Source organism: Ornithodoros turicata, chromosome 5, assembly GCF_037126465.1.
Source record: "Ornithodoros turicata isolate Travis chromosome 5, ASM3712646v1, whole genome shotgun sequence".
Taxonomy (NCBI): Eukaryota; Metazoa; Arthropoda; class Arachnida; order Ixodida; family Argasidae; genus Ornithodoros; species Ornithodoros turicata.
This window is the reverse complement of record NC_088205.1, coordinates 74,062,383-74,185,096: the sequence shown is the minus strand read 5'-3', so window position 1 is coordinate 74,185,096 and position 122,714 is coordinate 74,062,383. Positions and strand designations below refer to the sequence as shown.

Here is a 122,714-nt window from a genome sequence, read left to right as displayed (position 1 = left end):
GGTACCCAGCACCCCCTACACCCCAAAACATCTTGCAACACCCTTCCAAATCGTCTGGCAGAAAAGCTACACCCCCCTCCCCTTTCCACGAGACGAAAATACTGGGAATATCCCTGCACAGAACGATTCCGTGTCCGTACCGCCTGTACCTGTAGGTTAATTCTGTACCTGATGAAGCGTGGCCCTCCACGCGAACGTTTGTACATATAAAGAACATATTAAACTTAGAAAGCATCAGTGTCATTGTCTTGAGTATATACTACAGACATAAAGCCATTTTGGACTTTACTCACCTTATACGGGCTCTGCTTTGGTGGTGCATTTGGGAGAGGGAAACAAGGGGGAATTCCTTCTCCCCATGTAAATCCCCCATATAGCCCCCCCCCTCCCCCAATATCTTTCTGAGCACCATCCTGGTTGTACACTTGGGGATGTGGCGTTTTTTATGTCTCTACGTCCATGGCTTCCGTCCAATTATTATTGTTTTTTCATGAATTTAATTTTTTTAATTGGACGTACTGTAGTAATGAGTCCCGAACCCTGAGTCACGAACCACCAACACAACGCACTCAAGTTCGCACATAATGACTATTCAAAGTTTCTATGTCTAACTACTAATATAACCGACATTATCCATGGTATACATTTCTATTGCTACGAATATCATTATCTTAACACGTCTTTAGTGCTGCAGCGCAGTTGCACTGCAGTGTGATGCAACTATACTGAATCTGATAATATAGCATAGATGCAGGCGAGCTGGTGGATGGAATAATGAAGAAAGTCTGAGCTATGGGCGATGTCACAATAAAACAAAACAAAAACAAAAAACAGACACAACACAAACTGCTCATTGAGCGGCTTGTGCCCTGTCTGTCTCTCTTTTTTTTTTTTTTTTTTTTATAAGTTGATAAGTGTCTTCACTCATAACTCATGCATTCTCCCTTATGAAACTACTGTATCTGTTCGTTTTGCTACGGTCCTTGACCAAGAAACAGGGTATTCGTAATGCAAATGTCGCGTTCTTTTTTTTCTTCTTCTTCTTTTTTTATGACCAATTTCGTTGCGGTCCAATATCTCACCCGCAGATTGAGCAGAGCCTCTCGATCGCCGAACTGCTCACGTTGTAAAGCTACCCGAACGTGAGTCATCAATTTAATATGTGACAGCCACAGCCACTATGCTTCAATGCCGTTATAAACAAGCAAGAAAAAGTGCACATCAATTAAAGCTGTTGAAAATGCGTACTTTATTGAACTTGCATTAAGAAAATTATATTCTCGCATCCCCGCAAGCGTATTTTATTATTTCAAGTAAAAAATGCCCGTATGCCAAAAACGACATCAAAGCAATCCTTTTCAGTTAATCGTCCATACTTACAATTTAGGCAAAGCGGCAAGGAGCTTTCACTGCATCACACCAACGCCGTGCAGAAAACCCAGCTTGCCGTTAGAGGAAGCTCGAGATTAGCACGCTCATCGCCACACATAAAAATTATGAGAAACAGTGCAGTATTCCATATTCATGATTCGGTCTGCATTCAGTGCATGCATTGTTCGATGGGGACTTTCCTTTACCCCTACCAACCTTTCTCTCTCTCTCTCAACTATTAACCTTTTCACTTCAGTTACTAAGCACATCGAAATAGTCAGAAAAATCACAAAAGCAAATGTTAGTCAAGCTACATCCTCTCCATTCGCTCGGCGCTTAAACACATTGGTCAAAGTCAACCTTGCCAAAAGGAGGTCACTTTTATTTTCTGTTTTTCTTCTAATTTGTTTCGCCCTCGCGCGATAGCTAAAAAGAAGTTATGGGGATGTGCTTATAGCGAGTACAAGGTGTACATGTAATGGAGACAGTCTAGACCCGACGGCGTCGGCAGAGTTGTAACAGCCGAGCGAATGAGAGAGAGAGGATTTGATGTGAAGGAGTGACAGTGGTACAGCACGACGTCTGGCGGAAGTACAGTGGTCAAGTTTGGCAAAAGTAAGGCATTGCTTAGATGTAGTCGAAAAATTCAGCTTTATTATTTTGATGACTTTGAAAATGTGTGGGTTTCATGCCTGTTTGTGACCGTGAATGGGCTCTCTTCTAGCGTAAAGTGTGATAATTTTTCAGTGTGACAAAGAGCTCTGGCTGTTAAGTTTCAAAGCATGCCATGATGCTTGTTTGTGGCTATTTCGCTTCGTCACGCTGAATCGCAGTTCCCACTTCTGTTCAAGAATATCTGCAGTTAAACAGTTTGATTACCTAATTCATAATATAAGCTGTCATACACAAGTAAGAGCAAAGCTATTAACAATAGATATTTTAAAATGAAGAATGTGCACAACAGGAATAAATCTCGATTAAAAGTTACCGAGAATGTCATACTACAATGCTCTTTCCAAACCATGCCAAAAAGCTTCTTGCGAAAATCATTCCTTTCACTAACCTCATTCATAAAATGCGTTTTTAAAAAAAGGCACCACCGAAAAAGATTATTAGAAAATACTTTCCAGCTTCTACAGATTTCATTTGCTCCACAACATGTCGTCTGCTTTTTCTCTTCCGTCGGCTTACTGGTCATCTGCTTTCACATTCCCAAAGGAAGCGTACAATAAGCCGTCGTAAAGCATTTAAAAGAGAAGTTAAAAATGCGCAGGAGCGAACAGGGATTGTGTCGCCGGTGAAAAGCAGAAGTCGGGAGTAAAACTGCAGCGACCAATAAGAGAAGGGCCTCCCAGAGCGCTGCCACCAACCAGCAGCGCTGCAAATGAACAGAGGCGAACAGAAAAGATGAAACTGGGTAGGTGCACCTGATATACGTTTTTGATGAGCGGGAAAGGGGGTAAGGAGAAAGCGGGAAAAGGAAGAGCAATTTGGGAGGCAAGGAACGAAGGGAAAACAGTGGGGAAGGACACTGCTGCACGGAAAGGATGTGAGAAGATGACGTCACGAAGCGTCTACTGTGGTTGCTAGACTACAACGAAGGAAAGACGCGGTGAAAGAGCGCTACAGCTACGCATACATCTTGTTTATTTTCTGCAAGCATCGTGCAGCGGAAGATGACATTACGATGAAGGCATGAAAAACTGTGAATGAAGTCAAGATCTAGCAAAATAAGATAGTAATTTTGAGGCACGATCAGTGTACAGCGTCAAAACGTGAAGACAACTACAAAGGTTAAAAATGTAAGGCGGAATATCTAGAGCACTCTTAAAAGGAATAATTAAGGACGTCTTGCTCTGAAACGTGTACCCTGTGGTACTTTTTTTAATTTTTTTAGCATTATTATTATTTGCGATGACCTGGTAACGACTGTTTCGCAAAATGACCAGCTTCTTGATACATTTGAGTAACGTGCACCATATGCCACGAGCAGTCTTACTTTTAAGCTCCATCTAGAGGCATGCAGCAGTTTTAACGCAGACGTGCAGGACATAATTGACAGCTCCCTTCCAAAATCATTTTTCTTCCCCACAACTACTTCTACCCTGCAAAGGAGAAGGAGAAGTATAAACACTTGACCTAAAACCGGAAGCTAATCTCAGACCAAAATGTTCAACGCAGACGACTTCTAAATCGTCGAAAAAAACACGCAACCGGCGCAGACGACGAACGACGCCACGATCGCAGCGCCGCCGCTATCTCCGCCGCATCAGTGTTGCCAGCGTCGACTCTTTTTGTGTTCATCTTCTCTCTGCGTACCAGACGCGTACCCTGAGATCGGCGTCGGTTTTCTCCGCGGCGCAGGCAAGCCAGCAGGCAAGGACGACGTGAACAGCGACGTCAACGACGTGCAACGTGACCTCGGGCGAGGCGTCGGCTGGTGGGGTCCGGGTCCCACGCACACGACGCCGCGCCCTCGGCGCTTGAAGTGCTTGCCAGACCAGCTTTGGCGCGCTCAATTACATCGGATAAGCCGGCGTCTGGTGATTTGGTGGGAAACAAGACCTTACCAAGCGTCGTTCTTGTATTGTGCCAAGGGGTAAGCGTTGGCTTCTTGGCGATTTCGAGCGAGTCAGGTGCAATTGTGTTCCAATTTTGCGTGGTTACAATCAATGCAGTGATACCGGTGTGCGTGCGGTGTCACATTATCCGAAGGAAATGTGGTGGCATTCGCGCGGTGATCGTATTATGTGTAGGGTTCGCCTACCCTTTATAAATGTTAACTTTTTTTAAGATTAACATCGAAGGTTTTCTACAGAAGGAATAGTACTCTGCGGTTACGTACAGGAAAAAAAAGGAAAATATGTTTACGATTTCTAAGTGCTTTTTGGATAAGATGTGAGAACCTGGTACAACGTACTAGTGACATAGTACGTTTTCCAACTTGTAGTTCTTCAGCAACATGCCGGTTAGTATAATGAAATTATTACAAATTAGATTAATTCGCGCAATGCCATAGTCGCGTTGATCCTGAAGGTAGAGCTAATGTAATTGAATTTGTAATGAACATAGCGCATATCCAACGGAGATTAGAAACATCCCACGGAGGACTCCCATGGGATGCAAAGCGGTGCTCCCTTCAAATTAGTTTGGCATTGAGTTAAATAACGTAGGTTGAGCGGAAGACACTGCGAAATAGCACAAAGTTCAATGTTCGATGTGACTTGTGCTTGCTCGCATTTTCCTGAAAAGAAAAAAGAAAAAGTAGTCATGTGGATTAGATGCACCTATATTAACTGATGTTGTCACATCACAATGTCCTATTGTCCTGATGTTGCCTGTGTACCTGTACCTCTACTTCCACGCCTCTAGAGCAGGCCAGGTTGCATCCTATCATGTACGCTTCAAACCTGCCAGCCTGTCACCCATTAGACAATGGTAATCCTGCCCAGCACGTAGATGTTCCTGTACTGACATACAGCTACCAGTATATCGTTGCTATTTAAGGCACATGATGAACGTTTCTAGGTAATATCACCTGTATCAATCGTCAACAAAGATGGATCGCAGACTTTCAAAATGTGCCAAAAATAGCACGCTGGGAGCAGCGTCTGTTCACGAGTGTTGGTATACGTATATTCCTATGCTTCTGCTTCGGGAGTGTAGTGCAGAGCTGTGCACTGCATCTGGCGGCTCCTGGCGATATTTTACAGAAAGTCCGTAATCGATGAGTGCCGCGATGCTGCTATCAGCAGCCCGGTTACCCACGCGCAGCCAGCGAGCGGACGGCCGAGACGCACGTGCGAGCACGTGACCCCGCACGTGACCTGCAGGCGCCATCCTGCTGAATGGGCGTCGTCTGCTATGCTTGAAGATCGTTTCTGCCGTCTCGCCCTTGTCTGGTTCGTCTGCAATGTCTTGTCAGCGGCAATTCATAAATTTTATGTTCGGGGAAGCCCACTTTCGGAAACATTATCGCTGGGAGCACGGATTAATGCGGCAGCATCCGCTACTTTTTAGCGGGATGATATGATGGCTTTTACTTTTATTTGCGCTCGTAAGGCCGCTTTTAAATGTTACGAAGGAACCATACTTTGTGCGCAATATTTGTCAGCTTTTGGACTCCATCCGTCACTAGTACAGTCAATCTCCTTTACAACGAAACTCACGTGACAGCAAAAAAAAATTGCAGTAAAGGTATTTTCGTTAAAAAGGTTGTCCATTATTGACCTAAAGGGCACCCGCGAACCGCAAAAAAAAAAAAAAAAAATTGCTGTAGTGGTATTTTCGTTAAAAAGGTGTTCGCTATAAAGGAGTTTGACTGTATCGAGAATAGGATATAGATAACTTGACGTGACCGCGAACACAGACTTCACAGATTGCGGTAATTTAGCACATGGTTTTATCCACAGCACACCGTCATAAGCAGAAATTTAGGCCAAACCCACTGGTGGTTGAACACTAATTATGTTCAGCATGTATAATAGCGCGTGTATGCTTCTTATGCTCCGACGCTCAGGGATGGGTTTAGCATATTCATGACACGGGCATAGCGGGTAGGGTTCTGTGGCGCGGCTCGCCGTGCTCAGACTACTTAAACGAACTACCGTAACACAGGTACACGCTTTCGTGTCTAATTTTCAACGTGGAGACAGATGAAATGTTGCCCCGAACAAAATTTCTACGGCGCCTGTAAAGGTCGTTTCTCCGCAGTCACACTCCTAGTGTGGCGGAGCTGCCTTTACGCTACCGTCGCTTCATTCCATACTACACACTGATCGCGCGTATTGTATGCGGTATTCTTGCATCGGTGCACATTATCGACGCCATTTTTGGAAAAGGCTAGTGGGGACCTATTCCAACCCTGCTCCTCCGTCTTCTTGAATGCGTTGAAATTAATTCTAGAATGCACATTTACTAGCAGTTCAACAACATGAGGTGCGTGTTATGCTTGGAAATTGTAAAAACGCTGCAAAATAAATGTCGTAACAAAACAAAATTTTTCTACTTTTGCGCAGACTGCGCAAGTCATGCACAAACTACTACAACTACGCGAGCCCGCACACACAACTTATTTGGTGCACTTGATGGAATTCCGGTGTTGATCAACACGGAGAGCTTCCTTATTAAATCCGGAAAATCATGAGGAGACAACGTGGGGCTGCGGTTGCTTTGTCTCCATCTTTCCAGTTCCTCATAATTGGAGGGTCTAAAAGAAGCCGTTGTCGCCATCTTCTTTGGCTGACCGCATCGCGTCGGCAGATCGTTCCTTCTGGATGGTCTTGTATTGGTCTTTGCCTGCGTAAATCAGTTTTGTCAGCTATCCCGGAGAACTGGGGACAGAAGGAGCGACGGAATCATGACCGAGCCAGGAGCAGTGCTTTTTTCAGAGCCCCGAACAGCCGAGTAGCAGACGACAGCTAAGTAGCAGACAACATTTCTCTGAACCAATCAGCGAGCGCGGACTTTGTAGCGTCAGCGCGAGGTCGCGGGCAGATCACAGGCTGGTACTGCTCTCCGCCGCCGTTGCGCACGGTCGCTTTTTGCGGCGTACTTTAAATTCAATTTCTGGGATAATTATGACTCTGTGGTGTGAATTACTTCTCATGGTGCATCTTACCGGCCTACTTAACAGTTTTATAGGAAGGAAACAGGGTGTTAAGAACGACTTCTGCGCTACTTTAAAGGAGCTGTACAGTGAAATACAACCACAATGTTCCACCATGTAGAACTTGGCTGTATGATCACACACACACAGGTCATCACCTCTCAGTTCTTCATACTTTTCGCACTAATTAATTTTGAACACTTTTAGAAACTGAAAGGTGGCGCTGGCGACCCTCAACGTTCGCAAAGGACAAAGTTAGAGTCAGCCTGGGGTTGGCGGACAGACATCACGTGATATTGAAATACAACGTAACGCATTTGAAACAGCTTACTTTTGCCATTACGCTGTTTTTTTGTTTTTGTTTTTCTTTTCTTGTTTTTTAAGAACAACAGCAACTTCTGATAAGTTCGCGGTGTAAACCGTTGGCGGTTGAAACGTGTGCGTTCGGTGCCTGTGGAGAAATAGCTAGGCGATCTGCGCCGTCTGTTGGGCTTTCTCTCTCTCTCCGCCTGCTCTCTCTGTCGTCTGCTCGCTGTCTGTCTGCAAAGTGGCAAAATATCGCATCCGGGTGATTTACACGAATGTCTGGTTCGCGTTCCGGATACACATACCGCGCACATTGCACAATGAAATGTGTATGCTCTCGCGAGAAACGCACGATCTCGCCTGATGGATCGTCGGATTGCTTGCGTTCTCAATAGACCTATCCTTGTTTGTAAACAAATGACGTCATAGTGTTCGACAGCGCCACCAATTTGGTAGACTTGAACGACGCCCGAAGCTAGGGGGCGAACAAGGGCGCCCGCAAGCCACGATCTTGAGGGGATTACGATGGTCCCTGAAAGGGACGCGACCTTAGGTCTTAATTTTCTTTCAATAGGAGGCAGCGAACAAGTGCCCATTCGTGGAATTAACCCAGCCCTCTCCCTTCCGATTTGTTTCGGTTTCAGTCTGTCTACCAACGTCATGATGACGTTCCTCGGGTAGAGGCCAATAGACGGCGCGCGAATCGCCTCAGGGTTGGCACGCTTCTGGAGTCCGCATGCTTTGCTTTGCGCAGTAATCTTTGAAATTCGATTGCTGAAAAAAAAAAAGCTCAATTAACACGAGGACTATTACGCATCTGAAACGTAAGCAGCATACAGTTTCTACAGGTTTGCCATTCACTTTACAGTTCCTTTAATTTTCTCTTCATTATACGAACCCCGTGCTTTAAATTGGACAACCCTGTACATGTACGTTCTCTCCAATCTGCATGATAACCTCTGTTATCATGCAGATTAGAGCAAGCTGTTGGAGACTATCCGTTTCTTCTGCTGGCCTAATCGATGTTTGCACGGTCAACTACCTGTGCAGCAACGTTATCGCATATGGTCAACATGATCAAGATAAAGCCAAACCACGGAAATATTGTTTTCTTTTTAGGTTTTGCTTATCGCTCGTATGGACAGATGCCAAGACAGATATGAATCACTAAAATCACTCGCGAAACGAACAGTGCCACTCGCCGCACAGTACGCGCAAAGATATCATGGCAACCGCTACGAAGAACAAATTCTCCGAAATAAGGGCACGCAGAAAAGCTCTAGCACGACAACGCCGTATCCAAAGCCGTAGTCGTAGCTGCAATGACGCCATTCTTCCCCTACACCGACCGAAAAGAAGCAATCGGCTTTCCAAATGACACTTATATTGCTCTGGATGTACGCGAGACCAAAAGATAGGGGCCCCGAATAAATGACAACGTTTGGAAAGGGAGAAATCAAAGGCCCATAACGACATCCCGGGAAACAGAAGAGACTGTTCCAGGGTCACCTCATTTTCATAATGGAAACGCTACGGCTGGTTGAGTATGGAAGGAAATTAAGGGTAGTAGGGTATATAGAGCTATCGCAGCGCTGCGTCGTCTGATTCACTTTTCATCTGGGATGCAGTTAACAATCACGTTCTGTGAAATTGACGGCAATAAAACAGTTCGTGACGTTTGATTCTGCGCGCGGACGTTTTCCTTTTTTTTTTTTTTTTTCTTCTGACTTGTGATTGGTGTGTTTCGTTTTGCGTCGTCTGCTCCATTTCTGTGGCGCCGATACTGTGTGTAATATGTGTCAAGTCTGTCGTTCGCTGTCATCATATACAGTATCGTGCTGGGCGGTCTCTCTACTGGGCTTTATAATCTGCGGGAGTCACTTGCTTGCTTTTTGTTGTTGTTTTTTTATTCCGTGTCCCAGTAGTCCCATGCGGTATCACGTGAATTACGAACACAATCGCATCTCCAGCTTAGAGCGGAGGATATGTAGTACTGCCCCAAGCAGCACAATGCACTGAAAGTCGGGTGCAATAGGGGTGGACAGTATGTGTCTTATCAACGTTCTCTAGTTTCACGAGTCTGTTCAAGGCCTTCCACCTACCCGTCCATCCCTGTTGCACTCGACTTTCAGTACATTGTGCTGCTTGGGGCAGATGCGATTCGGAAATCGGTCTATTCGTTCACTCAATTGTTCGCTTGCCCTTTTTGTGAATCAGTCAAGTGATGTACAGTCGAAACTCGTTAATCTGACCACGGCCGTTCCCGCAGATTTTGGTCATAAAACGAATTATTATATTAACGAACACCACGTATTACGAGTTGTACTATGCCCTTTATGTAAGCTTTTCTCTAAAAACTAAAAACTAAAGCTAAAAACTTTTCTGTTGTCGAAAAAGTCTGATAAATACGTTTGCTTAGTGTAATTCTCAATCGGATGCATATCCGCTCCTTCATTCCGCCAGTCAGCTGTTCATACAGCTCTGTTAATTTGCGCTTGTTCTCAGACATGTTCGATGAATGCCGTAATACTGCAGCAGCTCACTCTGACAGGGGCATCACGAGTCAACCCGAAAGCGGGCCGGAGTTTTGGCAGTTGGTCATTAGAACCGCCGGTTCAGTGACCAAAGGTCATAGTAACGAGTTAAAGTACACGTGTTCGCCCCCAGTATTAACGAGTGTCATATTAATCAGGTCCGACTTACTCGAAATAATAATCATAATTATTTTTGATAATGTCCCCATAAACAACCCGAAGGTCCGGGAAATAGTGCACCAAACATGAATAAATTCAAAAAATACAAAGATAGACAAATACACATCAATACAGTAGAAAAAGCAGGAAATGTTAAAGTCAGTCGTGGGAAAAACGAAACAACTAAAGGGAAGACTACATAAACTATAAAAATTGACTTGATGGCATTAGTAACATAGAAAAATCAGCGAATATGTCAACATCATGATTGTCGAACAGTTTATGCCAGCACGTTAGTAGACTGCAGAAGACGATTGTCTTCCTCCACACGAGTCCTGACCGGCGATGATGGAAATGTGCCAGCGGGCAGATGTGCGTGGCCTCACGCTAGGACGGTGCCGGTAGAACTGGCTGCCAGGCGCAGTGGCGCGCGGCAGCAGAGGCACGTCTTCATCGTCGTCCACGGGCCGTCACATCACTCCCCCCCACCCCCCTCAGACGCGGAGCTGCGCTTGCGGTTGAGTGGTTGAGGTTCGCGTCGATACTAAGACGGGAGGAATGACGAAGGCACGTGGACGAGGAACAGCTTTGCATACGGCTTGAGTTCGTGGCAGCGGGCGCGGCAGGATAGCGGGCGTGGACGTTCGTTGGCGATGTAGTGCGCTGTGCGTCGTGCTGCTGCGCCGGTGATCACCTCGCGTCGTGTCACGTGGTAGCAGGACGATGGGGGCAGCGTGAGGCATTTCCGCGAGCGTCTTCCGGAAAGCGTTGCCGGTGTCAGGGCGTAAGGACAGCGACGTACCGAGCCCGGTAGTGGAGTGTGTTGCTCATTGAACGGTCGCTGGTGATGCCCGCGGGTGTGCCATCGCGAAGTACGTGGAGGCCTGGAGAAGAGTGCGGGACCACGGCGTATCGTGACCGGTACGGGGCGTTGAAGCCTAAGGGTGCCGTGTCAGAAGAAGCGAGAGTAGCCTCCTAGTACGAGCCCCGGTGGAGAGACGTGCTCGGCGACTCATGATAGGCGGGCCCTATAGCACCATCGTCTGCTGTCTTGGGCAGGTGTCCGGATGTTGCTGCACGATGATAGTGGTCGTTGTGAAATTCGAGATAGTAGGACACCGGACTGAGGTGTTCGTTATCCGGGTCACCAAATACAGAGGACGATGGTCTTCCTCCACACGAGCCCTGACCGGCGATGGTCGAATGTGCCAGCGGGCAGATGTGCGTGACCTGACGCTAGTGGCTGGCGGCAGCGGGGGCAAGTCTTCATCGTCGTCCGCGGGCCGCCACAAGACGATTGATCGGACTTAGCTTGTATATGCGGTCGACATGAAAGATGGGATGAGATCTAAGCGAACGAGAAGGTGCATGGAGATTAATTAAGCGTAGTAAATCAGGGGAGTTGAAGGCGGTGTGAACCAGTTTGTACAAGAAGACGCAATCTTTAAAAGTTACACTATTTGACAAGGTCTGCAAGCCAAGTTTCTCCAGAAGATGCAGTATACTCTGAAACCGATATGTCGGTCATAAAGAATAGAAATGAAGCGGCGTTGGACATGTTCAATATCGTCATTGATGTATATATACGTTCAATATCGTCAGAAAGCAACTCTGATAGACGACCATGCATATTTCACGAAGAGAATTAGCAATTCAGTGAGTTGTCGTCACTCCGCTTTTTTTGCATAATGCAAAACATACTGGGGAAACTGGTTAGATGTCACGGCACTGTAACTGCGAAATATGTCGATATCCACAGGTGTAGTTTGATGCTCGATCAATGCATGAATCGAAGTTATTTTTAACAAAAACTGCAAGTTGTTTTGGCCACGATGTTGATTTAAATTATCAACGATTCATTGTTTGTGTGTTTTTTATTCCGTGTTTGCGCCGCGTACGGATGTGGACAGATGGAGAGAGGACAGCAGGAAGGAGTGGGGTACAGGGGGGTTAGTATGCGTCTTGGGCTGACTTCGGTGGGAACCGTGCCGACATCCGTCTCAAAAGTCTGCCGGAAAACCCAGGGAAAACCTCAGACAGCACAGACGGTGCAATGACTCGGCAATGCCGCAATTAATTGTGGAATACGTCATTACCATGTAGGATGCACAAGAAATTAGTAAATTCTATAAAGGTAACATTTTCTTGAGTCACGGAGAAAGAAAATGGCGAGACAAAACGAAGTGGGACGACACAAGACTGGAGACAAAACTTGAGTCTCGTGTGTTTCCTTTCTCAGACTGAGGAAGATGTTCCATCACGTACACTCTAAGAAGAAAAAAAAAGGAGTACTTTTACTCCTTTTGGGGACTAAATGCATTGCCACAAAAAAAAAGTCCTTTTCGGGAGTAAATGCACGGGAGTACATGAATGTCATGGAGTGGAGACTGCATTTCACGCGCTGTTGTAAAAGTCCCAGGTACATAATTCGTGTGCATGCATGAAAATACTTTGAAGCAAACCGTCAACCGTGATATATAGGGAGTTATATAAAATCTTGCGCCATACATAGAGCACAATTCGCGAAGAAAGATGCGCTGTTTCTTACTCTGTGTGGCTGGAAAATCGCTACGTTGGCTGAGTTATACAGCCTTATGCCATCAAATTGACCAAGGGCACATATTTAAGTAGACTGTTGCATTCAGGAGACCGATCGCGAAGTTCCGTGACAATTTGCAGTCCTGGGGAGTAAATGTCGGAACGAAATGTCGGGTTAGGGGACTAAAATAGGGAGTAATTGGGGGGGGGAGGCAATCTAGGGGAGTGGAAGCTGCAATTACTCCCCGTTTTATTTCTTTTTTTATTGGAGTGTACAAAACAGCAGCTCATTTGTGTCCCATTAATTTGTTCATCGATCGACTGTTCTAAAGTTGCCTTCTTGCAACGTAAAAAAAGAAGAAGAAAAAAAAACCCCTATTCAAATCGAGAATCGTTCATTCGTTGCCGGCTCTAACCGGTCCTAGCCCTTAGTGTCACTGTCACACTTATATCATAATGAATTAGCCCTGGCCAATCTCCCTTGCGGATGGCGGCCATCTTCCTGGGGAGAAGAAGAAGAAGAAGAATCGTCGACTACTGTACGCAGCTCGATTTGAATTCTTTACTTATACTGTTTTATTTTATTTATTATTTATATATTATATGTGTTGTCTGTTTTCTTTCTCTACGGTGTGGTTACGATGCTATGGTCTGGCCATGTGGTTATGGTTGTGTCTCGTCCTGCTTGTTTAACCAATCGCTCTATTGCAAACAGACGCATATGCATCAGCCGTTCAAACAAACAAGCCTGAAAATGGAGACGGGAAGCCAGGTTTCCCTTGCTTGATCCAGTTCCAACCGCTCATAAGTCCCTGCCTCCTGTGCACCTTCTCCGGTTCCCTTCTTCATAATGGGACTGTACACGTGTAGTGTCATCCCTCAAAGCCACAAAGCAAAGAACTAACCCAGGGAAGGTGGTCACATCCTGCGAATTGTAGTTTGAACGCTAATTACTACCTCTGATTAATCAGAAGTAATGCTGGCCATTACTAAAAGTTAAACTGCTATAGAGTTCATTTATTTATAGTAGTATATGATGCGGCGCTGCTAGACAACATGGCAGGGGAATGGCAAATACACAAAATCTGTTATGTTAACGGAAGAGCCTCAGGACAAGAGAAAATAGATATTTCGAACAGCGACTGTTCTTCTTCTGGGCCAGTAGGGGAAACAGGAAGCAAGTCGCAGGCACAATTAACAGAGCGTAGTGTCAGTCGTACTATACTGTAACGAAATTATGCCGACGATAAGAGCCTACACTAAGAAAAAAAGGAGTAAAACGGGGAGTAACTGCAGCTTCTACTCCCCTAGTCTGCAATTACTCCGCATTTTAGTCCCCTAACCCAACATTTAGTCCCGACGTTTACTCCCCAGGACTGCAAATTGTCACTAAACTTCGCGAATGGTCTCCTGAATGCAAAAGTCTACGTAAATATGTGCCCTTGGTCAATTTGAACGACATAAGGCTATATAACTCACACAACGTAGCAATTTTCCAGCCACACAGAGTAAGAAACAGTTAGCGCATCTTTCTTCGCAAATTGTGCCCTAGTATGGCGCAAGATTTTATATCGCTCGATATATCACGGTTGACGGTTTGCTTCAAAGTATCTTCATGCATGCGCACCAATTATGTACCTGGGACTCTTACAACAGCGCGTGAAATGCGGTCTTCACTCTGTGACATTCATTTACCCCCGTGCATTTACTCCCGAAAGGGACTATTTTTTGTGGCAATGCAATTACTCCCCAAAAGGAGTAAAATTACTCTTTTTTTTCTTAGAGTGTACCATGGTCTCGTATCTCTCACAAAAACAACAAAAATCGAAACTTTGTTGTCTGCAAAAATTTAAAAAAAACTATTATACCCTTCCTTCTGTCCTCTCTCTATCCGTGTCTGTGTCCTGGAATTTTTAGAAATGGTTCGTTTTTTTTTTTTTTCTATATCTGCTACAAGCTCATGCCGACTGCAGACGGCTTAAGGAACACAGCGCCGTGCTCACAAACACGCACTGTTTTGGACATATTATTGGCGTTTATGGATTAACGCTTCCCGTCGTGATTGGCTGGCTAAAGCGGGCCTTCTTTCAATAAATCGACAACTTTTCGCCGCTAAACTGGGCACGCATAGTGTTTACGTCTGCCACCGATTACTGCTTCCGCCCGGAAACATTAGCGTGACGCAAGGTCATCTATCCCGCGAAATGTTGGCAAAAAAACAAAAAAAACAAAAAACAGCTGAACACGGGCAGGTAGTGACGTTGTCAATAAACGACGTAGCGCAAGCATAATTAATTGAGCACCTACCACGTACCATATATAGGTACGCGTTCTGAAAGCGCAACTGTAGTGGAAAGAGGCTTTGCATCATTACGTAATCGCATGGGATTATTAATGGGGCGAGAATGATAGCGAGTGCGACTCCGCCGTTACATCCTGTTGGCAGACGACACAGACCACACAATGAAAGACTGTTGCCAGACCTTGCAATGCGACCCGGCGTGATTTGGAATGTTAGGTGATTCGAGAATCACTGTGCTACTAAAGGTAGCGAGGTTCGCGGCATGTTACGAAAGTCAGTGCTTGGCTTACGATAGCTGGTGTCAGGTTGCGCACTTCACCGCTTATTAGACATTTCCGGCATTTAGAAGCATGTCTATACTCACGTCCATGCCTACTTGAGTGCGGCCAACAATGGCAAGCTACTTCGACCCCCCCCCCCCCCATACTCACGTTAACGTGCGTATATTCGTAATGGAATCTACCAAATCTGTCTGACGTTAACGTTATAATTTCGAAATGTTGTATTGGCTACAGTCCTGTTCCGGACTTCCACGCTTTCACGGATTTAACATAATTATAGCACAGACCGGATATGGCAACGATAACATATTGGTTATTGTTCAATTCTCTAAGGGCCAGCTCTCAGGGCCAGTTCTCACTTGGGGACGCGACGTCGTGAGCGGGCGGCGGAAATAGACGCGCATTTACATCGTTGGGAGAGGAGAGACGTCGAGCAAAAAAAATAAAAAATTGTCATGCCGAACTTCTTTCACGACGTTGGCGAGAGCTGCTGAGAACGATGTACTGGCGACCAATAAGGTGACACAGAAAGGCCACGCCTCCTGATTTTTCGTCTGCTTTGGACGACGGAATGCCACTGTGGTGGGAACATGAAAATCGTGCGCTCATGACGTCGTGACGTCGTGTCGTGAAGCGGCTCATGGACGACGACGACGCTGCTACAGTACCACCGCGCGCCAAAGCACGAGCGGGGCAGTTCTATTGGCGCAGTCCTGAGTGAGACCACGGGCTGAAATGCTCCTCAGCACATCCGCTCGTCCAGGAACACCATCTATTCGGCGCTGGTGCGCGGAACTCTTCTATGTATGCTTCCCGGGATTTCACGAACGTCTGAACAGAAGTTTTGCGGTCTCCTGGTTAGAAGCTATAGAGGATCTGCCTTGGACTTCCTCGGGCTGCGGAAACCTGAATGGTGTTGGCTGAAGCCCGGTGAGGGACCAGTAGAGGTGTTACGTCGCAGGGAAACAGATCGGTTCTACTTTCGCCTATGGTTTCTCATCACCACCGTCACCCCTTGGTCTTGAAGATCGCGCAAACGCAGTCGCATCTGTGAGGTCGTGGAGCTCGTGATAGGGCTCGCCATTGTCAGCCTCACAGAGGTGGGCAACGTCGCGACTGACGCCCTGTGGGTGAATGTGCGTCCTGGGCCGTGAAGGCGTCTGAGGAAAACCCAGGAAAACCCCTCGGACAGCGCAGCCAGCACCGGGTTTCGAGCCCGGGTACCTCCCAGTTTTGACGTGACATGGCCAGTACGCTAACCACAGAGCCACGCAAGCTGGTATCAATGAGTGTACGAGGGGAGTTCAAATCAAACCGGGACTTTCTGTCTCCTGAGTGTACAAATGGCTCGCGCTACATCTTTTTCCTCATTTTCACACGCGACAGGCCTCCGCGTTCAGCACGTGGTGGTACAAAGTTTGTGCAAAGCAGAAGACACGTGCTGGACAAGATGGCCGACAACGAGGTGAGCGCGCAGATCGAACAGCGAACTGTCACGATGTTTCTCGTGAATGAAGGCGTAAAGTCATATGAAATTCACAGAAGACTTCAGGCTCAGTATGGCCACGATACACTTAGCCGCAGCAAAGCGTTTGAGTGGTGCAAACAGTTCCGAGACGGCCGTACATCAGTGCAGGACGATCCCGGCCGGGGCGGCTCAGAGTCAAGTGTCAGAGTTCCTGGGAACATCCAACTTGTAGAGCGCCTGATCTTCAAGGACAGACTGATAACATGTCTCGAACTGGTACCACCATCGATAGTGCATATTACTGCCAGGTCAGGGATGCGTATAAGGCGCTGAAGCAAAAGCGGCCGGGCTTCATCACCAAAGGAGTCCTCCTCCTACAGGACAATGCACGCCCGCATACCGCGCATCTCACGACACGCACCTTACAGGAACTTGACTAGGAGTTGCTGCCACATCCCCCTTACAGTCCAGACCTCGCCCCCAGCGATTTCCATCTCTTCGGGCCACTGAATGCGTTCCTTGAGGGCCGCCACTTCAGCTGCGACGACGAGGTCAAGAATGCGGTGCGATCATGGCTGCTACGCGCCGGTAAGGATTTCTACGCTGCTGGCACCCAAGCCCTCATGAAACGCTGGGACAAGTGGATTAGTGCAGCTGGAGATTATGTTGAAAAATAAAACTGATTTCTCGCCTGTAAGTTCATTTTACTTTTGCGAGAACTGAAAAGATCCCGGTTTGACTTGAACACCCCTCGTATTTCAGCAGAGATACCTTCATAACTGCTTTCGTGGACAAACCAATATAATATATATTCAACGCTTCCATGGACCTTTACAGCACATCCCATTTCTCTTTCCATTCCTGAACTCGTTGACATCATATAGATAGGTCCCTGGTCCGATAACATGCAGCACCGTCAAGCAGTGTTTTCATTCCTGTGCTTTCTATGGGGCACCTGTGCCCCTGTGCTCCTCCACACGCTTTACCTAAGCTCGGTTCATAATGAGACTTTTTGTGTCTTATGTAATGGCATTACCTGGTCATGAGTGGTCCATGAGTTAGTGCAACACACGGTTCCTCATGTAGAAAAACCTTTCTTTGATCATTTCGTATTTTCAAGAACGAGAGCGTCGCTTAGGCTTCCTGATCTCCTATTTTCGAAGAACAATTTAAAGATGAAAAATATACGGAGCAGCTGAATAAATACATAAAAGAGGTTCTTTTTCGAACGGTTGTTTTTTATTTTTTGTGCCTATGCGTGTTACGGGTGAAACTTTGTCATATATCAAGGACTTGGATCATTATTCGCCTCGTCATGTAACATCGCATACTGATTAGTGTGCCCTGAGATAGCGAGCCACCAAATTAGTGGGGAATTTCATCATTCATCGTAACTTCACCTGTTTGTTGCTCAGTTTTCCAAAAGTATATAGCACCTGCTATAGGCTGCCAATATCTTACTCACCCAATTCCCCCTTTCGGTGGAGCATTCGAATCCTACCACCGGCTGTGCTATGCGAGGTTTTCCCTGGGTTTTCCGAAGGCTTTCCAGACGAATGTCGGCACCACAGTTCCCCATGAAGTCGGCCCGGGACGCATACTAACCCACCCCTGTCCCCCACTCTTTTCTGGTGCCCTCTCTCCATCTGTCCACATCTGTACGCCGCTCATAGCCACAGTTGCTCCGCGGTGCTAACACGGAACTAAAAAAAAAAAAATATTCCCCCGATTCCCTGGTCCGCACCTGGACCAGCGTCGGTGATCCCTGAAGCTCATCCAGCTTCTTTGTGCCCCGTTAACCTTTACTATACACTTTACTGGCAACTTTCAGCTTGGCTTCAGGCTATACTACGAGCGAACCCTCCGTCCTTGCAGTCCTTGTTTAATCCTCGTAGGCCGAGAGATAAAGCGGCGTCCATTACGTCATTCTTCTGGACCGCAACATCCACCGAAGACTGGGCGGATTTCTGAGAAAAGCGAAAAGAATTTGCCTACTACTAGGCTGGGGCCACGGTCTATACATTCTTCGCGAAGACTGATTGAACAGTTTGTCCTGAATGCAATTTCCCACATATTTCCGCATGTCAAAATGGCCACGCAAGAAGAAGAAAAAAAAAAAAGGAGTAAGGAGCTGAGCTCTCTTGTAGTCCATGATAAAAGCGTCAAACCCCAACCTGTGAACTCCAGTCGTACAATCTCATTCTTCAGTGCCCCACTAACCTCTTCCTTTTCTTTTAAAGTCATCTTCTGTAATCCATCTCATCATTCTTTCACCGTTTGTTAGTTTATCCTTTATTTCCTAATTCGTTTCTTTCTTTATTTTATTCTTCAATTTTTTCCTTTGCGGAATAGCAAGCCGACCTCCCGTTTGGCTAACCTTTCCACCCGTTTTTTTTTTTTTTTTCCCCTTTGATCTCATGAACATATCCCCCTGAGTGCAGGGGAACATAACAAAAGGCGAAATTAGATATTAGAGAGATCAACATTTCCTTCAATGTTCAGTTCAAATTGACTCTCAAGTTCTGTGCTGCTGATGGTAGTAGAGTGTTTACGCATTACTATGTAGCATACAACTATACTACGCTAGCCACAAATACAGTAGTGAATAAATGCTAACACTTAGTTAATAACAACATCAACCAATCAATTCGAAACCCAGAGGGCGTCAGCCTGCGTCTGACGCATCTGTGTGAGCAAGTATGCTGGAAGCGCATTGCGGGGACTTATTACCCTTTTTGTTCCTGAAATCATTACCCTAGTAGCACGAAAGGTCGCAAAAACGTCTTTTTTTGGTCGAATTAGGATAGAAGACGATCAAGAAGTTAACGCCACGTCTAGAAGCCTTAAGTTGTATGTACCTATACTGAGTGTGATTTTTAAACATATAATAGACATCTTCAAGACCGACTCTACGGCGTCTTCAAGACTTGAATAAGCGTCACATTAACCGAAGCTAGAAGACGTCATGTAGACAGGATAGAAGACGTCTTCTAAACAAAAAAGCAGTCTTCCCAATACCTTTTCGAGACGTCTACAAATCGTCTTGTGCTATACTAGGGTAAAAACGCAAAACAACCGTGTGTTCGTATATCTCCCTTTTAGCTTATACTTGTCGTGTCAGCATGTTTTTCAGCTTGACAAGGGGCACGGTGTGCACGTCTCTTTCCCGAGCGGGTGAGAGAGACACTTCCTTTCCAAACATCGATGGCGCGACTCGGATAACGGGCTGTTGTGTCTGACACGCCCCGTGATGAACCGGCTCAAACTAGCAGATAAGATATTTGCTCACACCCTCAGGTTTGCACATGCATTTGGAAACGAAAACAACATGTTCCCTATGCTGGTGTTCACGTGTTGCAGACCACGTCCAGCACGTTATAAAACACTTTGTACGAAGGCTTGCGGTGTATTGAGCACAACCATGGACGTGGTGAAGTTGAGGTCGCCTTATGCGTTGTCTCTCAACGGTGAGTATCGGATAGATGGGCTATATGATGAGGTATAACCGTTGCTGGTAGAGATACTTCTGTGGCAGGACAGTGATTTTGTAAAATCTTGTGACCGTACTTATTAGCTTTGACCGTCAGAGCGGACGTATAGGTCGACTTTGAGTGGGTACATAGTTGCCAGGCTTGCGAAAGTTTTATGCTGGAACGCGTCGAGCGAGAACAAAAACTACGATGTCGTGCCCCGCTTGAGACAAGAATGAAGGTGAAGAATGAGACGATGGAAAGGAATTTTAGGATACCGAAAGGGGGGGGGGGGGGGCAATCTACGAAAACGATGCGATAAATGGAATCTGTCGAATCAAGGATCAGCAACGTTAATCATTTCAAAGGATTAAGGTGATTGGCCTATCATGCTTTCGCTTGTTATCGTGAACGCATCCCGATCTACCTGTTGTGTAGCTGCTTGAGACCCCCCACAAGACTATTACAATACTTGATTACTGGCAAGCACTGTGGAAAGGAAAGCAAAGGTAGCACGTGGAAACACGCCCTCTAGTGGTTCTTGCTTCTGTTGACGCGGTAAGTACAAGTCTGGAAGAACGAGTCCGGGTATACGATCTTGGGTCTTTGAATAATTTTTAGCGCTGTATTGTCCTTAGCTTGACGCAAGCAAGCGCACGATACCCAGCGTATAAACGTCGTTACAGTTGACGAGCTCGTCGCTTGCATTCCTCAAAACATACAGTTATACGATAAAAACGTAGCCTTACAGATACTCTGTCCAATCCAGGGAGGCGTGCGATGAGCGGCGAGCCGGCCCCGCCATGCTGCGAGATTCGCTCCATTTCTGCCTCGACCACTCAGCCACTTCGACAGAAGGTCCTTCGTCCGGACCTCACCAGCGTCCCGTACCGCGGCGACGAACGCCCAGACACGGCACATTTCGGCGCCTTCCTTGGAGACCAGCTCATTGGGGTGGCCTCCGCCTTCCGAGAGCCCCTAGCCCCTCCCGGAGGTCTTCCGCCCCAGTGTTCCTTAGCGGAGGCCGCCGCTACCCAGGACTCCTGGCGCATCCGCGGCGTCGCTGTCGACGCCTCGTTGCGGGGCAAAGGAATCGGATCCAAACTCATCAATGCTTGCATCAAGTACTCGATAGACACTGGAGGGACGTGCGTCTGGTGTGTGGCCCGTTGCTCTGCCGAGATTGTGTACGAAAGACTAGGCTTCAAGAGAACTGGCGAACTCTTCCGTCTGGACGGTATCGGCCCGGTGCGCTACATGGTCAAGAGACTTACTCCGAACGGTAACTAACGCGAGATTATTTGGCTTTGTCTTTGCTTCTGGGACCAACGTCTCCACACTTGTATCTTCATCCTGCCGGTAACGATGTACCGTGCCAGAATCTGTCGAAGTGACGGGACTGTCATATACGCGCACCGGTCTTAGAGGGCACGTTCCTCTAAGATCGGTGCTACGAAGACGACCCTTTATGTTATTGCTTTCTCACTGGGTGACGTCAAATGTGATATGTTGCCAGATTGGCATAGAAACTTAAAAGAATTTAGATAACATTTTAAAAACTTCAATTTTATGTCGTCGCGACTTGGCATGGCGTAGCGCAAGTTTAGATAACTTCCAGCTGAGAGGGCGTCACCCAGTGAAAATGACCGTCATGTATAGGGATGTTTCCGGTGGCATCTAAGTGGACTGTGTGCAGGCCGTGGGCAAAGTCGTGTCCGAACCGTGGACGGGTACCATTGCAACGGTGAAATGGGTAGAGCTGTTGTCCGGTCACAGTTGTCGCTACACGTTTGTAGCAGACGACGTCTTTGCCAACCAGTCACGCGCTCTCTTCCCATATGACTTCCAGTCCTCGTTGCGCGCGGCCCACAGTCTACTTTCGCGGAGGCCCGTGGTTATATCTGTGTATATTTTCAAACTTAATACGTCAATCTTAACTGCAAGATTCCGTCGGATTCGCTTTCACGTCATGTCCGCTTTGCCAGAGAGTCGTCATTTTGATAATCATTCTGGGCTTCTGCATGACTTTTCGTAGGGTCGTAGTCTATTACTCTGTGCTTCCGCAAAGTCGATCGCAGGCTCCAGAACCATTATGGCGACTCCCACATTGTTGTTGTACATTTGTGGCTTTTTCTACGGTGCGATCTATAGCCTTATGAGCAGTTCCAGGTAAGAATATAATGGTAGCCCCGCGATGTAACCCCTGCAGTCTTCAGCACGTTACTTCCTGAAACCTCTCGCAGAATACTTAGAGACACCTAGCGGTGCCAGGTTGTCACTAAGTCTGGAGCTTTGATGTGACCACTTCTGGAACATCTGGATCATCTAGAACAGCAGTATTGTACACGTTATCAGGGTGAAGTACCAGACTTGCAAAAACACTGAAGCATTCATGCTCAGTTGATCAAGGTTAGTAGACACTGGTTGTTGGACGGCTGTGTCCAGGATTTCGACTTCGAGGTCTTACCCTTCCGTACACACACACCCACACACAAGGCAAAGAAAAAGTTCTTAAGATAGTATGTACACAGTAAGGAAACTGGTACATACGATAATTTCCGTAGCTGTCGGTACCCTATCAAGTTGTCGTAGCACGAATCGAACCTTAACAAGTGGGCGGCGCACGATATCTGTTATTCGCGAGTATTCAGCGGTTTCTCAAGATAACGCAATTCTGAATCACCCATATTGGGAGGCAATGTAGTGATATAGACATGAAATTGCAATGACTTTTCAACTTAAAGTACGTAAACACAGCTCAGAATTACAGTCGTTCTAGTTTGGATAGTCAAGCGCTTAGCAAGAAAGCTGGAAAGTTCAGGCGAGATAACACCTCTCCCCGCCCCCTTGCAGACACGTCACCCGTGGGTATCCGTTCAAATAGTGCCGTCAATAAACAGTATTGCCAAGCTATGGTAAAAGTTTGTTCGGACGCAGTTGTTTTGAGGAACCTGAGGCGAAAACGTCAGCTTTGGAAAGTAACGAGAGAATGAAATATTATCGATTGAAAACGGCGCTACCGCTAGTTCTGTATGTACAATACAATAGTGCCACTTCCTCTGGCTTCATAAATTTCCATGTAATTTTGTGGTACTTCCGCAATGACGTCCAAGGTCTCTTTTTATCAGCCACGCGCGGGTTCGGAGTTTTCAAAATATTCTCCCATTTCATCTTTCTATGGCTGCCGCTCTCTTCTACCAGACTTTTATTAATTGCCTATAAAGCGGCACAAATAGCATACCTAGAATGTGATGTTAACATGTGAAGGCTTTGAGTTCTAGTCACTGCTTTTTTAGTAAAAAAAAAAGGGGGGGTTCCACTGACTAAGCACTGAAATGATGATATACTACGTTTCGACAGCATGTTTCACGTTTACTCCACTGCTAATGATTACGCCTTATTCTTGGCGTTTTCTTGTACATTCCGGCGCTCTTTAATGAGGTAGACATAGCCTTTGGAGAACCTGCTCGTCAATGATATGCGACATCCAGTATTACAATACTTTTTGCGGAATCTTTGTTTCATCTTTTTGGAATACTATTTGTATACGCGATATGTCTGAGTAAAGAATCACAACGTCGCCGAGGGACATGTCTTCTTGAACGATTAAAAATTTTCATTACTTTGTCGCTGTCCTGCGTGAATGTGTTATTGTTCTAGATACTTCCGCATAGTATGCTGGCGACAACTCGCACAAGAGAACGGTAAGTGGGATTTGATATACTCTTTATTTTTTGGGCGAGAGTGCCGGTTAAGCATGTCATGCCACCTACAAAGAGTAGCGCGCATACAAAAAGATCTAAAAGCGGGTTTCACTACAATACATGCTGCAGCGAAAACACACAGGAGGACACTCCCGACCTAGTGTACTTGGAAACGGATATTCTACAACATGTATGTTCATAGACTACGTGAGAAGTGACATGCTTTGTAATTTTTTTTTTTTTTTTTTACGAATGTTCAGTTGTGCGTGCAAGTACTTTGTTCCAGTTTTGTTAGCTGGAGACACATAAACTACAGAGAAAAGTTTTTTTTTTCTTGTGGATTTGTGTGTGCAGTGTCTGATTACGTAGGTCCGGTGATCGTAGTACGCGTATTACCTGCGAATCATACACGGCTGATAGCTCAAGCTGATAGGACTTAAACGTTGTATACAACGTATCCGAATTTCTTACGGCATTTAAGATGGCTTATGAAAAGACAACAACCCGGTCGGTACAACGTCAAGAACCCACTATCACATTGAGTTTGTTTGTCGTTTCGATACTGTGTGTGTTGTTTCAACAAAGCCATTATCAGTCTTCCGTATCGATCCCCTTGAACCGAGTCTTCTGTATAATATACTGTGGACGCTTATATAGGGCACATCGGATATAACAGACAAATAGAATTTTGTTGAAATGTTGTTGGGTTGTTGTGAGGAGTCCGCTTTGTATTCACTTCGGCCTTACGCATGTCCGCTGTCCTCACTCCATAAAATCTACAACGTCAGGCGGACCTGTACGTGTCATGGAGTCCGACGACTGCGCCGTGAGGTATAGCAGAAATCCTGGCTTGCAATGTAACAGCTTGCCCTCTATAAATAACTAATGGCATATGGGTGTTTAGCAGCTTCCGTCAGAGGCAACGGGTTATAATCGTGCACAAGATATCCCTCGGTCAAGGACACTTACTGTAAAAGCCCCGCTGTCAACACATGAATCACTCACGGGCATTTCCAGGTTTTGAATCGCTTCCGAGAACGAAGACTGCATATTTGCCCCTTATATTAGACATGTGCTGTAACTATATGTTTCCTGCATTTCGGTGAGCACCAACAAATTCCCCCTTGCGGTTTATCCAAGTGGTAATATGCAGCCCGGAGTCTATAGCTTTGAACGCACGAGGCCGAAACTAGAAAGATGACAACTTCCGCTCGATATTTATGGGAAGCATGACTTCTTCTGTTCATATAGGCACGAGTATTGCATCAACGCGAGTTATTATTTTTTTCTCCTTCCTCTCTGACGTAGGGAGGTACAGTTTATTCAAAGAAAGAAAAATAAAAAAGGAGAGTAAGCGATGGGTAAGTTAAAGACGCAAGGTCCGCTTGATATTCCACTGGAAAAGAACAAATAGGAAAGGAAAAAAAAAAGGTGAACAATAGGGTAAGTGAAGCGTCCTATAAGCGTTATCTGATCACGATTATCTGTATCTATAATCTCACTCTCCCCACTCCTTTTCCTTTCCTCTCATAACTAATCGCCCAACCAGAAGTTGTTCTGCTCAAGCGCAAGCTGTTCTGCAGCTTTTTTTTCCAACTCCTCATCTGTTCTAGATGAAATAAAGGGTTGATTGATTGATTGAGAAGTATACATATTCAACCCATTTACAACTTTACGTTTACTTTACATTTACAACTTTACAACATACAACTTTACGTGCTGCCAACAACGCTTGGTGTTCACGAATAAAAGACAATCGAACGAAAGTGAAATAGTTTCGCAGAGACGAACTACCGGCACTTATCTCTACAACGCGGAGCATTCGAGGCCATCGACAGCAAAATGTGAAACGTCTTTAATCAGTCAACGTCGGGCTCTATCGAGAAAGGTATAAATCCAACGACGTGTGTTGACTGCGTCACAAGGTTACGTGCACGCTCGACGGAGAACGGGTTCGCCCAAATGCCGTAATCATTACCTTTAGACGGTTGCTGAGACTTTAATAGCGCGGCCGATGAGAAGGTATTATGGTCGCCCGTTGATTATTCAAAACACGTATATACGGTTGAACGGGGCCACAGCTCGTGAGAAAGGAATGTACACACACGTGTAAGTATGGCCACGCCTATTTATGCAGCCTCGTCTAAACTAAACTCTAGACTCTGACGTGGCTCATCTTTGATTCGATCCTGATCTTGATCTTTTGATATGATCCTTTGATCCTGATGATGTTCCTTGACCGTATCATCGGTTGCTTTTGATCTACTAAATTATTAATTTCCCTATTATTTCGCGACACCGAAACCGTAAGTACCACGTACGTTTGTAATGTTGTGTTGTTGTTGTATGTGTTGTTTGTATGTTGTGTACGTCTGTGTTGTGTTGTATGTTTGTTGTGTTGTTTCGGGCCATAGCGAGATAGACACCTTCCGTTCCTTGCCATCAATGTCACTCAGTGTCAAGAGACTTTGCGGACAAGATATCACGGCAGTGTATAAAAGTATATATATATACTCATGGAACGATGCGACAGCACCAGAGGACACGTGTTTCGCCGTGTTTGCTGCTCGTCAGCTCTGGGTAGCTGCGCATCGTTCGGAATTGGCAAACCAGGGGTCGCTAAACACCGCTCGCTGAGGGACCCCTGGTCAAACACGGCGAAACACGTGTCTCTGGTGCTGTCGCATCGTTCCATGAGTATCTGTTTCTCTGCGTGCAGCCATAGAAGCCATCTTAATCTGTAATTTTTAATTTCAAATACGTCTAGTGTCATTTACCTGTTTCTTTAATGGCCTTTTTCCCCTTCATTTTATATATATATATATATATATATATACTGTATATATCTTGAAAAGTTTGGGTTGGATCGGACGGCTACGTAATTATAGTTGAAATAAATGGGAGACAGAAGACGAAAGTAGGGGAAGTAACAAAAAAGGGGTTTATTAAAACTTAAAAATTATAAAAGTTAGGGAGGATGTCTACGTTACGGCGGAAGCTCCGCCTTCTTCGGGACGAAAGAGCTAAATGTGGCCACGAGGCTGATAAGGGGCTTGAGAATGAATGAATGAATACTACGAGTTAAAGTATAAGGTAGTAAGTGTTGGTAGTTCGTACGAGAGTCCAAGTGCCTTCGTTAGTCAATAAAATATGTAAATTGATCGTGCACGCACGCACTTATGTCCGCACGGCTCTGGAGGAAACCCGGGTCTAGTGTCTTCAAGCAAGTCATCTAATCTGTTATACTACTAATTGATAATGAAAACATGTTATCTCGTTTATCTTGTCTCCCCACGTGCATCATGCTATCCTCCCACGTGCATTATACCGCGTCATTCGCGTTACCTAGTCTCTGTTCACATCTGCACGCATTGCTTATGTGCTCCGCTTATTGCTCTCACGCTCCTACGGTGGGCGTTATCACATCGCATCGCAACCAAGTTTTAAATTTGGCGCCATTCACCGACAGAAACAAATAGCGAACACTAGATGGCGAAGTATGGGGGGGAGAAGACGCGCATTTTTTGGCTCATCCACTACGACGCGTGAGGTGGAGGGTGGGGGGAACGCCCCCTCCCCCCCGTGTCTGATAAGAAACAACTCCAGCGGTCACTCCGACTTCAAGGCCCCCCAGTAAAGAGGCGTTCTTCACACGAGAACCACTTCCTTCATCGTCAACAACCGCGCCGGTCGCACGGTGTGCAGTCTGCCTCGCCAGGAGCAACTTCAAAATCGCAAGCGCGATGTCCGCAGAACAGAAAGACAGGTGAGAGTGCACGTATCGAGGTCTTCGAACTTGTAACGATCATAATTAGGGAGAAAACTGGTATCGAACTCGCCACTCACGTGTGTGTGTCTGAGTGTTGAATGTGAGTTGTGCTGGCTCGTACAGAGCTTAGATGATTATCATATTGGTGGCGCGTAGCATCGGTGTTTTTTGATCGCGTAGAAGATTTTGTAACGAGTTCCGAAATGTTTCGTCAAGACATTTATCGTGCATATGCTTAGCTACGCACGCTAAATGTCTTCACAAAACAACTTTTCATCTTTTCAGTTTTCTTTCTCCTTTCATTCATTTCATTTCCTTTGTGGGAGTAGCAGAATTCGTCACTGACGAATTCGGCTACTCCCAATATCTTCCGTATTTTTTTTTTCTATAATCAAACTCAACCTTTATCGTCGTCTTTTGCGAGCGGAATTCGCTCGAAAAACTTGTTAGTGCCATTTTTCTTTTTTTTTCTTTTTTTTTTTTTTTTAATACAGGTTGGTATAAGATGAAGCGTAGTGTTCAGTGTGACACTCCGGGGATTGGAACGAAAAATTACGAAATTGTTTCTGCATGCCGGAAGAGGTGGTTTTTAGACGGAGCTATGCCATCCGCTACGCTAAGAAAAAATAAAAGCTGTAGCCATACAGAAGGGTGTTGCAAAGTAAGAGTGGCACTGCACGAAACGGGAAAGCTGCACGTGCACCTGAACCGTGCGCACAGGTCCTGCTGAGTTGTCTGACACTTTATAGGGTGCTGTGTATGCGCGCTCTGCAACTTCAATGCCTGAGTAGTTTTCACACCCAGTAGACACACGTGTTAACGAAAATTTTAGAGGTGATAAGTGATCAAAATACCTCGCTACTGTTTCTTTTCTGTTACCGTTTTCTTTGTCGCTCGCAGTCGTACTTCTCCGCGTGATGGTGCCGTGACATGATGCTACGTAATTCTTGCTCCAGTCCTATAATTGCGTGGGGGCCTCTCTGTTCGAGTGTGCCGAGACGGTGTTCACTGTCACACGGGGAAAAGTAAAAAAAAAAAAAAAGACGTTAAAAAAATTTATGCTCCGGAGGGTTCTTGGTTCAAGTGGAAAATTGAACTACCGTACTTGGACCTCAAGAGCACATACCGCAAGAGGTCCAGTGCACGATACATGGCATCCATCGGTGTTTAGGTAAGGCGACTCCGAAATTCATTCTCTCGGGTCAAAGGTCCCGTCTTTCCCCGGAAATATTCGATGACTATTGTAGTTATTTGTGCACGAACCTGGCATCACAACAATGTGCCAGAGCGCAAGACGGGCTCGTTGTTTTTCTCTAAGCCACTTGTCGGGGACCGTCCTTGTAACCCCGCTCTTTTTTTTTTCTTTTTCTAGAGAATAAATGGGGTTATTTTCGCTGCAGTCATTTCTCCTTACACCCACGTGAAACCTAACCGGTTTCGAACCGTTATTGTTTTATTCCTGAACTGAACTGAACCGTTTTCTTTGAAACGAAACGATAAACGTTTCGGTTCGACACCCTTGTTTTTGGTATGGTCTGGAAACATATGGCGCAAGCGTTCGACAAGCGCTCTTAGAGTGGCACTAAAATGCAAAATTTCTCCTCGCAGACCCGTTACCTTGGCAGCGACGCAATGGACGAATCCCGTTCGTTTTGTATTTGCGTCAAAGTAACGGTACATTTCATTCCTCGAGGAGAAATGTTTTTTTTTTAAAGCGCTGTGTACACATCACTCGCACATGCACATTCCGACAGAGGAGGGCACACTCGAAAGCGCAAATTCGACATAGGATCCAATAGGTCAATAGAAAATGCGGGACTTCCCCATTTCTGCCGACGAATCCTACCTGTCAGTAGTAGTCACTTAAACGCTGAAGTGCTGCCAAGTATAGAATGCCATAACTATTTGTCAGCTTTTACTACCGTATGTACATGCATGACTGATTACTTACTTGTCATATATTGCATAACCGTTACGACCTTGGCAAGGTGACCTTCTAGTGTTATTTATTCCACAAGGAAGCAAACAGACCGTGGATGACTCTTGTTCCTCAGCAGCTATAGATGCCGTACTTGTTAATGGGAACGAAATAGTAAGCTGGCTGATACTAAAGATTTTTCACTCTTTCTGGTTGTGTTCTAGAGGTGCAACATATATTATCGAGGTGAAGCTTACTAGGACATTGCAGGGGTGACAGAAACCAAGTTATGATGTCAAAACGGTGGAACCATAACAGCTAACAAAACAACAACAAATATGTATCGACGATGAGCGACGAAATATGCTACTCAATTTGTATCTCACTACCCCATAGCGCACTGCTTAGCACCAGATATGAAATCATGAGGTGATAATTATATCACATCCTACAGTCCTTTATTATAACATGGAGCCCTCATCGCCAAGTAATGTCGGTGCACAAAATCATAAAATTCACAATATGAGTCCAGCTCCTATACTAATGAATATAAAAGAGACGCCTTAGAAATTCCACGAAGACAAGGAGTGCATGACTGTGCTGCATGATATTAGACCAGGGACACAGCACCGATACCAACGTGAACGGTACTGCAGTGATGTCATTCATCCGGTCTCGTATAGCGCTTCTCTTTCGTTACGACACAGACCACAGTCAAAAGCTAAAGTGCCGACAAAGTGACTGAAAATCGCCCGTTCGTGTGGAAGAATATGAGGATTGCCCTTATATAGGATGAGCTGGTACGTCAGCGCTACACCAAGTGCCTTCGTCACAAGTGCTTATGAAATTATTATAGTCAAGTCATGTGTAATTTCTACAGTCCGATATGACAGCATCCTTGGACCGCAATGGCAACAGTGTCCGTACAACCGATAGACCAGCGGCGTTGGTGGTAGCCAAGGTCCTGCTGAAGATCTGGCAGGTGGTGGGTTCGAATCCCACCACCGGCTGTGCTGTGCTGTCTGATGTTTTTCCTGGGTTTTCCGAAGACTTTCCCGACGAATGTCGGCACATTTCCCCCTGAAGTCGGCCTAGGACGCATACTAACCCCCGCTGTCCCCCACTCCTTCCTGCTGTCCTCTCTCCATCTGTCCACATCTGGTACGCCGCTCATAGCCACAGGTGCTTCGCGGCGCTAAGACGGAAATAATAAAAGAAAAAACGTTAGAACGATGATGATGTTTGTGTACCCCATCGTATATAGCCGCAAGTCATCCAAAGCAATTACAGGTGCACCATAAAAGTTAATACCAGCGATAAGCGCGCTATGCAAACTGTCTGAAGGTGTCTTGAAGCGAGACGAGATACTGTTCGGCACTTTCGGTCCGTACTCAACGTAACTTGGTGTTGCCATCTCTTTGTGCTACAAGGTCATGGGGTCCAAATCACGACCTACTAGATTATAACTACCATGTCATAATCGGGAACTCCTATCAGGAGCCCGTCCCCGCGATCCACTAGAAGCGCTACTCATCGGCCGGCGGGATCTACATCATGATTGGACGATGGAAATTTGAATTTTGGACGCGCAGAAGCGGACGTACGACTACCGTAGCAGACGACAGCAACTGCTCCTATGAAAAAGCGTAGAATGATGGTGCTAATCAACTTTAGAAAGAAGCATCTCTCGTGGGATATCCACCGCTTGTACAAAAATAATAAGGTATAGGCTGAAGTACAAAATATTGTAAAAATTGAGGAATCAATAACCGGACCGATGAGTGCGCCACAGCTAGCCTTTAAATGCGGCGCTGGGAACGGGTGCCCATGACATGGTCGCTATAATCTAGTAGGTCGTGCGTTGAACAGATCTTCAACTTGCCGACATTCCAATCCAATATGTGTTTAAAATCCCGGTCTTACCGAAACTGTTTCCACGAACGGTGACGTTTTGGACGCTTGCTGTGTGCGACTTCAAGGTTTGGGCTCATATTGGAAATCTTGAAATATCATGTGCAGTACAACGCGACTGATTCGTGGAAGTGTCGGGAGCCGTTTGTATAGCAAATTGCACGCATTATAAAGGGGGTTTCGTTTAAGTTGAACTCCCCCGTTAAAAAAAAAAAAATTGAAACGAACAGAGCGCAGAAAGGTCACGTGGTATTTTTAGAAGTCTGCCCACATTTTTTGGACACGGGGGGGATGACGCGTTAACAGGTAGAGAATTGTGCCCAATGGCATTCATCACCTCATATGTCAGCGTCCACATCATCACTATTGAACACTTTTATCTCATCACAATATATAAAAAGTTAAAGAATTAATTAATTAGAAAACATGCTGAATATCTTGCAAGCCCGGTAATATTATGCAGACGGTCTCGTTCCAGTGCGATGCGCCGTGTTTCTTTTCTTTTTCTTTTTTTAGGGGTAGAATTCAACTTAAATGAAACACCTTGTATGAAACGCAAATTTATATCGAAAGTTCCCTCCGTTCACGATATTGGCGTAGTAAACGAACCTTAACGGGCTAGTAGCGTGTAAAAGCTAGCAGCACGAAACATACCAGTACAAAATTAAAACTGTAAATAATAACAATAACTGGGTAAATGAAAACTGTCTTTTCAGCTTTTTCACCTCTGTACTTTCGCATTTCACTAAATACCGTAGAAAACCAGGGCGGCACTGGTAAATAACTTAACTCGACCGTTTTATCAAGAGGTTGTAATATTTACGACACAAACACGAATACCTTAGGTAGTGAAAAACCTATTCTCATAAATTTGGCTGGCTTACACCGCAACCCTGCGAGTTGTCTCCTGATACCTTTGTGAGGAATAATTCATGCAAACGCGAGCCTTTGAATAATTTGCTGGCACTGCGTTTCGCGCACCTGAGAGCCAGCTTTCGTGAACAGGTGTTGAACATAGCGTATACTGTATAAGTAATAATTTTCGCGAGGGCCTATTTTTCGCGAATTTAAAGTCCCGCGAAATATTCGAACAAATGACAGAAAAATACGAGAACGACATAGGTAAGAAATTTGACCCAGAACGCTGAGGAACTTGTGTACAGCTCGGGACAAAAGTTTACGGAACACCGGGGTGTGACACTTCTGCATTGGAGCGGCACCCTAGCAGCAAACAGGAGCAGAAAAATATACTCAGAGATGGCTAGAACAGCCGGACACCTGTTGCTTATTCGAACTCTTCCTGATATCTATCAGGGGGCCGCTCCGATAAAGAAATACGCCAGTGGCATGTTCCGTAAACTTTTGTCCCAAGCTGTACACGGGGTTTCTTACGCTTCTAGACTGCATTAGCTCGCAAAGTGTTCGGTTCGCCACTGCAACTGGAGGGAGTATATAGTCCAGGCTTCACGTACGAATCCCAAGAGGATGTAGGTGTCCCATGATTCCAGTTCCTTGTAAGCCTGGATCATCCAGCAACCCTGTATGCACTCTACCACGCGGGTATAGGCCTTTATAAAATTTGCCGCGTCACTATCGAGTGCCAATCGCACCTGCTCGATACGATGACAAGAATGACGGGAGACAGGGCAATAGACGAGTTCAGAAAATCCCAGCGCTCTTTGCGCACGCATTGCATTCTGGGTGCTTGCTGAGCGTGGGAACCACGAATAATCCTTCACATTTCGCTTTCGCGGACCTTGACACGTCGTGGACAATGGAACGGTAAGGGAAAAATCGGAACAGTTTGGAGGCCACCAGTTTCTTTCGTATTAGTAAACTCCCACAGTTCAAAGCGATGCTAAGCACTCTGGGATTTTCAGAACTCGTCTATTCGGCAATGACACAGATACAAGCCGAGTATAGGACCCCCTAATCGCTGCCCTTTCATTCAGAGGTGCTCAAAAGGACGACAAATTGAACAAGTACCACTTGTGATACCTGAGAGATTTGACTGAGAAAAAAGACTGAGTGATTGCAGTCCTATTGGAGAGATGCGCTGCCACAGCCATTAGCCCCCGTGTGGAGCGAGACTGGGAGGTATACCCTTGTTTGAATCCCGGTGCCGGTTGTACTGTCTGTGGTTTTTTCCCTGCGTTTTCCTCAGACGCTTTCAGACATACGTCGGCACGGTTCCTTTAGAAGTCGGCCCAGGACGTACATTCCCCAGGGCGTCAGTCGTGACGTTGCCCACTTCTGTGAGGCCGACAACGACGAGCCCTTTCATCATCGTCACCAGTGTGGGGACCGCATTTCACGATTTGTCATGCCCATGTACATAATCTAATGCACTTATGTGAAGATACCGTGACTTAAACCGGTATATATGTATACCTTTGCGCCAGAAAATCCCAAATCATGCTCAAGACTTAAACCGATATGTCGTTATAAAGTATACCTCCACATCCTATTTCTTAGTCTGTGGACAGAGTGAGGATTAGTTGTCCCCATATTTGTATCGCGTTTGTAGTTCTCTTCACCCTTACCCTTTTCTCTTGTACCATGTGACTTGGTTTTTTTATATATGCTTCACCACTTGTAACAGGTCCTCAAACCTGAAGAAGTGCAGCCTACTGCACGAAAGTCTTGTTTTTAATGTATATAGTAAACAGTTGATGCTCTTAACCGTCTTTGTTATTTTTGATTCTGCATCGCCGGAAACTTGTACATTGTTTTTCTTCACGTTCTACGATTTCGTATGCGTACGTAGATAATCTGGCCTGCTCTACAATACCAGGACCTTTCCTTGATGATGATTTTTTGTATCACGCAGGTATAGACCTTCTTCCGGTTAAATGGCGAAATAGTTTACATGAAAAGAAAGACCGTCTGATGTTACGTATAATTAAAAACTCGGGAGCATAATTTGAGCATTGTGGTTCAGGGCTAAACTCGGTGGAACCAGTTTTGATCTCACGATTTGCATCGCTGCTACTTAGGGTACAACCCGAAAACCCCCGAAAATACGGACGCTGAAGAACGCAAAGCACTACACATTCAGCACTGCGTTCGACATCTCGTGTTCATCTGAAACGCAAAGAAGCCTCCCATTTATCTTTTTTTTTACCGAAAAATCTGTTCTTCCATCCGATATCTCCCGGTTTTTCAGCTTCTGAAATAAACACGATTTTCAAAACGCATAAAAACCGAAAGCAGTACTACAATGCGAGTACCTTATCATCGTTTACTCCATTCTGAATCTTTACAGGCCATAAAACAGTGTAAACACGGAACACATGGTTCCACAAAAGCGACAAATTGCGCATTATCATGGGGGGTATATACCTGTTTGCCGTGTGGGTCGTCCATCAGCTTTATTACAGACGCTGGGTAAAGGCCGCCGGACAACGAGGAGAGATAACCGCATCTCCTAAATAGCGTTGGAGACCGAGCTAAGACTATAGCTGTCGCATGGAACGGACTTCCGAACCCAATTCCACGGCTGCTGTTTATCTCTATTGTCGACGCGGTTAGGGAATTACGGTAGATGAACGAATTAGCACTGCCCTATATAGATTACCTGGTCAGATACACCCGTTAAGTAACACGTGATATATAGATAACTTGTGATATTTCTGCCACGAGAGTTATGCAGGGAGTTGTGCAGGTTTTTTTAAAATAGGTGGTGTGGGATGAAACACGTACCTGCTGTTTTGGGGGGCATTTTTTGGTCTATTTAGAGTTATATTGGCCTGTTTGGCAGATATTTGGGGGTTTATAAGATTTGTGGGAATATATTAGGGATCTGTGTCTGAGGGGAGGGGGTGCTTGGAAAGTGCCTGGAGTTATAGTTTTTTTCAGACCATACGGCGGCACTTTGTACACACTAAGGAAATTAGCAGTAACTTTACTCCTATTGGCGAGTAAATGCATTGCCGCAAAAATAGTATCTTTCGGGAGTAAATGCACGGGAGAAAATGAATGTCACAGAATTGAGTCTGCATTTTACGTTCTGTTCTACGAGCCCGCCAGGTACATAATTCGTGTGCATGCATGAAAATAAATACAGTGAACCCTCGTTAATATGACCGCGTCCGTTCCCGCAGATTTTGGTCATAAAGCGAATTGTCATAATAACGAGAAAGCGGTCCAGTGGGGACCAGAGGGCATGCACGGCAGAACAAAACGTACGCATGATGCTGTACAACAATTTATTTAATAAAAAAAAGTCTGTCAGCAATGACTGCTTGGAGTAGCTTGCAGTGATCAGCTTTTCTAACTGTACAAGAGTATTATTGATCACGCAAACATTATTAATGTCATTGTGTTGCTCAAAAAACAATAAGGCAACCTTCAGTGCTTCACTGCTTTAGCAATCCGAGAAGAGGTATGAGTAATCTTGAGGACAACAACGCCTCGAGTCACCCTAATCCTTTGCGCCCCACTTTAACTGTGTCACGTTGTTCCTGAGAAACTTAAGCAGCCACTCAAAGGGGTGCGTGACGCGGTCATAATAACGGGAGGATAATACGTGACTTTGACCCCAGCTGTGCCCAAAAATCTCGGTCATAGTCCGATAAGCGGAATGTCATATTAACGGGAAGGATTTACATGGGGAAAAAACCGTTCCCCACGAATTCGGTCATAAAGCGTGAATGTCAGATTAACGGGGGTCATACTAACGAGGGTTCACTGTACCTTGATTCCAACCGCCAACCGTGATATATCGAGTGATAGAAAATTTGCGAAGAAAGAAACTCTTACTATTTCTTACTCTGTGTGGCTGGAAAACTGTGACGTTGGCTTAGTTATACCAGCATTATGCAATCAAATTGACCAAGAGCACCTAAGTAGACTGTTGCATTCGGAAGACCATTTGTGAAGTTCAGTGATAGTTTGCAGTCCTAGAGAGTAAATGTCGTGGTTAGGGGACTAAAATGGGGAGTAATTGCGGTCTAGGGGACTAGAAGCTGCAATTGCTCCCCATTTTACTCCTTCTTTTCTTCTTCATAGCGTGTAAGTATATGAAGACATTCGTGAATAAATTGATTGCAAGAGTAAGAGGATGACAGTAACACGCAATGAACAACACACCCTGTTGCCTGATCAGTCTTCCCTTGCCCTTCCAAAATGTTTTTTTTTACTAATGTTCTCAATGTTATTCGGTTTCAGAACCCCAGATGAGCATCGTAACGGCAATAGCAGGTCGTCTCGCGATCTGCTGCTTTATGGAGACTACCTAAGGGTACAGTTGTCCGACTAAATTGGAGTCGTGTACGCATGCGTAATACGCGCGTACTTTTACTTACATGTTCAACACAGTTGGACAAACTGTTAGACTGCCAGCAGCTGGTCACGAAACAACGTTGCAAGGAGGAAGTTCATGATGAACATCTTTTCATCATCACTCATCAAGGTATAAAAAAAACAATCCCACTATTTCCCAATTTGAAGATGTGCACGTCGCTATGATATTGGTACTCAATTACCTTATTTTCCGGTGTATAATGCGCATCCCTAAACACGGGCCGAATTTGAAAAATGTTCGATGCATAACGCGCACCGCAACGGTGCTACAAGCTTCCGCACTGCCAATAGTGTACACCATAAACCAAAGCGGTGTATCGTTATGCATATGCTGTATTTGTAACACATTTATTAGTCAAATCCGTTAAACTCCAATGCAACAGCGTCGCCGTCATAGTATATACTTCAGTCTCCTCTCTGCTTTCCGTTTCGGGTCCCTTCTCAATCGTGCCATTCTTCTGAAATGAATTCAACTTTATTGATTGTTGAATAACATTCTTAAGCAGCATCATTAACCTTTTACGAAGTCCAGTGCCCTTCCGCCGGTTTTGTCAACTGACTCTAAGAGATAGGGGAGACAGCCACTGCACACCCTGGAAGAGGCTAAAATTTGTACGTCACCGTCCTGAAAAGGAACTCTGCAGGAAAATATGTCCGTGTATAACGCGCACCGTTAGATAACGCACGGGACCTCTTCGGAACAATTTTTACTGTATAACGCACGCGTTATACACCGGAAGTTACGGTATAAGGATCTGTATATTTTTTTTTTATCCGCAGCGGCTTAAAAAAAGGCTAAAGAAGAGCACGGATGTCGTTTTTGCGGTTGAGTTATATACAACCGGCCGGACATCCTCTCAAAAAGGGGTTTGTAACTGGCTAATTACCTAACATTAATTAATTGACTCTTTAATTAAGGGCTTTCGGGCCGAGCGGAAAGCCAGAGAACAGAATGGGAAGCAATCATGTCCGTCGAATTTTTCTTTTATATCCTCAAACGAGCATGTACGTCGAAATATCCATCGGCGAATTGTGCTATGCAAATGAACCGAAACCACGTGGATCACTAGCGATAACGCGTCCTGGAGTAGTCAGTCCCGAGTGACTCGAGACTAACATCTCCATTTTTTCTTTTAAAAATCAATCAATCAATCACTAGCGAAGGCGGCAAAGCGCTCATTCTACGTCAGATGGCCACGTGCTTTGGAGCGACGGAAATGATAAATGCTGATCTGCTGTCCAGATGGACCGGCCTTAGAAGTCGGCCCAGTACGCCCATTCCCCAGGGCGTCCGTCGTTGACGTTGCCCACTTCTGTGAGGCCGCCACCGGTGTGCCCTTTCGCCGCCGCCAACCAGCATGCTTTGCGCTGTGGCTTTACGTAACCAGTGACGTAGGAGCCGGTGATGAACATTTCAACGAATATTCTCGTTTCATGTCGCTTTAACAAATATAATGGCTTTCAACGAACATTATATCCCATTCTGCAATCTCACCTTTGTTCGGAAACCTATATTAAAGAGTTAATTAGCAAGTTTTAAGTAATTAGTCATCTATAGTTACATACTTTCTTCGAGAGGATGTCCGCATGGCCGTATAACTCGCTACAAAAACAGTATTTTTTTGCTGCTCTCGTCGCATTTCTTAAATCTGTTGCGGATATGTATATTCAGAAATACACTGTATAATACATCAGTGAAACGTACAAAATGTACTTATTTCAGCGTACGAGCTTTGGTTCAAACAAATTATATTTGAATTGGACTCGGTTCGGCCACTTCTGGACACAAGTGTAAGAAGAAATATTATTATAAATTCATTAGTGTCTCGTACTTCATTAGTGTGAACTGCTTGACAGCGCGAAGCGATGAGAATCATTAATTTGATTATCAAAAGTATTCAAGTTGTTCGAACGCGTTAAAAAAAATATTTTATCTCAATACACACGCGCTTTGTGTTTTTGTTTGCGCATTTTAATATGTATAACCTACTATGTTTACTTATATGCACAGGCGAATTAAGCAGAGAAATATTTACTCGAACATTCCGAACAACCGCTAATGTAAATAGGAAAGATCCAACATCTCAATATTTTTCTTTTTATACAAACCAAGCAACAAAGAAAACAAGCAACCAAAGAGCCGCCTTTCTTTCTTTTTTTTCCTTTTTTCTCTTTTGGGAATAGCAAGTCGGCCTTGGCCTGTCTGACCCTTCCCCCTTTCTTTAGCTTTAATAAACATATCCCCCCCCCCCGCCTTACATATCCCAACACCGTCCTGTTGAATTAGCCCAAACGGTACAAATCTAATTAACTGTCATCGACAATAAAAATTAAAAATTAAAATTCGCAAAAATTATCCAGCAAATTGAGCATACTGAACTTCACTCCAGACTCCAGAGTGACTACACCCTTAGTTACAACCCTGAAATGGAGAATAGCCATTTTCCTTCACTCATTCAAAATTAGATTGATATTTTGCCTTCTCGCTGTATGTTAATCTGAAACTAATAGCGTTTTGATCATCCTAGGAGGTGAATGAATCCAACATGTTCCTCCTAACATCGCGCATGAACAGAGTGGTCCTAATACTAAAGGTAACCGCTGTGCAGCTTTGTAGCAGCTCTGTCCTTTACGTGTGAAAGGAACTAACGGAAAACATGTCACCCTCGAACAGCTGTTGCAAGAGCAAGTGGAGATCCTGGAATCTATGACACCACTTGACTTCATGGAATTCAGGTACATGTTTGCTATCGCAACCGAAGGCTTCCGTACAGGGGAAGCAAATTTTATAAGTCGATTTAATCACCTTCTTTATTCAAAGCCATTTAGGAGGAAAGGTACTTGGGCGACTTGGAGGCATAATTAACGGATCAAATAACAATGTCACATAGAGGTCGCGAGTCACTTGTAATTCGATATTAGTGTTTGCTTTTAGTGAGATCTCGACGGTGAATCTGAAAGAAGCTCTACAAGCTGTACTGAGTAGTAGATTCGTTGAATTCGTAGATTTGATATTTTGCATCGCTATATTGCCCACTGAGAAGTGAATAATCTTGAATGGGACAAAACACTTTGCTCAATATGTTTCCAGACTTAGGAGTACGTTGTGGACCGATTTGCGCATAAGAGCTCACGTAACAACGCAAGCAAATGTAGAACTATTCACAATTTGCGACAGTGCGAGCACGTATAACTTTCTTGCAGCGTAAGAAAAGAAAGAAGAGATAGAGCGAAAGGATTGGAATTAAAGCAACTCCGAAGCTTCACCTGTCGTTATCGCATATAACATCGCGAAATCGTATTAGTTTCGGTGGGTGCAAGACCACATAAACAGTGAATGTCATCTTTCCCTCCAGGGGTTACTTAGCGCCTGCATCGGGATTTCAGTCTCTCCAGTTTCGTCTCATAGAAAACAAGCTTGGCGTAAAAAACGTAAGCGCATCACCGAATAATCAATAAAAAAATGTTTAATTCAACGCCACATTAAGTCGTATATTATGATCCAGCTTTACATTAACGAATGATTTCCGCAGGAACACAGGGTGAACTTCGGCAAACAGCACTACCAAAAGGTGTTCGAAGACCCGGCAGCGATTAGACAAATTCAGGAATCTGAAAAAGAGCCCACCTTGTTGCAAATGATTGAGGTTGGTGATCATTTAGGTCTCTATATAGTGTGTATACGGGATGCTTCGACGACATTCTTCACCATTTTTTGGATTCATGCAGCGGTGGTTGGAACGAACGCCAGGACTGGAGGTACCGGAGTTCGATTTCTGGACCAAATATCAGAACGTGGTCAAACGTATGTTGGACAAGATGCAAGCGGACGCCTCGGTATACGGCCGTTTTTTTACAATAATTATTAGGGAGTCTTGGCAGATCGGAAGCAGCCTATATGAAAACGATATTATAAAGGAAGCTGCCTCGATTATTCGAGTATTGGCAGCCGGTGATGAGTAAGCCACTTCGAAGGAATGAGGCGATTGGCTTGTCATGTTATCTCGTGGACGCCTTCCGATCCTCTAAATATCTGAGTAAATATCGGGGCGGAAAGTTTTCTTTTTTTTTTCTTCTAGAACCGGTGACCTCAATTCACCATCGGCGGTTAACCGATACCGTAACTTGAACTAAAAAATGATTTCTGTTACCGGTTCATATGAATCGGTTTCAAGCGTGAACGCGAACAACTTTGGATGCGGTATTTGTATCTCTTATTTTTATTATTTTTATTATTATTATCGCATTTTAATCGCTACAACTCTGATTAGTGGTGTAATACGTGCTTCTGTTAAAGTAGACCTCTTCGCCGTGTGCATATTTTCATTCAGAAATTGGGTAGACAACATACCATATTACGCGCTTGGACACATAACCATCGTGTCATCTATGACATACGCATCGTATGACATATATTCAGTACGTCACTTATGAGTTATGAACTGTATTGTGATGATTTAAGATACCAAGCGTTGCACGGTGTTAGTTTCCACATCTGCTTGCTTAACCGCTGAACGCCCGCACGCAGTTTTTCTTGCCTTGTAGCTTGTTAGAGCACGAGCGAAATGAATGAGCACGAGATAACTAGAGACCGCAGCAAATTATTTTACGGGGAATGTCGCAAACGGCAAAAGTGCGTCGAAGAAAGTACACTATTTCCTTGACCTCACAGTGGCACTGCGCCGCCCTTTCGGAGCTCAACGGATAAATACATATAAATACATATGTTCGTTTTCACCCGTTTGCACTTTGTAGCTCGTTTTGCGACATATCTACGCAGCCTGTAGGTACATCCTAGAGAAAATCGAAAAAAATACCGGTTCAACTGTTTGATTACCGGTAACCGCAAATATTAAAAGGGCGAATCCCGTAACCGAAACCACTTTCAGAGTTCTGACACGGAATCGTAACTGAACCGATATTAGTTTCGGTTTCAGTTCCTGTCGCCAACTACAGTGCGCGGCCTGGTCGAAGACTTGCTTTGAAAAGCGTGTCGTCTGCGCCTCCACAATTTTGCGAATTGAGATTTTTGTTCTTCTCTATTCCGTCAAGAACAATTAATTATAATTGTAATTGTTATTGCAGTAATAATTGTATTCTTATTCCACGCCGCTGGGGAGCGCGGTCGTTCCACAATACCCTTCTAATTCTCTGTACCCCAGGACTCCGTCAGGGAGCCCGTAAGTGAGTGAGTGAGTGAGATTGGCGTCATTTCGTGACGTATGGAGTACGCGGCTCTGAGAGTACGACACAAATAGCGCCGCACCGTGTCTGTATCCCAAAATTTTCGGTAGGGAATGCGCTCTGCGCAGTTTCCCAGTTCCCTCTTCCCCCAATGCCCGTGGATCGACCTCATTGGTCCCTCTCCCAAATAAGGGGGAGGGGGCGCCTTTTCGAAGTGTAGGCGCACGTGGTTTCCTCAGTGGACCCCTACCACTACCACCTTATCGGTGTCTCGTGAATGTACAGACACTTGGTCACGTGGTTTCTCCAGGCTTCAGAGTATGCCGGCACAGTCCCCTTAGAAGTCGGCCCAGGACGCACATTTCCCCAGGGCGTCAGTCGTGACGTTGCCCACCTACGTGAGGCCGACAACGGCACCCCCCTTTCACCACCACCACCACCAAGCTTCGCAGTCTCCCCTGTCCAGAGACAAAATGTCGTAGCGTACGAGAGCTCACGGCCGTTCGCTGCACAGTTGCTACTCGACTGCGCAGTGACATCGGCACTGTTCAGCGAAAACGTAACGTGCATATTTTGCATTAGGACTCCCGATAAACTGTTTGATGGGTGAAGCAAGGGCTTCGAGCAATACTAAGCGTAATTTCACTGACACCTAATTTACTTCTAATTGCCCTAATTGGGTTATATGACACTTCGCTCTAAACAATAATACACGCAAAAGACTACAAAGGGAGTAACAGGCGCGCAGAAAATCGCCACTCGTCCTGCTCTGACATCACTGCGGCTGTCTCCACCAGTGAGACAGCGCGTGAGAGGTCACGTGCTTACGACTACCATTGGGAATAACCGTAGCTCTCTCTCTCCCATGACGTCAGAGCTTGAGGCGCATGTGTGTTCGAAGGTTTTCCTCTGGCCAAGTACGACGGCGTAGAAAAGTTACATTCCCCCCCCCCCCCATAAACACGGCGTACAATACAATGCGTGCATGAAGTAGTGAACGACATGTGTCAAACCGTGTATGAACACGCGAGAGACAATTCCCCAGAATACTCCAGCGGAAGATGGACAAAACGTCTTAGCTTTCTGCTGCCACGTGAGCGCGATGGTGTCGTCTGCTATCATGTGCAGTATGTTACTCCCTATATATTCCGGCTCCGTGCGAATGTTCAACATAAGACATGGTGGAACTTCCGCCCCGTGAGAAGGATTTTTTTTCCCGCTTTTTCCACCACTAGATATTATTCAGTGGGGACGTCGCCCGTGTAAATACGCGGATTATATCGCAACTCCTTTAAGCCTAATCATTCGCGCTACTTTTTTCTTCAGGCGGAAGATGACTCTGCGCTCCTAGACAGTGTCATCAAGAAAAGAGTAAGCTCTTGTCTCATCCGTAAGTTAGAGTGCACTCAAATTAGATAACTCCTAATGTTCTTGAATTAATGCGTTTCCTTCTCTCTCTCTCTTTCTTTCTTTCTTTCTTTCCTTTTTTTTTTTTTCTTCTTTTTTGCAGGAAACGTTCGACACTCTGTTTGACGTCAGCAAACACAACGCTCTGGTTGCGAGAGGTATGCGTCACGGTCCCTGACACATATTTCCAGACAACATTTCTGCGCCGTTAGCGGGATAAAAGTGTGTGTGTTTACCATATTAATTTTCGCAGGAGAACGTCGTTTGAGTCACCAAGCTATGAAAGGCGCCATGATGATCTGTCTGTACAGAGACTACCCACGCTTTCATCAGGCCTACTACCTTCTCACGCTCCTCATGGACATCGACTCCCTCGTCACTAAATGGCGGTGTTAGTGCCTTTCGTGTTTATTTTAGACTGCGAAACACCGCATTCTTATTCCGTTTGTCGACAACTCTTCTGCGTGCAATAGACCTCTACCAGATAAACGTCATCATGACGTTGGTAGACAGACTGAAACCGAAACGTATCTGAAGGGGAGGGCTGGGTTCCACGAACGGGCACTTGTTCGCTGCCTCCTACTGAAAGAAAAGTAGAACCGAAGGCCGCGTCCCTTTCAGTGGCCATCGTAATCCCCTCAAGACCATGGCTTTCGAGCGCGACCTTGTTTGCCTCTAGCTTCGAGCGTAGTTCAACTCTACCAAATTGGTGGCGCTGTTGAACACTATGACGTCATTTGTTTACAAACGGTTTCCAAAACACTTTCCTTAAAAAAAAAAACTAATAGCTCTGCTAGTTTCGGGGAATGTTCTTAGCAGAGCCGTCGCGAGGCGAGTTTGTGCCCGGGGCAGGGCAAATTTGAAGCTCCCCCCCACTCCCTCACTGCCGTCAGAAGCCTTGTAAACAAAGAAAAGAAAACGCCTATTTACACTGCCGAGTCCGAAAATTCAAATTCTCTTAATTCCTACTTCATACTGTCCAACCAACCTGCACCGGCCTCGGTAGCTCAGTCGGTAGCGTGTGCAACTTCTGATCCCGAGATCGCGGGTTCGAACCGGGCCAAGGACGCTAGTAGCTTGGTGGCAGAGTACAAGTTGCTTACACACGCCGTCTTCCTCGAGGGACGGATGAGTTGTTAGTCACGACTGCGTCAAGGTTGACTACTCCAGCACTTGTAGAATGGGAAATTTTGTACACAATGATAACAAAAAAGAAAACAAACGAAAAAGCACGCAAAAGTATATAGACTTCTTGCAAGCTTCTCAATTGCTGAATCGTATTAACGTGACGTACACAACACTCTTCAGATAGTAAGACTGCATTAGTTATTTATACCGTGCCTTGCGTTTTGTTTTCACAGACAACCACGTGCTGATGGTTCAGCGAATGATTGGTTCCCAGCAAATAGGCACCGGCGGTTCCTCCGGTTACCAGTATCTTCGTTCTACTCTGAGGTAACCTTATCCACGTTTCCGCCTAACGTGCATACTCCATAGCAGCCGAATTCATGCTCTGCTCCCTCGGTGATTCCTAGTGCCGCTACAGGGGGTACCCTCTTTCCGACGTGTTCTCGATCCGACTTCAAGGATCTCTAGTGCCACTTTGTGGTACCCTCGCTCCGCTCTCAAGGATCCCTAGAGCTCCTAACGCCGCTACGAGGTGTACTCGCTTTCAGACTCATTCACGCTCCGCCCACGGGTATTCTTAGAGCCCCCATGGTGCCGCTTCGAGGGGTAATCTCTTTCGGACGTACTCTCGCTCTGTCCTCGATACGGAGCATCGCATTCGATTTCCGCGCCGGAGCCGCCGTTCCGTGTCCGCGATTGGGCCAGTTGTGTCACGTGGTTTCTCCTTCCAAGGACGCACCGTCCATGTTGAGTCCCCTTTATCCGAAACGGGTTTCCTGGGTTGCGAGCGGGCTACACTGCGCCCTGTTCCCGTGCAGAGAAAGGGGAGATTGGCGTCCCGTTGCTAGGTGACGCAGCCGCGCCAGGCCCCAAAATGGCGCGCTCGCTAGCCGGCGTGACTCAGTGTCGCTACTCTACTCACTATTTAGTGACTCTAGGCCAGGAAAACTGCCGGTTCAGTGACCAATAGTCGTAGTAACGAGGGTAAAGTGTCCGCCCCTATAGTTGTGCGGAAAATACCGGTCATTGTCATATAAACGAAATGTCATATTAACGAACAGGGGTTACAGACGGAGTCTATTGGGAGGAACCCCTCGTAAAGCGGGGATGTCGTATTGACGATGTTCGACCGTACATAACCAGTTGCTTTTCGTCATCTTACAGCGATCGCTACAAGGTATTCCTGGACCTGTTCAACCTGTCAACCTTCCTGATTCCAAGGTCGTGCATACCGAAGCTCTGCCCTAAAATGGACCGCAAACTTTCCCTTCAGAACGATTGGGCTCCCGCGAGCGAAGACACGACGAACGTAATTCCTGACCCGGACTTTTCGGGCAAATTCCTATGAACGAAGGCTGGTTGGATGTTTACGTGATTCTAGCACGAAGTCTTAGAGTGTATGCTACTTTTACCACAGCTCGTTTTATACAGTTTCTTTTACGCAGCATGTTTCTTTTAGAAGTGTTCGCATGTGCATTTTCAATGTGTGTTTTTAGTATGTTAAAAAGCAAAACGTCGGCGAATTTAGCGCAATAATAAAGACACTCAGTTTGTAGTTAAAGGGCACCATTGTTTGTGTGTCTGTCACTACGCCTTCGTGTTTCGTGTGTTGTTGACGAATATATAAGCGCATGAATATAGAAGCAACGACGCAGATAACCGACAGAAGGGAAGGTGCGCAGAAAAGTTGTTACCTTATGAGTTGGAAATAACCGCAGACACGGACAGAACAGAAACGACGATACGCCTGCGTCGTCGCCTCTGTTCCCCACTTCCGGTTATTTCCAAGTCATTGTGCAGGGGTAACGTCTGGCGCGTTCAATATATAGAAGTCTCAAATGGCCAGCAAGGCTGCGAGCAGTCGTCCACGAAACTTTCGACACTTAATAGCAACTCGACCGGTAGTTGGTATCAGTGCCGGATTTAGGGGAGGGCAGACGGGGCACTTGCCCCGGGGCCCCCACCACAAAGGGGCCTCCACCAGTAAAGGTCTTGTCCAAGGGAAATCTGCTTTGCATGCCTGAAACGCGTCCCTGAAACGGAAACTTGGTAAAAATCTGTCCTCTGTCCACGCATATCGACCCCGAATAACACACTGGATAGAGTACACGAGCGAGCCCCCACAGCACAGTGCCCTGGGGTACCCCCACCACTGTAAATCCGGCACTGGTTGATATCGGAACAGGAACATTCTACTTCCAACACGTGGAAAGCAGAGAGAAAGCGAAAAAAAAAACAGATAGGGCCACCCCATGATGACCCCTGTAGTATCGCATGCGCTATCTCTCCACCCCTATAGCATGAAGGCACGGGAAGTACTTTTGTAAATTATGTTTTTGCTTTGCTACGTTTCTTGCAAAGAAACCTGCCTTGCAACTCAGTCCGAATTAAAACAAACAGAATGAAAGGCATTGAAACGAAGTCTAATCATTTCCTGTTATAAATGCACTTAGAACATGAATGTAGTTTCTGTTGATACTTCTTATCGTTCGTACCGAGGCACAAGCAAGTTCTTTTTTATCCCCCCCCCCCCTCCGTCTTGGCAAAAATCGAGCTTCCCAGAAAAACATGTTGTCCGTAACAACGTAAAAACAGCGCAGAGATTGGACACGAAGAAGAAACGAGTGCACACAGAGAGCGCTCAGCTAGCAATTGAAGCTTTACTTCGCATGCCGTTTCTCTGGTAGAGGTCTATTCGAACGCTTTGCATCTTACTCCCTGTGGGCGCACAATGGCTCAGCTTCATTTCAATAGCAGCGATTCTTAATTCCCGAATAAAATACTGTCATTGATTGATCACGTTTTATGACAAAAAATGACACGAAGGAACCGGAGAGAAAGCAAGAAAATATGTGGACGTGAGTGAAAAGCGAGTTAAAAGCAACTTGGAACTTAAGTTACTTGGCAAAGTTACCTGAAAAAAGAACGAGTTCCTCTGAAAGTTATCGCCAGCGTTCCTCTGAAAATAATTATCATTCCACGTGTACACCCCTGTGACACAGGCAGTCTTCATGGGTTAGGTTGCCAACTTCTCAACGAGCATTGGGTCCAATGCTGTTTGAGAAGTTGACACGATTACACGCTTGGTGGCGCTAGGTGGCGAATGCTACCGCCCGTTGCAAAGGGAAAAAGACGAACTATCCAATCCAATCCTAGTTTAGTTCAATGACCATTGGGTTCCATGATAATTGAAGACTTCAGACAGGGCATTACTTGACCCGACACACGCTCTCTCTTGAGCACCCAGAGGCGCTTGCGAATCCCTCGAGCTTCCTCCTTCCTCCTGTCTGTAAAGGCTGTGTTCTCATTGGTTGGGCTTCACATAAAGGGCGAAAGTAACCTTGAGGTAGACAGCGTGCACTCCCGCATGGTGGCGGCACAAACAACCACGTCTTTACGAGTTTCCCCCTTTGCTTTGGATAGTCACGTGGCCTCTTTCCTATTCACTTCCTCTCCTGCGCAGAGACACACTGACCTAGCGTATTTCTATTGGTTCTCAGAGGCACGTGACTACCCCCACAGTAGCTGGGCGGAGGCATAGTAGCTGACTAAACGTAGAACCCGAGACAAGGAAACGGGAAGGACAAGACGTTTCCTTGTCTCGTCTCGGGTTCTACGTTTAGTTACAGTGTATGTAGTAGCTCGTCTGCTCCTCAGCCCTTGTTTCCCGTATATAAAGATTTTTTTTTTAATTTCGTGTTAGTACCGCGAAGCAACTGTGGCTATAAGCGGCGTACAGACGTGAACATATGGAGAGAGGACAGCGGGAAGGAGTGGGGGGAGAGGGGGGTTAGTGTGCATCTTGGGCCGACTTCAGGGGGAATTGTGCCGACATTCGTCGGGAAAGTCCTCGGAAGACCCAGCGGAAACCTCAGACAGCGCAGCCGGTGACAGGATTCAAACCCGTGTCACCTCCCTGTCTCGGCGTGGAAAGCCATCATCTTAACCACACTATGCCACGGGAGCTGGTCGTATATAAAGTAAACGGGTTTTGATTCGCGACGTAATTTGCGAAAAAATCGCGAAAGACTGTACTCGCGAACACAGATTGACGTTTAACCCGCGAAGGGAAACAGCCCTGGAATTGCGAAATCAAATACTGGCGAATAATTTCGCAAATGACTGAATGCGCGATTCGCGAAAATTAATACATCGCGAATAATAATAATAATAATAATTAAAAAAAAAACGCTTACAGTAGCTGTCGTGGCGTCACAACTGCAGCGATTACGCTATTCGCGGAAGCCTTTTTCATTAATCGATTATTGCACTATATGCTGTAAAATTTGGATTGTATCGCATTGGATCGCGCACGTGGCCCTGTTGTATACATTTGTATAGTTTAGAGGGCGAATTGTCAGAAGCTGTTTTAGAAAAATCTGGGTCCTGAACATGCCCTCGACTCGATACATGGTCATTAATTCCTCACGACACCCTTTCATCTGCTAACGTCTATTACTATTTACTCAGCGCCGCGAAGTGTTGTCACTATGAGCGGCGCTCATAAGTGGTCAGGTGAAGAGATGACTTCAGAGAGTGGAGTGGGAGAACGGGAGGGTTAGTATACATCCTGGGATGACTTCCGGGAAACTGTGCCACCAACCGTGTGTAAAGTCCGTCGAATATCCCAGGAAAAACCTGAGATGGCACGGCCGTGGTGGGGATTCGAACTCATCACCGCCCTGTCTTCACCGTGACCTTGGAGCTTGCACCAAGGAACGAATAGCTGCTCCGTTTTTACGCTCTCTCTACACAGGTGCAATTTTCATTGCACCTGTAAACACATAAATAAGAAGACGAGGATGGAGTTAGGAATTCCCACAGCGGGGTGATGGTAGTGGTGATGGAATGGTGGTCAGGTGCAGGCGCAAGTCCGTCGCGGAGTCGCAAGAAGACAGGCCAGGCCCAGGCGTGGAGTCTATACACGATCTTTATTTCATAGCACTCTCAATCCAAAGACCTCTCAACCAATATGGCGGTTCCCTATATACATGTTCATCTTCTCACTCTCCCACGGGACACCCAGTCACGTGCAAGGAAAATTCCACGAACCGTCCATTCGTGACACACTCCAGGACGCGTCACAGTATAATACTGCGTCCGCGGAGGATTTCCGGAATCCGGAATTCGGAACCCGTCGCCGATGACAGACCAGCCACGCAAGCCATGGTGGCATTACCCTGTCGGTTTCTTTTACCGCTGCAGCTGCAGCCTACCCGGCAAGACGTCAGAAACTATATAACAGATGGTAATGAAATGAGAGTTTGTATTATGGAGTTCTAGGGAAACGCGGACGTTTCCCGACTCTGACTCCCTATATCACAACAAGCCAATCACAGCGCAGCGGGTTGAGTCGTGTAGGGATACGTTCTACCACGGTCTCTCTGGTTTTACGGACGTATGTCGCGCAATACCTATATGGAACGTGTTCCTTTTTTCCCGACTCCTTGTTCGAGTTCGGTCCCGGCCGAGGACGGTATCAATGGGGGGGAGGTAAACATTGCTTCCCCGGTACGCTGTGTCCGAGATTTCCGGCGCACGTCAAAAGAACCCCAGTCGACAACGAGAGGCAGTTTCGGAAAAGCGCGGCATAATCCTCAAGAGATGCACGGTCGACGACGACTTACACCTGCTAATTGACATGCTGCGTGAAAATCCTGGAAATTGAAATCACGAAATCTGCAAATCCGAAATAGTAGCTTTTGCTACTACCGGATGGTGCTGCCGTTCATGATACGGCAGTGCCGTGTATGCCAAAGGGAGTCTGGCCATTAATGGGACATGACTATACCTGAGGCTCCACCCACTTTTTAAGGTACCTAATCAGTCACAGGTCGAAATACAGTTGTCTATTATTACACCCATCCAGTACTTATACCTCACCCTTATTTTACTGGGTGCCACCATTTTGGAGAAACTCGATTGATTCGTATAGGGTTTATTCACTGACGTCACCTCGCCGCCATACTGTAGGTCCCTCGAAGTTATGTTCCCTCATTAGTTTGCTGCCATGTGCTTTTTGGGTGACTATTAACGTCGCAAACATGGAAATTGCGCAATCACCCAACTTGGACTAACCTAATAATAAACGGGTGCACCTCGAAATAAAGTGATCGAAATCCCCGTTGCAAAATAAACTACACTACAATACTGATAAATGTTGACTAGTTAGCGGTCACTACAAATTTAACCTGTATATCTTAATATCTTTTCTTTTTTTGTACGGTCTGGCTTTCACTTTTTTATCCTAAAACTTGCTTGCATTTTCGGCGATTATTGAGTAAACAAACCTAGTACCTTATCATCGAACACCATTGAGTCATCAAGAAAATACTGTAACAAAAAGAGAGCTTTCTGCGTTGGACGGGTCCCCAAAATTTTGGGTGCAGAATTTAATTTGTTTACCTGTAACTTAATTAACTAATAATTTAATTAATAAAGTAAAATAAATCAGCTAGTCAATAATGAGATTGTTTACACTAATTACATTAATTTAACCCTACACCAAACCTCATCGCCATTTATACGGGATTTCTTAGGTGTCAGCCATATAAACCGGACACAAGTAAATTCTACGTCAAACTTATTACCTGTAGTTATTACTGGAACATAAAAGTAAGATGCAAGCACTCAGGTATCGATACAAAGAAACTAGCATTTCCCTCAGTCTCAAAGAAATGTTACGTTCTTAGGGTATTCGTATCAGGGTGCTCGTAAGCGAAAAAAAAAAAGAAAAGAAAGAAAGAAAAGAAAAAGAGCGATAAACGACTGCCGTATAGATAATGTCGTGTGTAGTTCCTGAAGTTATAATGGCACAATGACGTCGATGTCGAAATCTAGATAACCTATCCTCGCTGTATATTCGCAGGATGCCGACTTGATAGGTATGAAATGTGTTTTACGCTTAGTAACCGCCTGCGATATGCCCCTAGCGTGCCATTCATTGTCATTTCACCGTGATGATCTTGCATTATCCCCTTCTGGTACACCAGCTATAATAGGGCTTCGAATAACATGCTGATGTATTCCGACGCCTCGCACCAGCATTTTCGCGCGATCGTGTGATGTATAAATCGATCTTTCGCGCTGAACCCTCTGCTTCAAAAAGCAGCAAGTGCTGAGGCAGAATTGCAGTGTAGTTAATTTTTGTTAATTATGGTTATTTTTTACCATGCCACGGGTCCACACATTTCTCATCCTGTCTCGTTGCGAAAGAAAATAAAGTCTATAACAGGAACATAAACCGTTCGCATATTTCAAAAATGCGAAACAACAACAACAAAGAAAAGGTGTGCATCACGCCCTGCACTACAAGAACCACAGATACACCCTGAAAACGAGATCTTGCTTCATCAGAAGCGTTACAACGCATGTGTCGTCTGCTACGCGATGCTAGAGTGATGCACCGCATGATCGCATGCCGCAATCAGTCACGTGATCGCCGATTCGGCTTTCAATTGGTAAACGGTTGGTGAGAAGAGTCCCAATCCCAAGCCACGCTGCGCTCGCCGTTTCCGCTTCCTACCGGTGTCGTCACGTGATATAAAGAAGGCGTATCAGCCATTTTTCGGCGATACGTGCTCTTCAAAGTTGAAAGTGGGAGGGAGCTGTTCGGTTTTTCTGTGATCTTAAAATTATTACAAAGGATACAATGGCGGACAGTCAACAACCACTTTACACGCCCTTCTTCGGCGTGATGGGAGCAACCGCCGCGATGGTTTTCAGCGGTAACGTAGCCTACTCTTCTTTCTTCTGCTGCTATAAATTCCTAGGCCTAAGCCCATCTGTGATCGACTCGGATGTGCTGTTCTGGCTGCGACCACAAACCCTGCATTTACGACCAGAAACGGGACTCTGAAACACGCTAGCGAGTCACGTTAAACGTACAGAGTCCCCTCAGCTGGGGGACCGGATGCAGTAACGCACAGGGAGAATGCTTTTCCTCCGTCGCAGATAGTAGTGACCTGAGAATTTCAGATGAATGTCATTGAAGTGATTTCACGAGCGAGGATTTCAAGCTACCATTGCACCCTTGCGTTGTAGAGTTTGTACGAGCAGCATTTTTGGTTAGAAGCATGGAAGAGCTCCTGGAAGATCTTGATAGGGTAGGAGCGTATGCTGTTTTTTTTTTTTTTTTTTTTAATCTTGTCTCCCATCGAAATGGGATAATTGCTAGCAGCAATGTCCTTACCTAGAGAAACCGAATTCGGAGCTTTTACACGTGTTGTATATCCAGGAAATCAACTATTTCGCGCGAACTTCGCTGAAGCGCACCTCGCTCTTTAGTCATGTGACTCCCGCGACTTGCTGTCGGCCTCCGCCGGTTCCTTCTGTCGTTTTGAAAGTGATAATATAAGACAGCATACAGTTGAAGTTCCGCAACAGTCTTTGTTTTTTTCTGTTCCGTGGTGCTCACATGCGGACAAATACACCGACTGTGCCCCGGTTTGTGTGGGCGGAACCCAGGCGCGTGATTGATGCAGGACCACATGAATCAGAGGCACTTTCCTTGATGCAATGCTGCTTTGCAAAATGGCACGTTTAAATTGTACCCTGAACGGGACTAGCTGTTATAAACTTGAGAAACGAGCAACACATGGGCAGTGACTTATTCAGACCCCCCCCCCCCCCAAAAAAAAAAGAGGAAAAAAAAAAACTGGGAGACCCCCCAAAATTTTGTGAGATTGCACAAATTTTCCTCAAAAGCATGTAAATACACCCCCCTTGCGGAGGCCCCCCCCAGGACGAAATCTTGGGTACCCCACTGCACATGGGGCTGAAATGATTTGCATCAAGCATAGCAATATTGATAGGATGTTGCACTCAATACCTTGTTTCACTTCCCACTTGTGAATTTCATTGTGGTGAATTTAATTAAAAACTTGCTCATATTTAGATGCTTTATGCAGTATGGTTATGCAAGTTGCTGAGAATGCAAGTAAATATGTCATGCAGTTACAACAGCTTTGAACTGTCTGTCTGTCCCATAGCCCTCGGAGCAGCGTACGGCACAGCGAAGTCTGGCACGGGTATCGCGGCCATGTCAGTCATGCGACCCGAGCTGATCATGAAGTCCATCATCCCAGTTGTCATGGCTGGTATCATTGCCATCTACGGTCTAGTCGTGGCTGTGCTTATCGGTAGCGCCATCAAGAAAGAGTACTCTTTATTCACGTGAGTAGGCCTTTTATTATTACACCCCTTGATTCTGCTCACTCCACGTGACGAGCTTCAAAGTGAAATGTCATTTGCTACAGAGTGGCTCACGTGCTTACATTTAGGTAGAAAAATGTGTGCTTGTGGCAGCTAAGGAACGCAACACAGTGCAGAGTTCTGAATAGGATTAAGCAATTTAACTGAAGTGCAGGGGCAAAATTTGCACGCCGTTCTCCAAAAGCTTTGTAAATTTATGCGGTGGTCACAGTGGCCAGTAAAGATTATGCACATGCAGAGTTTCTCTGCATGCTGTGTTGTTTGGGGGGTTATCCGGCTCTTATTTGAAAAATATTGTTTGCCTTGCACGTACACTAGAAGCATGCCGTTAGGATGCTAAGTTTTGTTTCAAATTTTGCTGTAACATGCGACTTCCTTTTTAGATCATTTTTGCACTTGGGGGCAGGCCTTAGCGTCGGCTTGAGCGGTCTGGCGGCGGGCTTCGCCATCGGCATCGTCGGAGACGCGGGCGTCCGCGGAACGGCTCAGCAGCCGAGACTCTTTGTCGGCATGATCCTGATCCTCATCTTCGCTGAGGTGCTGGGATTGTATGGGCTCATCGTCGCACTCATCATGTACTCTCGAGGTTGAGCAACTCTTTGTTCCCTCACCCGCTCCCCCTGCATGCACTGAATGAAAACCAGGTGGAAAGAAGCAAAGAAAAAAAAAAAACTTTTTATTTCTTTTTGTGTGACCTACACTTTCTGTTGTATTTATTTCCTGTGTACAGATGCTGAAGAAAAAATAGTGGGATCCAACATGTTTTTTTTTTCTTTTTTGGTGCTCATTCCCACTAATTTTTTTTGGAGCAAAAAATTGTAAGATTGCAAGCCTGGATGTGGGGGATCATTAAAATGGAATGTGAAATTTTGAACGTGGCAGCCACGCCGTCATTGTTGTTCCTGTGTACATATGCTGTACAAGAAGCTCTTTATCATGTTTGTGTGTGAACAAACATTCCAAAGATGAAACGGTGGGAATGAGATTCTTGTCGTTAGTCGAAAATGGAAAAGTTTACCCGGGTACGGAATTTCTTTTGTCTTCAAGCTGTTTACTGGAACTTGGTACAGTCTGTCTGTTGCAGTTTTTCTACATAAAGTTGTACAATAAACATTGCTAGTTATACCAAGCGAGGTTTTCTTAGACTTTCCGCGTGGCGATAGTTCACATCGGCAGCAGCAGTGCATGCTAGATCTCGTTGCCTTGCATCAGCATTGCCGTTTTTAGTTTCTTCAACATGCAACAAATATGTCGGTGTAATTGTACTCCTCCTGTACTGCAGCAAAATAATTTTTTTTTCCAGATTAGTTAGGTCAAGCTTGCACAATGTATGTGAGTAATTAACCGTTGAACATCTGTGTATAGGGGTAAATCGAGCACTACCAAAATATTGCCTCTTAAACACCTACTTACATGAAACAGAAGCTCAGAGGTTAGTTACTAGAAAACAAAAACTGCATTGGTAGCTGCTTCTCTCTGTTAAGGAGGGAGTAATGTGCACATCACTTTCTGAATGTGCTTTTGTGTTAATTTTTATTCTTCACCCTCCCACATATACATAAATATATATACATATACTAGGTGTAAATATGTTGGATCAGCAATGTTGTGCTCTGATGCGTGTGTCTGTCTGTGTCGTCGTTCAGCATAATAGGAGTTTGAAAATCTTAGATCTACCGAAATGAGTGTAAAATGGTATGAAGTGAGGGAAGGAATATGCTACTGCCACCTCATTATGTCTGTCTTCTGATTAAAAATTCTGCACAAATCGAATTATGCTCCTCATACCTTATTTTGTTGGATCAAATTAGTTTTTCATTTTATTTTTCTTAGTGAAGCATTTGTAAATATAGGTATAGGTCTATAGTATTCCGTGTGGTCTCCTCAAAAAAACATAAGCCACTTCTTTGATGTGAGCTGAGTGACAGACATTACCACGACAACGTAGGGTGAACACCCAGTATACATGTTTCACTGTGCATTGGTTTTTCGGCTTTTGAATAAAGGTTCAGTTTGAAACAAGTCCATTTGTGTCAGGTGAGTTTTTCTGCACAGCTGTGTGTGATGCCAGCTGTGGTAATGGTGTTTAGCTTTCTAGGCCAATCCGGTAGCTGAACATTGACAGGAAGGAAGAAAATTATTCTGAAAATGTTGGAACAGTTTGTACGAAAATTACAAAACTTGCAAAGTCGATGCGTCTATTACCACAAGTTCGCAGCAACAAGTACTTCTAGTCTTAACTATTAGTGAATCATGAAGCAACTTACAGACTGCTCGTGCAAAGCAATGTTTCATTGAGGCTGTGGAACTTCTTGTATGTGCTTCCCCTTCAGCCCAATTGGTTTATTGCATCGATTGCATCCGCGACACACTGTCGTCTGCTATACTTACTCCCACGTCCACTTCCCTTTAAAAAGGGATTTCAACTGCGCACGATCCATTTCCCCTTAAATATAGCAGTATAATACTCTATAGCAAAGCTTTCGTGCTTATAATCACAAATCTCGCGCTTTCCAGCAATAAAAATATCGATCAAACAATAATCCGAACTCTACTGGCGCCATCGCCTGAGATCTAAGCAAACTCCACCCTAAAACAGCGTTGCCCCATCCCGTGGCAGCGACGCGAGATACTCCACTGGTTGCGTTCCCGTTTCTCTCTCGCAACCAGTGGATTCAAATTTTGTTTTTGTTTATAAAACTTTTGCGGAACTCCGTTTTGTGCTCGTCTTCCAGGGACTACGAAACCACCGCCACTTGTTCGAAGGGACAGGATATGTAACCGTCGGTTGCTTCTCTGGTCTGTGAATCCACGACTGACGTCTGATTCAAGTAAAACACAACAAAAGTATGGATGTGCCGTCCCGTTGCTGGAATCGAGGAGGTCAGAGCGGAGATGTTCCTTTGTTGATCTGGGCCGAATGAACGACAGAGTACGTCGTGAGCGAAACAAAATGTCTCCGTGTGTGCTACGATGTGCCTGCAGTGCCGTCTCGCCGTTGGAGTCGCTTATAATTCGTCTACGTCCCAAATCGCCCCCATAGGCGACTGTTGACGCCGAGAGTCGTGACAAACTACGTTCGGATCGGAGATCAAGTTTTTGGGCTTCAGGAGTAGGACATGGTGCTGCGCTCCTGAAATACTCATTCGTGCAGTGATATTCTCGCGCAAACTGTTTCACCTTGTGCAAAGTGTTCATAGTTATGGACGTTGTTTTCACAACTTTTCTTCGATGGGCTAAAACGTCGTCACCTGCAACAGAATCCACATTCTCGCGCCGTCGAAGGATGGATAAAGTGCGTGCGTGACAGACGTCGGCGTTAACATCGGCCTATATGATGCGTGGGGACGTCTTGCCCCCCAAAAGACAGGCAGTGGTGGATCGCCTTCGAAGGAGGATTGAACTTTACCGCAGGCACCACAACGCAACGCTACCTCGCTATGAGGCGGCAGCGAACGCTATTTACGAAGAGCAGCATCAGGACACTCTGATGCTGAAGCAGAGGTACTTAGAGTCAAAAACGAAGAAAGCAAAAAAGAACGAGCACAAGACAGTTAAAGACAACAGCAGCAATGCAGGGTCTTCAAATGCAGCGGATGCACAAAAGAACTTGCTCGGGGTAATCCAAGTTCACTTTCTATTTCATGATCTTGACAGCACGGTTCAAAACAGCAGAAAGAAGACTGTGTGTGCTGCTGAAGTTACGCCGCGTGTGGGCTTGCATTTTTTAAATTTTTTTTTTTCACGAGTAACACATTGTAAGAGATGTTCAAGTGTGTGACCTGCAGCAAAAAGCGATCATGCTGACGTTGCTGAAATGATCACTGGTCATCTACTATGCTACACAATGAACTGAACAAACTGAAATTTTAGAAAAGTGGTTCATGAATCCGTAAGTTACGTACACTGGGGAAAGCTAATGACTGCACAAACGAATGAAGGGCATGAGTAACATGGGAATTTCTTATTTTCGCCGACATCGAGATAGTAGTCATTCTGCGCTTTTAACACTAATGTGGTAAAATGTTGTCAGTTTGTGAGAAGTGTGTTCAGTATGAATTAGTTGACACGCTGAACCCAACCAACTGACGAGAACATAGGCGGAACGTTTTCAATCTGCCGGAGGGGGCCGGGCACAAGCCCCCTTTCGTACACAGAGGTCGGGGAGGGTGTCGAGAATTCCGTGTTGTGACGTTGTGAAGCAAATTTTTACACGATTTTCATGATCACTCGCATCAAACACGATATTCTTAGGATATCCCTCAAAACGTTCACCTTTAGTGTCAGCTGGGTAGACTTCCCGGAGGGGGCATGGACCCCTCCTAGGAAAGTTTGGGGGGGGTTAGCTCAGGCCCCCCAGCAGTCAGCACCTATGGCCAAGAACAATAATTGCGAAGAAGAAAATATCTTGGCAGTTCTTGTTCCGAACACCTTTCTGTTCTCCTATTTACTGTTGTTTGCACCTTCTGTATTGTTGCAAAAAAATATGTAATGGTGAGTAACATAAAAGTCACCAATGTTATACCATGAAATGAGGTGGAAAAAAAAACCCAGAAAATGAAAATCCCCCCCATTCCTTCCTAAATGAGGAGAGCAAGGTTAACCTGACAGTCACTACATCCGCATGTATTATACATCCACTAGTCTTTAATTTTGCTAATTTAAAACCTCACACTTCAATTGCAGAAGTTCAACAAGCCAACGCCATCAGAAAACATGGAACCGCCCTTGGAGTCCAGCACTGGAGATGTTGGACATCTTGACAAGGACCAGCGCTCTTGCAAGGCCTCTCGCAGCTGCACCAGCACACCGGAGCAGCAGCAGCAGCTCCAGGAATCTGGAAACATGCAATCACAACAGCTCCAGAGCATTCCCAGCTTTGACTGCATCAAATCCGGAATGTTACAGCCTGGAAAGCAGACGCGACACTCAAGTTCTACTCCAAAGTCACCGGCAAATATCAGCATGGGCAATATCAAGCTCGAAAATGACGTCGACGCCACCTTGTGTGGGGGAAACACCAACGGAGTACCCGGCTCGCGGTCGCAAGACTGTGGTGTGAGCAGCAAGCAGGCTGAAACCACATCATCTACTGGTGAACAGTTTCCCGACTCGTTTCCTAACCTCGGATTTCCGGAAGACACGTCGGAAGTGTGGGTCGACAATCCAGAAATCCTGCGTCACCTTATAGACGACATCACAAATCCGTCGGACTTGATGACCGACTTCAACTTTAGTTACGGTGTTGAGACTTTGAAAGAGGGCTCGAACGAAAAAGACAGGAATGGTGCAATAATGGGGCAGGGCGAAAAGAAAAGCCAGGAGGTGTCGCAGTCTTTCGGACAGAGCAATCCATTTCCGAGCCACAGCCAGACGTCAGGATCCGGCTTCGAGTCTCGGATACCCAACCCGGTGGATGTGATGACGCGAACGACGGGAGGCCTCTCCCCAAATTTTCCCGGAAATATGCAGTCCCCCGGACAGTACCCGTCGCCGGACCTCAGCGGGCTCGAATTCAAGCTGTCGGAACCGAGTCTCGCAGCGCAGACGTTGAAGCAGATGGCGGAACAACATCAGCAGCACAAAAACTCTCGAGCGAAGCACACAATGAGCATGCCGCCGCTGAAGCGAAGTTTTGCCGACACTTACGAAACCAACGTCGGGCCGATGCGGGCCAGCGTTTTTGACCCGGCGTCGAACCAGATGCCGAAACCGCTGTCAACGTCGTCGGTGACGTACAACAGCATGAATTATGCCACCCAGTCGGCGATTCAGTCACCATTCCACATTGATTCAAGTTCAAAACAACCCATGAACATGATGGGTACTCAAGGGTTCAACAAGCTGGAGGCTAACATGTACGGGGCCGGAAGGGAGCAGCAGCAGCAGCAGTGCCAAACAAAGAAACCCCTGATGCGGATGCCATCTACGGAGCTGCAGGTGGTGTGTGCAACGAAGATGGGGCCGTACTCGAGTAGTGCTGAGGAAAAGGCTGCGTTCTTCAGCAACTTCAAAGCCAGCCTGGCACAGTTCAACGAGACATCAGCGTCGCCACCTCTGACGAAGAGTCCGTCACAGTTCAACAAACGGATGACTCCATCCCCGTTGAGTCAGCAAGGACAGATGATGGTGGGTCATCGTCAAGTACAGGTAAAATTGTGGTCGAACAAATTGGTAGTGCACTGCTAGCAACACTACGCATGCCTGAGCATGAAGCTTCAACGTATTTAGATGTTGCCACAGTACAGGTACTTGAGAACACTAAGCACTGCACATTCAACATACAAAGAGCACTTCTCTTTTTTTTGCTTCTTCTTCTTTTTCCAACCAAAAAACCTGTTTCTGCACCAGATACCGCCTGATTTTGCCCAGTTTTACAACTCCTGAAATAAAAAATAAAAAGATTTTTGTAGTAGCCTAATACTCTTAGCCTTGCGGATCTGTCGTAGATTGTAACTAGGGTTGCCAACAGTCAACCCCCAATTTATGAACGGTCAACATTCCTGGAAAAATAGTCCATAAATCGAGGTTTGTAATAAGGAAGGGGAAGGAGGGAATTTGCAAATCGAGGGTTGACAGTATTTAACTGGCAGTACATGCCGTATACCAACCTGTATTTGCTCGTGCCAGCTGCCCGTTGAAATGCAATACTGGCAGCTTTTCGCCGATACTTTACCAAAGAGAGGGTTTGAACTGTCCACACGGAACAAGCAGTGTGTATATACAGGGTGTCCCAGAAAACGTGTCATTGAATTATAATAAAAAAACTACGCCACCTAGAATCATGCGGTCAACAGCATTTGTTCTTATTAGGTTTTTGCCACCTCCTAACGTGAATGTCATGTACTCCAAGTTTAATTATGTAAACATTTGCGAACTCAACTCGGAAATTTGTCAAGTAAAGGTCACTTTTTTACTCCACCCATATGAAGAGCATGCCGAATTCACTCAAATTCATGATAATTGACAGCGATATTCACGAGCTGTCCCATGGGAAAAAATAGCCGAATATCATGCTTTTCGGGGCACTGGACCATAACGAGCAATGACTTTTTGAGCGTAATCGCTCTCAGTGCGACGAAAGGAGGTTCCGAAGCCAGCCCACAGAGTGATAGTAGAAAAAGTAACAGTTCCTAAAATTGGGAGAGGGAAAGCATTATCCCAGCGAAAGTCGGACGTGATAAGCCGTGCCTGTTTTATCCCTTTCTGCGTTTTCGGGGAGGGCTAGGTTTCCAACCTCCTTTCGTCGGACTGACAAAGATTGCGCTGAAAAATTCATCGTGCGCTATTCTGTGCGACCTCCGTAGAGCATGATGTTCGGCTATTTTTTCCGATGGGATAGCTCCTGAATATCCCTGTCAATTATCATTAATTTGACTAAATTAGACACGCTCTTCACATTGGTGGGGTAAAAAAGTGACCTTTACTCGGCAAATTTCCGACTTAAGCTCGCAAAAATTTACATAATTAAACTTACGTTACACGACATTCACATGAGGAGGTGGCAAAAACCCAGTAAGAACAAATGCCATTGACCGCATGACTCTAGGTGGTGTAGTTTTTTTATTATAATTCAATGACACGTTTTCTGGGACACCCTGTATATATATCTATACATTCAAACTCCTTTACAACGAAACTCAGGGGACAGCAAAAAAAATTCGCAGTAAAGGTATTTTCGTTAAAAAGGATGTCCATTATTGGACCTATAGGGCTTCAGTGGGACCGCAAAGAAATTTGTTGTAGTGGTATTTTCGTTAAAAATGTGTTCGCTATAAAGGAGTTTGACAGTATATCTCTTTTTTTTTTACAGCCTGCTGAATGAGTTCTGATATGCTTCTCTTCCACCGTCTCCTATTCAAACTATTACGCTCACCCAATCATCCCCTCCTCTCCCTCTCAGTTTCACTCACTCAGCTGGTATACATATTTCTTGTTGAAAGGTGGCAACCCTAATCGTAATGTACATGCACATTATTCTGTTATGTGTCGTACCACAACTCCAGCAAAATCCGTTACCGTTTTCCTGTTGCAGGGCAACCAGAACTCGCTGAGGCCACAAAAAGATCACAAGGAAATCGCCCCTCTCAACATCTCGTCGAACCCGTCGTACGCGGAGGCGCTCGCATTTTCGAGCACAGTCCACACTCCGGCCACTTCCCATTTCCAACACCACTCCATGCAGCATAAAGCTCAGCAATCCAAAACCGTAAGCTTTCCTTACAACGAGCTGCAGCCCCGTCCCGTCACATCGACGGCGCTGATGTCCGACGCTCAGCAGCACCCGCGGAACGCGCAGAACAGACCGCCCATGACCATCACGAGCCAGCCGTTCCAGAACTTCGCAAAAATCAATGTCGGACCGGTCCAGCGACATCCACGTAACATCATGCATTCCATCAGCCCCGCGGGCATGCAGCAGACGCAACAGCCATTCGTTAGTCAAGCTCACGTCTCCTCGTCGACAAAGGGCAACATTGTATCATTCGTATCTCAGCCATCACCTACAGGACAGTTTGCCACAAACCAGACCAACTTCAGCCTGCCCAACATCGCCACCATCCGCAGCAGCATGTTGCACGCGACAAGCGCGTCTGCCATGTCGCACGGCAACCAGATGTTCCCCCAACACAAACTGCTCTACACAAGTGCCGCTCCGCGACCCCAGCGACTGCCCGTCAACGTGGAGTGGCGGCAGACGACGGTGCAGCAGTCGTGCTACCAGCAGCAGCAGCGACCACAGGGTGCAAGGATGAACCAGCAGTTTACGCAACAGCCGGTGCAGCGTGTTCAGGTTCCTCAACAGCGGGCACAGTTCCAAGCGTCCACTTTACAGTCCATGTCCCAGCCATTGCCGCAGCTGCAGATTCCGCAGCGGACTGTCGTTCAGAGCGGCGGAACGTTCTCTCCGTCGCTCACGTCAAACATATCGGACTTCAGCCTCGAGTTTTTGGACAGCATCGAAAACAGTGACTCGGACCTGCTCAACTTTGACCCAGTGAACTCAAACTTTGGCATTCTCGAGGACGTGCTCGGGGGAAAGTAGGCAACGTCGTTGTAAAGTCGAAACGAGTTATTTTTCTATCTAGCAATGCGCGAGAAGTGATTGATACTCAAAAAGGGGAGAGAGCTGCACAGCAGCAATCAGTAAGTAGAAGATATCAGTATTTATATGCAGCGCTCAAAGTGGGGCAGTATATTTTTTTTTAGAAATACATACGCGGAGAGCGACATTTTTCGAGGCACCTCATTACGATGATTAACGTACGTGTTGATAGGATCCCTTGACGGGAGTGCTAAGTGCCAAGGGGTGATGCTGTGTTATCCCTCCCTGTCCCGAAAGTGTCTCGATATCGAAAACAGTCGCTGAAATTAAGCGATGCGATATTTTAAATGTGATGCCATGCATGGTCACTTGCATTAATATGTTCAACAAAAAAACAAATGATGTATTAAAAGGCCCATGCGCGGTTAAAGAAAAAAAGATTACATAAATGAGATTAGGTGGCCGATTACTGCGGCTCGTACCACCACTCTGAGCGCTGCTTGTCGACATTTACAGATATCGTTTGAACACCTCCACGTGCTTCCAAGCCTTTATTTTCTTTACATGTGAATAGGAAACAATATGCCATGGTTTGCAGTCGTTTTTACCACTTGTTTTGGGGGACCATTCTTTCTTTGCATTTATATTAGCATCTTTTACACCTGTGAATTAGAACATCTAACTGCACTTTTTGCGTGCACATTATTTTTTTAAATGCCCTTCAGTAGTGCACTTGTACATAGTATCAATTACTTTTTGTATTGAGTACCAGTACTTGTTCATCCATGTAAACGTATATACAGAAAGTGTTGCCAAATTTTTGGACATGAACCTTTTTGTACTATGCAATTTACAGATAAAGGTATATATAAACACTGTTTTTACATAATATCAGCTATTTTGCTCTACATGTTAAATGGCAGTGCAGGACAGTGGCGGACCCAAACTCACGTTTGGGGCGGTCGCCCCCCCTTCAAACGTCAGTTTAGACGTCAGATTTCCCTGTCACCCCTCCCCCACTGAGCGCTTCAACAAAGAAACCCCCTCCCCCAAATCGAGGGTCCGGATCAGCCACTGGTGCAGTGGCTGATGACCCCCCCCCCCCTCAAAAAAAAATCTGCTTTTGATTGCGGTGGAATGTCCAAAAATCACATCATAGCATTTTCAGATAAAAAATATGAGCCTAGCATATCCAGCGCGTGCACAGCTTAAAGGGGCACTAAAATGAAAAAACAAGTTCACTTCAAATTACGTTCCACGCTATATTAATTTCGTACTTGTTTTCATAATTCAAAACTTTGATTCCGTTACGGAACTACAATCGAGATTATACCGGGCACTTTCTTGCGTCGGCGCTAAGCAGTGAACGTTGTTTCAGCTCGTGCCTCGGTGCTTTTAGAGAAGGCTATAAAACCTGAGGTCCATACTCCAGGGTCGGCATGGTGTACAACAAAGGAGGTCAGTTCTAGTGTTCTACCCAGATCGGATTGTGCCCTTGTTGCGTGTTTTTCATGGATCGGCGGGTCAGTGGCCTTCCAGAAGACATGAATCACTACCATAACTTTCGTTAAAGCTGCTTGTGGGGAAGGCACCAGGAAGGTCAGTCTACTCGAGTGTGGACGCGCCCGTTACACATTGTTCATGCATTGGCAGGGTGGTGCTGTTCCAGAGACACTGTCGGCCCTTTCGTTAAAGCCGGCGTATGGGGAAAATACCAGGGAAAAATAGTCATCAGATAAGCCGCACCAGTGGATAAGCCGCAGAGCGCCCGTGATAAAAAGTTTAAAAAATCGCGCACGAGCCGCGGCTAATACACGTGAAATTACGGTAAGTGTTTCCTTACAGTGCATGACTGGAATAGTGAGGAGACTATCATGTGATACAGCATCTGCATTTCTTAGGAACGTCTACAAATATATTGCCCCTCTTGAATTAAGTGCCTTTTTCAGTTTTCTTATTTCTCTTGTGAGCATCAACTGATGAAGCAGATAGCTACCAGTAATTGGACAGCTACCAGTAATCGGACACACCTTGGACAGCTGTCCAAGGTGCGTCCGAATAAAGAAATAAGTCCCCAAGTACAGCTCGAAGCAGAGTTAACTGGAACGCCGCGTCGACCAGCGGAGTAAGGGGGGAGCCACCCTGGCAGCGTCTAGTAGAAATAAAGGTCGAGGAGGTTTTGACATTTCCATTCTAGTCGGAGGGGTGTTCGCTGTGGCGTGCCGAAGAGTGCGCAATCAGGCTGGCGTTATCAGCGCTGCACGCGTTTGTTTTGGGCCCTCTCCCTTTATTTCTGCTAAAGGCCGCCAGGGTGGCTCCCCTCTTGCTCCGCCGGTCGAAGCGGCATTCCAATTAACTCTGCTTCGAGCTGTACATGGCAGAGTTGGCCAGCACAAATATTCAAGGTTGTGTAGTCGATATTGCACTGCGTCAGTGCACCTGACGTTGAAAACACCTGACGTTGACCTGTACACACATTAGAAAAGAAGAGACACTTAATCAGATTAATTTAAAATGCACTGCAACTATTTATTTGCTTTTAACAAGCAGAAGCAACACTGTACAATATATACATATAACTAGAACCAGAAGTTTTGGGGGAAGCATGTCATCCTAAATTTCTTAGACAAAAATCATGCTAGACTTTCTGCAGTAGAAAATGCATAAATCTTAAGGGTCATAAGTGGAAATTGGGGTTTTAATCAGACACAGTACTGATGAAAATCATAACTCTACATTCCCAGGTTAGTGCTGAGAAGTAGCTAGGTACTCTGGACATCCGTAATTATATAATTCCAGGTAATTGGTACTCGACATTCCTGTATTGTTATGCCTAAACAAATTATTGTATTCTAACATGTAAATGTTCAGAACGTGTAATGTAACATATGTATTTGCCACGTTTACTTCTGTTCTAAAACTTCAATGTATAGTATAACGCACATTTGCACGCAAGTGTCGACGAAGTACAATTTATGTGGATAACAAAAGAAAATTAAAAATAAATGAACGTATTCATTTATATATCACACTCGTCCATTTGTGTGCACATTTGTGCATGCCTCACCAGAGTTGGGCAAATGTTACCAACAATCTTATTCGATTTTTTCAGTAATACAGAAGTATGAGTTATTTAAAGAATTTTGCAGTGAGGTCAATAAAAGCAACTGAATTGCTCATGAACTGATCATGGATACCTTGCGCTGTAAATCCACATATTATTAGTTATCGAATCACACGTGCATTCAGTTTTGATTGTGAACTGGTTTGGGTTAATCGATGTCCTATCCCCACGGATAATAAAGATAAAATAGATATTGTGGGAATACCAGGTAGCAATAAAATTTCTCAGGGTGTCGTCCCACGTGCAATGTTTATCCTCACATCGCTTCGTAGTCGTAGTACAAACATTTGGAAAGAACCATGGTGTCCCCAAAACTTCCAGCCCTATGTACAACTAAATGCCACGAGGGGGCGCAGACAAGTTAAAATGCTGTACACGCAGATCTTGGCAATCTAAAATGTAAAAACTTCAACGTGGTACTTTTCAATGCAGCTTGCATTCATCCACTCCTGAACAAATGCGTACGAATTTAAAACATATTGCTACATGCCGGTATGTCTGCTACATACGTCGTAAAAACGAACGGGGGATGAAACAATGCGGATATTTACAGTGACTTATATTACACAAGCAAACCAGTCCTCACAGCCACTCGGGTCCTCGCTCGGCTAGCTCTCCTTGCCGTATTTCGGCCGAAACCTCATCGAGTAACGACTGCCGTTCTCTTTCGTGGACCAGGCAGGAGCGGTCGTGAAATCCGCATCCGCCTTCCACTGCTGGGTGGAGTCGAGAGTCGCCGCGTCACAATTAACGTCCTTTCTCCACTTTCGCATCTCACCACTGTGCGGCGTCAGCACCGTCCGTCTCTGGAAGTTACTGTTGTGGGACCTCTGCCACGGCACCCTGCGTGCTCGGCCGTATCCCCCCGCGGCGGAGTAACGGTGCGGCAGCACCTCGTGGAGGGGAGATACGGGAGAGCTCCCGCGCTTGTCTTCCACCACGCCGTTCGGCGCGCGACTTTTCTTTGGGATCTTGTAACTGGCTAGAGGCGAGGACACCTTCGGAGACGTGACGACTTGCGGTACGACCGCGTTGCAGGAGGGATCCGCCGCGGACTGCAGGCCGTCGAATTTTGGCGCGTTTTCGTCCGCTTCCTCCGACGTTTCGGGGGCGGGGCCGCTGTTGTCCCGTTCCAAAAGCCCTTCTTGAGCGTGCTGTTGCTTCTGCGTGCTGCTTCGCGTCATACGGGGACTCGCCACCTCGGCGTGGTCCGCAGGCACTTTTGGACACGAATCCTTCTTCAACTTCATCGCTTCAGCTTCTTCAGCTTCGACTTTCGTCGCTTCCGGAGCTGCCCTTTCGTTCCTGCTCCCGCTCCTCTTACCCGGAGACCTGTCCTGAGTTTCGACTTTTACCTCTTCCGCAGCCGCTCTCTCGTTCTTGCTCCCTCCATTTTTGCTCGTGTCGGAGGGACCTTCGGCCGTTTCTTCCTGCCTTCGCTCCTCCGCGCGTAGCATCAACTTGTTACGCAACCTTCTCCGCACAGAAAAGCTCCGCTCCTCCTCGCTTTCCGCCTTTTCCTCGCCAACGACGTCGACTACAACATCTTGTGAGTCTACGCTCGAATCTTCCGCAAACATTGCAACGTCCCCGTCACTGCCGCACCGCACCGCGAACGACGACATCCGTTCTAACGCTTTGTTCACGCTGCCATTTGCTCTGGACTGGGGCGTCGACGTTTCGTCCGTCCCACTTACGGAAGCGTCCTTGGACGTGTCGTCCGTCGACTCGCCGTTCCACGCGGAGGAGCGACGCGACCTCAGCCCGTTGATGTAGTGCTTTGCGTACGGATTCGGCAGTCGACTGGGTGTGGCGGATTTTTTGCTCGGTTTTGACTGACCGAACAGGTCTCCTACGTCCTGCCCCTCGAGGGCGCTCACGATGAGCTTCGCGCTCGGCCTCGAAGCGTGAGGTTCTTCGGAATTCAGGCGGTCGTAAATGTGGTCCGTCTGTCCCGCTAGCCTCACTGCCTGGGCGTCCGTTTCTGACAACTGAGAGGCACTTTTGTCACTCATGATTTTCACTTGCTGCTCAAAGACCTCCCTCCTCATCTTAAGGAACGACTTGGAGATTTTCTCGCGGCGCGTGACCATGTAGCAGAGATTGCGAACCTGGAAGGAAAAAGCTTGTTACACACATGCCATTCATGGTGCGATTTTTGTTATCGTGCTCCACGTGACATTGTTACGCGCAACAAACAATCTTAGAACCAGGCGTGGTGCACATTCACGTCATCCGCAAAAGAGCACCTTGGAAATGGTTCGTGAGAAATGCGAGAACTAGCAGTGGCAGAATGTTCTTTCGCCAGTCAATGTATCAGTGCAGAACAAAAGAAAGCGAGTGACTGAATGGGCCATAAAATTAGGAGCGATAGAAAGGAGCTTGATAGTATGCAATAGAAGATACCCAGTCTATTGAAATGTTAACATAAAACTCATTCAGTGCACAGGTAAGAGTATCTTGGGGCTGGCTCTGTTTCTTATGAGATTATGCAGCACTGAAAAATAGCACCAACCTACAGCAGCAGTGTTCTTATTCAGCTGGATCATCAGTTGAATACAGCTGAATCAATGCCCTCAAGAGCATCGGCAACGTATACAACAGCATCAATGTCTTTGGTTGCACAAACAAGGTGTCAGATTGGCCCGTGCTGAATTATTATATGGCTGTAGGTCGAGCTGTAGGAATCATAATAAGCAGGCGGAAGGACTTTAATGCTGTGAGGGATGTGCTGTATGCCGCAGTGGACCTACAGTTAGAAGAAGACCTTTCTTTAAGCATTTTCACAGCACACAGATACATTAACAGTTATTGAAGCCTCGTCAGCTATTTTTGAATAAAGACCGTGGAAAAAGAAGGCGACCTCGCCTAAAAATTCAGGCAGCTCGATAATTCGCGCAGATTTTATAGCTCATAGAAGCCCATAAATTTTGTTCGGTAGCTGCACTAACTAACTAGTTCCACCACCACTGTGTCAAAGGCACACTGTACCCCAACAACACCGAATACCCTGTGGACCTTGAATAATGTACCAATGAATTCGTACATCCGATGGACATCCCCGAGATATCCGTGGGACGTACGAATACGTTAGGACATTATTCGTACATCCACAGGATATTCGGTGTCGTTGGGGGTACATACAACAAGCAGACACTAAGATCTCACAGTAGAGTTTGCTAGAGAAACAAGATAGGGAAGTACCTACACCATCCAAGAAGCAGTGCGTTCCCAAAGCCTCTGGTGCACGAAACAAGCCAAGCAATGCGCTCGCACACCGGCAAAACACTTAGAGCATTGCGCATGCACAAAAGCAGTGAAGGCAAGTAATTTATTGAGCGAGTGATAAGAGCAATGCATTACTAAACATGCAAGAAACGAATGAAAGAAAGAAAACAAGATGCATCAAAAATGGCGACGCGGAAGCCGCCACGTCTCAGACAAGTAGCCTTTGGATACCCTTTCGAGATCCTGTCTCAAGTGGATGAACATCTTCATGCGCGAGTACAGGCTGTTCTCTTGCAACTTGTCCAACCGGTCCGTCTCTTCGTGCCGCGGCGTCAACAACGGCTTGTCGTGGTTTGCCTGTCAACACGTGAGGATGACGCAACGTTGACAATCTCGCCCAAAGTCGGCAAAATCGTGCAAAAATGTTCATCGCGTACCTTCCGTTTCAGCTTCCAGTAGTTGAATACAAAGTCCACAACCACGGGGTCTATCGAAAGTGTGTCAATGGTATCCTTTGTGTTCACGTGTTTGTAGAATTCTGCTTCGATAGCCTGGATTCTGTCACAGTTGGGGAGGAAAAGAAAGATTTCAGTCCCATCGAACACGTAACAAGCGTAGCACGTGTTAATGGAGATGTGATAGGATCGATGTCAGCCTTGTTCTATCTTTTTGTGTATTAATCGATATAGATATATATATAGACAGATATTAACATCTCCCCCCTTTTGTGGTATCTCAAAGTTATTTTTGTGTGTAATTGATGCACTCTCTCTCTTTTTTTTTCTTCTTTGTTATTATAGTTTATGTTTACAAACTGGTTATAACCCGGCAGGCCCACAAGACGCGCGTTTATTGCTGTGTTCTATCATGTTCGGGACAGCAACACAGGCTTTGTCCTTGCTGTCCCACACCTATCGTGTGTATCTAAAGCTCCAAATAAAAATATTTTGATCTGATTTGATTCGATTTAATGCGGCAACTTACTTGGCCAACCTCACACCATCTTTCTCCTCGCTTGTCATTTCAATCTCCCTTCGGCCAGGATGATTCTCTCGTCTCTGCGCGCGGCATTCCCCTTCAGAGTCCGAAGATGCATGGGCGTCCTTCTTTCGACTGTGCTTTGAACAGAATGACTGCAATGGACCAAGGCATCACGCTCAGCACGGCAATGCCACCTGCTTGTGGATGTTGCATGCCTCTGACCATTGGTAGAGCCTGAAGTTTTAGGGTTTTACCCAATTCTTCCCCGAGTTTGCACCCCTGATTGAAGGTTGCCTCTTTAGGGTGAAAGCAGATTTTTACCTGGCACATTGCCCTCACTAGAATGTCTGTAGGAATGCACTAACTTACTTGTTTGGCAGAAAAATGCAGTTAAATCACCGTTTGTACCAAACCGCTACAATTAGTTTGAATAACTGAGCCCGATTTCTCCCCAAATTTAGCGTACTGGAAGTTTTTTCACCCGAATTTGCACGAATTTAGTGCGCATGTTTATTTACCCGACTTTTGCCCCCGAATGTAGGAAAAAATGTTCCCAGAAAACTTCAGGCTCTAAACATTGGTAATGCTCTAGCATGACAGAGTTTATGCACAAAGATACACATGCTCAAAAGGAACTGAACAATACTAAACCGAACATTTCTCTCAAAGGAGCCTGTCAGTAACGCAAAGGAAAATTCAGACGACACGAGCTCTTTGTGACTCCGAATTGTAATGAAACCAATTGGTAAACACCCTATAAAATGTATTCCAGAGAAAAAAAAAACTTATAAACAGCACAAATCCTAGGTTTCCCACCTTCCCCTTCCTTTTTTTAACTTTTTTTAGCAGCATTACGCATATCCCCCCCTCAGGTTTCCCAAAACACATCTGCAGGAAAGTGGTTGCACAAGTGGCTGATATGTTGAACTGAGATGCAGGATGTTCACGAGATGTCTAGTTGTATTTCTTGTAAGCCTTAAAGTAGCACAGAAGTCATTTTTAAAACCTAGTTTTCTTCCTATAAAACTGTTAAGTAGGCCAGTAAGATGCACCATGCGAAGTAATTTACACCACACAGTCATAATTATCGCAGAAATTGAAGTTAAGATACGCCGCAAAAAGCGACCGTGTGCAACGGTGGTGAAGAGCAGTACCAGCCTGTGATCTGCCTGGAACCTTGCGCTGACGCTATAAGGAGAACGCTCACTGATTGGCCTAGAGAAATGTTGTCTGCTACTCCGCTGTCGTCTGCTTCTCGGCTGTTCGGGGTTCTGATAAAGCCTTTCTCCTTGCTCGGCAATGCTTCGGCCGCTCCTTCTATCCCCAATCCTCCGGGAAAACTGGCAAAACAGGTTTACGGCGGCTAAGGAACAAGGCGCTGACCCCCACTGACCGGCAAACCAGAACGAGTTCTCCTTATACCGTCATCGGTGACGTGCCATCATACCTCCTCATCCTCGTTATACCCGGAGTGGCGAGTTAAGGGTGAAGGCGCGGAGCTACGTTTATGCAAGTTTTTTTTCTGGGAAACAAATATCACACATCAAAACCTTTCGCGCTATTCGGTATAATGACACACACACTTTCATCAGATGTCTTAATCTGAATTTTTTTTTATGGCCCTCTGTACTCCTTTAAGATAGTTTTTTTTTCTGTTTTTTTTTTTTTTTGTGCAGACTCACCCGAAGTTTTACACCTTCCTCAGGGTTCTCATCGATTATGGCCTTCATCTCGAGGCTGTTCTCAAATGCACAGGTCACGTGGTAGGCGCGCTTGCAGGTCTTGATCTGAAAAATTAAATTAAAATTAAAAATTAAATTAAAATTAAAAGCAACCATCAATTAGGAGCAGGTTCGACTTCGACCGCAGTGTGCTGTAGGGTACAATTGCGTGACTCACCGAGCACTGTATGCAAGCACCGGATTTCTCTCGACACAAGCAGCAAGTCAGCATCCAACGACTTGCCTATGAAACGACAACAAGGTGTGTTACAGCAATCGATGTTTTGTGATCAAACAGACAGCAAAGTTTAGGCAGTGTGTTAGCTCAATCGGTTCTCAGCAGTTTCTACTTTTTGGTCAGTGCGCCATGTCACGAAATACAACAAAATATGAGGCTTATAGGAAACATGAGTTAATATCCTACATGTATCATGGATGTGTTATAAAGTTAATATTTCATGATTTTGACCTAAATATCGTAGCAACAACCCAAAACAATACCACCTACATCATCGTCCTTCTGCAAACTTGACTGAGTGTAATGAAAGCTGCTAAGTGGCCATGTTTCCAATGAAGATATTATGCGGCTAAGAGCAACTGGATTCTAACAAATTTTCATACACTAGGCACAATTTCGAAATTCAAATTCACCGTGTAAGAACCATGACAGCTATCAGACGGTAATGTGACATTCTGTTGGCAGTTATGCCCAGAGTGCCGCTGAAACAAACGCAGGAACTACACCTGCAAACACACACAAAAAAAAAAAAACAAATGAACATCAAAGCTACTTGACACTCACGGGAATCTGTGAGATCTTGGTGATGGGTTCCATTTTCTCCACACACCCAATGCTCACTTCGGGGATCCAGAGGGCACAACTGACGTGTGCCCACTTTTGCCCGCTCCTGTAAATGCACCGTACTACAACTCAGCATTTCTTCTGTGCCCTGGCTCATTTCACACCACATATGATGGGTATTCACAAAAACAACATTCCACAGAATACTCCAGCAGAAGACAAAAAAAAAAAAAAAGTCATCTTTCTGCTGCCACGGTTACTCTCTCTTCAACACAACGTCTCCTCGTGCAGTGCTAACCGTGGGGAATATCCCGAGGAGCTGCCACAAGATATTCCGCAGCAGACGACAGGAAAAGACGCAGGCAGTACCGTATGCTAAGTGTGCGGTGTGCCACTCCCGATATTCAGGCATTGCATGAACGCGGAACACAACATGCGGTGGAACTTCTGCCTCATGAGCAGTTTTTGTTTTCTTCCATTTCTTCCACCAGGATATTCCATGGGGAAGTCGCTTGCACGAATACACAAACAGTGGTAAAAGTACCTTGTGCTCTTCATAGCTCCCCCTGTATTGGGGCAGAGGAGACAAGAAGGCCGGATGCCCAGTGCGCATGTCCGACACAGCCAGCTGCCTTCCGGAATCGACGTGATTCCGTAACACGCTTGGTGTACGCACAGGTCGCATGCGTCGCAGAACACCATTTCATTGCCCTCCTCCGAGTCCGGCTGGGAATAACAAGATGTAATCATAGTCGGAGGTGAGCACGGATTGCACTGACAGTATCTGTATCAGTACACTGACACACTGACAGTACAGTACCCGCATCAGCACGAGACAAGCACATGCAAGATCCGTGACCGAACTGATATTGAGTATATCCACACATCCACATTTGTAGAACAAAAATCTAAGTAACAGAAACGTTACGTTAGAAACATTTTCACTTTTCAGCATGCAAGCTGTTCAGGAACATTATATCATCCACAACTGTCTAGTAATAGCCGTTCAACGCACGGCAGTACAAGGGTCGACGAACTTCTACGCAGTAATGCTCATTTATGGATGAAATACAGACACATGGTGGTTTTTATCTGCATTTTATCCGCACAGATTCCAATGTGGCATGCTTCTACTGTAAACCAGGATGTCATGTGGATATGTGCGGTTCACGTTTTATTAACTTGTGAATTCACCAGGTGGGATGTTTGGGGACTATCCTCTGGGACTTGTGGTGCATGTTCTGTGTGGTTATACTACGGGACTTAGAGAATAGAGAATTGTTTGTCTTTCTGCGACACCCATGTAGAATCCCTACTTGACTGAACTTGACTTCGATGACCCAGCGCACACCCTCTAGTTGAGAATGAGGGTGAAACAACGAAATGTTGTTCGAACGAGTGCGCAATCCATTTTTTACTAGTGTAAATGATGCCAAAGTGTGCTAGATGTGTACTAAGATAATGTTACAATAAATTGCACTCCACGAATCAGTTTGACTGTTCTGTTCGACTCATTCGCTGCAAACTTTTCTCTACTGTGCCATCACCATTAATGACATTTTGTGGAATTCAATGTTTCTTGGCTTAGTAAATATCACTCCGCAAACTCTACTGACGCGCTTCTACCGATTCAAGTTGTTACTCACAGAACGGCAGACGTCGCAGATGACGTCCTCGTCATACTCAATGCCCAAACCTTGCTCAGTCTTGATTTCCCGTTGCAGATTTTCGTAACACTGAAATCAGCAAAAGTGCGGAAATTAGCGTACGACACACATTCCTCTTAAACGTTCTGCACATTAAAGCGGAGCGTAGAATATTTACCTGCGTCTCAAGGTCTTCCATAATCATTTCCATTTGCACTTCTGGCACTGGTGGCAGGCCTGCACACAGTAAAAAAAAAAAAAAGGTTTAACTCTTACGTTCTGGAACAGTGAAACTTAATCCAGCGCTCTCCGCCAAGTCATAGAGTTATCGGCAGTAATGTTGTTAGCAACCAACGTAGCGATGTTGCAAGTACTATTTGACCCAAACATTACGAGTTTGTACCCTTATGTCAGCCTAGCCTTGCAAGCTTTTAGCTTTAAAACTATCTACCCCAGCACCCCAGGGATGTTGAAATCCAGAGCCAGTCTGTTGAACTAGAGCCGCCTCATATTCACCCTTTCACTGTTTAGCAACAGAAGGCGCAACCGGAATATGTCCAGGGTTCCCAGCGTCAGCGGCTGCAAGTGGCGCCACGCCCTGCCACTCATTTGAGTTAAACCCTTTCACTATTGGTAAACAGTGAAAGGGTTTAATTGAAATGAGTGACACGGTGTGGCGCCACATGTAGCCTCTGACACTGGGAACCCTTGCCAACTTCCGGTAGTGCCCTCTGTTTGTAAACAGTGAAAGGGTGAATATGTGGCTGAAAGCAGAAAGAAACCAGCACATCCTGTACAACCAATATGACTGTTCGAACATGTTTCCCTGCATGTACAGGGTGTTACCCTATAAAAGTCTACCCGCGCCGGCATGCCGTGCTCGCCAATTACTCAATGCAGGCGGTACAATGTGTTGCCTACGTATAAAACTCATAAGGAGATTCCATCATGGTAAATATCGAAGTGATTGAGCACCTTAACGCAAAGTTATAGCGCAAAACGTGAGGTTCCCGTAGTCAAAACAGCCCAGATGGCGCGGCTCGGTTAGCAGACGACATCCCTTTTGGGTGTCGTCTGCTGAGTATGCGTCAGCATTTTTCGTTCCTCACGTTGCTTACTTCTGAGCAAAATACGACAGTTACACGAAAGCGAAATGAAAACTGCAGTTCCACCCGGCTGGCAAGATATGCGACACGTTGTCGTGTGGGAAGCAGCATGTCAAGTGCTCTTCTCAACGCCGCCATCTTGTTTGTTTTGACTATGGGAATTGCACGTTTTGAGTTATAACTTTGTGCTGCGGCACTCAATCACTTTGAAATTTACCAGGATTAAATGTCCTTATGAGCTTTATATAAAGATAGCACAATGTGCCACCTGCATTGAGTAACTGGCGAATACGGCGTGGCGGCACGGGTAGACTTTTATAGGGTAACACCCTGTAGAATCACTAAATAAGCTTCACTTCGAAATAGCAACACTGAGTTCCAAGGGCGACCAGGAACGCAGTCTTGTTTCCGCACCACGCCAGCGCCATCCCCAGTTGAGGATCAAAGAGAGCTAGCACAATGCTGCCCATGGGATAGGGAAGCGTGTGCGATTGTTGCGCAATAATCCATGTCCTGCCCACGAGAACGTCCCGAGGATGTCAAGGTGAGCTCTAAGTTGCCGAGTTGTCTACCTCAATGAGCAGGTCGCAACAGAAAGCAATGTTTCGGAGTGCGCTAGATAGATGGCACTGCGATGGCGTGGAAACAAGATGTCGCTCCTGCTCGCCCTTGGAACTCAATGTCGCAACTCTGAAGCGAAGCATATTTAGTGACTCTAGCTGCGTGTATCTCTAGGCATTCGGTGTAACTTGTACCGACTGAAGCTATATGCACATTATATTAATACTCTAACATCCTGAAATATGTTACTCAAATATGGGCCTATGTTTTCATGTTCAACGTCTGTCGTGTAACCTCAAACCAGCAGCCACACTCGCTCGTGGTTTCCTCTCAAAAGACTTGGAGGTACTGCGTCTTGCCAAGTACAAGATGAGTCTATTTGAAAAAGACTGCCTTGAGTCCAAGAGCCTTAAGTTTAAATCTTTAAGGAGCATGGAAGGCACTTCGAGCTTGTTCTTTTTTGCTGTTGCTGTTGTTGCCACATGGCATGAACGTACTACCTTCAGGAATGTCATGAAAAATATTTCCTTCGGGAAGTGCGAATTTCCAGAGAAAATGTGTTTACGGGAACGTGCGCAGCTAGTGGGACAAGTGGCGGAAAGGCACAATGCAAAAAAAGAAAAAACGAAATGCATGCCCCACTACTGACCCGAGAGATTGAAAGCTCCCCTGTGTACCAGGATTGCACACTGCGCTCATACTGTCGTGTGAGAATGTGTACCCCCCGAGGCTTGCAATCCTAATTTCTACACGTCCTGACATTTTTGTTTCAAGTGCTTCCACCTCCTTTAAGACAAGATTTAAGTCATCTCACAGCTGGACACCAAGGTGATGTCCACAAACGTGCTTAACAATAACGCATGCCGAGAGATGGCCCTGGGCACGATGTCTGTCCAGTCTTGAGTCTATGCACAAGTATTACGGAACTGAACGTAATGTTATTGGGTAAAAAAATCTGCGTCTTATACACGAGGAATTGCGGTAGTTTAGGAAGCTGACAGAGGGGATACTTGCAGCTGTGGCGTGCTTCGATAAATGTTGTGTTTAGATGAGTATGCGCAATGTTGTAAATGACAGATATTGCGAAGAAATATTCCCAGAATTAAAGGGTTGAGTGGGGTGGCCCCATTCAAGGACCTCCAAGGCCTTGAAATATTGACTCTCAGATTCAAGGCTTTCAAAGGGTTTCAAGGCCCTGCGCGAACCCTGGTGTGCTGACACGCAGTGTTTCCAGCCTGCACGACTTTGAAATCCCTTTTCTCAAGATGTCACGTTGCATGCGGCAAAATATGGTAAGAGCCCCAATCATGGGCAGCCACTAAAACCAGCCTGCATAGTTCTTCACTGTCGCATCTTACGTTTGTTTTGTTTTTTCATGGCACAAGGCAACTGTTGTTGCATCTTATGTATGGGGATGTGTGTGTTGTAACTTCCTTCAAATGCTACTCTTGACACCGTGAAAAATTGATGATGGAAGTGCTGCATGTATGTGAAAGCAACCAACTCCTGATGGCAGGCCAGTCACCCCACACAGCTTCCACTAAGCCAAACTCATTACTTCAATCACTACTGTACTCCGCACAATGAGCTCAACTCAATTGTTCCGTTACCGAAGCAAAACTAGTTTTGGGAAGAACATACAAAACCGAAAGCACACAAGAGCTCGACAAACACCCTTGCCTGTTCGTCCGCCCCGAACACGCAAGCATTCTGGAATGCACAACACTACTCAACAACTCGACATGAGTGAGTCGTTCGAGGATTCTCTCTCTCCCAACAAATATTTCCGCCGATTTTTGGGGGGGAACCAGGTCCGAGGCGGAACCTCGGAAATGTGGCGATTCCCTGAGCGGCACCACACGTAAACTCCGTGCGACCACAAACTGAAACACACACCGTATACGTGTCGCTCCTCATTGAAGTGCGTCAGCCACTGCGCATCCAGAGAGTCCAGGTCATAGCGGCACATCTTCTCCGCCTGAGCGGTGACGTTGGACAGGACGTGCAGCTCGTTGGAGAAGAAAGTGTCGTGCGACAGCCGCAGGTATCGGCCCACGGGCAGCTTGAAGTCTCCCGAGCGAGCCTTCTTTTTCTTCTCCTTGAGTGGTTTCACAGAGGCCAGGGGCACCAGCTCCGGATTCACGGGCACCTGCACTCCTCTTTCCCACTCTGGCTTCCAGCTGTCCGCAATGGGCCAGTAGTCGCTCTGGTCCAGTGGATCGCTGTCTGCCATCTTCATTGCGCTGATGAGGTCCTTGCGGAATAACTGCGACAAAGCATTGCGATGGAATTCTATCTGGCACTTCTTGAAAATCATTTATAGAGCTGTGCAAATGGTAATTATACAGATCTCTATACAGTCAAACTCCTTTACAACAAAACTCAGGGGACAGCAAAAAAAAATTTGCAGTAAAGGTATTTTCGTTAAAAAGGATGTCCATTATTGGACCTATAGGGCTCCAGCGGGACCGCAAAAAAATTTGCTGTTGTGGTATTTTCGTTAAAAAGGTGTTCGCTATAAAGGAGTTTGACTGTACTGTATATACTGCACAATTACCTACCAACGTATTTCCTCTAAAGTGATAAAAAATTCTAACTGGCGACGTACTTGCCGGAGGATTGTGGGACTTTCGGCAATTACCTTCTAGGAACTTTTGCCACCATTTAGGAAGGCTTTGGACATTTTTTAATTGCAAGAAATTTGTTTATTTTCGAGTGAACTTTGAAAATTGCAAAGCAAGCCACGCTTTGTTTTTTTTACAGAAATATAAAGTCCTCCACGGATAAGGACGGACCCAACAAAAACTATGCGCAGTATCGCGACAGAATAAGTCTTAAAAGATTAGTAAAAATTCCGCTTCAGCCCCGCCTCCTTAATTGTCGCAAAGAGCGAGAAGAGGAAGTGTTCCCGCCTCTTGTTTTACTTTTCTTTCCACTGCTTTGACCTTGATACTGGAGAAAACCGTCTTATCACAAAGAAGGCAATACAAACAAAGGCGGGACACTTCCTCCTCTAGACGCGCATTTCGCGTGCGCTTCTTTGCGAAAGTCAAGCAGGCGGGGCCAAAGTGTAATTTTTTACTAATTTTCTCGACTATTTCCGTCGCGACACTGTGCATGGTTTTTGTTGGGTCTGCGGTTATCCATGGAGGACTTCATATTTCTGCAAAAAAGAAGTGAGGTTCGCTTGGCAATTTGCGAAGTTCAATTGACAAAAATAAATTTCCCACAACTGAAATTATCCAAAGCCTTTCTTTAACGTTGGCAATAATGTTTCCAGAAGGTAATTGCCGAAGATCTCACAAGGTGCTAGGTGCTTCGTGTCGTGCTGAGTTTTGCCTTTTGCTTTTGGTGCGGTCACAACCTCCTGTAAGCATGGGTTGCAAGAACTATACCGCAAATTTTAAGTCCTGAGTAGTATAGCTCGCCGAAGGCAAGGGGAATAGAGCCGCAGTGCACTTTTATCCTGTCAACAAAAGTCACGTGCGCTATTGGCGAAAGCAAAAATGACCAGCTGTTGACAACCAACCCAGGAAGGAAGGCATTCCGAGGACCGAAGGGCTTTAAAAAGACCGGAGTAGCCACTGAACTAGGCGGTACGGAATATGACCTGTTGTGGGACAGTGACGACGACTCAGACAACTGCTTAGAAACAGAAAATTTGGACGCTCTAGTAGCAGTGACAGCGAGAAATGTCACGTAAATAAACGTACGGTTGTTCTTTGCACTTTATGCGTGCATGCCCCCCCCCCCCCCCCCATCTTAAAAAAAATTGTTCTCAAAACGTCCTGCGTAAGTTGTGCACCCCTAACTTTGGCCACGTTTTTTGAGAAAAAAAAGTACACAAATTATGCACGTAAATACGGTACATTTGGGTTGGAAAACACATATCTTCAATTCAAAATTCAAATAAAGAAGTCCATTATCAACTTAAAATTTAAATCAAAAACTCAATTATTCGCTTCGGTTTCAGAAAAATCCAAATACTCGCACAGCCGCAATCATTTAGCCTTACTCCAACATGCTAGTGCATTTAAGGGGACAGTCCAGAGAGCCATTGACTTATGTTGAAGTTGTATTAGACTAAGTTACGTGCAGATGCCACATGCAAAATTTCATCCAGCAGAGCGTTGAAGTTTTTGAGATAAACATGAAACACAAATGGCATGTCCAGTTTCACAGTGACACAAGCATGAGCTACAGCACCTAGCTTGATGTCACAAAGGTGTTCGGCAGTGTGAAAGTGCTGGCAATAAAATTAGACCGTAAATAATTTGGCTGCTAATTTGATGGAAATATTTTGCGTAGTGACTCTGAGCATCATCAAAGAGCATGTGCTTGTTTAGCTTTGACTTCGGTCCATAATGTCACTTTAATCTACTGCAGGAACGTAAATGCTGGAGAAAGTTGGTACCTCAGCTGGCTTGTTCTTGCCGTGGGAAACGTTGTAAATCTTCGGCATTGGAGGCAGGCTGTAGCTCTTGGAGGACGACACTGTGACAAGGTGCAAAATATGTCAGTTCCGTACCACAATAACACCTTAAATGTTACCCTTACTTCTACTGTCGTCATCCTCACAGGCACTCACTTTACGGACTCGCTTGCTGCCTGAGGGGGCTGGGATGGTCAGGAAAAAAAAAAGAACAAGACATGTCACGAAGGTTACTCACATACGAAGTACCATCAATTAAGTTTCATCCAACCCACTACTTACTGGCAGACGATGACGCCGCCTCAGACGCACGTTTGTTCTTGCCACCTGAGGCCATTGCATCAGGGTTTTGGTTTTACAGCTCCTTCGAACTACTGTGTCGACTGCGAACGTTTGAACACGAATAACATTAAATCTCTCTTCCCCAATACCGTTTAAGCCTTCCTTGGCTCACACGTCAAAACGTGAATGCATTTCTGCTACCATTCACGGGCACGATGACAGTGTTAAAAAGGTGACCGCAAAGTTCGTAAGGTTCAGAATGGAAGGTGTTACACACCTTTTCACGACATGTGATGAATTTAAGAATCAAGTGCTCCCAAACCATTAATTCCATTGGTCTTTATTTTTGCCCGAAACCCTACGTGTATGTGGCAAAAAAAGAAAAGCGGTAAAATTTTTCAAATCGCCATCACAGCATGTGGCGCCCCCTACCCATAGTTTTGTTTTTTGCAACAGATTTCACTTCGTAATTTCAATAAAGCTGTACCATTTCACTTCAAATCGCTAGACAGCCATACCTGTTCAAATCTAGGCACTTTTCAGTTTGAAAAGTTCTAATCAAATCCACTACAAGTGACAATCACCAGTTTCCCAGATAGCCATATTCGGATAACGTTGTGAATGAACTTGTCGAGAACATAAACAACAGCGCCCTTACTAGCATCTAGGACGCAGCGCGACACTGTAAAGGTGAATACGTTGCTGGCACCTGTGTTCCTCAAGACTGGACATGTCCTGATGCCCTTTTTTCAATGGTGTCTGTCGACGAGGCCACGGTTTGGCGCCATTAGACTACTCAAAAAGCTGCGCACACAGTACAAACACGTGTTCGTCACCAAAGGTAGTCATCTCGTACAGAAACCACCACTCGGAACGTAACTGGCGGATTGACCTTTTCAACTCTTTCTCCTGTTTAGGAAAACAGCGCACATAAAAGCACACATAGTGAACGGTGAACCTACGACACAAACGTGATCGCATCAAGCATTTGTGTACCTCGTCGTTTGGTGCCGCCACTGTCGGCACATAGTCGCCAGATGACAGTAAACAAGTCAGACACTTTATTGCGCTATGCAGAAGTATATATTTTATACATTTAAATAACTATTTTACAAACTATTTTGTGTGTTCTATAATTTGCTCACATAATAACTCAATGAACTCGAACCGGAATATTCGCCGTTACGACGCTTTGAACACATTGAATGAGTAGTCCCGCTTGTAGTGTCCCGCTAAAAGTCCTTTAAGCGCTAGATGTAACAACCTGCCGGTCAGACCCCAAACTTTTAGTCCATCCACAACAAAAACTGGAGACCGGTAACCCTTGACCTCACTATACATCGTGTACCTCCAAGTTTTGGAGTCACACAGAGATTCCAGCGACAAGAGGAACGCGCGTTCCACTTCATCCGTGTTGATGCTCAAGTCCTTTAAAATATCAGACGACCGGGTTCTCACCACGCCAATGACAGGTGTCACTAATATCCGCGTTCCTAGTGACGGAAACGGGTGAAGTGGTCCCCACACTTCGATATCGCCGTCCGCGATACCAAGCTCTTCGTGCGTCTCCCTCAAGGCAGTATGGGTCGCATCTCTGTCTTCCGGGTCAGTGATCCCGCCAGGGAAACATATCAGACCTCGATACCGGAATACGTTGTTAGATCTCACTGTCAGAAGCACCGAAGGCTTGCCGCCGTCGGCGAAGCAGAACGGCAACAATACCGCTGCATTTCTGTTCGTTTTCAGTGAACGAAATGGTTTGCTGTACTCTGTAGCGTACTCCTGCAAGTAGTTCATGCAACTTTGTCTATTAGCAGCAGAAAACACAGATTCGTCTATACTGCTTCGATGATCGGCCGAACCAATTCCACGAATAACCTGGGAACGTAGCGAACTTGTCCGAAGGAACTTCAGATAAGTCATATTTTGTCAACCACGTCTACTACCGAAACTGTGATAAGCTGGTCGCGGCCATTACGACATGTTGATGCCGCTAGGGCATTCGGAGATCCGCAGAGCTCCGCGCACCATAGCGCAAACTTTGAAATGCGCGGGAGAGCGAAGGCGGCGGGATCGCACCAGCTCCGGTGGCGCAGCGGTAACGCGTGCGCTTGGAGACTGGGAGGTCCGCGGTTCGAATCCGCGGGCCGGCTGTGCCGTCTGGGGTTTTTCCTGGGTTTCCCTCAGATGTGTAATAGGCGTATGCCGGCACAGTTGTTAGTCGGCCCATGGACGCAGCTATCCTCCCCCCGAGCGGATTCCGCTCGGTCTTCCACTTCACCCTTTCCTCTCCACCACCTTTCCCTTCCCGAGAAACATGCCGCCTAATCAGGCAGGCAGACCTCTCGGGTTCCTCCCGACGACACTCCTCCTCCTCCCCCCCTCCTCGGCGGGATCGCGGGAAGCCCATGGGCCCCGATCTTGAACGTACGCGTACCCAGATGCGGTGCCGACATGCGGGAACGCGATCTGGGCACGCGGTTGCGCGCTCGAATGCCGCTTTGTTGCTGCAACCACGAATTCGAAAATTCATATAACCTCCAGCAGAAAGACATTTGCTTTTATTTCCTTTTTCTTTGACAAAAAAACTTTGGCATATAAAAAAAAAATCAAACATTGAGCTTATAGACCTCTCACTGTTCACAAATGACGTCAGATGGTACAACAGCGCCACCAACTACGTAGACTGGAACTATTATAGTAAAAAATCAACAAGTAACAAGAAGTTCTTGCATATTGTTAGTTGTATGGTCTTGTTCTGTTCCAGTCTACTGATATCCCTACTATGCTAGCTCACCATATTCCCATAGCCTTTAGGTAGCTCTCTCTGAACATGGCTACCGGGCTCTTCCAAGAGCCCGAGGAGTACTCATTTTTCACAGAGTACGTGTGGTGTTTCTCTACAAAGCAAGCACTAACGAACCACATTCCGTACAGGATCCTTTCCACATGTGGTTCTTTTTCTTTTCTTTCCGCGGTGGACCGGAGACATGAAGCGCATGCTCGTGAAGACACCAAAGCGATTAGAAACATTATCTCATTTGCGTGTACCATTAATACAAGGAAGCGACCCGTGACCCTCGTGAAGGAATTTACGACTTGTGGAAAAAGCGACGTTCTCAGTCAGCGTTGTTTCGGTTGCACTAGGTCTACCAACGTCATGGTTATGCATCCAGTGTTTCGTTAAAAAGTGGCAAGCTCCTCTATGCGTTTTTATATTGTATCTCTCAAAATAAAGTGACGACTACGAAGCCATACGGCAAAGCGAATCACGCCCAATAAATCAGAATCATCAAGCAATACGAAAAGTACTTCATTTTACCCATGATACCATTCTTACACCATGCAGGACCTGGGACCTGGTACAGAAAATGCCTTCGTGGAAGGAGAATGCACGATTAAAAAAAGGGTGATGCCGTAGCTTTCACGTCTTCAGCTGAACCCAGTTCTTGGCCTTAATCCATTCAACGACGATGTCCGACCATTCGTGCAAACGGTTCGAAGCTAATTCGTATGCCATGAGGCCGTTTCGTCTGATCACGTGCCAAACTTCGTCCAGGACGATTTCTAGTTGTTCCCGAGTCAGTGGCCTCTTGTTTGTGTAGAAGGAGAATATAACCATCGCACAGCCGAGCGACAGTGCCACAAAGAGTAGCGAGAAAGTGAGGGACAGAACCAACGACAGCACTAGCCTCAGAAGCGAAGAGCAGTAACCTGTAAAGTGAAACAGGACTTTATTATAAAGACAATGAACCAATCACATTGGAAGCTGAAGAAAGCAATCATCGAATTTGACACAATTTTTCTCCGGTTTTGACTAAGTTGTTTTCATAATTTGTTGTTTCAACTGGATTGATACATCAGCTTTCATGCCACTATGCCTTAAAGAAAGCTCTAAGCTATGTGTTTGTGTCGTCCATGTTTGTAGCCTGCTTCAGCTAGTTCTCGTTGTGTACAGGTAGTGTTCAACCTTAGCCATCAAGGACACATACCCTTTTGTGGTTTGGATGATACTTGCCGTGCCTTGCCATTCTTTTTTACTTCTGTACCTGCAGGACACGGAATACTCATTATACTAAACACGTATATTCGCAGAAAAATAAAAAATAAAAGAAGAAAAAAACGAATTAATTATGGCAGTGTGCAAGACGATTAAACAAGAAATGAAGTGGAGCATTACTTCTCTGCCACAAAAGTGTTGAAGTAAATAGGTGATGAAAAATTATATTTTTCCCTCTGGTGGTAATCAAACCTTGATTGTTACAATGCTGGTGCCTGCAAATCAGCTGCTTTGTTTCAATACTAAAACTGACTGGAGGGGTAGTTGTTAACTTTGAAATAGAAATAGCATCTCAACTCCCTCCAAGGGACAGAGATTACAGTGTTCTCCTTAGCCAAGGGTGAGCTGATATTTGCCATATTTTTTAAAATATTTCTAGGGTGTTTTAGGCATTCAGACTTTATATTCATTCCCTTCTAGTGGAGCTACCACACATTTACTGTTATCGGAAACAGTGGTCTAAACCTCATCAGACTTTTTTGTAATGCCACTGTTCTGCTTCCCTTCGTTGCCTTTCACATGCCTCCCCATTTTTATTTTCCGATCCAATCCAATCCAGTCTTTCACCTGCACATCCTAAGCAATCGCGGCGCAGAAGCGTACCCCCACCTCCGCCACTCCGACGACCTACCTTGCGACCGAGCACCTTCGACGTTTTTCTGCTTTGCTTCTTTCTCTCTGAACTGCTGCTCCCTCTTCAATTTGTTTTCTGCTTTCTTCTTCTCTTTCTCAGCCTTTTTCTCCAGACGCAGTCGTTCGGCCTCTTTTTCAGCCTGGGCCTTCTGTTTGGCTTCCAGTTCTGAAATACAGTTAGTTTTTCATCTCACCAGACCGAAAGCAGGAATTACGCAGTAGAGCTACAAGTGTACTGCGGGCTGCTCGTGAAATGAGGGAATTTCCTAATTTCTGCTCCAAGACGTCCAAAAGGTACAACCTCACACTGTGCTCCGCTACGTTACAGTGTGTTTGCAATCTTTCTGTCCTGCATATCATACAAAGTGACTTAAGCGACCCCCATGACGCTTCTAGCTAGCGGTAGGTACGCAAAAGTACACCAAGTAAGCCAGCTTCACCTCAGTGGGAAGGCAAGGCACTTGACAAGACACTTAGCCGTCCGCAACAATGCTTAATTTCTACACGTAAAACTATGCGGATATCTCCTGGTAGCTACAGGTAGTAAGCATTTTGACGCATAATATACGTGCCTCTCTGTTCCTTCAGACGTTTCTGTTTCTCCCGTTCTTCTTCCGACGCGAGAGTTTGAAGATGTGTAACAACCTGAAGGAAACATGGGAAAGCTTGATCATGATTTCTACAACATTTTGCATCGCCATAAATCCGGGCTCACCTTTTTGGCACACGTCTGGCACTGTTTGGCATCTAAGCAGTCCCCTGCTACGGCACGGAGTCTTGGTTGTAGTGGGTTATCTTTAAGGTCCAACCATTTCAACTGTTTCATCCTACACATGCTCAAGGGAAGCACAGTCAAGCTGTTGGCATACAGGTCCAGCTTTTGCAGGTTGTTGAGTCGGCCGAAGTTCTGAGGCAATTCACGCAGCAAGTTTTTGCTCAAGTCCAGTTCGACCAAGTGGGTTAACGTGCAAAACGGGTCCTGAATAGGAAAAAGAACGCAGAGAGGTGTACAGAGGTGAGTTGAACACAGGGTTTTGCTCGATGAATTACACAAATGAAAGTGCTTATTTCGGTACCCATGCAAGTAAAGTGCTTCGTACATCGAATAATTAAACGGCTCAGTGCCACAATAATTCATAGTACACTGCGTAAACACCGTACTTACAGGCAAAACGGCAATTTTATTGCAAGAGAGATCAAGTTTGACAGCTTTCGGTATCTCCGCCTGTGGAAAAATGAAATCCAGGAAGAGGGATATGATAGTGTACTTCCTGGCGACGCAGATGTGATTGCAATCACTAAAGCTGCAGAGAGCGTCATAACATCACTAGGAGGGTGCATCATCCGGCAAACTTACCAGCTCTTTCACCGGAGGCTCTGAAAGTTCACTGAGACTCAGGTCAAGTGTGTCACCGTCTACCTTACTTTTTAAGGAGCCCTTCGTCATTTTTACACTGGCAAGGTTATAAAGCGAGATGTTACAGGTGGCAAAGTGAACTAAGTTCGGACCGCGATTAAGTTAAAGCCGAGGGTAACGTATACGCACGCAGATTCCAACAGAAACATGCATAAAAAAAAAACAGAGCGATCGTTCTGCCACCAGTGGAACAAAATGAAATGTTTTCCTCCACGTCACACGTCACGTCAGCCAGCCACAACGGCCACAACTTGGCAAATGATAAGCATGGAAAAGAAACAAAACGGATCGAACGCTCGTAGCAGATTCTTGCTTTTCTTTGCTGCAAGGTTGATGATATTTTTGGTGGGGCTGGTTGGTGAAGTCTGCCTTCGCTCAGACGAGAAGCTGTAAACAAACAGCTGAGGTAGGAAAAGTTAGTTTCGTTTTCGGTATCGATGTCAACGAAACCGCTTCTCCTCACGAGTTTTTTCTTTTTCTTTTTTTTGTGAAGACGGATACAGTGCCGCTGTAATGCTTCAGACAAGAAGTTTTTTTATCTCTACACAGCTTACAATTTATAGCACCAGAACTTTTATTGTATTACATTACTGGTTTTCAGAGCTGTATCAGAAAGCAATTTTTTTTATTTCGGAACACCCTGGTCTGAGGCGGTAGGTTCGAATCCACTTTCTGGTATTGGCGGTTTTTCCTTTGCTTTCCGGTAGGCATTCCAGACGTAAACAACGGGAATTAGCCGAGGCAGGCTGCAAACATGGACGACACAACACGTATTTTTCCAACGCCCAGCCTTTCGTGGTGTCAGCACCTTTTTCTTGAGTTGTTTGACTTTCAGATGAATGTCGGCGCAGACCTTCCTGAAGCTCTCAGGAAGCGTACTAACTCCCCTATCCCCACACCTCCCTGCTGACTCAAAAGGGAATAGGCAACCCTAAACCTAAACCTAAACCTGCTATCCTCTTGAAATCTCTCCACGTACGTCTGTACGCCGCACACAGCCGCAGTTGCTTCGCGGCGCTAACACGAAATTAAAAAAGTGTCAAAGGAAAACTTGTTGAAGCAAAGTCTCGCACAGCATATTTAAAAGTACAAGGGCCGTTCAAGGTTGGCACAGACGGTTATTACCACTTTGTCGCATCGCGGGACAGATATGGCACATACCGATCAAAAGTATATTTTCCCTGCCTCTGCCTACAACGGCCGCCACCAGTTATTGCATGCGTGCCCAGGTCGGGCACGACGCGCTTTTCAACGGGAGCAGGGCCGTGATAAAAAAGGTACCTGATACGTTTTTTAGGTATCTGGTACCTTTTTTTTACTAGTAATGGTATCAGTATACGTGCTTTTCAAAGGTAAATGTAAAATACAGTTCGTTATTAATCCCAGGCGGAACCGCTTGTTGGAACAGACAGCCGGTATTACACGTATTTTAAAACATAACAAGACATAATCAAGAACGGGAAATGTGTGTATGTGCATAAAAGTGTCATACAATGCAAATTTTTGGCCATCCGTAGCGTTTTTCTTGCTATTTGATTGTCAACACTCTCTTTAATAGGCCTAACGAGAACGACGACCCATATTCTTTCCCTCTGGACAAGATGCCGCGTTAGTTCATCGAACGCGCCTCGATGTGGCTTCGGCACAGCGACGTTACGGCTTGAGACAAGTTGACTCACTCCAGTACTGTCACTGCAGTGCTGTAGAAGATCTAGAGCACATTCTTCTCCATTGCCCACACTACCAACCTTCCCGAACCTTCCTCTCTCACAAAATTGATTGGTCCCTGGCAAGATCCAGCCCACCAACGCTCTGCCCTCAAAGTATGGCCCTCAAAGCTCTCTTTACCTTTCTGGATACTAGAGATGGGACGAATCCAAACTTTTTTGAATCCGAATCCGAATCCAAGGACGGTTCTACGAATCCACGAATCCCGAATCTTTCGAATCCTTTCTTTAAAAAGAGGGATAAAAAAAAACACAACTAGTGAAAAGTGTTTCGAAGCAGAATATGATACCTTGTTTAACGAAAAACATATTGAACATTGCTTCAGTTTCAGGAGAAAATATGCCTATATAGTTCTTCTTAAACGTAATTTATGTAACGTATTGTTCGTCGACTACAAGAAATGCGTACATTCTCGAGTCTGAATTATTTCCATAAAACTAAGCAACAATCAAAAGCAACACCAGGTTACTTTTAAACTTGTAATGTAACAGCTCCTGAACTGCTTTGAGTCCAGAGCAATGTAAACAAACAAACAAACAAGAAAACACCTGTCAGCCAATGAGGCTCATTTCGGCAGACCCCGAAGGGGAGGGGGGCGGATTTATTGTGGTTGTTGTTGTTGTCGAACAAAAGTATATTGTTCATGCCAAATGTCCAGAACGCACAAACGAAACTTGTGTGCAGAGGATCGGGGATATTCCCACGATTTTGATCTTAGGAGGCGGGGGGCCCCATAAGGTGTGTGATGCCCATATGTGCTGCTTTTCTGGCGTTGTTGACCTTTCCGGCCGATATTTTGCGGGCTTATTAGGGAGGAGGGCTGAGAAAATCCTTGCCGAGCGCAGATCGCATGCGCAAAAGTCATCGATGTCCCGCTGTATGACACACGAAACAAGTTTATGAAAACAGAGGTTAAAAATGAAAGTCGTTTGTTGGCTGTGATCAATGTTCATAGGAACAGTTAAAACCTGGTTTGGGCGTATGTTTTAAATGAATGCTAGAACCTGCGCAAGACCAGAAGCTATGAGAAAAACGGAAAACTCGACCGGCAAGCTTCACCGTTTGAAAAGAGGGTTCTGAAAATAAGTGTCCTTCAAACACATAAGTTACTCATTGTTGAGAGTATTTAGGGGCAGTATTTAATTGGTGGTATCTGCTGGTTTCTATGGTGCTTTGAGTGGCAGTGGTGAGGAAACCACCAGGAGTGTCTCAATGTATGATATGATAATAATAATAAATAAATGAGCACAGTACTTGTAATGATGGCTATTACATTTTCGAGGCAACATGTCCTACAACAAAGCTACCTAAAACTACATCGATCAAGATTATAGCTATAGTTAAATACTGTGTTGTTCAATATCAGTCATCACGCTCGCCGAAAGGTCACACAGACAGATAGTAGTGTAGATGTTTATTTTGCAGCGAACATCGAAGGGACAATGACCGTGACAAAAGAAAAAAATGCTTGAGAATGAACATGAATGATTATCAGTAAATAACCGTATCACACAGATAGCAACACAAACGCGCTGGTAAATGGAAGCATGAGAACTGATGGTGATGATGATGATGATGATGATCGCGGTTATCCCTATATCCCTTATCCCTATAACTTTTCTTATCGTGATTGATGCATCAAGGGGGACTGAACGAGCTGTTCGGATCTATAGCAAACCTCGATAACTGCGCCTCCCTCACAGAGGGCGCGCGAGTATAAACCAGAAGCAGAAGCCATACGAAAGCAGAAGACACCATATCCGGAGCTCGGTCTCGACACGCCACCTATTGAAGCACAACGGACACTTGAATCCCGTACTTGAATCCTGCCTTTGCATTTGCCCCACTACGTCGTCTTTACCCCTTGCAGCAACAGTACTGCTTTCGATTGGTGTTTCCACAGGATGCCTGTTACGCTGGTGACGCAGCCAATAAGTTACCGTGGAACAGGGCAGATTATGTGCCCAGGAAGTAACAAAATTGATCACTGAGTTAAATGCAGATTAGTATAAGGAACAAAAGCCATCCAAAGTATAGCCAGACGCCAGTCACAGCTTTAGCAACGTAGAAAAGGGTCTGATTGCAGTACAGTGGAGAGACAGGGTCCTTCGTGTCAATGTGTTGCGTGGTATTCACCCAGAAGGCACCTGGAACAGTAGAGATCATACTAACGATTTAAAAAACACAAGAGTGTATCGTTGATATCATATTGATTGTTTATGAGACTCTTATGTCTCTATCCTCGCACGGCAACGACACTGGGTCCAAAAAACTGTTCTCATTTTAAAAAATTTCAATGTCCACTACTTACTTGGCTAATTCGTTAGGAATGTTCAGCGGACAAACCTTCTGTTTCATAAATATTTACCCTGGTGGACCTTATGGTGCCGTTCCGGATTAAAAAATGCTGTTTAATTTATTGCGTATCACAAGCCAATCTCGCTAGAGGACTCGGTACGCAAAATATAAATGCCGTCAATCGGCATTACGCACCTTCCCGTTCTCCGCTCTCCGCCCCACGTTGGAAGCCTGCCAACTGCTCTGATGCGGAGGCGGAAAGCGAAGTCGGGAGAAGCAGCGCTGCCAGACTGATAAACAGACGGCGCACGTAGGTTTGAAGTCATACAAATTTTAATTCATTCCTTTGCCACACCTTTGGCACACTCTTAGAAATGAACTTCACCGCATAGCACGCTCCTAGCCACCCATCATCTCAAATGATATCGTTATCTGTCCTGATTTTTTGAAAACGGGAGGCGTACGCCTTTTTTGTGACAATTATGAGCCGCATAATTGTCACAAAACAGGCGTACGCCTCCGTTTTTCAACAAATCAGGGCAGATAACGATATCATTCGAGACGATGGTTGGCTAGGTGCGTGCTACACGGTGCAGGTCATCTTTGAGAGTGTAGGGTTCCGAAAACACGAGATTAATTCCGTAGTCGCACATGATAGTGCTTGAGACCCCATACGATTCCAAAATCAATAAGAAAACCCCCACCTCCGTTCTTGAAGATCATCGTGCTTGCCCGAGACAAATAATGCGTTTCAAAATAGGCTATAATAAGGTGAACCCATTACCCTTAGCCCACTGCGAATTCGATAATCAGATTTGTCGGTTAATTAGTTAATGCGATCACCGGGACACAGAGGGGATACCAAGCGTTAGTGTCGCAGTTGCAGACTGCAATAAACACTCCGTGTTATATGCCTTGAAAACATGTAAATACCAGCGATGGTCCATCCCGTCATGAACGCGGAGAGTATGACGATGGCCCGCAATACCCATCTTGACGCAATGCTGTCGTCACTTTTGACACAAAACATCGGCAGGAGAAACATGAGTAGAACAGAGGTTCCCGCTACGATCATGTAGATGGGAATGTACTTCTCGACCGGACACTCATCAATGTAGAGAAGACCTGAAAGAACGCAACAGGCAGGAGCGAAAATGACTGTTATGCGAGTGGAGCTTTCTCGCGAACGCTGAGTCAGAAATCCAGATCCCCCTCTCTTAATCGTTCCTAAAATATAATACTCTGGGCTTACCTGCGATCACCATTGAAGATGAAATTCCGAGTCCTAAGGTTAACGTGAAGAAACGCAGTACTGTGCAAGTGAAAACATGTTTCATTAGAATTTTCCTGATAAATAGCGAAATATGTGATTGATCATTGATGTCGTTCACAAAAGGCACGTACACTAAGCGAACGGAAGAAAGAAGTAGATAAAACCGTATATAATTATTCCACACTAAGGAAATGTCGGAAGTCGACAGTCGTAGGTCCGACCGTAACACTTGTGGAGAGAGAAGACAACAAGAGTAGAGAAGGTATTGTATTGTATACAATGTACATTGTATACAATGGCGCCGAAGCGAGTGCGGGCGCCCAAAAACCATAATCAGAAGGCCGAATTAACTAGTCGACGGAATTAGCCCTAATTAACCAAGAAATCAAATCTCCTCGAGCGCATGCTGTACATGTCCCTTTGACGAACGTCAAATAGCAACGCCCTGAACTGTAATTTTCGTCGCCCTCACGTGCCTGACGTGAACCTAACTCTATAGGCATGGAGGAAAGTTACTATATAGCAACGTACCTGAACATATGAGCGGAGCCATAGTGTCGGAATCAGGGTCGGCCATGTGCTCCCGTAAATGAAGGAGCTCTCTGAACTGTCTGACGCGTGTGGCCCACGTGATCGTCCTGACCAGCATCATTTCTTCAGCAGGAAATCGGGCAAAGAAGAAAGATGCACAAAATGGGCGTTACCTAAATTGATTATCGTCGTAATCGGTTCAGACAGAAAGCATTTCAACGTTAAACGATCTCCTTGTATTGCGAACCCGTTTATAACGATTAAGAATAATTTCACAATACCATTAGGGTCATCCGCATAGTTGACCGCTGTGTGTCTGGAGATGCGTCCTTGCTGAGCCTCTGGATCGTGGGCGTGCTTCGCAGAGGACTAGAACAAGTTAGTATTATCGCTATGTGACAGTCAGTACCTTCACCCTCACCGCATACACCGTTCGTTTGCTCTTTCTATGGCGAATAGTCGTTTCAAAACCGAAGCTATATACGGAGCGAATAGATATGTAGCCAAAGCAAATAGTTATAGCGAATAGTTATAAAACCGAATCAAATACGAAGCCATTAGTTGTGTAACCGGACCGGATACATATACGGCATATGAACGGGTATAAACACGCACGTGGCGTGCGAATGCGATATTCGCCTACGAATATATGACCCAAGCAGCACAACATCGTGACCCAATATTGGTTCTATATTGGCAATAGAGGCCCAATATTGGACCAATTACATCATCTATTACCATCTATTGCCGGTGCACCTATTACCGGTATCGCCAATATTGGACCAATATTGCCGGTAGCGACAATGCGTCTATTACCAATATAGCCAATATTGGACCAATATTGGACCAATATTGGGTCAAGATAGGTTCGAATCCTGGCGTCAGTGCCTTTTTTCCTGAGTTATTTGAATGCGTGATCTCCATTATTTGAATACGAAATTGAGTAGTATTATGAATGTTCATGCGTGTGTTATTTATATAGTGACATCAGAAATTACGCATTGTGATACTTATATTGCAGAATTCCTTCTTTTTTTTTTTTCAGCTGATTGAACTGACGGATTGGGGCTGGGGAGAGCGGGGTTGACAGAAACAATGTTTTTGGCAAGGGTGCGCTTCAAGATTTGGATAATTCGACTCTTGTATGAGTATAAGGTTCCGGTCTGAAGGCCCCTGGCATAGCCAACTATGTCGGACTGGGATGTTTTTCCTGCGGACGTATATAAAATAAGGTGAAGCGAAATAAAGATTTAGAAAATAAGATACGGTGCCAAAGTATAACACAGAAGCAATCACGAAGAGATGTACAATAGCACAATAAACCGTCACTCCACCCAGCTAACCCAGCCATTGTCAGCGACTTTTCTTCCTATCGGTTGCTTTGGAAACATCCTATAAATTTCCGATACGGCGTAATATAATCGTGTCCAGCTATAGTTTATATATACGTAAATGTTGACACAGATACGCTTGCATGCAAGAGCGTTATTTTTGCGAGGTTAAGGTCACAAAACTGTATTGTTTTTTATGAATTTGGATGACATATGTCTTTTCCATGAGGACCCGTAGGATTTTTTTTAGAGAAAGTCGTACGATGGGCAGGATGTGTCATAACACTTTGCATGTATGGTGGACACGCATTGTTCTGCGTACGTATTTAATTTAATTTCATTTCATTAATCTCAGTTGCAAGCGTATTATGTGGGGGGCAAAAGAATACACAAAACTACGCATATAAAAATCTTATGAAATAGCAATACAATAACAAACAACAATGTTATAACAACATGAGCTGAGAGGTGAAAGTCACTGACAATGTTAGCCAGCTGTAGGACTCGAACCCACATCTTCTGGATTACCGGTCCAGGGCTCTACTAATTGAGCTAAGCTAACACGCCTTCTCAGTGACTTCCAGGGTGCGTCAGTAACGTTCAGTGACTTTCATAGTTCATCGTTAATTTCTTAGGCAACTTGAGGCCTTGTATGTGATTGTCCCTTCTATGTTGTTTCCCAGCCTCAGAACATCAGTTCTCTCATGAGCTGAGAGACTGCTTTGCGGAATGAATCTGGGTTAGTTATCTCGTGGAAGGTGGTTCCACTCAGTTGCTGCATGTACGCGGGAAAAATGAATGAAAGTAAGAATTAGCTTTACATGAAGGAGTGTGAACTTCATAACAATGATCAATGCGGGATGATATGCAAAAGGGCGATTGATAGACTGTGTAATCAATTCGGCGTGCTGATAAACGTTATGAAAGTTTTTTCATGATCAAAGTCCAGATATTTGCCTGCATACCTGAATAAGTGGCGGCAATCCCAGAGATTCTTTCACTGATGCTGCTAGTGCGATGGTGTAGTTTGATAGTATAAAACGTGTAGAATTGTTTTATATCATTTCATCGAGGTATCGAGGTCAAACACGCACGATTTATGATTTTATATAGTTCTACCGTGGTGAAACTGTCGGGTTTATACTAATGGGAAATTGTTCCTGATTCGTAATTCTGAACTGCAAGATGGGTAAAAGGCGACCTACGTCGTCCAACAGCGAGCTTCCCAATGATTATGACGCACATGGTACAGTACTCAAAACAGAAAACTGATACCGCTAGTATTTTAGGTGAACACGGGTCAAGAGAAAATGAGCAACGTATCACAGAAGACACAAACAGAGATATACGCCGCTGTCGAAGGAAATACCTGAGCTTTCAGTAGAGGAGAACTCTCACGCGTCATTGTGGTCACTGCGCGCGGAACAACAACTTGGACTTGGTTTGAACACAAATACAAGTCGTCCGCATCCCCTGCGTGACGTCGCCGTTGACCGACTCCGATGTTTGGCTAGCGTAGGTCACGTGATTTGAGACCCGCTGCCCGCGACGCGTAAGAGCGGAAGTACTTGGAAGATTAGATATTTAGCATTCATCAAGATAACAGCGCGTCCCTCAATGATAAACAGAGTCGTTTTCCTGATGTTTTCGTTTCTGTAACGTGGGACCTCATATAAGCTTCGAGGACGACGCAGGGACTTCACACTTTGAGTGTGCAGCCGATGACTCCCCATCCGTGGCACGCAGTTTTTTTCAAGGACGTCTGCTATTGAAGGGGTTCGCTTCCCAAATCGGGAAAAAGCATTGTCTGACACCAGTGTGAACGAGCTATACGACGGGAAACGAACGCATGGCCTCCAAGGTCAAACACGCACACTGTCTGAGGAAAGATGGCGCATCTTTGTAACCACAAAAATGGGGATAACGATTAGACTGTTTCAGAATAGGGAGCCCATGTGCATTGTGATCCCAAAGGGATACTGCTACAGGCAGTGCTGTCTGGGGTTTTCCTGCAGACTTTCCAGGCGAAACTCGGGACAGTTCCCCCTGAAGTCGGCCCAGGACGCATACTAATTCCCCTGTCCCCCAGTCCTTCCCGCTGTCCTCTCTCCATCTCCCCACATCTATACGCCGCTTATAGCCACAGTTGCTTCGCGGCGCTAACACGAAGTAAAAGAAAAAAAAATCATACATGCAACTTGTATCGCTTACCCTCGCTCCAGTCACTTTGCGTAGAGTAAAAATTTTACACAGAGTAACGTAGAGTAACGATTTCGCATAAACATGATTCACAAGAAAGTCAAACATTATCACGTTTGCATTTTCAGATTGTAAAGGCCATTAAATGTTTTAAAAGTTTTATCACGTGTATTTTATTTTAGTGAATGGGTCGCACCATCATCATTTAATGCAATAAATGAGCCCGTCATTAAATGGTATCATTATAGTGGGCCGCATAATTTAATGCACTTAAAAATAGCGCGTTTTTTTTTTTTTTTTTTTGGCACGGGTATAAGACGTGATTAAGAAGTGAAGCACGCAATTAACCAAGTTACCCGTCAAAAAGTATATAATTTGAGGTCTGCCGAGGTGAAGAAACACACCATAAAAAAATGTGACACAAGGAACCGGCTTCTACAGGTTAGTGGCTTGAAGTGGCCACGCCAGACATAGTGACGCTTCTCGAAGGCGCCACACCATTGTATATCTTCTTGTTTCTAAAACAAATGCATCAACGAAGGCATTGTTGTGACTTGTCATCGTTATCAGGTTATGCCGAATAATCAGTGCTCGAGTAGCCCAGTGCACTCAAAGTACAAGTGCTTAGAGGAAGGCGGCATTACTCCCCTGATAATCAAATAGCTCTGCGTAGATAAGACATTTTATCTGCGTGAAGGCTCATAACCACGTGCAGTTATATGCCGGTCAAATTGAACGCCATGCAAGTTGATCAGCTATTTGCGCAGCTCCTCAGTTTCTTTCTTTCCCTTATTATCGGTGAAGCAACCTCATTGGTCCCCCTCCCAAATGGGGGGGGGGGCAACATTTCAAAGTGTGGCGCACGAGGTTTCATGTGTGGACACATGCCGGTGCAGCAGCTGTCCTGTGAGTGGACAGACGCTTTGTCACGTGGTTTCTTCAAATCTCTACCCTCTCCTCCCATCTCCTCTGCGTGTCGTAGCGTTGTCCACCCAGTGACGGATCCAGGAAGGGGAAGGGGGCGATCGCCCCGCAAGACAAAACCCCCTCTCGACATGGATCTTGTAATGATACACACTTTCCGGACAGGGAAAAGTAGGCCTACCAACGCAAAACATCAAGTGACACTCTTTCATTTCCGTTAGCACAATCAGCTACACAGCCTTTCTTTATTCGAGCTTCACATGCACGTAAAAGGCACGTAAAATTTAATTACAGTTAGAGGTGCACAGAAGAGTAGCACGGTAGCCGAATGTTACCAATACCATTTACATACTCGAAAAAACACGCGTAGTGAGCGATATAAATATATGAAACATTAAAAATCGCGTGCTTTTTTACCATAAGACGTTTCTTCTGCATTAAATCTTGCAATTACCAGCACAGCACATCGTATAGAAAACGAAAGCGTATCAAAGACTTTACAGGTTTCACGCCGAAAGGTGTTTCGTAGACACCTTTCTACATGGTGTATTCTATAAAGAAAGCACCATTTCGGGGAAGGGGGGGTATTTCATTGAAAACACTGCTTCAGACGTGTGTTCTGCAAACGCCTTTTTCAATACTGTGGTACACCTTTCAGTTGAGCCTGCAGGATAAAAAAGGAACAAGTGACAATAAAAGGGGTTAAGAACATTTACACCTTCCGGGTGTCTTGTCTTACACAGTAGGATGGCATACGCCGTTGTGTAGGACACAGGGATAAAATGCAAGCGAGCTAGCGCAAGTTAGGCGTGCGTGACATCACGCTCAGTCGGGGCAGGTAGGCAGGTGATATGACATTACTTAACGTTGACATTATACATTAAAAAAAAGCGTTGCTTTATTTACAAAAACACCCCCTTTTTACACGTTCAGCGGCGTTATGCTACGTAAGTCACGCGCTTCTTTGCTTTTTAGCTATTCTTTCAACGGACGACTTGCTCTCCACCATTATGTCACATGGTATATAGAGCCCTCTCATACAGCGTGACGTTTGATGTGTCTAATTATCGTAATTAATTGACGCAAATGTACAGAAGCAACAAAGCACAACGAAAACAATTCCAGTTCCACACAAGAACTGCGCGGACTTGAATACCACCGAGGCACAGTTATACGGGCTTTCGGGATTCTCTGTATCCAGTTGACCAATTCTAAATGTCCACACAGCACCTGTAGAAATATAAGAGATCAATTATCTACATTTATGAACATACAGCGAAGGACAGAGAAGAAGACAGATCATATGACAGAGACAGAACATCCATGTTTATATAACTCGCTTTCTTACAAGCAGCAACATAGTGTGCAGGTTCAGATATTGTTCCGGATTTCGCTTTATGCATCAAACTCGTTTCTGAACCTTTTTGGCCTCCAAACTCAATCCGTGCAAACTCTAATCGTGCGTTGAGGTACTGTATGCAAAACTCTGGTTTTCTGATTTTCTCTATATCAAATTGTGGTGTACCGAAGTTCTCTATACCAAACACTGCTATGTCGAAGTTCTCGATGTCAAACTCTGGTATGTCAGTTATCTTTTAACGCGTTAGCATTAGAGCTCTCGCTACGCAAGAATCGCGGCGTGGTCTGTCTGTAGCCACGGAAGTGGAGAGAGGAAGTGAAATGGCGCGGCACGCATGCGCGTTGAGTGGAGGGGGAATGAGAGGGCGCGTGATGCGGCGCGCCTGCAGTGCAGTGGTGCAGCTGTAGTGGTCGACACGTTCAGACGTGTCTGCGTGGGCGCGCCATGAGTTATGAAAGCTGTGCGCAGGTTCGTGTGAAGGGTTGTGTAGCGTTTGTGGAGGGTCGTTGAACGGTTGTGTAGCGTTGTGAAGGGGAGTCCCCAAGGTTTTCAAGATTTTTTTTTCACACCCCGGTGTATCGAAATTCTCTATATCAAACCCAGGTACATCGAAGCTCTGCCTGTACTGACCACACTGCAGTGTATCGGGCTCCTGTATACCGAACTCTAATGCCACACGCGGTCGATAACAGCGACTTCGTGTCTATCCAACTTGATACATTCTAAACTCAATTGCTATTAGAAAACGATTTTGAATTATTATCTTATTATTTATTTATTATTACTTATTATTAATTATTATTTGAATTATATCACCGGCTGTGCTGTGTCTGAGGTTTTCCCTGGGTTTTCCGAAGACTTTGCAGATAAATGTCGGCACAGTTCCCCCTGAAGTCGGCTCAGGACCTATACTCACCCCCTGCCGCCCCTCCTTCCTGCTGTCCTCTCTCCATCTGTCCACGTCTGTACGTCGCTCATAGCCTCAGTTGCTTCGCGGCGCTAACACGGAATTTAAAAAAAATTAGCTGGAACATCCTGTGTGTTCGAACAATGTGCCTTTCCACTTCCTCCGTGACTTCGCTCGTGACGTGATGAATGTTTCAGTATCAATGACTCCCTTTTGTGAAGCACAGTTAAGCGTTATATAGAACTTGAGGGAGCGTTGATCTTGGTTCAAGTGTTGGTGAAACCGGGCCTTAATCTAACAGTGATGCCGGCAATTAATGATTATATGATAACTTGCACCCAGATGGCGATCAAATCTCCAAGAGGCACCAGTCACAGGTGCAACCAATCCAATCTTAAAATTTCACATCCTATAGTAAGCTGTACCGATGAACAGTGACAGAGGGAGCCTTACGCACGATATTGATTCACAGAGTCTTCTTAACATTGATTCGTAACTGGCTGGCAGTAAATCAATTATATACACAGTAAAGATTCATTCTACATGGGAATACAATCAGCAGGAGAGTCCACCTGCCAAAACAGCTTAATGTCATCATCAACAAGATTCTTGAGTGAAACAGAGCAAATATCATTAATGAAGGCATTGAAAAAGAGGGGTCCTAGAATCAAACCCTGAGGAACGCCCGGAAAGGGTGAACACCTTTCACTCGTACATACTTGACAAAGGGCTATGAATCAAGTTACACAGATTTCTGTAAAAGCCAAAAGTTACCAATTTTTTTTTGCAGCAGAAACCAGGGGTTCCCTCAAGAGCCTTAGTGAAGTCAAAGTAGACAACGTGTACCTGACCACACTGGTTAAGAATATCGGTCTAACAAAACGTAAGACAGAAAATGCAAAGAATAGCATGATAGCTGAGCGTGGTACGAGTTTTCTTGGTACGAGTTGGGTTGTCGCCCCTAACCTAATATGTAAATTTAAATCATTAACACGGGCTTAACATTATTTCAGGTCCTCGTTATTTGTTCATCCAGCTTTAGCCTTTCACGTCTCAAACATCCTCTTTTGTATTCACCTCCCGCTATTTTTTAGCTACTTTCACCAACTCCCCTGGTTAGTTAGGCGACATTTGCGTCGCGGGACCATTGCGTGACCGGGGCCGCTTTTAGTTCGTTTTTCCTTTAAGTGCCCATTTTCCCCTATTGCCATGTGATGCTCACGTGGGTACCACGTTGTATATAATATGTACGTCCTAACATAACTAGATGCGTGTCCTAAACAGCATCTGTTGCATTGCACATGAAGAAACGTAGTCTCCTACATGAAAGCATGTGTGTAATACAGTACAATCTCGATGATACGGTCACGAATGACGCGAATCTATGTATTAGAGTTCATATGATACGAACGCGTTATCTTGCCTTTACCGATGATACCAACGAGCTTGCGAGAGCGCGGGAGTCATGCTGGTCCATCTTTCGAAAACAGAGGGAGATCCTCACCATGGTCACCAGGACTCCTTTACATCATGTTGCGCAATACAAGATCGCGATTACGCAGCCCGAAACCTTATCACCTTATCTTTGTTTTGACCTTTTTACACCTCTCGCGACAGTAAACCGCGAAGCTGTGTGACATCGCACTGACGGAAAACAGCGACCAGGGCACGTGGAGGGAACATAGCAGGACAACTTCTGGCAACACGACGGGTCACCATTCCGCAAGTCGGCTTCACCTAACGCCTACGTGCTTCAGGAGAAGCTCGCTTTAGAACACTGTGGCTCGACTGGCGGGTGGAAAGCACGTGCTGTCTCTTTTGAATCATCTCCCGAATTTAGGCAGCGTTGGCCAAAAACGGAGACAGAAAAGCGTTACGACCGACCTCTTTGACTGACAGGAATGGAAAATGAACAGTCTTTGTTTTAACTCGTTTGATACGAGTTTTTTCCGCTACCCTGTGAGATTCGTATAATCGAGATTCTACTGTAAAGAAAAAGGCTTCACTGTTTGTCCCCCATCAGCTATTTTTGGACGTCGGCCATATTCCTTGTACTTCTCACTAATACCCATTTAACCGTAACAATATACATTTCACACATACCTCTGCTCAGCATGCTGGCCCATGCCTGCTGCCTCTTCAGTTTTTCTCACAGTTTCCTCATGAAACGTATGAGGCGCCCAGGCGTTCCCGAGTCACAATGCACCCTCTTCACATGTATGACTGCATTGGCTCTGTCACGATACATTTTCTTGCACACTGTACATTGATATTCTCGTTCATCGGTGTGTGTGTAGTAGTGCCTGAGTAAAGCGTGTGCCGCCATACTCTTGAAACAGACCTCACAACGTTCACGACGTCTTTCCAAATGTACCAGCTTTTCGTGACTTCTAACACCCTTTTGTGAAACAAACTGTTTACCGCAAATTGTGCAGCCATGTCCCCCACGGTTTTGCAGGTGCTGCTCCAAGTGTTCAAAGAACGTACATGAAGACTTTAGCGCTTTCGGGCACCTGGGGCATTGAAATTTTCTTGATTTGGTGTGGGAGTTGAAATGGACAGCAAAATTGTGTTTCGTTTTGCTTATGTGTTGACAGATCTTGCACTGGTACCTCCCATCAGAAAGCTCGGCTTCCAATAACACACGAGGATCCTCGGGCTTCTGTGAGGGGAAGTAAGGGTTCAAATGTTAGTACATCATCTCTTCTCTTTGCGCGTTTTCCTTGGGGATCAGACATACCTCATCATGTCCACGCAAGTGGCTGACGATCTCTGTTGTGGAGACGAAGCTATCAGGACAGACGACACATTTGTAAGGGTTCACAACGCTACTACCAGATGCGGCATCGGCGTTGTGTGCTCCTGAAAATATTAGACAAAAAAAAGGGCATTTGTGGGTGACGAGAAAGCTTCATGATGACAATATACAAGGTTGACAAAGACTTGCAGCAGCAGCAGCTATCATGGCGGCAAGTGGTGCGCCCGTAGCTGTGGAACAACGATGCAGAATCAAGTTCCTTGAGAAGGAGAACGTCAAACGAGCTGCAGAGATTACAGGCACAGTATGGGGAACAGTGTAGAAATTGTGCAGACAGTTTGGCGCAGGACGGAATATGGTGATGAATGAACCGCGTGGACACGTTCGTCCTATTGCGGTCGTGTCAGTAAACATTGCAGACATTCAGCAAGCCATCGTCCAAACTGTATGGGATACTGCAGCCCACTGTATTGTCGCCAGTGTGGAGACAATCATTCACGAGTACCGTCATTTCATCGTTTTGCCCCAGAAAAAAAAAAGAAAAGAGAAAATGGGGGCAGCGTGACCCCCACACAATTGGGGGCAAAACTGGTGCTCTGCCCCCCCCTCCCCCTCCAAATCTCAGCAATCAAGTACACTTTGCGCCTTTGGAAAGTTGTCGACGGCACGGCGACTCATCGAAGTGGTCGTCACGCATAACGTACTACTCCTGTGCGCATCAACGGAACAACGCTAAACAAATCTGACAAAACTGTATATACGACAGGTAGATGGTGAATGCCGAACTTGCCCGTCCCAATGCAACTGGTGATGCAAGATGCAACGGGGCGTGCGTGAGCTTATCGTCACTCTACTATGCAATTTATTTGTACAAATATTGTCATTTATTGTCATCATTCTATTATTATTATAAAAGTGCTTCGAAGAGGAAACATTCTCGTTTTTTTGCGCGAACACGCGAATGACGCCGACGCTGCCGCGATCTTGGAAAGTCTCGACTATACATCTGATGCTGTGAAAAGTAAAAAGAAAAGAGAAGGAGCATGAAATGGCGACATTCTCAAGCTCCCAGGTGCTGTCGTCTGCTTCCATGCACCCAAATGAAACGGGAGCACGGAGAGTGGCTCAGGGTCTCACACTCCCAGGTGTGTGGGTGGTGCTGGCGTCATGTTGAGAGAGCAGTGTCTGAAACAGTTGTGTTCCTAAGCACCTACTTAATCCAACCCTCTGCTGGATCCGCTGCTGTGTCATTAACACTGATGAGCAGCAGAAACAGTTCAGCGACATCACCTGGCACAAAATGACAACAGCGCCAAGACAGGGTCATGCAGCAGATAGGGTTGCCACCAGGCCGGTATTATACTGGCACGGCCGGTTATTCGCTCGCTCTGCCGGTTGTCGGTAGGAGGGTGATACCGGCAGCCTTTTGCCGGTATTTGCAGCTCAAAACCTTTCATAGGGCGGGCTTTTCCTTTCAACATTCCACTACAGCTTGAATAAATCTGGACCACAGACCCAACTCCGTGCAGCCACCAGTTGTTTCCTTAGTTACTCATTACTATTGCTGTTATTATTGTTATTATTACACACAGGAACACGTTTCCTCCTATTGTCTTGAGCTCTCTCTCTGGTTTTCTCTGTTTCACCCCTCACCCACTTCCCTTTCCCGCGAGCATTTCCTCCTTTCCCTCTATTCCACCTCATCTCCCTCAGCCGGTATTTTTCACTACGAAAGGTGACAACCCTAGCAGCAGAGTGAAAGTCAGGGAAAGACACGGGAGGAAGACACCCGAAGATGCTCCGTAGCCCGGAAGGACAAACTAACCAAAAAGAGAAATACTCCGAGAAGGGGAGGGGTCAACTGGGTGGCAACGTCGTCACATGGTTTCAAGCTGCGACCAACCATTCGTCCGCTATGTGATACAGGCACACTTGCACGTGCTGCTCAGTACAACCAGCATCCAGCACCAACAAATGATCTATAGCATGAACTTACCTCGTCGTTTGTTCACGACGCTGCGTCCACATACGTCGCTTGCGCTACCCTCCAGATTAGGCCTAGTGCCATGTCCCATGATAGTATGTACCACATAGTCTGTGCGACTCCTGCACTCTATCAAGCAGATATCGCATTTCCTGTCCTTCTTTCTTTTGTCCTGCTTCTTCTGAAATTCTTTCTCGATACTTGGGGATTCCTTGTAGCGACGAATAGACTTGACAGGATGTTCCACCTCGGGATGGAATCTTTTCACGTGACTAATCGCTATAGTTCTGCTACTCAACTGCTTGCCACATATGGTGCACGCGCACAAGTTCTCACCCGTGTGCTTGTAATAGTGTCGCAGCTCGTCTTGTCTGGATATCACCATGAAGCATACCTCGCAACGTGTCTTGTTTTTGTCCTTGCTGTGAGCCACCTTCGCGTGAGTGGACAGGTAGAATTTTGTCAGGAAACCCCTGTCGCAAATTGTACAATGATGCAATTTCCTTCCAGTCGAATGTTTTTCCAGATGATGGAGGAAAGCGTACGGTGTTTTGAAAGGCTTGCTGCACAGTGGACATGGGAACAGTTCTTTGGAAGAGTGCCCCATAAGGTGCATTCTTAGCTGGCTCAGAAAGTCCATTGTTGTACCGCAGATGAGACACTGGCGTTGTCCGTTTGGAAGACGAGCTTCCGACAGCAAACGAGGGTCTTGGGGTTCCTGGAATAGTATAGAAATACCGATTACTGTATCTATAGATAGAGTAATATGTGATAATGGGTATACCCATTATCACATGGTCTATTTTGTGCTTGCTTCCTTCGCCAGCTGCGGGGAAGACTCTCCTTTATTAATGGGGCCCTCGTTACATGTCCTACTATCCTGCTTTGACTCCAAAGCTGGGTGTCAAACTGAAATATTTTTCGTTCCAGTAAAAAACGAAACGGTTCAATTCTGGAGTACGAAAATAATGGTTTGAAACCGGTTAAAAGTGGTTCAGTATCACACGATGTAAAAGGAACTGACTGCACCTCCAATTTAAAATCGTCATCACTCCTAAAACTAGGTAAAACTTAAAAAACAACAACAAAAGAAAACAAAAAAAAAAAAGTTTTTTCAAGGTGAAACTTGAAGAAACAATGAAGAGGAACGGGTCAAAGTGCAACTTCAGCTACCTATACGCGTCCTAGAGAACATAGCTCAGCATCTCATGTTTGTCTGAAATGCCAGAATCATAATTTTTTGCATTTTCGAACCGAAAATCTGCTTTTGCAACTACTATCACCCCGTTTTACAGCTCCTGAAATCAGGCCGTATTTTTCTCCGCAATGCCCCAAGAAACGTAAAAACCTGAGAACTCAAGGCTCTAAGTATACATGGCGGTGCTATATTTTGTGCGTAGCTGTGTGCCGTATGTGGTCGCTGTGTGCGTAGCTGTGTGCCGGTTTTGGAGGGCCTTACAGCCGTCCTTGTTGCTCCATCGTACCGGGGCATGTCCGTGGAGGTGCTCCAGGAAGTCAGATGGCTTAACGAATGCTTCCGGGCAGACGACACACTTGTAGAGTGGCTCTTTGTCTGAAGAAATTTCGTGGCTTGGACTGATGCGTGGCTTTCTGGATGTTCCACGTTTGCCTGGATGTGCACAATACGCATTTCAATTTGAGAACCACCTTACTGCACATCTGGCTATGTTTCTCACTGCTTCAATAAGTTTACACACACATACACATGCACACAAATTATGTTTAGTTTTTGGTCCGGGTTGTCGGTTCGCTCCGGGACCCTATACCTGCATTAATATCTTTCCACGACGATTAGTCCCACAAATGACATATGAATCATTTAGTTTCTGAAAAAGGTTGTTACTGGAGTCTACTTGGAGAAATCATCACAAATCAAATGTTCCGTATACATGAATAGCACCATCAATGGCACGCCCATTATAAATGTTTTCTAGTGCTCAAGAAAATAACGGTGCATACTTCAACGCACCTATATGTGTGCTGTGCGTAGTCCCAAGATCAACACAATCGGAAGTCATCCCCCCAACAACACAGAATGTCCTCTGGATGTACCAATAATGTCCTAACGAGTTCATATGTCCGATGGACATCCCTCGGATATGCATCGGACGTACGAATCCGAGTCGTACATCCAGAGGACATTCGGTGTTGTCAGGGCCCAAACATTGTCAGTGTAGTATTGTGATGTAACTACTAGTGCCTCTAGCCTATTGCATAATCCAAGAGAGGAGCATTCCTAGGGAGAGAGGAGAAACTTCAAGAATGGCGGTGGCTTTAGAAGATGTAACAGTGTAATCTAAATGTAATCGAGTTGAATCATAATAAAGATAAAAGATGACAACACAACAACTGGCGACGAGGATTAAGCTCGAACCGAGAATCCGACTCCGGTGAACATGGTGAGGTGCTAGCCGCTTCAGGAAGATATTTCGTCGTTGTTGCGTATTCGACCGCGTTTGTTTGACAGAAGACGACATGACACCTGCGGCCGCTGGTACAGCAGCAGTTGCTGCTCCTGTTCCGAATTTGCCACCACCGTCATGCATGAACGTCAATGCAGCTGATCTATATACCGAATACAAGCTGTGGATGGAAGGATACGAAAACTATGAGATAGCCAGTGGTCTAATCAATGCCGACGACAAAGTAAGGAGGGCGACGCTGCTTCACTGCATTGGACCAGAAGTCAGAAGGATCCTGTCGAACATTCCTGGAGAAAGGACGAAGTACAAGGAAACCAAAAAGGCACTGGACGAATACTACACGCCGAAAAAGAACATCGTTCTTGAGCGACACAAGTTTAGAAACCGAGAACAGCGACCGGATGAGCCTGTAAGTGCATTTGTAAACGCACTTCGGGAACTGGCAAATTCTTGTAATTTCGGTTCGCTTGAAGACGAAATGATAAGAGATCAACTTGTGGAGAAATGTTCGTCCAAGGCGCTTCAGGACAGGCTCCTTACTGCAGAAGATTTAACTCTAAAGAGTGCACTTGAAATGATTCACTGTAAACATAGCAGATATCCTGCATAACAGTGACGTAAGTCAGCCATAGACATTAAACTGCAATCATTCATTTGTCATGGTTCCCGTTTTTTTTTCCCCATCCCCACTCTGATCCTGCTGCTTCTTGCACTGCCCCTCTCCCCAAAGACAAAATCTGCTTCATGTTTACTGTCCAGTACAGCTATTTCAAAAACAAGTTGTATATATGAATAGTGTGCAGTACGTGTTTTTCAGTGAAACCATGTATACCAGTTTGTAACGCCACGTTGCTGACAGGAAAATATAGTCTGAAAGTTACACCCTCCACCAGGAGCTATTGGTACAGGTATGCTTACCTTGGCATTTTGTGCCTCTGCTGATGACGCCATCCTGCAGCGACGATGTCAGGTGACCCAGGGTCACATGCACCACGTACTCCCAGTGTGAGACAAACTCCGCCTTGCAGATGTGACAAGTTTCATGTTGTTCTTCGTTCTTTTCGTCGTCATCATTTATTTCGGTTTGCCTACACTCCTGAATGAAGAGGTTAGGGTCCTCGACTTCAGGATGATCCTTCCTTAAGTGTTTGGCGGCATAATCATGAAGGATGAACTTCTCCGAGCAAAGTACGCACTCGAAAGACACTTCCTTGGTGTGTAGGAAATAATGTCTCTCCAAGTAGCTCTTGTGGACCACCTTGAAACAGACTTCGCAGCGTTCTTTGCGGTTGTGCCGCCTCTTCATGTGGTGCTTGCACGATCCAGCGGAACTGAATTGCTTGCCACATTTCTTGCAGCAATACCCTTTGCTGTGTTGTCTCTTCATGTGCTTCACGAAAGAGAGTGCACTCTTCACAGTTTTGTAACATTTGGGGCACCGGAAGGGCTTGCCAGACAAGTGTGCCGTCATGTGTCCTCTGAGCATGTATAGTCTTTTCCCACATTCTTTGTTGCAGACGAGACACCGGTAGGTCCCATCCGGAAGTCGTGCTTCGTCCGAGACAAGTCGAGGATCGGACGGTTTCTAGAAGGGAAGCGATTGTTATGTTGAGCAAAGGGAGGATCCTACAGCTTTTAGGGTCCTTCCTGAAGATGAGGTATCTTAAGTTTGGGAACACTAATACCCCGTACACACTGCGGGTCCACTCTCTTGTAACTCCCACTAGGTGGCGATGTTCTTGCTGCATTGCCCAGTGATATAAAACTATGTGGTAGCCACTGGCATAGCCATATATTTTGTTGGGGGGTGGCAAAAAAGGGGGAAAAAAAAAAGAAAAGAAGAAGGCTAACTTTATTTGCATGATGCTCCGTACATAGCTAATTGAAAACAAAGTAGTTATGTACCAAGTACCAGTTATGTACTCAAGTACCAAGGGCAGTGCAAAATGTTTTCAGTTTAAGACATCTGATGAAAGTATATATGTCTCAATTTGCCAAACAGCACAAAATGTTTCGATCCACTTAGTTTTTTTTTACTGAGAAAAAGAAAAACGTACACACACACAGCCGCACTCTGTCCTGTTTGTTACAGCGGTGCTTGTTCACTCTAGACTCGCCACCTGGTGATCGAGCCACAAGGAGGAGAGGGACGACTTATGACGTTAACATCTGTGGAGCCAGTCGAGGGGCGCGTTTTCTTATTAACTCTTGCAACTCTGAGTGACTATCCTGCGTTTGCTGACCAAGAGTGAGGAAGGCCTGATGAGGAGGTCCTGGATGCCTGGAGGCTCCTTGTGGGCTTAGACAAAGTCGCAACTCAACACACCCATTGGTCACAGGCTAGCTGATACTGCTCTCCACCACAATTGCGCACGGTCGTTTTTTGCGGCGTACTTTAATTTCAATTTCTGCTATACTTACGGATTATGGCTCTGTAGGGTGAATTACTTCACAGGATGTACTTCTGTGCTTGTTTAATTATTCTCATAGGGGATATGAATTGATTCTAAACAATCACTGGTGTACTCCATCCTTGTTTGACTCCACCAACGTGGCGGATGCCTCTACACTCCGCCCGAGAGGCACGGAATAACGTTCACAAACTGTCGTATCTTCCTCTGAACTTGCAAAATATCTCAGCTCTTTGATCTAATATATCTCTACTCGAGAAATGTCATCATGATGTTGGTAGGCAGACTGAAACCGAAACAAATCGGAAAGGGAGGGCTGGGTTCCACGAATGGGCACTTGCTCACTGCCTCATATAGACCTCTACCCGCGAAACGTCACCTTTCCGTTGGTAGGCAGACTGAAACTGAGACAAATCGGAAGTGGAAGGCTGGGTTCGAGGTGACCCTGCACTTGTTTACTGCCTCCTGTTGAAAGAAAAGTAGTACCGCGTCCAAACGTCGCGTCCCTTGCACAGGCGCGACCATTGTCGCCGTGCACGCGACCTTGTTCGCCCCTAGCCTGGAGCGTAGTTGAACTCTACCAAATTGGTGGCGCTGTCGAACACTATGACGTCATTTGTTTACAAACAGGGAGAGGTCAAAAGGAAGAAAAGTAGGACCGAAGGTCGCGTTCCTTTCAGAGACCATTCGTAATCCCCTCAAGACCGTGGTTTTCGGGAGCGACCTTGTTCGCCCCTACTTTGAGCGTATTTCAACTCTACCAAATTGGTGGAGCTGTTGAGCACTATGACGTCATTTCTTTACATACAGGAAGAGCTAGTTCTATTATTTCCGTCAAGCCTTCACTGCCCCCACTTCTACTCGGTTGAGGATAAGAGGAAGGAATGGCTTACTGGTTCGTGTGACTTGAGGTGCTTGTAATAACTTGTGTAGTCGTCGAACGACTGTGGGCATACGACGCACTCGTGCTGCTGTTCGTCTTCTTCCCCCGAAGAACAACTCGCTGTGTCTGCCATGCCTTGCTTCAGAGCATCTGTAAGGATTCAATCGAGTGAACAGACTGAGGACGAACGCGATCCAGCGTTTCAACTTGATACCTTTGGAGAAATCTCAGTTGATAAAACAGTCGGCGAATCCGCGCACGAACAGCTTTCGAAACCGGTTCATATCCCTTGGTGGCCTTGGAGCTTGGAGGTCCAGAGAGCTAACGAGTGGCGGGAAATTCAAAGAGGAGAGCGCGAAATTCACGGGCACGTGACACATTCCGCGTAGAGTGACGCCGCCGTTCACATGTTTTATCACGTGCCCTTCTCGACGAGTGCCCGCCCCTCGTTAGCTCGTAACCGTTATGGCCGTGCAAGAGGTTCGATTCCTGGCGTCAGCACCTCGTTTCCCGAGTTATTTGAATCGTTTGGGTGATTTGGACGGTTTGGAGGTTTGGATGAGGAGGCAGAGTGGAGAGAGAAACGATGTTGTCTGGTCCTTCTCTCTCAGGCGCCATGGCCCCGTGGACGTGACCTTGCCGCGCTAGCGTATGATCGGTATGAGAATGTGGACTGCAGAGGCTGCTGTCAGCAAGTTGCATTGTGCCGGCCGGTGCCAGCCATCCTAGTCACCGTACCTATCACGAACCATTTCCAAGTGGACCTCACTCTTAATCTGCTGTTAACTAAATCGTAACTAAATCGCGTTATATGGAACCGTAAATGCGAACACATCGAGCTACATCCCTTCAATTAAGTAGCTTTATCTCTTTTTGGGTGAGGGAAATTGAGGAAGTTGAAACGCACGTTCGTTTGACATAGCAATCTCGCGTGATTGTGCTGGTATTTTTTGCCATGCACTGCGTATCTTTGAAAACAGATGAGAACCATGCACATTCTCTGAGAGTGCGAGATTTCGTGTATGCAATTAGTGTGCACGAAACTTTTAGAGCACTAAAGTGGCGGCGCTAGCTCCGCGCAAACTAGGGAGCCGGCGCTCCTTTCGCTTCCCACCTCCAACAAGGGAGAAAGAACCGGTTCCGATAGCTCTTCGCGCGAGTTTCGCCGATTGTTTTATCAACTGAGATTTCTCCTGCTGAATCGCGTTCGTCCTCAGTCCGTTCACTCGACCGAAGCCTCTCTGAAGCAAGACATGGCAGCCACAGCGAGTTGTTGTTCGGAGGAAGAAAAGGAACAACTGCACGAGTGCGTCGTATGTCCACAGTGGTTCAACGATTACAAAAGCTATTACAAGCATCTCAAGTCACACGAACCAGTAAGCCTTTCCTTCCTCTGACATTCCTCAACGCTTCAACCTTTGATTTCAAGTAAGCATGAAAGGTCGCTACGGAATACATGAGATCGAACCAGCTCGCGTGGCTCAGTGGTTATCGTGCTGGCCATGTCACGACTGGGAGGTACCCGGGTTTGAGTCCCGGGTCTGTTTTTCGAATGTCTGGGTTTTCCTCAGACGCTTTCAGACATATGTCGGCATAGTTCCCTTAGAAGTCGGCCCAGGACGCACATTCCCCCAGGGCGTCAGTCGTGACCACGACCTACAAGATTATAACGACCATGTCATGGCATCCCTTCCCAGCGCCGCACTTGTAAGCAAGCGGTGGCACTACTCATCGTCTCAGTTATTGCTTCCTCAACTTCTACAATACTTTGTACTTCAGCTTAGAACGTGAAGAAAAAACAATGTACAAGCTGTTTTTGATTCTACTTCAGCTGCCCTTCGTTTTCTGGTTAAACCCGATTTTTCACGATAGTCCCCCCCGAACAAGTTTTCCAGAATTCGGGTAAAACCCGATATCTACCCGAAATCCTTGCGGTCTGTCAATTTGTCGTTCTAAGTAAATCGTCGGAAAAGTGGATCATATAATATATCAGCAGAGAGAGCTATTTGTGACAACCTGTTTGTCCTCCTTTTATAATCCCCTCCTTTTATAATCCCCTCCTGCAGGGGTCAAAGTCTTTTGTGGAGTTCGGGCAAGTGTTTGAATACCGCTGTCATTAACTGCCCCAGTTCCGAGCGGAAATATAAAGATTGTTGTTTCTCGTACCAGTCTCACTGCAGTGGCTTGTTTCACATGGCTTTCGTTTCACCCGAAAATTCCCCAATGACATATCAAACAGAGATCGTAGCACCCAATTTCTCCCCGAATTCTCGTGCGTAAATAGCACCTGATTTTTCTCCCCCGAATTCGAAAAATCATAAAACCCGGCAACGAAAAACCCTAAGCTTACCTTAGTATTTCTGTACAAGCGGTGGATATTCCATGGAAGATGTTTCATTCTTGAGGTTGATCACCATCATCATTCTACGTGTTTCCATAGGAGCTATTGCTGTCGTCTAACATACACTCACGTATTTCTTGCAGTGGAAGAGGGTTGTGGTGCTTTCAAAGATGGGGAAGCAACAAGATCATGAGCCGATAGGTTTTGCAAGATCAGAGGAAGATAGTGATTTGTGAACGTTATTTGAGGCATCTGCCAGGTTGACTGACGTATGTGGCGTCACGTTTAAGAAGAAAGGGTTACACCACTGATTGTTTAGAATAAACGTACCTATGGGAATGCTTAACGTTGCAAGACGGGGCTTTTGGAGGCCCCAGGAAACCTATTAGGCTGGAGACTTTCTGGGGCTTGATTTTGGTTCGAGAGGTGTTTTCCAGAGAATGTGGGAAATGCCATATATATGGTGAAATGCACCGTTTCACGGTGATACAACGTTGATTGTACGGCCTGGGCCGAGCGGGGTGATTTTATTATCCTGTTTTTGGCAGCTGTGGAGTGGCGGGGGGAGGGGAGGGAATTTATTGACAGAAAAAATAAGAAGAAAGGAAAGCTGTTGCATGCGGGTAGGGGTTTTGTATCATCTCGTTCGTACTTTATCCCCCCTCCCCGGAAAATGTAGGTGGCGAAAAATCTTTAGTAGCAATTAGTATAGTTATTACTTATTTCTTGTCGATGCTGCCCTGCTGTATGCAAGACGAACCTCGTGAAGTCGAACTCTTCTTGTTTTTTAATTATCTTTTTTTTTAAGTGGGAGTGTGGTTCAGGCCCACACAAACTTGTATCTTCTGTAGTGCATGTGGGTCTGTAGTCACTTCCACTTCAGCCAGAGTTAGTTTTCTTGCCCTCTTTAACGGTATCTCTGCAACTTTGCTAACGTAAAAGTTTTCAGTTCCAGTTTTCTGAAAGTGACATTCTTCTAGCTTATGACCATAACTACTCTGCATGTAATTAGCAGTGCGCAGAGCGTCATGCACTTTGACACCTCTAAGCCAGCTTCTTTTTTTCCTTATGTTCCCCCCACACACACAACAAAATTCCTGGCTATGCCCGTGGCTACCACATACTAGTTTTACCGCTGGGCAATATAGCAAGAACATCGCCACCTAGTGGGAGTTACAAGAGAGTGGACCCGCAGTGTGTACGCGGGGTATTAGTGTTAACAAACTTAAGATACCTTAACTTCAGGAAGGACCCTAAAAGCTGTAGGATCCTCCCTTTGCTCAACATAACAATCGCTTCCCTTCCAGAAACCGTCCGATCCTCGACTTGTCTCGGACGAAGCACGACTTCCGGATGGGACCTACCGGTGTCTCGTCTGCAACAAAGAATGTGGGAAAAAACGATACATGCTCAGAGTACACATGAGAGCACACTTGTCTGGCAAGCCCTTCCGGTGCCCCAAATGTCCCAGAACTGTGAAGAGTGCACAGTCTTTCGTGCAGCACATGAAGAGACAACACAGCAAAGGGCATCGCTGCAAGATCTGTGGCAAGCAATTCAGTTCCGCTGGCTCGTGCAAGCACCATTTGAAGAAGCGGCACAACCGCAAAGAACGCTGTGAAGTCTGTTTCAAGATAGTCCACAATAGCTACTTGGAAAGACATTATTTCTTACACACCAAGGAAGTGTCTTTCGAGTGCGTACTTTGCTCGGAGAAGTTCATCCTTCACGAGTATGCTACCAAACACTTAAGGAAGGATCATCCTGAAGTGGAGGACCCTAACGTCTTCATTCAGAAGTGTAGGCAAACCGAAATAAACGATGTCGATGAGAACGAAGAACAACATGGAACTTGTCACATCTGCAAGGCGACTTTTCTGACACACCGAGAGTACGTGGTGCACGTTACCCTTGGTCACCTGACATCGTCGCTGCAGGATGACGTCGTCAGCAAAGGCACAAAACGCCCAGGTAAGCATACCTGTGCTAACAGCTCCTGGAGCCAGGATGTAGCTACCACATACTGTCCTTTCCTGTCTACAATATGTGATTATTCTTTTGTGATGTGATATTTCTTTTGACAGCAGAATTTAGAAAAGTGTCTTCTAGTAAATGGTATCTATGCAACAAAATAAACCTGTGTGTGTGGATTGCTAAATATGATGTGCTCACAGGTAAGTATAGGATAGGAGGGGACTTCACACTTATCCTGGCCCAAAGTAGAGATTACCTTGTAATGGTTCTGCCACGAAACCTCTATCGTCCAACAGTGTCCAGAGTGAATTTCTCGTTGATGACCTAGCTCCGACTGCCATAGTATATCTCCAGGACGTTTCCCGGGGCGGTTCAGCTCAAATGATTAGATCTCTGGAGCATGCTGTGATTACTGTATAAGTGGTTAAATTCGCGAATTTGTGAGAAGCCAGGATCAGGCAATTATTCGCGGAACCTTAAATTCGCGGTACCGCACTGCGTCCACCCTGCATCTCAGGGACCACCCACCTTGAGCTTCCTGGAAGAAGCTAATAAAAGGTACCACCAGTGGGTAACTCGTTCAATTTGTCTCTTTTTGAGCACTTCTGACTGCAAGGGTTGCGATTAGGGGGTCCTACTCGGCTCGTATCTATATGTCATTGCCGAACTGCCCTGTCTCCCGTCATTCTTGTCATCGCATCGAGCAGGTACGATTGGCACTCGATAGTGATGTGGCAACTTTTACAAAGGCCTATCCGTGTGGCAGAGTGCATAAACGCTTGCTGGATAATCCAGGCTTACAAGGAACTGGAATCACGGGACGCCTACATCCGCGCGGGATTCATACGCGAGGGCCGGACTACAGTCTCGAGTTGCAACGGCGAACTGAACACTTTGCGAGGCAATGCAGTGTGATAGCGTAAGAAACCCTGTGTACATAAGCTGCCTCAGCGTCCTGGGCCAAACTTCTTACATATTTTGTTCACGTATTTTTCTGTCATTGGTTCGAATATTGCGCGGCGAAGAAACGGGCGTTCGAGAGTTTCGCGAAAAATAGGTCCTCGCGAAAATTACTACTTATACAGTATTTTCGTGCTTCGTCAGTGGTTCGAATGCATCGTATGAAGCTCAGGCTTTAATATTATAATTGCGATGTGCTCCCTAAAGTCAATAATTAAAAAGTTGATTAAAATAACTGTTAATTAGCCCCTAATTGAGAATAAATCTGGCTTCCTATACTTGCAGCCCCATCGAGTAATCCAATGGCGAAAGTAAAAGCGTCGTAAGACAACTCCCCTTTTTATGAAAATTTGTTGCGGATAAAAGGAAACACGCTAGAGTGCCTTTCTTTTAGACCGCTTTGTGAGTCTGCAGTAAAATACGTGATAGACATGATGTGGGACAGTTCTGAAATTGAAATACATATTGTATACATTCCAGGCATCTTCGCTGGCAAACTTGGAACATGCAGGAAACCATGTGTCGATCCAAGCCATGAAATTCCTTTGGACAAACAGCCACTCTACAAGTGTGTCGTCTGTCCGGACGCATTCATTAAACCATCTGACTTCCTGGAGCACCTCTCTGGGCATGCCCCGGTACGTGGAGCAAAGGCTGTAGACTTCCAAAACTTGGCACGACCATATACAGCACACACTTAGGCACAAAATGTAGTACGGTAGAACCTCGTTAATTTTTTAGTCGTCTGGACGGCGAGTCAATTTACTGAAATTAGCCTGAATTACTTTTAGTTACCCTGTAATTACCATTTAATTACGAAAGGTGAGTGCAGGTTATCTGAGATAATTTTGAATTTCATTTAATTGCCTTTAATTACATTTATTTGCTTTAATTACTCTCAATTCCCCTCTAAATGATGTTAATTACATTTAATTACCTTCCATAACCTGTAATCACCTTCGGTAATCTTTAATTTTATTGTCTTTCTCTTAATTACATATATCTTTCATTCATTGCCTTTAAACTCAACTTTCTTGCTTTGATTGCCTCTAATTACCTTAAATTACTCTTACCTCTTACTCTTCTTCTTCTTACGTCAACTTCAAATCATTTACTTGTATCATGTGCACTTGTACCTCTGCCTCCCTGAGGCTTCACCACCTCTCTCTCTTTCTCTCGTGCATGCACAACACTCCTGATGCTAACGCATTAATAATTCTTCTGGCATTTCCAGATAAACACGAGATGCTGAGCTATGTTCTCTAGGGCGCGTACAGGGTCATTCCAGCTCAAACGTCCCGAGTTATTCAAACAACGCGGGAGTTCTAAGCCCCCTGGCGACGGTTCTATGCGGACCCCGGGCGAAATACTTCGCACGGATTATGTTCATGTGGACGACAACAACATATATTTTTTTCATAGAAATCGGAGATGATCGAGCGCCATCAGCGGGATGTTTGAGCTGGAATGACCCATGAGCTGGAATTGTATCCATCACTGTTTAAGGAGGAAACTCTGAAATTCATGCTCTATGATCGAGGGTGCCATCATTTTCAGGAAATACACGACGAATTGCTGCTGCTTAGATAAACTAACATTGTGGTTGTTTCTGCACGAACCTCGCATCACAACAATGTGCCAAAGGGCAAGACAGGCTCACTGTTTTCCTCTAAGCCACTTGGTGGCACCTTGCTCTTTTTTTCTCCTTCAGTTTGACATCTTGGAGAGAGAAAACTGAGTTGTTTTCGCTGCAGTCAGTTTTTCTTACATTGTGTGAAACTGAACCACGTTGAACCGGTTTAGACCTATTATTTTGTAACTCGAGAACTGAACAGTTTCCTTTTTACCCAAACGAAAAGTGTTTCGGTTCAACACCCAGCTTTGGAGTCAAAGCAGGACAGTATAACTAGAGCCTGAAGTTTTAGGGTTTTACCCGATTCTTCCCCTTATTTGCACCCCGAATTGAAGGTTGCCTCTTTAGGGTGAAACACGATTTTTACCTGGCAAATTGCCCTCGCTGGGATGTCTGTAGGAATGCACTAACTAACTTGTTTGGCAGAAAACTGCAGTTACATCACCATTTGTACCAAACCGCTACAATTAGTTTGAATAACTGAGCCCGATTTCTCCCCAAATTTAGCGTACTGGAAGTTTTTTCACCAGAATTTGCACGAATTTAGTGCGCACGTTTATTTACCCGATTTTTACCCCCCGAATGTAGGAAAAAATATTTCCCGAAAACTTCAGGCTCTAAGTATAACGTGTAGAAAGCGCACCACCAATGAAAGAGAGTCTTCCTCGCAAACTGGGGAAGGAAGGAAGCACAAAATAAGCTGTATGTTATAATGGGTGGATAAGAGTAATCGGTAGTTCTGTATTCTTCCAGGAACCCAAAGACCCTCGTTTGCTTTCCGAAGCTCGTCTTCCAAACGGACACCACCAGTGTCTCATCTGCGGTGCAACAATGCCCTTTGCATGCCAGCTAAGACGACACATTATGGGGCACTCTTCCAAAGAACTGTTCCCATGTCCACTGTGCAGTAAGCGTTTCAAAGCACCGTACGCTTTCCTCCATCATCTGGAAAAACATTCGACTGGAAGGAAATTGCATCATTGTACAATTTGCAAGAGGGGTTTCCTGACAAAATTCTACCTGTCCACTCACGCAAAGGTGGCTCACAGCAAGGACAGAAACAAGACACGTTGCGAGGTGTGCTTCATGGTGATAGCCAGACAAGATGAGCTGCGACACTATTACAAGCACACGGGTGAGAACTTGTGTGCATGCATCATATGTGGCAAGCAGTTGAGTAACAGAACTATAGCGATTAGTCACGTGAAAAGATTCCATCCCGAGGTGGAACATCCTGTAAAGTCTATTCGTCGCTACAAGGAATCCCCAAGTATCGAGAAAGAATTTCGGAAGAAGCAGGACAAAAGAAAGAAGGACAGGAAATGTGATATCTGCTTGATAGAGTGCAGGAGTCGCACAGACTATGTGGTACATACTATCATGGGACATGGCACCAGGCCTAATCTGGAGGATAGTGCAAGTGATGGCGTTGTCAACGGACGACGAGGTAAGTTCATGCTAGATCATTTGTTGGTGCTGCATGCTGGTTGTATTGAGCAGCTTGTGCAAGTGTGCTCCTTGCTCCGCCTCTATCACATAGCAGACGAATGGTTGGTCGCAGCTTGAAACCATGTGACGACATGGCCACAAAGTTGACCCCTCCCCTTCTCGGAGTATTTCTCTTTTGGTTAGTTTGTCTTTTCGGGCTAGAGAGCATGTTCCGGTGCCTTCCTCCCATGTCTTTCGCTGACTTTCACTCTACTGCATGACTTAGCGCTGTTGTCACTTGCGCCAGGCGCTATTGCTGAAGTGCTTCGGCTGCTCATCAGTGTTGATGACGCAGTGGCAGATCCAGCGGTGTTGCGATCCCCCCCAGTTTATACGTTGAACTTCCCTCTCTCCTCCCCTTCTGTGCTCTTCAACAAAGAAACCACCCCCAGCCTCCCAAACCCAGGGACTGGACCTGCCCCTGTGCACTGGTTCAGATTGCGTCCACACGCGCAGCCTTGAGCCTTATGCCGCCATTTCATGCTGCGCTTCTTTTTTTTGGGGGGGGGGGTGAAATGATGCATTATGGTTCCATCTTATGCGATGAGTGATTGCAAAAGCTCTTCCCCCTCGGAGTGAAACCAGTTCGGCAGCTGCTCCGAGACTGCCATGCGCGCTCCCTTGTGGTCACAAGTGAGTCTGGGATCCCATCTTGCACAGACTTTGCGGAACAGTAAATGCTCGTGAATGATTGTCTCCACACGGGCGACACTAATATTACAGTGGGTTGCAGTGTCCCAAACTGTTACTCGCCGGTTCTCGAGGATGGCTTGCTCAATGTCTGCAATGTTTACTGGCATGACCGCAGTCGGACAAATGTGTCTGTTCAGTTCATTCGTCACCACATTCCATCCTTCCCCAAACTGTGCCTGTAATCTTTGCAGCTCATTTGACGTTCTTCTTCACAAGGAACTTGATTCTGCATCGTTGTTCCACAGCTACATGCACACGGCTTGCCACTACTGCACATGCCACTGACCAAATCGGATGTCTCAATCAACCTTGAACAACCCTTGTACATTGTCATCATCAAGCTTCCTCATCACTCACAAATGCAGCTTTCTTTTTTGTTTTTTGCTATTATTTTCAGGTCCACACAGCTCTGATGGCGCATCTGGTAGCAGCATTGTGAACCCTTACAAATGTGTTGTCTGTCCTGATAGCTTCGTTTCCACAACAGAGATCATCAAGCACTTGCGTGGACATGATGAGGTATGTCCGATTCCAAAGAGATCGCGCAAAGAGAAGAGATGGTGTACTAACATTTGAACCCTTACTTCCCCTCACAGAAGCCCGAGGATCCTCGTGTGTTATTGGAAGCCGAGCTTTCTGATGGGAGGTACCAGTGCAAGATCTGTAAGCACATAAGCAAAACGAAACACGATTTTGCTGTCCATTTCAACTCCCACACCAAAGCAAGAAAATTTCAATGCCCCAGGTGCCCTGTAATGCTAAAGTCTTCAGTTACTTTCTTTGAACACTTGGAGCAGCACCGACAAAACCGTGGGGGACATAGCTGCACTGTTTGCGGTAAGCAGTTTGTTTCAGAAAAGAGGGCTAAAGCTCACAAAAGGCTGGCACATTCTGGAAGAAGTCGTGAACGTTGTGAGGTCTGTTTCAAGAGTATCTCGGCTGCCTTTATACGCAACCATTACTACACGCACACCAGAGAACGAGAGTACCAATGTACAGTGTGCCAGAAAGCATATCCTGGCAGGACCAATGCAGTCACACATGTGAAGAGGGTGCATTGTGACCTGGGAACACCCGGGTGCTTTGTACGTATGGTGAGGAAGCTGTGAAAGAGAGTAAAATTCAGACGCAGACGTGGCCCATGTGCTGAAAAAAAGGAATGTGGAAGCAATGTGTGAGGAAGTGCAGAAACGAATGAGAAAGTGCAAAGACGATTTGTTCGAATACATTATAGGTACAGCTCGCCTCAGGGTTAGCTTGAACGCCATCGCGGGCTGCAGACTCTGGTGGTGCTTAGTAGAAGTAATGGTGGTGGTGGGGGGGTGACCCTTATTACGACGGTGCCGCCAGGGGAGCTCTCTTGCCGCTTAGCAGGCTGGAGCGATGTTCAACTTAACTTTGACACGAGTCGTACATTTACAGTAGTGTGTTCTATGACTATGGAATTTTAAATATGAGTATGCTGTACTCGAGCAAGGGCGTCTCACGATGTTCCATTCATGGTATGTTCATGGTACGATATGTGGTTCATGGTTTCATGGCACGTGTGTTATTTCATGGTATGTTAAACTGTATAGAGTTGTCAGTATCTATTGTATCCTGTGTCCCTTTCAAATCATTTCATAATTCTTCCCTATTTCATGTCGAAAGTTCGTTCACACCTCTCTCCTATCTGGCGAATTATGGTCACAAAGTTTGCAGTGATGTGCAATAACTACTCTCATAGTTAAACTACAACTACCAACTTCTTGTTTAAAAAGTAATTGCAACTACTAACCCACCAATGTTTAGATGAAGTAGTTAAAAACTACAACAAAGTAGTTTGAAGTACTTTTCCAACTGTATTTGCACAACATAGCCTAATAGACTTGCACTGAATTTATGTCTGGCTGAATGTCTTGCTGATGATATCTTTCATCCCACTGTAGAGCTTGCCTCAGCCCTCTCCTCAATTTTTTCAGAAGTCATTAACGTTAATTCATTACTTGACCCAATCTACGAACATTTATAATGGAGGTTATTCATGTACCTTTCGTCAAATATTTTACTAGATTGTACGGTATTCATGATAGAGGTTCCAAAACTGTGACAAACCCACATAGTGCTTCTCGCATCAAGCGGATTAACTTTGACTTGACGTCTTTTTTCGTATGGTTTCTAAAGAGTACCTATTGAGACATATTAAAGTGATTAATAGAAACTAGCTATTAATGGGGTTTAGTAGAAAAAGTACTCTAAAAAAATGCATGATGCAGGAAGTTGTCAAAACCAAGCTCGAGAATGTGATGCGAGGTATTTAAAAGAATAACAAATGAATGAAAAACAGTATGATGCCACGCTTCGAAGCTATTATCATGAATACCGATAAAGTACCCCCATTAATTGTACTATATGGGTCCTGTGTTTATGCACTTAAGAAAACATTGCCTTATTATAACTGTTTGGAGTACTCTATAGCTAAATGCAGATGTGAAACCATTGTACAGTTACAATAAAAATACAGATTCTGTTGTATATACAAACACACAGATATCAAGTCTTTCCAGAGTAAGGATAATGATCATTTTCAAACAGGACAACGGTAATCTCAAATCACCAAACAGTAGAGACTTCTGTGAAAGTTCACTCTACTGAACATTCTTTCCCATCAATAGTGCCTTTGCTGAAGGAGTACAGCATGGAGGCATACCGTAGTTAAGTACAGTAAGTTAAGTTAGTTTTGAATTACTTTTTGTCAAGTAGTTGCAATTACTGGTCAACTAGCAGTTCAACTATATGTAGTCAAACTACTGCCCATCACTGGCTTGATGATTCAGAGTTTAATGGTGCAGCAGCAATTATGGTCACACTGAGACACTTGTCAGCTGTTGATATTTTAAATTATGACATATATTTGTAGGTTTCATAACGTTGTTATGTATAATCGTTCCACTTGATTGTTTGTAATTGTTTTCTTATTTTTGTTATCATTTTTCATCATTTTTGTTTTGTCATTATCTGTGCTTTTTCGAGACACCATTATAAATGCTCTACTGTTTATGGCCTCTAAAAATAAATACCGGAATCTTTGCACCGGCAGTATACTGTCTGGGTGTTTTTCCTTAGTCTTCCCAGGCAAATGCTGACAGAGTTTATTCCTGTGAAGTCTAGGCAGTAATGCCCCCGAGTGACTGGCAGGCAGCTCGCAGGGCAATAACGAACCAGTTGACGCATTCGCACGAGCAACGTCACCACAGAATATCCTAGTGGAAGAAACAGCTAGGTAGAAACTGCTCGGGGAAGCCGGAAGCCGGAAGTCCCGCTGCATGTTACGTTGATAATTCGCACGATGAGGGAATATTGCGAATATAGTGTTGTGCGCACAGACCGAGCAACAGAGACAAGGCCTGATAGTATACGCTATGACGTGTAGTCATTAATGGACGTGTTACCTAGCGGTTCTGGCCAACGCGCCTGGTGTACTCTGTCCGGACTGTGTGTCGTCTGAACGGTCTTTCAGTGCAGCGCGAAGTTTCCAATGTGGCTCATGTTCCCCAAGCGACATACCGAGATTGGGCCGAGCTTGGCAAGCGCTTGGCTGGCCGACCTGGCCGTGCTTGGCCAACGGGCTTCAGATCTGCCCCCTGGCCAATGGACTGCCAATCCTCGTTCTGCAGAGCACTATGCAACATTGCGCCAACGTTGGGTGGCCGGAGAGTCGTTGGCCAGCTGACATCCGACTTTTTGCAAACTGTTAGCCATTGCTTGTTTGGGTTGTCTCCGATGTAAGGTAACGAATTATTATCTTCGTTATCATCTCCTTGTCATATCTTCGTTTGTTGCTCGTATTTCCCACAACGGACAATGAGCGCGGTGTTCTAAGTGGAAAAAATAGAGAGAGAAACAAGAGCTCGCAGGATGCCCAAATATGACTAGGACAAGGCGGTTCACAAGGAAAATCAATTTCATTTATTTCCTGATGAAAAACAGATGCAGTCAAA

At 45.5% G+C, this 122,714-nt stretch overlaps 10 protein-coding genes across 18 annotated transcripts; 5 read left to right on the top strand and 5 right to left on the bottom strand.

The window, feature by feature from the left end:
* The first annotated feature begins 19,803 nt into the window (after positions 1–19,803).
* LOC135394793 (uncharacterized N-acetyltransferase YitI-like) lies at positions 19,804–23,666 on the top strand. Its single transcript, XM_064625778.1, has 2 exons — positions 19,804–20,034; positions 20,807–23,666. The coding sequence occupies exons 1-2, from the start codon at positions 19,818–19,820 to the stop codon at positions 21,325–21,327; spliced, it is 738 nt and encodes a 245-aa protein (XP_064481848.1). The 5' UTR covers positions 19,804–19,817; the 3' UTR covers positions 21,328–23,666.
* Positions 23,667–27,282: 3,616 nt separating this feature from the next.
* Positions 27,283–45,928, top strand: LOC135394792 (tryptophan 2,3-dioxygenase-like). The gene is made up of 14 exons (XM_064625777.1): positions 27,283–27,507; positions 36,509–36,581; positions 36,659–36,752; positions 38,367–38,434; positions 39,172–39,237; positions 39,318–39,379; positions 40,000–40,075; positions 40,177–40,290; positions 40,373–40,480; positions 43,154–43,198; positions 43,338–43,392; positions 43,488–43,625; positions 44,596–44,689; positions 45,527–45,928. Exons 1-14 carry the CDS (start codon positions 27,485–27,487, stop codon positions 45,708–45,710), a joined length of 1,200 nt encoding a protein of 399 aa, XP_064481847.1. The 5' UTR covers positions 27,283–27,484; the 3' UTR covers positions 45,711–45,928.
* A 5,972-nt stretch (positions 45,929–51,900) lies between these two features.
* Positions 51,901–55,600, top strand: LOC135394791 (V-type proton ATPase 16 kDa proteolipid subunit c-like). The gene is made up of 3 exons (XM_064625776.1): positions 51,901–52,089; positions 53,353–53,536; positions 53,959–55,600. Exons 1-3 carry the CDS (start codon positions 52,014–52,016, stop codon positions 54,164–54,166), a joined length of 468 nt encoding a protein of 155 aa, XP_064481846.1. The 5' UTR covers positions 51,901–52,013; the 3' UTR covers positions 54,167–55,600.
* Positions 55,601–56,181: 581 nt separating this feature from the next.
* LOC135394788 (uncharacterized) lies at positions 56,182–63,499 on the top strand. 3 transcript variants are annotated; one of them, XM_064625772.1, is made up of 3 exons: positions 56,182–57,194; positions 58,262–59,704; positions 61,611–63,499. In XM_064625772.1, exons 1-3 carry the CDS (start codon positions 56,910–56,912, stop codon positions 62,619–62,621), a joined length of 2,739 nt encoding a protein of 912 aa, XP_064481842.1. In that variant the 5' UTR covers positions 56,182–56,909; the 3' UTR covers positions 62,622–63,499. The 3 variants fall into 3 exon arrangements, with proteins under 3 accessions (XP_064481842.1, XP_064481841.1, XP_064481840.1); XM_064625771.1 differs by having other exon boundaries at positions 58,262–59,719; XM_064625770.1 differs by having other exon boundaries at positions 56,183–57,194; positions 58,262–59,725.
* A 1,626-nt stretch (positions 63,500–65,125) lies between these two features.
* Positions 65,126–81,511, bottom strand: LOC135394785 (protein Jade-3-like). Of its 3 annotated transcripts, none has more exons than XM_064625767.1 (15): positions 81,163–81,511; positions 80,505–80,605; positions 80,348–80,407; positions 80,205–80,284; positions 77,687–78,056; positions 74,302–74,360; positions 74,124–74,213; positions 73,022–73,203; positions 72,478–72,583; positions 71,854–71,919; positions 71,637–71,741; positions 69,958–70,106; positions 69,411–69,531; positions 69,205–69,330; positions 65,126–67,856 (listed from the first exon to the last, which is right to left on the bottom strand). In XM_064625767.1, the coding sequence occupies exons 2-15, from the start codon at positions 80,557–80,559 to the stop codon at positions 66,354–66,356; spliced, it is 3,072 nt and encodes a 1,023-aa protein (XP_064481837.1). In that variant the 5' UTR covers positions 80,560–80,605; positions 81,163–81,511; the 3' UTR covers positions 65,126–66,353. The 3 variants fall into 3 exon arrangements, with proteins under 3 accessions (XP_064481837.1, XP_064481838.1, XP_064481839.1); XM_064625768.1 differs by having other exon boundaries at positions 81,214–81,511; XM_064625769.1 differs by lacking the exon at positions 81,163–81,511 and adding an exon at positions 80,782–81,123.
* Positions 81,512–81,542: 31 nt separating this feature from the next.
* LOC135394790 (mitochondrial coenzyme A diphosphatase NUDT8-like) lies at positions 81,543–82,535 on the bottom strand. Its single transcript, XM_064625775.1, has one exon. It carries the CDS (start codon positions 82,425–82,427, stop codon positions 81,687–81,689), a length of 741 nt encoding a protein of 246 aa, XP_064481845.1. The 5' UTR covers positions 82,428–82,535; the 3' UTR covers positions 81,543–81,686.
* Positions 82,536–83,801: 1,266 nt separating this feature from the next.
* Positions 83,802–86,850, bottom strand: LOC135394789 (leucine-rich repeat-containing protein 59-like). The gene is made up of 7 exons (XM_064625773.1): positions 86,555–86,850; positions 86,363–86,422; positions 85,913–86,176; positions 85,770–85,842; positions 85,196–85,363; positions 84,497–84,553; positions 83,802–84,218 (listed from the first exon to the last, which is right to left on the bottom strand). Exons 1-7 carry the CDS (start codon positions 86,642–86,644, stop codon positions 83,929–83,931), a joined length of 1,002 nt encoding a protein of 333 aa, XP_064481843.1. The 5' UTR covers positions 86,645–86,850; the 3' UTR covers positions 83,802–83,928.
* A 2,891-nt stretch (positions 86,851–89,741) lies between these two features.
* LOC135396194 (transmembrane protein 272-like) lies at positions 89,742–95,346 on the bottom strand. The gene is made up of 6 exons (XM_064627219.1): positions 95,145–95,346; positions 92,726–92,813; positions 92,445–92,567; positions 91,893–91,952; positions 91,574–91,765; positions 89,742–90,489 (listed from the first exon to the last, which is right to left on the bottom strand). Exons 1-6 carry the CDS (start codon positions 95,178–95,180, stop codon positions 90,335–90,337), a joined length of 654 nt encoding a protein of 217 aa, XP_064483289.1. The 5' UTR covers positions 95,181–95,346; the 3' UTR covers positions 89,742–90,334.
* Positions 95,347–97,109: 1,763 nt separating this feature from the next.
* LOC135394783 (zinc finger protein Xfin-like) lies at positions 97,110–110,470 on the bottom strand. 3 transcript variants are annotated; one of them, XM_064625763.1, is made up of 8 exons: positions 109,860–110,470; positions 109,656–109,795; positions 107,270–107,936; positions 105,392–105,537; positions 103,920–104,625; positions 101,906–102,027; positions 101,587–101,827; positions 97,110–98,128 (listed from the first exon to the last, which is right to left on the bottom strand). In XM_064625763.1, the coding sequence occupies exons 2-8, from the start codon at positions 109,776–109,778 to the stop codon at positions 97,959–97,961; spliced, it is 2,175 nt and encodes a 724-aa protein (XP_064481833.1). In that variant the 5' UTR covers positions 109,779–109,795; positions 109,860–110,470; the 3' UTR covers positions 97,110–97,958. The 3 variants fall into 3 exon arrangements, with proteins under 3 accessions (XP_064481833.1, XP_064481831.1, XP_064481832.1); XM_064625761.1 differs by having other exon boundaries at positions 98,040–98,128; positions 101,269–101,827; XM_064625762.1 differs by lacking the exon at positions 109,860–110,470 and having other exon boundaries at positions 98,040–98,128; positions 101,269–101,827; positions 109,656–109,845.
* On the top strand, positions 109,763–121,812 carry LOC135394784 (zinc finger protein Xfin-like). Of its 3 annotated transcripts, XM_064625766.1 has the most exons (7): positions 109,763–111,021; positions 113,294–113,957; positions 115,401–115,558; positions 117,307–118,000; positions 119,132–119,253; positions 119,331–119,397; positions 119,480–119,570. In XM_064625766.1, the coding sequence occupies exons 1-7, from the start codon at positions 110,899–110,901 to the stop codon at positions 119,488–119,490; spliced, it is 1,839 nt and encodes a 612-aa protein (XP_064481836.1). In that variant the 5' UTR covers positions 109,763–110,898; the 3' UTR covers positions 119,491–119,570. The 3 variants fall into 3 exon arrangements, with proteins under 3 accessions (XP_064481836.1, XP_064481834.1, XP_064481835.1); XM_064625764.1 differs by having other exon boundaries at positions 119,331–121,812; XM_064625765.1 differs by having other exon boundaries at positions 110,982–111,073; positions 119,331–121,812.
* The last annotated feature ends 902 nt before the right edge of the window (positions 121,813–122,714 follow it).

What these genes read in the sequence shown, in the direction of transcription:
- LOC135394793 (XM_064625778.1), top strand. Translation starts at nt 19,818, where the DNA reads ATGAACCGGCTCAAACTAGCAGATAAGATATTTGCTCACACCCTCAGG. An exon ending in TTATGCGTTGTCTCTCAACG is followed by an intron (nt 20,035 to 20,806) that starts GTGAGTATCGGA and finishes TGTCCAATCCAG; the next exon opens with GGAGGCGTGCGATGAGCGGC.
- LOC135394792 (XM_064625777.1), top strand. Translation starts at nt 27,485, where the DNA reads ATGTCCGCAGAACAGAAAGACAG. An exon ending in TCCGCAGAACAGAAAGACAG is followed by an intron (nt 27,508 to 36,508) that starts GTGAGAGTGCAC and finishes ATTCGGTTTCAG; the next exon opens with AACCCCAGATGAGCATCGTA. An exon ending in CCTCGTCACTAAATGGCGGT is followed by an intron (nt 43,626 to 44,595) that starts GTTAGTGCCTTT and finishes TTGTTTTCACAG; the next exon opens with ACAACCACGTGCTGATGGTT.
- LOC135394791 (XM_064625776.1), top strand. Translation starts at nt 52,014, where the DNA reads ATGGCGGACAGTCAACAACCACTTTACACGCCCTTCTTCGGCGTGATG. An exon ending in CGCCGCGATGGTTTTCAGCG is followed by an intron (nt 52,090 to 53,352) that starts GTAACGTAGCCT and finishes TCTGTCCCATAG; the next exon opens with CCCTCGGAGCAGCGTACGGC. An exon ending in AAAGAGTACTCTTTATTCAC is followed by an intron (nt 53,537 to 53,958) that starts GTGAGTAGGCCT and finishes CTTCCTTTTTAG; the next exon opens with ATCATTTTTGCACTTGGGGG.
- LOC135394788 (XM_064625770.1), top strand. Translation starts at nt 56,910, where the DNA reads ATGATGCGTGGGGACGTCTTGCCCCCCAAAAGACAGGCAGTGGTGGAT. An exon ending in CACAAAAGAACTTGCTCGGG is followed by an intron (nt 57,195 to 58,261) that starts GTAATCCAAGTT and finishes CTTCAATTGCAG; the next exon opens with AAGTTCAACAAGCCAACGCC. An exon ending in TGGGTCATCGTCAAGTACAG is followed by an intron (nt 59,726 to 61,610) that starts GTAAAATTGTGG and finishes TTCCTGTTGCAG; the next exon opens with GGCAACCAGAACTCGCTGAG.
- LOC135394785 (XM_064625767.1), bottom strand. Translation starts at nt 80,559, where the DNA reads ATGGCCTCAGGTGGCAAGAACAAACGTGCGTCTGAGGCGGCGTCATCG. An exon ending in GGCGGCGTCATCGTCTGCCA is followed by an intron (nt 80,408 to 80,504) that starts GTAAGTAGTGGG and finishes TGACCATCCCAG; the next exon opens with CCCCCTCAGGCAGCAAGCGA. An exon ending in TGAGGATGACGACAGTAGAA is followed by an intron (nt 80,285 to 80,347) that starts GTAAGGGTAACA and finishes ACCTTGTCACAG; the next exon opens with TGTCGTCCTCCAAGAGCTAC.
- LOC135394790 (XM_064625775.1), bottom strand. Translation starts at nt 82,427, where the DNA reads ATGACTTATCTGAAGTTCCTTCGGACAAGTTCGCTACGTTCCCAGGTT.
- LOC135394789 (XM_064625773.1), bottom strand. Translation starts at nt 86,644, where the DNA reads ATGACGAAGGGCTCCTTAAAAAGTAAGGTAGACGGTGACACACTTGAC. An exon ending in AGCCTCCGGTGAAAGAGCTG is followed by an intron (nt 86,423 to 86,554) that starts GTAAGTTTGCCG and finishes ATTTTTCCACAG; the next exon opens with GCGGAGATACCGAAAGCTGT. An exon ending in ACGTCTGAAGGAACAGAGAG is followed by an intron (nt 85,364 to 85,769) that starts GCACGTATATTA and finishes ACTGTATTTCAG; the next exon opens with AACTGGAAGCCAAACAGAAG.
- LOC135396194 (XM_064627219.1), bottom strand. Translation starts at nt 95,180, where the DNA reads ATGACGCGTGAGAGTTCTCCTCTACTGAAAGCTCAG. An exon ending in GGCTCCGCTCATATGTTCAG is followed by an intron (nt 91,953 to 92,444) that starts GTACGTTGCTAT and finishes TCACTTGCACAG; the next exon opens with TACTGCGTTTCTTCACGTTA. An exon ending in ATCTTCAATGGTGATCGCAG is followed by an intron (nt 91,766 to 91,892) that starts GTAAGCCCAGAG and finishes GCGTTCTTTCAG; the next exon opens with GTCTTCTCTACATTGATGAG.
- LOC135394783 (XM_064625761.1), bottom strand. Translation starts at nt 109,778, where the DNA reads ATGGCAGACACAGCGAGTTGTTCTTCGGGGGAAGAAGACGAACAGCAG. An exon ending in ACCTCAAGTCACACGAACCA is followed by an intron (nt 107,937 to 109,655) that starts GTAAGCCATTCC and finishes CTTCCCTTCTAG; the next exon opens with AAACCGTCCGATCCTCGACT. An exon ending in ACCTCCACGGACATGCCCCG is followed by an intron (nt 104,626 to 105,391) that starts GTACGATGGAGC and finishes ATACTATTCCAG; the next exon opens with GAACCCCAAGACCCTCGTTT.
- LOC135394784 (XM_064625764.1), top strand. Translation starts at nt 110,899, where the DNA reads ATGGCAGCCACAGCGAGTTGTTGTTCGGAGGAAGAAAAGGAACAACTG. An exon ending in ATCTCAAGTCACACGAACCA is followed by an intron (nt 111,022 to 113,293) that starts GTAAGCCTTTCC and finishes CTTCCCTTCCAG; the next exon opens with AAACCGTCCGATCCTCGACT. An exon ending in CAAAGGCACAAAACGCCCAG is followed by an intron (nt 113,958 to 115,400) that starts GTAAGCATACCT and finishes TATACATTCCAG; the next exon opens with GCATCTTCGCTGGCAAACTT.